Genomic DNA, 144,179 nt, shown 5'->3' with positions numbered 1-144,179 from the left:
CCATTTCATCTGCGATTGTAGCAGGTATTTTCTCGGATAGAACCTGCATTCTCTTAGGATATCACCTTGTAAAGGCAATAACTAGCAAACACTATGTTAGAATTCTTGATCACTGGGCGAAAAAAAAAACCTTTCAATTGGTATGGATTGGCAACAAAAGGATATCATCTTTTGTCAGAATAATAAACATGCCCACAAATGTGTTTTGGCAATGGGGAAAACTATTCCAATAAATCCAAAACTATCATTTGCCGTCACTAATACTGACTATACCCATTCGACATATTTCATATTTTTTCGTGTAACCCGTAAATATCTAAAGGATACGACGTACTCCTGATTTCGCCACTAATCTTCTAGTCGGATATTATCGGGTTATTTCTCGCTGTTACAGACATTATCTTCCATTTATACCCAATTAAGACTTGTCTTTTGTTACATCAAGTGGAAATTACGCAAAAGCCACCAGCATTTCCTTACGATCGTAGAACCACGATATTTTTCCATAACATCAGCATCGTCACTGAACTCGTTGATAGTCATGTTGATCTTGATAATTAGTTTGTACATATTGAGAACATTAGTGGTGGCATCATTCGCTGTACAATATAAAGTACTGTGTTTTATTAGCTAAACATTCTTCGATTCGATTACGTACTTGCGATGATATTATACATACCTTGTTATTAGTGGACAGCGTGGTATGTTTTTCTGATACCTAGTGAGACGGCATACACCTGTTAACATGCAACTGCTATTTGCATGTCGTCATGTAATAAAGCAACTTGTGTTTCACACTAGTGGTTCTGAACTCCTGCTGGTTTCTCGAGAGAAATTCCTTTTTATTTCCGTACGGTATAATCTTACAGTTTCAAATACCCTGTACGATCGTGCAAGAGACAGACCTGAGCGATATGAATGTGGCGATCTGAAGAAGACTGGGACCGAATAAGCTATTGCCGCGTACCTAAAATAGTGGACGTATTTCCGATAGACTGGTAAAACACTGGCCCGTGGGGGGATAGAACCCACGACCTTCGCGTTATTAGCACGACGCTCTAACCAGCTTTTTTTTTTTCCGTTCATGGCAGTTCCTTGCTACGCCGCCCGTCATGTGGCTGTTTCACTCGTTCTACGGTCTTTTATGCTCCGGCCGTACATTGCCTGGTGCCTTTCAATGTAGTGCGTATTTTTTGTGTAACATACTTTTTAGATTTTTATATCCGGTTTACAATCACCGTTTGTATTTTTATTTGCTTCTGTTGTGCCTTTTTTGTTTCTATATTCCGCCATGTTATCTCCTATATATCGTTTTTAAATTTCTTCATGTCTATTTATGTCTCTTGGCTAAAGAGCAGCGCTTACGTTGCTGCCACCCCGCCCCTCATGGGGAATGGAAATGACAGTGAAGGAAAAAAAAGGTGACTGACGCGCAGTAATCAATTTTCGTCCTTAGTGCTGGCGATTTCACTCGTTTGTTCGGACGGGGAAGCTGATAAGTGTTTTCCATCTTTTGGCCAGTCACCGCTGCCAGAATGAGACGCTCACCCTGCAATCTTTCTCAAACTATTTTATAGAAACTATCCTCTAAAAAAAATAATTTTTGATTTACTTATAGTTTTATATGTCACATTCATGATAAAAATGTCGTGTGTCTAGGGCCTCCCATCAGGTAGACCGTTCGCTGGGTGCTGCAAGTCTTTCGATTTGACGCCACTTCGGCGTCTTGCGCGTCGATGGGGATTAAATGATGATGATTAGGACAACACAACACTCAGTCCCTGAGCGGAGAAAATCTCCGACCCAGCCGGGACTCTAGCCCGGGCCCTCAGGATTGACATTCTGTCGCACTTACCACTTTTTTCATTTTTGTTTGATAATATATCTCTATAATTTCGTACACCTTACACTATATGTTTATATTCTTTCAAATAAAATTGAAAAATTTATTCGATTTTGAAGAAAAAAAATACACGAGCAGGACTCGAACACGGTACCTCTAGCGCGGTTGTTTTTTATTTTTATTTGTTTTAATAGTAATTTTTTCTCTACCAACCTTTTTTTAATATGGAAACAGGCGTCTTTCAGTTACGACAGACAAAATTAGAATGTACATCTGTAGCAACAACAGAACAAGAGTTCCTTCTAAACTATGAAATAGAATCTGAAACTAATAGTATGAGGATAGATAATAAAGAAAGAAAGATATAACCAAATCCCGCACGCCATTCTATGTACATGGCCCATCTGCGTACAGATTCCATGTTCCAAATTGACAAAACGTTACGCAGCGTGTGGAGCTCCACGACGGCGGTCATCCTCTGCCCGGTACTCCCCAACTGTGAGGGGGTTTATTGAAGACACTGCGCAAATAGTTCGCAAATACTTGTCGGTATCAGGGTGTACACTCAAGTGTTCTATGACTGTCCTGGAGAAATTGCCAGTAATAAAGTACCATCTTCTCATCATCTCGGAAGAGGTAGTATATGGACATGCCTTTAAACCATGTGAAAGCGTGACAAAGGAGGAGCCGTGGTTCAGTTGTGCGAGGCCCGATACGTAGGTAGCAGGCGAGGATCTTCTGGACTAGCAGCCATACCTCTAACGCCGATCCACATGTTAAACGGTGTTAATCAGTATCCACGAGTTGGCAACGTGGGCAAAGAGGGGAATCCATCATCCCAATAGCGTGCAGCCTTTATCGTGTTACAACGTTCCCGTTCACCACCTGGTACCACGCGGCTCGTGCCCGCGTGGGGAGGAACGGCTTCCGGACAGCTCTCCACACTGCAGGCCTTAGGGTCGTAGGGCTCTTCCTCTCAATCACATTGCGAGGGATGGACCTTAGCAGCAGCCTGTAAACGTCTCTTGCCTTGGGAGTGAGTGTGTTAGGGAGGTCTGGCTGTACGTAACTATACTCGAGAACAAATGCCGAGAGGTGCGAGAGTGAGGGTGTAATATGCGCAATCGTGACAGGTGGCAGAAGAGACGCCGGCAGCAATTCCTCTAACAGACGCCCCGTAAGGGAAGTATCTTTGTGGGTCCACAATTTCATCATTGTGCACAAGTATAACGCTGTAGCTCTCGCTTGTACATTTATAAGTCCCAGTCCGCCATCACGCGGAGGGAGGGTGAGTCTTTCTTAGCGGACTTTGAATAGGTGTCCGGCGGTAAGGTAATATCCAAACGCTGCTTGCAGTCTGTGCCACATCGCTGTCGATATCGGTAGGACCTGAGTCATGTGGATCATCTTAATCGCCACGTAAAGGTTGAGGTATTCCACACACTGTAGGAGGTCCATCCGTCGAAGTAGGTTCCAGCGAACTTCTCTGCGTATTGCCTGTAGTAATCGTGCATAGTTCATGGCAGCCGTGCGGCGCACATCCTGTGTAAATGTTATGCCCAAGAAATGTATCTCGTTAAATAGTGGGAGTGGGGCAAAAGCGTCCTCCTGTAGACCTCTCCCAATGGGCATCGCTGCCGACTTGGCCACATTCATGAGGCTGCCCGCTGCCAATCCATAGTGATTGATCCATTGTATCATCGAGTGTACCTCGTCACCAGATCGCACAAGTAATAGGTCATCAGCATATGTCCTGCAGTGAAAGGTGTGATCCCTCAATGACATGCCCGAGAGCCTGTTTTTCAACCCTCCGACAAGTGGTTCGAGTGCGATCGAGTAAAGGATCATGGGGAGTGGGCATCCTTGGCGAACTGACCGTCGGATCGGGAAAGGACCCGCAATCCGTCCCTTCACCAGTACACTGAGTGCAGCTCCACGGAAAAGGCGCTGAAAGATGTCGAGAAAGTCAGGCGAGAAGCCCATGTGGGCCATGACGGACAGAAGGAACTTGTGGTGAACTCTGTCGAAAGCGTGGTCGAAGTCAATGGAGATCAGAGCAGCTCGAAGGCGACAGGATATCGTGATGGCTATGAAATCCCTGCATTCGCTGGTTGCCGTTTGCATGTTGGTCACGCCGCCCTGTGTCGTTTGCTCCATTGAGAGGAGTAGAGGCAGAACCTTCTTTATGCGGCTGGCGAGTAGTTGGGGCGAAGATTTTATAGTCAGAGTTGAGCATTGAATTGGCCTGTAGTCCTCTTGAAGGTTTGTGTATCGGTATGAGGAGACCTTCCACGAATCCAGGTGGCACGTGGGAACCGGGGGTCATCAGTTCTTAGTACATGATGATCCATTGGTGCATCACTAGATCGCGGAAAGTCCGATAAAACTCGAGCGGCAGTCCGTCTGGCGCGGGAGATTTGTTGAGTGCTCCCTTGTTACGCGCGTCCTCGATGTCGTCCCGTGTAAGTCCAGCTAACTGCGTCGCCGCTGCTGCATTGTCGAGGGTGTGCGACACGTGCTGCAGTATGTCGTTCTCGTCCGCTTCCTCTATATTCACGTCGTCATAAAACCGGCGACAGTGATCTGCAAAGGTTTCTGTAACCGCCGCCTGAGTCATTACGACCCTACCACCTGGCAATATGAGGTCCGTGATCAGATGCTGTCGGCGTCGGCGGCTGTCGAGCACGATGTGATGCATAGACGGGTTTTCTCCTTCCGCTAGGTCCTGACGTCGCGATCGCACGACGATCCCCTCCAAGCGTTTCCTCGTAAGAGACAATATTTCACCTTTAATTCGGCGGATTTCCATTTGTCGTTTTGGAGATGGTGGTTGGCTGTCGATTACGCCTGTGTGACGATGTCACGCTGCGATATCTTTTCCGAATTGTGGTAGCACAAGCCGAAACGCTGGTTTTGCACGGTCTACCCACCATGCTAGAGTCTAAGGGTATCGGGGAAGACAACGTTCGCAATCCATCCATGTGCTGGCGATAATCAGGCGGCATTCCGGGGCTTGAATATGTGCCACATTCAGCTTCCAGGGTCCTCGGCTGCGCCATATCCGCTGCTGCTGTAGAGTGAGTGTGCATATGAAAGCGCTGTGACCGGAGAAGGCAAGCGGCCAACATTCGGCGTCCAATACGCCCGGCGCTAGAGCTCGTGAGACATAAATGCGGTCTAGGCGACTGCCTGAGTGACTAGTAAGATATGTCGGCCCGGGACGATTACCGTGCACTGTCTCCCAGGTGTCGGTGAAAAGCAGATTCCGAACCAGGAGCCGAAGTTCTTGACAAATCGAGAAATGTGGGACTTGGTCTTTCGGGTGAAGCACACAGTTAAAGTCGCCGCCGAAGATATATTGATCTAAGCGACTGATAAAAAGGGGGGAGATATCCTCCGAGTAGAACAGCGATCGTTCGCGGCGTTGGTCAGTTCCTGATGGAGCGTAAATGTTAATGATGCCCGTGCCCAGTGCTGTGATCGCCAGCCCCCTTCCTGACAGAAGGTAAGTCACTTCTTCGATAGCAATTCCGTGGCGCACTAGTATTGCCGTACCGCTGCCATTTCGGTCCGCCGGTGACATATATGTCACATAACCGTAGAAAACGTGGAGTGGCCCTATATACACTTCTTGCAACACGGCAGTGTCAACATCCAAAGAACGAAGCATTTCACGAAGCAACTGGATCTTCACTGCTGTTCGTATGGTGTTGAGGTTAAGCGTGGCGATACGATAAGATTGTTGCCGAACCGCAGGTGCCAAGTTATCCTTTAAGACTGGAATTACCTATGACGCTTCTGACTGTATTGACACCTCCGCATCCCCCCAAACCTCACCTGCTGTCCTTTCTAGAGAGCCGGCGCCAATGGCGTAGGCCCTGTTGGCATAACTTGAATAGTGCCGTCGTCGTCATGGTCATCCGCCCACGGTGCGGAACTCAAAGCAAGATCGGCTTCCCTAGCTTCCTCAGGACACGGCATGGGTGCTTGCGCTCCAGAAGGTGGTGGGCAGCATCTGTCCTGCATATCAGCATCCGATTTTGCCACTGTAGATATGTGTGGCTTGTCCTCAGTTCCGTTCGGTGGTGCCACACTGCAGCAAATGGCGGCTGCCTCTGTGGTAGCGTCATCAATGAAGATGGTATCGTCGTCCTCTGGAGGCTGTGTCGCATCCCGTTCGGAAGTTGCTTTAAGCCTCCACTTCCGTCGCTTCGGAAAGCGTTGTTTCTTGGTGTGTCCTTCTGTGTCAGATGATGGCAGAGATTCACGACGTTCCGGCACAAAGGCAGCCGTAGGCACAATAAGCGAGTCTAAGCCCATGCTATCGTATTGTATCTTGTTATCCGTCGACGGGGGCGACGGCATCGGAGTTGAATCAGTAGCTTATGGGAAGGGTGTGTCGTCATCGCCCTGTATTGGAGGATGGAGCGGCGACTCAACAGTGGATGTCGGCTGTCGTGGTGAAGTGGTAGCTGTCGTGAGGACTGCTGCATAAGTCACTTGAAGCAGCGTCGGCTGCGATGGCGGGTCCGCGTCAGCCGGCGGCAGTTGAGTGATTCGGCGTTGGATACATTCTGATCTGAGGTGTCCCTCCTTCCCACAACCAGAGCAGGTCTTCGGTTGCCCATCGTAGATGACGATGGCACGGCAGCGACCGATATTCAGATATGAAGGAACATGTCTTTTAAGTTCTATTCGGACCTGGCGGACTCCGTTCAGCACAGGATATGTCTGGAATTGCGTCCATTTTTCCGCAATATGATCATGCACCGTTCCGTAGGGCACAGCGCTGTCACGACGTCCTCCGCCGATAGTTCGAAAGGAAGTTCGAAAAGTCTGATCGTGCGAAGTCCCATGCCAGAATAATTGACGTGCAAAGTCCCCACATTGCCATCATCATGGCAGGAACGGGGACCCTGTTGAGTTTCCCGAAGGATCCGTTCACATGTTGCGTCGTTGATCATCTTGACATATACGATACTACTCACAATGGACAAGTGAATGCCGAGAATGTCCGTCGCCGGGATTTTAACTTCTTCTCGTAGAAATCGTTCGACTTCGAGTGCTTTGGGCCGTGCAAATTCGTTGTGGAACGCAAATTTGAGCGTCGATTTTTCTGTATTGGTGCGCCATAGTGATCTATATGCTCTGTACGGCACGCGCGAAACGGCCGAGTACGATGTAAACAACACGAGCGCTCGCTCCGCGGCAGGAACACAAACAGCGCTCCTCACCGCAGCACAGCCAAAGGCCAACTGTTTAAAATGTTCAGATGTGTGTGAAATCTTATGCTACTTAACTGCTAAGGTCATCAGTCCCTAAGCTTACACACTACTTAACCTAAATCATCCTAAGTACAAACACACACAGCCATGCCCGAGGGAGGACTCGAACCTCTGCCGGGACCAGCCGCGTACTTACGTGCATCACCGTTGTCCTAGTTGCCAAGGATCTTCCATCGCCATCTGAAGTGACAGTGCCTGCTGCCATACAGTCACAGAGGAAAAAGGAAAGAATAACAAGAGAGGATGTTGTGAAACACTTTGCCTGGGTCCTCTGTGGTGCCTTGCATGGCACGGGAGACCATGCTTGTAGTTAAGTCTCCGCTGGTACAGCCCTCCACATCATTGGTACACACAGACCCGCTCGTTCACACAGACAGTGTTTCGCCGAGGCGGTGTCTGCTGAGGGAGGTTCAGATACCAAGGCAAGAAATTTTCGGTAAATTTGTGTACACACGGTTATGGGGCTGCACATAACAGAGGATGTGTCGGTGGCCGCCCATTGCTTATTTGAGAAGTAGAATTTGCCGGTCTTCTGTAGGGAGACTGTACGGAGATCGGTGAATTTTGCGATTGGCGCTTGGAAGTATTGATGACTTATTATTTGTCATTTTATCTCTTTGAGGGTGCTCAATGTGAATATTTTTGGCCAAGGGCCATGACAGGTATTGGAGCAAGGGTTGGGGAACTGGAAGCAGAGGAGATGGAGGTTCACTATTTGAGACGACACAGAGCTGTGCTGTTCGCCGCATTGCTGACTCCAACTAGAGTTCAATGAGCATTCCGCAGCTGTGGCTCAGTAGAAATATTGAAGGTAATTTTCACCGTCCACTTATCTTCTGCTGCTACTACAGCTTTTAATCTTCAATGATAGTCGATGGATCAAGTTCTTAATTACGTAGATGAGTTCGTGTGGTTTCCGGCCTTATGCCAGCTTTCTTCTAGTTGATATCGTTAGCGAGGCTTGTATAAAACATGCAAAACCGAATATCTCACCAAAGTTTCGATCTTTTTAAATGAAATAATTTCATTTTGTGTACTTGCGATGATATTATGGATGGCTCTGTGTTGTTACTAATCGATAATGTGGTATCTTTTTCGGATACCTAGTGAGACGGCATGTACCTGTTCACATGCAACTGATAATTGTATGACGTCATGTAATAAAGCAACCTGTGTTTCTCACTAGTGGTCCTGAATTCCTGCTGGTTTCTAGAGACAGATTCCTTTTCCTTCCCAAACGGTATAATCTTACAGTTTCAAATACTCTGTAGGATCGTGCAAGGTATAGACATTAGGGATATGAATGTGGCGATCTGAAGAAGACTTAAGGAAGAAATATGTTGCAACTAACAGAATTTTCAGTAAATGTCAGTACGAATATCTCTAGCCTTGAACGAATTACTCACTCTGCAGTGGGTGTTCCAGGGTTTGAGTCCTGGTCCGACACAAAGTTTTAACATGGCAGGAATTTAATCATCCCGCTCAAAAGACTTAATAGGGTACAGTGTACCAGAAGAAAAATTTAAGTAGGACTTACAAGGAATCATCATCAACTTTACATCACATTTTATGAAGAGAAAAGCACAGTTTCAAGACAGCCCCAGCAATCGACCCCGCGCGAAAATTTAGGCCATAATTCTGATAATGGAGTTTTTAGTAACTTAAAATCTAACACTTTCCACCAATACAGATGCGATGTAAATTTGCAGTCGTATATCTAGCTTATACAGTAAGTAAATTATAGCATCAATATGAGTGTCTAACAATTTAGGTAAGCTCTGAAGCATCAAGTGGAGATTTCAGAGTGCCATAGGGCAAGTGCTTGAATTCTACAAGGTAATGCAGTGCTAACGCAGTGCTAACGTAGCTTCGTGGATGTGGGAAATGGGTATTAAGAAAGCAAACGACTAGAAGGGTAAACAGCTCACTTATGATATTACTTAGAACAACAGCAGGTGCACATTATTGGGAAGAAACATAAAATGAAAATATTGAGCATACTGTATTGACCCTGAGTGGAGAATAATGAAATAGAGAAATAAACAGACTGAAAAGATACGTGAAATAACGGACACCCTTATTAAAACACCATTTAAATTAAGATTGCGCAATTCATGTTACAGCAGGGAGAACAGCGTTTTTTGTTTTGTGAACGAAATACATACTACGTAAGTAAGTTTTTATTTCATACTTTACAACATGAAGTGCCAATTAATAGGACACGTTCGTCCATCGCTAGAAACAATGCGTTATGTAATCAACATCTTATGAAAAGGAAGAAAAATTTAAAAGATTTATCTCCAGTTCTTGCACGAAATCAACATGCGTTGTATTTTAGGAGAAATTTAGAGTATCTGGACCGTATAAGCTATTGTCGCGTAACGCTAATGGGCCCACATGTTAGAAAAGCTCTACGACGTTTAAACAGAATCTGACCGCTACTTTCTCAGAGATAAAATAACATTTTAAACACAATTGTGAAGCATTGCTGCACCAATGGCTATGGGAGTCCTTTCCTTAACGTTGACTGCGGCGAAGAGGTGGAGACAGTACATCATATAACATCTGACTGTTTCCTCGGTGCATTTACAAGGACAGTGGAGGCCTTCACAATTTATCTGACTGGTTTCCAAACGTGGGCTTATGAATGTAAACTCATTATGAACTAGAGATTGTGTTTATCTGTGTTAAAGTGTATATATTTGTTTTAAACAGTTATGTAGTACTTTCACCTCTCTTTATAAGGTCGATAAATAAATAGTGTTAAAAGCTCCAAAAACAAAAGTAACACGTATTTGTTACTGTTTAATTCAGGATTATTTTTCCAAGGCTTTTAATCCAGAACCATTATTTATCTTCTTCGTCTGTTATCAGTGACGACCGCATAATTTGCTGACGGGAAGACCGTGTAGAAAGTACCCACAAATATCTGGGCAACCTCAGCAGCCATGTGTGTAACAGCTTATCATCTGCTGCTATTATAGGTTTTAATCTTCAACGATAGTCGACAGATCAAGTTCGTAACTACGTAGATGAGTTCGTGTGGTTTCCGGCCTTATGTCAGCTTTCTTCTAGTTGTCTCTTAGCGAGGCTTCTATAATCCATGCAAAACCGAATACATCACCAAAGTTTCGATCTTGTTAAATGAAGTAATTTCATGTTGTGTTCTGGTTAGTTGTTGTGAGAAAGACGTTGGTCGTGTATCTTAGTGTAGAAGTGAACCAGCAGTGAAAGCGGTGGACAGAAATCGGTTGTCGCCCGCCAAAAATGCGCAGTCCATACCATCTGCGGTAGGGGAGGCATTTTACGGGTAGAAACTGCATTCTCTTAGGATATCACATTGTAAAGGCAATAACTAGGAAAAGCTATGTCAGGATTCTCGATCACTGGACGAGAAATAAAACATGGAAATTGGTCTGGTTTGGAAACGAAAGGATATCGTCTTTTGTCAGAATAATAAACATGCCCCCAAAGGTGTTTTGCCAATGGGGAAGACTATTACAATAAACCTAAAACAACCATTTCCATCTTTAATACTGACTATACCCATTAAACATATTTCATATTGTTTTATGTAACACGTACATATTTAAACGATGTGCCGTAATCAAGATGTTCGCCACTAATCTTCTAATCGGATATTATCGGTGTATTTCTCGCTGTTATATACATTATCTTCCATTTATACACACTTAAGACTTCCTATCGTTACATCAAGTGGAAACTACGTAAAAGCTTGCAGAACTTCCTAACAATCGTATAACCACGATATTTTCCCGTAATATCAGCATCGCCGGTGAACACGTCAGTAGTCATGTTGATCTTGATAAATGGTTTGTACATACTGAGAACATTAGTGGTCCTGTCATTCAAAGTACAGTATAAAGTACTGGGTTTTATTAGCTAAACATTCTTTGAATCGATTACGTGTATGCGATGACATTATGCTTGGCTGTATCTTGTAATTAGTCGACGGTGTGGTATGTTTCTCTGAAACCTTATGAGACGGCATATACCTGTTAACATGCAACTGCTATTTGCATAACGTCATGTAATAAAGCAACTTGTGTTTCACACTAGTGGTCCTGAACTCCTGCTGCTTACAGTTTCCAATACTCTATACGATCGTGCAAGGTATAGATTTTAGCGATATGAATGTGGCGACCTGAAGAAGACTGAAGGAAGAAATATGTTCCAACTAACAGAATCTTCGGTAAATGTCAGTACGAATATCTCTAGCCTTGAACGAATTATTCACTCTGCAGCGGAGTGTGCGCGGATTTGAAATTTCCACGTTGATTAAAACAATGTGCCGGACCTGGACGAACCCGAAGCCTTTCGCCTGCAGGTGCTCTCTAGCACGTGTGCTACCCAAACACGTCTCAGGACCGGTCTTCACAGTTGCACATAAAAGGCAGAGGTCCTGGGTTTGACTCCTGGTCCGTCGCACAGTTTTAAGCTGCCAGGAATTTAATTTCTAATCCCGCCCAAAAGAGTTAATAGATGACTTATTGTAGAAAAGTCGGTACAGTGTACCAGAAGAAAAAGTACGTCTTACAAGGAACCATCACCATCCTGACATCCCATTTTATGAAGATAGAAGCACACTTTCAAGACAACCCCAGCAATCGATCCCGCCCATAAACTTGGGCCATAATTCTGATAGTATGCAGTTATGACCTTCTGGATGTACAGTTTTTAAACTTTCGCGCTCTCTCTACAGCCGCCTTATATCCGAGCCCGAAGCACTGTAGAGAAGAACCCTTCCATTCACGGGATATCCAAGGCGTGGGGGAAAGTGCCACATCTGTCCGACGTGTTTCAAACTCTTATTCGAGAAACGCACGTTGATCTGTGCGAAAAGTAGGTAAATAACGTGATTACGTAATGTGTCAGCCTCACGCATACAGACGTTCAATATTACTCATATTTTAACAATAATCCCACAATACACGCTTCAACATTAAAATGGGTACACCTAAGCAACTGAAGAATTTACTGATTTTCGGTTTACAGTTTAATCATTCCCATAACGTTGAACAACCGCGCAGCTGCTGCCAATGTACGTCCGTTTAACAGTGTTAGTTTTACAATAAAAAATGTACAACATCGATAATGATAACTGGGCAAACGCTACGCTATTTCTGTAATGATAAATACATTTGTTTCATTTATACTGTATTCGTGCATCACACCATAAAAATCATGGCGGTAAAAAAGAAAGAGTTGTCATTACGTCACAAAGTTGTAGCAGACATCCGTTATCTTAAATAGCCCAAAACATTTGGTTCACTGCAATTATACGTCCGTGGCTCACCGTCGTGACACTGCCCTGTGATGTCACTCTTAGAAACACGTTCTCAATTTCGACCATTGGCGATATGAGTAAACTTTTTTAGTCGGATCCCAAATAATGTCTGGTGCTTTGATTGTGTGGAGACGTAGTTGTTTCATCGAAAATGCCAGCTTGAGTGTGTACTTACGGGTGTGCAAATCCATCCCATCGTAAGCTAAAGTTTAAAAAAATCACCTTTCATTCGTAAATGCAGCCATTAAAGCAATATAATCTTTTGTACGTATGAATAGTGCTTGGCGCTGTTTACGATTATTGTTTCCTGTATTTTTCATTGCCTTCCATATCGCAAACGCCTCTACTTCGGAGCGTCTTTGTGTGTGTGTGTGTGTGTGTGTGTGTGTGTGTGTGTGTGTGTGTGTGTGTAAACTGCTAGTATCCCTCACACATTTAATGACGCATCATGGGTAGGATTTCAAAGTGAGAAGATAGTACAATAATAAAAAATAATAAAATAAATAATAAAACAAGAATTCTATTTTGCATGGAGGTATACCTCTACGCAATTCTGTTTCTTTGACATTTAAATAATATTTCCTTTTGGTACACATATACAAGGTACGATAGCAAGAATAGCTTCCTTCCTCCTTATTGCACACGGGTATGGTCTAGCGAGGGACACGTAAGTAAGTTGTTTTGCAAACGTGAACATTAAAATGATGTGTATACGAATTGAAAGCTGAAAACACAGTAGTAGTAAGAAAACAAGTATTGGTTTCGGAGTTCCATCTTCATTTGCTATTGATAGAGGCACAATAAAAGTGGAATTTCATGGATTACGAAAGCATCCTTACACGTCGCTTCCTTCTCTCTTTGGTTATTCTAAATATATCAGCAAATTACAAGTTTCATTAACGAGGCCAAATGTGTCGCATTGCTAGAACTACTACGCATTAAAGAACAGAAAATGTTCGAAATTGCCTTGCTGACACTGTTATTCGTGCAAGAACTGCAATTTTTAGTGTTTAAAACAGCTGTTGTGTGCACACGATAGAAATAATGAAGAAGAAGCAATCGTCTTCTGATGTTCTGGACTGTTTGAGATAGCGGCAGGCTCTGCTCACTCCGGCTTCGAAACAATGTGCAGACTAAGTCTATAGCGTCGTCTCCCTCCTTTCTTTCCCTGCGTGATAATAATATTCAAAGCCGAGAGATCTCTGGCACAAACCACGTGTTAGAAACCGCCCCACTGTGACACATTGAACGAAGCATGGTACCAGCGTCAAAACTGTAATTCGCAAACGTCTTACTGTAGTGTACAGTACAATACAGTACTTCGGACATGGGCATTAAGCGATTGCATTGGGGCGGGCATGTTTAGAAGCGGAACGTTTAAGTCATCATATCTGCGTAAAATCTAAATTATGCCCCAAATTTCCACACGGGGTCGATTACTTGGGATGGTATCTTACAACAGTGCTTTTTTCTTCTTAAAATACTACGTTTAGTTGGTGATGTTTTCTTGTTAGTAGAGGCGATAACATCTGTAAATGCATTAGGTTTACAAGGAAGAAAGTGAGTAGAAGAGAGGAATCAATTGGTCACTTTAGAATTTCAGATCAAAATACTGAGACATCTATGCTTTCAACAAATACTTTAAATTTTTGATAGGTTTGAAACGGTACAATCGGGTAAGCAGACGATTTCATATCATTTTCCGTCTTAGCTGCAGTTCTAAATGGTTCGCTGTTATAAAGGAGCTGTAGGTTGCTGGAACCATGCAGTTCAGGCTCCTCCAGCGTTCATCCGTGGTGTTATGCCTTAAGAACTGAAATGCTGTTAAATCTTATAATTTCTATTGAAGACTGTCTGTCTAGTAACATAAAATATAGTCACATACAAATTTTATGTGTGAAATTGTTGTTACGTAGTGCTGTTATCGAATAAAAGACAATGTCGCACCGATATCGATTAATTGTGCATTAACGACATTCTTTCATCAAACGTGATACCATAGTGCCATCAACATTTGTCCACGGTTTAAAGTGGTTTTCATGCTTGAGGATTTCACACCCAGAAAAAATACTAAAACTCTCTCCTGACCCGAAATGCTATGCTACCTTTATTGGAAAACAACCGTTAATATTATTGCCATCAATTAAATAGCATCGCTAGATATGAAATTGTCTGACTAGTCTTACAGGCCTTGCTGCTTATTCTATTTACTTCATTATTTTTTAGAACGTACGTAATAGGTGTACTGGAGGACCAAGGGCAGCTCCGTAATTACAGCTGTCCGCCGTCGGGAAGGGAAACTGGAGTGGAAGTGTGATGGCCGGAGGAGAGTGCACTAGTGAACGTACGCTGATTCATTTGGGAAATATTTAACTTGGTTTTGCGCTTAATAGAACAGAACAGACGAGACGTAGAAGAAATAACTCTTATCTATGAGAAGGACGACAGTTATATGCAAGCTAACTATGCTATCTTACGAATTAATAACTGAAGTGTGTTCGTTGGTAAATGTAGCCCGGCTAGCTCAGTCGGTACAGCATGAGACTCTTAATCTCAGGGTCGTGGGTTCGAGCCCCACGTTGGGCGTAAATTTTAACTTCGTGAAGAAAAATTTGTCGTAATACCTCTACTGGAAAGGTATGGGTCGGGATAAATCCTGCTGAGATAAACATAAGCCATTTTCATTTCATGCAATGCTCGTGAGGCAGACTGCCAACTATCGCCCATTGATCCCTGCTGTGGAGGGGATGACTCTCGGGAGAAAGTGGAAGGTATTTTGGGAGCTACTATATCTACTGGGAACGCAAATTAAAATCTGTAAACTTTTATATTCCAATAAAAGCCGTTCTTTAGTGCCATATCGGCTTCTGTTATTGCCTTTTCCGATATACTGTTATCACGTTGGCAACAGGTATTCAGATTGTTGGGGTAATCAGATGTAATAAGATTCCCTATACGGTTCCTCTGTAATCATTCTACATCCTACCCTTTTTTACTCTACCAGAGCGCAAGTTGTTTGTTCAGATAGCGATCGCTGAAGTGTTTTTTTCATGTCAGACCCATTAAACACCGTTATACGAAATGTCTAAACCTGGAAGGATTGGGAAGGGGTCATTACCGATTGCTAATGTTAGATTTCAACTACTCACTTCGGTGAGAACCTTCTTAGAGGTACTATAGTTACAGCTAAATGACATAATACCTAATAAAACTGAACTTCTTATGTCGAAATTATTCTTTCAAGCGTTCTTAAAGGCGTTCGAAAAATATTAACGAAGATTGGTAAGCTTTTTCTTCTTTAGACAGGTTCGAGGGTACCATGCGCCGTACCCATAGGACTTAACTTTACTCTCGACGGCCTGTATAAATGACTGTATATCATCCTCATCGTTTAAGACTGATTATGCCTTTCAGCGTTCAGTCTGGAGCATAGCCCCCTTATAAAATTCCTCCATGTTCCCCTATTCAGTGCTAACATGACTGCATAAACCATAAAAATCTGGCAATTCTCTTGAAAAAGAAATAAACTAAAAGATCTACATTATTTTAATTAATAGCTTAGGTTAAGTTTTAACGTTGTATGTTCCTGAAAAACCTGGAAAACTTAAAGTTTTCATACAAAATCTACTTCGATAGTCATACATTGCACTGTGGGCTAGATATAGCCTGCAATGAGCACTTACTTGATGTGAAGATAAATAGTGGTAACCTGATAGTACAAAAAATCATGTAAAACAACACACAAAATACCACATCGTCATCTTCTTCTTTATCATCATCTCAACTCCTCTCTCTGACACACACACACGCGCCCACGCGAACAGTACTCCATTTCACGTCTCCTCCCCACTTTTCTCCGTCTCATTATCACCTTCCTCTCTCTTCTTGTACTTTCCATTCACTGTTCAATATCTTCACTTAACTGTGTTCCTGCGGCAGAGGGTGGCGGTGGTCGACGCCCCCGTCCAGGAAGCAGCTGTGGCCAGCCAGACGGCCGGACCCAGCAGCAACGCGCTACAAACGTTTAGCGAGATGCGCGAGGCCAGCATCAAGAAATCTGTTAACAAAACTGCGCGCATACTCATAGAGTCGGACGACGAGAGGAAGGACACCAACACAGAGCGGCAAAAGCCGACAAAACCGAAAAGGAAAGGCGCCAGGAGGAGCCACGATAACGCAGAACGGATGGAGACATCTGATGGAGAATCATCAGACGCACCACCCGCAAAAACCGTGACGCACACCAGCTAACCCGAGGCCTGACCGGCCACAGCACACACCCGACCCGCCCCACCAAAGCGCCCGACGACCCTCATTCTAAATGCACAGTAAAACAACGCACACGATCCCCTCATGCAATGTCAATATAATGAGCTCTTCAGTTAAATTGGACGCTCTATCAGAATTCTTGCAGCATAAAGTCGCAGACGTAGTTCTCCTGCAGGAGGTGGTAACGACACAAATAGAAGAGGTACTCGCATACAAAGTTATCAGCAACATCGACCCCGAAACCCGACGGGGGACAGCGATTATGATAAGAGAAGAAATAGAGACGGGGGAGCCAAAACTGATGGTAGATGGAAGCGGGATCGCAGTTGAGATACCGGGAACGGTGTTCATAAAAGTCTACCCACCGTAGCGTTCAGAAAACGAGAGGGCGAGAGGACAATATTTCAACGAACGCATTTGCGAACTCCTCCCGCACAATGACACCAATATTGTGCTAGGAGGAGATTTTAACTGCGTAGCTGCACCAGAAGATTAGATCCCGGTACCGAATCTATGCGTGGAGCTGCAAGAGCTCATAAGGCGTCTAAAACTTGACGACTCGTGGCGTCTGCTCAACAGAGAGAACACAGAGTTCACTTTTCACTACAACAGGGGGAAAAGCAGATTACACAGGGTGTACGGAGCAGAGAATTGGCCGCCTCTGTATCATACGTAGAGGTCTGTCCAGTGATTTTCTCTGATCACTGCGCGTATGAAACCAAAATCCATCTGCCGAGAAGAAAGACCGCAGGACAAAAGGCGAGATGGAAACTAAACGTCAAACACCTCAAAGACGAGAAACTACGGTCGGAAATCTCCGAGACAGTAGGGAAATGCTCAGAAAGATGTCACGCATACAACTCCACTATAGAGTGGCGGACAGAACTTGCCAAGCCAGCGATCAGAAGAGCACTGATCAGATACAGCGCGGAAAAAGCATACTGGAAGAAAAGCACATCAGACTTCTACGCACTCTGACTTAAGGACGCATGAACGCCCCAGCTGACGACCCACAGTACCTGACGCGCGTGGGAAGATTAAAAGCACGTCTGCTCAACATGAAACGGCAGCGAATGGAAAGCGTCATCGCTCGCAGTCAAACGCACGGCGTCATCGAGGATGAGCGTGCCACACTGCACCATTTAGTCAGGGAAAGGCAAAGGGCAAACAGCAAGGTTATCTCCGAATTCCTCGATAAGGACGGAAACAAGCTGTCCACAAAGCGGGAAATGGTGGACCACGTGGAAAACCACTTCGAAAAGCTCTTCAGAAGCGAAGAGACGGACGATGCCGAAACGGCAGACATCCTGCTGGAGACCGTCGGCTCTTGACCAACCAAGATCGGGCGCTACTGACCGAAAACGTGACGGAGGATGAGGTGACACCCATCCTCAAAGGCAGCGCAAACGGCAGAGCACCAAGAGCCGACGGCATCCCCAAGGAATTCTACAGCCAGCTCTGAGACCAAGTAGGAAGACACCTGACAGAAATTTTGAACGAAAACCTAAATGGAACAGCAGTACCGGACTCCTTTTTTGGAAGGGACGGTAATCCTCCTCCCAAAAACACAGGCAGCGAAACACATCAAAGAGTTCAGGCCCATAACTCTGCTGAATGCAGATTACAAGTTTGCCGCGAAATGCCTCGCAAATAACATCAAGACTGCGTTAATGAAGGCGATCAAGCCGTGGCAAACGTGTGCAGTGCTCGGCAGGAGCATATTCAACGCCGCCTGTGCATACAGAGACGTGATTGCGCACGCCGCCAACAGAACGACCGCGGCATTGATTTCTGTTGACTTCCAGAAGGATTTCGACAGGATCAGCCACCGATATCTCCTGCAAACGTTAACCAAACTCGGATTCGGACAAAAATTCACCCAAATTAGAAGACACTTTCTAAAGAACGCCACATCGATAATAACTGTAAATGGATGGACAACAAAAAGGTTACAACTAGGCAAGTGAGTAAGGCAAGGCTGCCCGTTGTCCATGGCCCATGGCCCATTTCGCGGCAGCGCTGGACCCATTGCTACGTAAACTGGCTGCAAGCCTGCATGGTTATCATTTCAGGCAACAAAAGGTCACATGCATGGCCTACGCCGACGATGTGGGAATCTGTGTCAACAACGAGCACGACATAGACGAAATAGAACCGATAATCAAAACATTTCAAAACGCATCGGGACCAAGGGTCAATCCCAGAAAAACTGTGCTGCTCCCCATTGGCAACGGAAGTCTGACCACCAACAGGGAGTGGTATCGAGTAACCGAGACCCACAAAACACTAGGGACACTGATCCAAACATGCCCACTAAAGATGGCGACACAAATCTGGCGAACAACCGTACATACAACACGAGGGCTTGCCAGGACTCAACCGAGCTAGGACAAAAAGCAGAATTGAATAACACAACGATCCTTTCGAAAGCCTGGTACGTGGCACAGATACCGAGTGCACCAACAGAAATCGCACGAGCGATACAAGGAGCCGTCTACTACCTGCTGTGGAGGCGGGAAATATTCAAAGTATCGCAGGCGACGTGCTCACTGAAGAAGGAGGAAGGAGGCCTGGGGCTGGTAGACGTCAGGACAAAGTGTGCTGCGCTGCTACTCCACAGAGCAATCCATTTGGAGGGCCAGAACAAAGACAGCATCACGGCCAGCCTAATAAACATCTACAGGCCACGATCGGAAGAAGCTCCGGTAGACACCAGTCACATACCGTTTAAGATGCGACACATCAGGAAACTGATCCTCGATAAGAGCTACGCACTGCCCACCGTAACAAACCCGCAACTAAGGACGGCGAAAAACATCTACGGCGCACTAACAGGGCAAACCCACAGAACAAGAATAGAGATAAAATCTCCAGACCACGACTGGCCAGTCGTCTGGAGAAATATCTCAGGAAAAGCAATACCGGAGCACGCCAGATGTGCGTGGTACAAAGTAGTGCACAACACCGTACCGACCAACGAGGGGCTGGCGCGGATCCCTATAAAAGAATCGCCCAATTGTGAAACCTGCAACGAAAAGGACACTGTTGTTGTAGTCTTCAGTCCTGAGACTGGTTTGATGCAGCACTCCATGCTGCTCTATCCTGTGCAAGCTCCTTCATCTCCCAGTACCTCCTGCAACCTACATCCTTCTGAATCTGCTTAGTGTATTCATCTCTTGGTCTCCCTCTACGATTTTTACCCTCCACACTGCCCTCCAATGCTAAATTTGTGATCCCTTGATGCATCGGGTCATGTCCTACCATCCGATCCCTTCTTCTAGTTAAGTTGTGCCACAAACTTCTCCCCAATTCTATTCAATACCTCCTCATTAGTTATGGGATCTACCCATCTAATCTTACGCATTCTTCTGTAGCACCACATTTCAAAACCTTCTGTTCTCTTCTTGTACAAATTATTTATCGTCCATGTTTAAGTTCCATACATGGCTACACTCCATACAAATTCATTCAGAAACGACTTCCTGACACTTAAATCTATACTCGATGTTAACAAATTTCTCTTCTTCAGATACGCTTTCCTTGCCATTGCCAGTCTACATTTTATATCCTCTGTACTTCGACCATCATCAGTTATTTTGCTCCCCAAATAGCAAAACTCCTTTACTACTTTAAGGGTCTCATTTCCTAATCTAATTCGGCTACATTCCATTATCCTTGTTTTGCTTTTGTTGATGTTCATGTTATACCCTCTTTTCAATACACTGTCCATTCCATTCAATTGCTCTTCCAAGTCCTCTGCTGTCTCTGACAGAATTACAATGTCATCGGCGAACCTCAAAATTTTTATTTCTTCTCCCTGGATTTTAATACCTACTCCAAATTTTTCTTTTGTTTCCTTTGCTGCTTGCTCAATATACAGATTGAATAACATCGGGGAGAGGCTACAACCCTGTCTCACTCCCTTCCCAACCGCTGCTTCCCTTTCATGCACCTCAACTTTTATAACTGCCATCTGGTTTCTCTACAAATTGTTAATAGCTTTTCGCTCCCAGTATTTTACCCCTGCCACCTTCAGAATTTGAAAGACAGTATTCCAGTCAACATTGTCAAAAGCTTCTCTAAGTCAACAAATGCTAGAAACGTAGGTTTGCCTTTCCTTAATCTTTCTTCTAAGATAAATCGTAAGGTCTGTATTGCCTCTCGTGTTCCAACATTTCTACGGAATCCAAACTGATCTTCCCCGAGTTCGGCTTCTACCAGTTTTTCTATTCGTCTGTAAATAATTCGCTTTAGTATTTTGAAGGACACTGTAGAGCACCATTTCCTATGCAGGGCAACCAGCAACATATGTAAGACAAGCAAGAAGATAGTAGCCCACATAAACAGAAGCGACCCAAGAAACAATGAAGTCACGGCTCTCACCGTCCCTGACGCGAAACCGTTCCCTAGGCCAAAACGAACGGTCACGATGTGGATACTCGCCATGACTGCACACGGATTCATTATCAAAAAGCAGTCAGACAGCGTGCAGTTCCTCACGGACTTGTGGAAAAAGCACAAGAAGGCAAAACAACGCGCTACATACCGTGAGACCTTCCACAACTTCCTGGAGATCCCGCTGACCGCCGCCTTCAGGGACACCCTGTCTGCCGCCACGTGACGTGTTTGCCGCCGCCGCCGCCTCCACCGCCCACCGCCACAAACCCCTGACGCCCTTCTCGAAGTCGCAGATGTCCATCCACATCCCAACAGTGATACGTGTGTTAAAGTAGTAAAGTGTTTTTTTTATATAAAAAATAAATGTGACAGCAAAAGTGATCGAACACGTAAAACTTTTCCAATATAGTGTCAATATAACCATAGCTCCGAGTGTCTTATTGTGTCTTTTGTGGCTTTTTGTGTTTGTGCGTGTTTGTGCTTTTTTCTTTTGTTTTCTACCCTCCATCGTGTGCAATCGAGAGGTGTGCGTAACTGTGAGTACCACAAAACTATTACAGGCCTATCAGTACAACAAACTAGTGATTCACATGCATATATATGTCTCTCCTTCCACCACAAATAGTTTCCTCCTTTTAGTCTTCGTTACTCTCACGCACCACCTTTATTAAACTAGCTCTACAATTGCACTGTATACTGCTTCCTAGTGTACTGCACTTTGCTCAATCGAAAAAAATAGGTTAAATAATTCGCTAAAATAGTAATGTCCTTTTCTTTTGTCACCTGAAAACTGATACACTAGTTAATATTCTGTCAAATTGTTTTCATGCCTAGTTTATCTCCCACTAAGGTCTCGTTTCCAACAGCCAACGTAAAATGCCTCCCCCTTGTTTTCCAACACAAGATTTAATAAGAAGATAGTAATAACTCAACATTATTTTAAAATGAATAGAGCACATCCACAACTCAAAATATCTACAAAATAATAATAATAATAATAATAATAACAATAATAATAATAATAATACCATAACTAGTAATAAGTAAAATTTCCATAAAATAACTTTTTTTACTAATTATTTTTACTAATTATGCTCTGTTAATTACTAGATCGTACAAGCAATGATTATTCAAAATTCATTCTGCCACACTTACAAATGTAGTGTACAAAGACTCAGAAAAGTTAAATTGCAACAATAAACAGTGCAAGAAACAAATAACGAACTCTGACTGAGAGACTCTCGAAAAATATTTTTAAAAAAAGCACCAAACGAAATAATTACCTGGACAGTACAGTAACAGCAAAATAAAAGCAAAGAATGGATTGTCTCGTCTTTACAAGTAAAATGTAAACTGTATTTGTAAAACAATTGTTATTTTGTAAATAAAAGTCTATATACGTTACAAAAAAGAGGTCCGTGGATCGAAACCACGCTCTGCTAAAATTATTTCTTTTGCTCATTGTCTCGAGTTCGATTATTACGCCTAGACCGTCGGCTGGGGGGCATTGATACAGCGTCAACAGCAAACCCCGTAATTCTGAAGTGTGAAGAATGCGAGAACCACTTCCTAAGATGTAGCCGTTTCTTAAGATTTTGCAGCAAGTACACTCCTTGATCACAAAGATAATGCTCTTCCGCACCACACGCGCAACACTCGAGCGGGTTTGTGAAATAAAAATCGCATCTCCCCGGCGGGGAATCGAACCCCGGTCTCCCGCGTGACAGGCGGGGATACTAACCACTATACTACCGAGGATGCGCTGCAGGTATTTCCCTATGTGGTAGACACTTCTTGCAAGTAGCCGTATACGTTCTACACTAAGTTCGGCGAGTGATAGTGCAGTAATTAAAAATCGTATGTGCCTTCCCGGCGGGGAATCGAATCCCGGTCTCTCGCGTGTCAGGCGGGGATACTAACCACTATACTACCGAGAAAGACGTAGCTAGCGAATAGACTGCACATTTATCTTACTCAAATAGCTGATAAATCTCAAATCTAGCCTCCTGATGCTGTCAGAGACAGCTGCTACGAAATAAAAGTATGCCCCTTTTTTTTAAACGTATATAAACTTTTATTGCATATTTTTAACAATTTACATGCTAATCGTTATTAATTCTTGTTGTGTTACAAACGTGAGATTTTGTATTTCTTTATTGTTTTCTTTTGCTATTTGCCTTGAATTGTCTGTTGTTTAGTACCACACACTTTTATTTACTCCAGTTCTTCATATTTTTGAATAATGTCCACAGGATTATAAAAAGAGAAATTTCTATGCTATATTTTGTGTTTGTCATGGTGATATGTATGACAAAGGAAAAAGAAAAGTTAATAATTATTATTAATAAAAAAAACATTATTTTTCTATATAGGGATTTAGGGGGATAGTGTTATTCTGCCTGTATAATATAGCGTCAAAGGTTTGCACTGATTTTGTTGAGTGAAATTGATATTTTTGTGGTGAGCCGAGGCTCAAGGAGGATCCTATGTTTTGGTAATTGTTGGGCTTAATTTACATGTGTCTCACGAGAAAAAAAAATAGGCGACCATTAGACAAACTATACTAAATAAAACACAATATAAAGAAGCATTGAAAGTGACATAGTTATACAAAACATAAAGTGACTTCATTAGGACAAAGACAAAGGTGACCTGACACAGAGAAAAAAGGACCATAACTAGTGACTTAAGCAGAGAGAGAGAGAGAGAGAGAGAGAGAGAGAGAGAGAGAGAGGGAGAGAGGAAGGCACATTTACACATTTTTATTTTATTATTTACTTTTTTTTATTCTAAGGCACTGGTAGGCACATTATTGCATTTTGTTGTTTGCCTACCTTGTTTGCTTTTTCGTTGTGTTGCACTGTATTGTTTGACACTGTGAATAACTGTAGGAGCACTTTTCACTTATCGTTTAATTTTTTCTTTTGATTGAAACCTTTTTTTTTCTTTTTTTTTTGCGCTAAGCACTTTCACTTCACTGTTTGGTGCACTTCATTTGGTCGTGTGGCGGCGTGGGAGTTTGGGCGGGCGACGTCGGCGATCGACGGGGGCGTGGCGGTGGCGGTCACGGCGTTTGGTTGGTTGCTACTGTCCCGTGAACGATTTTGTACCACGTGTCTCTGGCGTGTACTGGTAGAGCCTGTTCGGAGATATTCCTCCACACCTGTGTCCAGTCGTGGTCGGGGATCTTAGTCTCCACTTTTGGCTTGCACGTTTTCCCTCTCAGGGCGCCGTATATTTTTCCCGCCGTTCTGTGTTGTGGGTTTGCGATTGTGTTGTAGGCGTAGCTCTTATCTATTATTATTTGCCTGAGGTGTCGAAGTTTGTATGGGATGTGGCTAGCGTCTACCGGTGCTTCCTCAGACAGTGGTCTGTATGTTTTCAGCAGGTTTGCTGTGACTCCGTCGGTGTTTTTGCTTTCCATCTTGAGAGCTCGATGGAGTAGCAGAGCTGCACATTTGGTCTTGACGTCGGTTAAGCCGAGCCCGCCTTCCTCCCTCGGCAAGCAGCATGTCGCCTGCGACACCTTGAAAATTTGCCGCCTCCACAGTAGATAGTACGCGGCGCCTGAAATCGCACGGGCTATCTCTGCTGGTGCACTTAGTATCTGCGCCGTATACCACACTTTCGACAGGATCGTGACGTTTATTAACTCCTCCTTCTGGCTTAGCGTTAGGATTCTGTCCGCGTGTGTCCTTACTATGCCTCTTACGTTGTGCAAGACATCACGCCAGTTTTGCGCTGCCATTTTGAGCGGGCATCGTTGGATGGTGATGCCAAGTGTTTTTAGTTGTTGCACAACTTGGTACCACTCTCTGTCTGCCGTTAGGGTGCCGTTTCCTATAGGTATCAGTGCCGTTTTCCTGGGGTTTATCTTCGCCCCTGATGCCTTTTCAAAATTTTTCATGATGGGCTGAATTTTGTTTATGTCGTCTTCGCTTTTTACAAATATGCCCATGTCGTCAGCATACGCGATGCACTTTATGGACGTTGGACCTAAGTTGTAGCCGTGGCAGGTTCGTCTTCAATGTCTCCGTGGGTTTGGCTCCGTGCGATGACGCCTCTCATCTGTTGCCTCTTAGCGTTTAGTATACGTGCTTTTATTTCTTTTACTCGCGGAAGAAGCAGTTGGTCCTCTCCTGTTGCCTGCATCACGTCTCTCAGGCATTGGGCGTGGAAGTCTGCCGTTTTCTTCCTCCAAAACGCCTTTTCCGCACTGTAGCGAATCATTTCCCTTCTTATCCTGGGTTTGGTGTGAAGAACCCACCACTCGGTTGTGGAGCTGTATTCGCCTCGTCTTTGCCTGCATTGCCTTACTGTTTCGCTTACTTCTTGCTTCAGTTTGTCGTCTTCGAGGTGCGAGGTGTTTAGTTTCCAAGTGCCTCTGCCTCCTGTTAACTTTCTCCTCGGAAGGCGTAGTTTCGTTTCGTAAGCGCAGTTTTCGGAAAAGATAACGGGGCAGACTTCCACGTGTGTCACAGACTCGGCCATCTCTCTGTTGACGTAGATTCTATCGATTCTGCTTCTTCCGCGGTTGTAAAAGAATGTGAATTCGGTGTAGTTCTGTTGTAATAGACGCCAGGTGTCATCTAGTTTTAAACGCCTCACGAGCTGTTGTAGTTCGAGGCACGTGTTTGGTACAGGGATCTGGTCTTCTGCTGATGTCACGCAATTGAAATCTCCGCCCAACACTACGTTGTTGTTGTTGTTCAGAAGGAGCTCGCAGATATCCTCGTTAAAGAAATGGCTTCTGGCGCGCTTGTTCTCGGTGCCTGACGGCGCGTATATGTTGATGAATGTCGTGCCCTCTATTTTTATAGATATTCTACGTCCGTCGGCCGTTTTCTTCACATCGCCAGTCTCTATACCGTGCCTGATTAGAATAGCCGTACCAGTGCGTGTCTCGGCGTCGATGTTTACGAAGGCTTCGTATCCCTGTACCTCTTCGACGTCGTACGTCGCTACTTCTTGGAGCATTGCTATGTCCACAGCTTTATGTTGCATGAAATCTGCGAGGGCGTCTAATTTTACAACAGAGGTCATCTTATTCACGTTGCACGTAACTATGCTATACAGTGAGAGGTCGTGCATTAGGCGCTATGTGGGGGCGGGTCTGCGGTGTTTTGTGGCCGATCTGGCCGGAGAGTTACATCTTCGGATTGGGTTTATATACGATACAAAAAAAGGTCCGTGGATCGATACAACGCTCTGCTAGAATTATTTCTTTTCGTCAGTGTCGAACTCGATTATTACGCCTAGAGCGTTGGCTGGGGGGGCATTGATTCAGCGTCAACAGCAAACCCCGTAATTCTGAAGTGTAGCATTTTTTTAAGATTTTGCAGCAAGTACACTCCTTGATCGCAAAGTTAATGCTCTTCCACACCACACGCGCAACACTCGAACAGGTTTGTGAAATAAAAATCACGTCTCCCCGGCGGGGAATCGAACGCCGGTCTCCCGCGTGACAGCCGGGGATACTAACCACTATACTACCGAGGACGTGCTGCAAGCAGTAGCCTATGTGGGAGACACTTGTTGCAAGTAGCCGTAAACGTTCTACACTAAGTTCGGCGAGTGATAGCGCAGTAATTAAAAATCGTATGTGCGGGGAATCGAATCCCGGTCTCCCGCGTAACAGGCGGGGATACTAACCACTATACTTCCGAGGAGGACGTAGCTAGCGAATAGAATCACATTAATCATACTCAAATAGCTGATAAATCTTGAACCTAGTCTCCTGATGCTGTCAGAGACAGCTGCTACGAAATAAAAGTATGCCCCAGGTGAGGCTCGAACTCACAACCCCGGCATTGCTCACGGCTACTGCCTTATAAGTACCGTGCGCTAACCAATTGCGCCACTGGGGCTACAACACAGTGTTCTCAGTTAGCGGTATTCACTAAGCTGCAAACCAGTGGTGGCCACTTCGAAGTGAAGTAACCCAGCAGGCGGGATATTTCACATCCTGTTGTATCCGAAGTAATTGCGTATAGTAGCAGTTTCGGGTCTGTTTTTTCAGATCTGAAAGTATGAACTGAATTCAGTTTCAGTACCAGATAACTCTTGTAATGTAAAAGCTGTCGCAATCAAGTATTCTTCGTTCTCCTTGATTCTCGTTGCTATGCCAACCAGCAGTGATCTCGTCTCAATGAACTTTTAATGTGTTACTGGTCGATATTTAATTGGTCTAGTAAATCCTTATTCTTTAACTGTCTCGCTCACTGCTTCACCGAAATTAAGTAATTCGTGTCCATTAAATTCACTTCAAAAGTAACTAACACACTCGCAGACGTAATTTCAGTTCACCAGAGAAGTAACAGCCCGACTTTTCGTTGACAATTGCTGCATGTGAAAAGCATAGTTATTAATTCCCCAGAGTTTAAACGTGTTTGCTCGTCAGACGGAAGCACAATCTTTTTATCGCACTTAAACGCATAATCAAAATGTCAATTTAGCCAAAATTCAAATGTAAGCCCGCTTCCCTAGAAACTGGTTAACGTTTATTGCATATCACTGTCCCCATTTTATCTATAAAGTTTACTGCCACAAACTTAATCCCGTTTCCGCAAAATACCTCTTTAATATCTGGGCACTAGATAGCGGAATATTCTAGCGTCAAAGATATGCATGCATATTTTCTTTCACTCAAATTTAAGCTTGAATTGCATTCCCATTTGGCAGAAATTCATCCGATAGGATCTTTTTCAAAATTCTTTATAAATCGCAGTACCAAAACTGCTAGTTTTTCGATAAACGCTTTTTCATCCAGTTTTATTGACGTAATACTTGCACCCTGTGCGTCCACACAATACACACTTAATGTACACTGAGGTGACAAAATTCGTGGGATAGCGATATGCACATACACAGATTTCGGTAACCAAATTCCAGGTAGCAACTCTCACTACGGACATGCAGTGGCCGACGGCCTTCACTTAACGACCGAGAGCAGCGGCGTTTGCGTAGCGTTGTCGATGCTGACAGACAACCAACACTGCGTGAACTAACAGCAGAAATCAACGTGGGGATTATGGCGAAAGTACCCGTTAGGACAGTGCGTCTAAATTTGGGGTTAATGGGCTGTGGCAGCAGACGACCGACGCGAGTGCCTTTGCTAACAGCACGACATCGTCTGCAGCGTCTCTCGTGGCTCGTGAATGTATTGGTTGGACGCTAGACGACTGGAAAGCCATCGCCTGGTCAGATCAGTCCTGATTTCTGTTGGTAAGAGCTGATGGTAGGGTTCGAGTGCGGTGCAGATCCCACGAAGCCATAGACCCAAGTTGTGAACAAGGCACTGTCCAAGCAGATGATGGCTTCATAATAGTGTGGGCTGTGCTAATTGGAAGGGACTGGGTCGTCTGCTCCAACTGAACCAATCATTGGCTGGAAATGGTTGTGCTCGGCAGCCCAAACAACGATAGAATTTTTATGAATGAGAACGTGTCATGTAAGCAGGCTATCATTGTTCGCGGCTGGTTTGAAGAACTGGCTGGGCGATTCGAGCGAGTGGCTTGGCCGCGCAGATCGCCTGACGTGAATCCGATCTAACATTTATTGGACGTAATGGAGAGGTCAGTTCCTGCACAAAATCCTACACCGGCAACACTTTCGCAATTGTGGAGGCCTGTAGAGGCAGCATCGCTCAATATTTCTTCAGGAGATTTCCAACACTTGTTGAGTCCATGCCACGTCGAGTTGGTACACTGCACTGAGAAAAGGAGGACCGATATCATAACAGAAGACATCCCATGGCTTTTGTCGCCTCTGTATGTGGATGTTAACATGTGAAAAGTATGTACGAAACTGAACTTTTCAAAATTACAAATTCGTAACTCTGTTATTTTTATTGTTAAAACCTAAAGACCGGTGAAGCAATGGATAGTCGCCGACTAGGAGACGGAATTGTGTGGTTGGGTTTTGTTTTGAGCTCTTACATCTCCGAAGACGCTCTGCTGCCAAGTTGCTGCCGTTCCGCTCATGAAAAATTAAATAAGTTGTGTAGACACATTTTTGGATACTTAAGATATTTTTTGTAATACAAATTGCGGAGTTATTAAACACTATTCCGTAAATGAACTCACCATGGATAGTTGAAGCTGGTAGAACCGGTAATGGCTTAGATAATGTAGTCTTGAATACTAGAGCACACTGTCAATAGCTCAACAATAATCAATTCTTTACTTATTTACCTTAGTTTACTGCATGGTGGTATTGTCGTGTTAACGCTCTATTCATGCCGTAGGATCCTTCTAGTATTTGGTAAGCGAGCAGAGGACTTTGCTAACTGATAATTAATGAAGGAAATTCCGAGTTTTGTATATCGAATGTTTACTTTTTGTCGTTACGTGTATGGGTCACCAACTGTACTGCATGTTTCCAACAATCAGCCATATTGATGGCTATGCCATTTGCTATGATAAGGTCTGCCACTGTGCAACATTTGCCTATTTTTGGGCATATCATTATATATTGATGGTCTTGCGTTGCCCCACACTTTACGTCCCCATTTTCTCGTTTGGTATTGCTATTATTAAGCGGTTAAGCGCCCGTCAGGTCGAAAACAGCAGACGATTCTCAGCTGCCAGTTGTTCTTCAGGCTTTATCATCGTCTAATTAATACAGACTTGCCATAAATTTTCTCGTTGTATTTCAGGTGATTAGACAAATCACACTGTTCAATTAATCACCGGGTTGACGTATTGTGTGTGTGCAGAGTTGTACCAGACAGGCACTGCATACCCTGCTACGCAGTAACATTGTGCGTGAGCCGATGTTCTCAGAATTTGAGATTGATCTTCTCACTTCATGCTGGTGAGTTATCGGATGATATTATTTCGTACGTACTTTCCTTGACGTTTTGACAATAATTTTTAAATATTAGAGTCCTGGGTTGGTACCCAAATATTTCGACGAACCCCATGGTATTACAGGGATTTGGCTTGAAGAAATTGTAGTTGACAGCAAAGTCTCCGGGAGTCCGCATGAGTCAACCTTCCACTCCCTCAAGCGTTTTTCCTTGTGCGGCCACGGCAGTACCATCGGCATACATAAACAGCCTCATCTCGCCGTTCACAGACTGCTCATTTCTATAGATGTTACATCAAATTGGTGACAGGACACTGCCTTGGGATAGGCCATTCCTTTTGCTGCTCCAACGGCTGTGCCTCCTCTACCGTCACATAAAATAACGTTTATTTTGAAGGAGACATTCCACTGCTGTTATCAGTCGAAAGTTTTTTATTAAGGAGCAACCGTTGGTGGTTGACAGCATCATAGGCACCTAAGAGGTCTATACTATTTACTCCATTTACCTCTTCCGTTTGAAGCCGTCTTATGTGTGTTGGGTGAGGTTGAGTATTTGTCCCCAATATTACTTACCAGACATAAATCCTGGTTGTTCTCATATGATTTTGGTCTCTATTGCGCCAGAGATATTTCGAATGTTGTTATGAGTAGATCTTTGAAAGTGAAATTGTGTGTCAAAGCTATTCCTTGGAATTAGTGATTTTCATCAATTTTTTGTTAAATATGTGATTTGCAACTTTTTCTTTTTTTCATTTCTCCTTTGTATCAGTAATTTGGAAAGTGTTTGGTCTTAGTTTGTTACCCAACACGCTACGGTCGCAGGTTCGAATCCTGCCTCGGGCATGGGTGTGTGTGATGTTCTTAAGTCAGTTAGGTTTAAGTAGTTGTAAGTTCTTTTTGGACTGATGTCCCAAAGTGCTCAGAGCCATTTGAACCATTTTTTTGTTACCCAACAAATAGATAAACATTGAACGGCCGTTCTTTGCAGTGGCAAGCCACGACGACGGACGACCACTCGGCGCAGCTTGTGGGAGCCCGCAGACGTGTATAGAGCCGGCGGCAAAAGTTGATGCACCTTGTCTCCCCGGTCCCCAGTTCGGTAAGCCTTGTGAATCACTCTGCGATGTCTCACTTCTCACCCAGCGTTTTGTAAGCTCAGAGTAAAGTTCAGCGAGCTTCTGGAAACTAGAACCACGATTCCCGCCATTACTCATCCAGCCTGTGACAATGAGACTGATTTAGACAGCAGTGGTTGGGAGGTTATCGACTGCTAAAGAAGATCGTCACGTAAGCAAAACGTAGATAGTGACGACTGCCCCAGTCCGTTTTGTGGCAGTGTGGCTGAGGAGGTTATCTTGTTAGAGGCAGGCGGTCACAGAAAGAAGGGCGCTGCACTAATAACTAATCCTTAGTTGATACGGAGTAGATAGCTTCATTTTTAAGTGGACGAAATAAACGTTACTTACAATATTGACTGTAATAACTAACAGTCTTTCCGAGAATAGTTGGAATTAATGTGACATAATAAACAATTATTAACCAAATTTCTGAAATATTTTAGGACCTTATCCAGTTCATGGCTGGAAAATGACAGGGGTTCACATGTGGAAATATAAGACTTCTGACGATTTTATCCTGCTGTATTTTCGCCTGTTATTAGATAATACAACATGGTGGCAGAAGCATAACTTTCCTTGGGCAATATGTTGAACATTATAGACTGTTTCGCGCACGGGGTCCCGATTTCGACTCCTAGCGGCATCAAGGATGCGGCTTTCCGCGGATGATGCTGTAGTATACAGAGAAGTTGCAGCATTAGAAAATTGCAGCGAAATGCAGGAAGATCTGAAAGGGGTTGGTACTTGGTGCAGGAAGTGGCAACTGACCCTTAACATAGACAAATGTATTGCGAATACATAGAAAGAAGGATTCTTTATTGTATGATTATTTGATATCGGAAGAAACACTGGTAGCAGTTACTTCTGTAAAATATCTGGGAGTATGCGTGCGGAACGATTTGAAGTGGAATGATCATATGAAGTTAATTGTTGGAAAGGCGGGTACCAGGTTGAGATTCATTGGGAGAGTCTTTAGAAAATGTAACCCATCAACAAAGGAGGTGGCTTACAAAACACTCGTTCGATCTATACTTAAGTATTACTCATCAGTGTGGGATCGTTACCAGGTCAGGTTGACGGAGGAGATTGATAAGATCCAAAGAAGAGCGGCGCATTTCGCCACAGGGTTATTTGGTAAGCGTGATAGTGTTACGGAATGTTTAGCAAACTCAAGTGGCAGACTCTGCAAGAGAGGCGCTCTGCATCACGGTGTAGCTTGCTGTCCAGGTTTCGAGAGGGTGCGTTTCTGGATGAGGAATCGAATATATTTTTGCCCCCTACTTATACCTCCCGAGGAGATCACGAATGTAAAATTAGAGAGATTCGAGCGCGCACGGAGGCTTTCCTGCAGTTGGTCTTCCCGCGAAGCATACGCGACTGGAACAGGAAAGGGAGGTAATGTCAGTGGCACGTAAAGTGCCCTCCGCCACACACCGTTGGGTGGCTTGCGGAGTATAAATGTAGATGTAGGGATTTTTCTGCCTCGAGATGACTGGGTGTTGTTGTTGTCATCATCATCATTATCATTCATCTCCATTACGGTCGGAGGAAGGCAATGGCAAACCACCTCCGCTAGGACCTTGCCTAGCCTGCCGTGCTGGTCTCCCGTGTCGTCCCCTACGCTCTTCGGAGTATGGGACATCATCATCATCATCATCATCATCATCATCATCATCAATTCAAAAGATTCAAAGTCCTAACCAAAAAGACCAGTAAGTTCTCTCTATGTACGCAACTGATATGTTGACCCACATTTTTTAGACCACGAGCTTTTAAAACTAAGAAACATTATTGTCATGTTCCAAAGTCTACATTGCAATACCACCATCACTTCTATATGAATCCGTTTCCAAACAATCTGATAGTAAATTTATGCTGACATGTTCAATTAGTTCAAACGGCTCTGAGCACTATGGGACTCAACTGCTGTGGTCATTAGTCCCCTAGAACTTAGAACTACTTACACCTAACTAACCTAAGGACATCACACACATCCAAGCCCGAGGCAGGATTCGAACCTGCGACCGTAGCAGTCGCACGGTTCCGGACTGCGCGCCTAGAACCGCGAGACCACCGCGGCCGGCTATGCTGACAGGTTCAAGGCTTATATCCATCATCGCTTCCCTGTCAAATTATTCTTTCTGAAACTTTTCAGCATGCCGCACAGACTGTGCCCACGCCACAGGTGGGATGTTGCTTATTGCCTCATGCAAAAGTAATTCAGTGAATGTTATTTTGAAAGCTTTTTTTTTGTTTGTCTATGTCTCCACATAGGTTTATCCTTTGTCCAAATTAATTCAACAGGGCTACACTGACAGTGACACGTGGATAAACGAAAAACTGTGACCCATTCAAGTGCCAGGAATTCAAGTTCGTACATTCTGTCATGTGACTTGTATAAATTAACGATCTGCAGGAGATCGGCACGAGTCTGGTTTATACTGTGCTTAATATTTTTATTTTTGAGCCAGGGTAAAATATCTGCTTTTCTGGTGTTTAAACAGGGTGTTTTCCCTCTAACAGTTGAATTATAACTGACAATGACTGATTTCGAAGCAAGGTGTGTCAAGAATTGTGAATCACGTCACGAAACTGACAACGTTCATTTCCGAATGGTAGTAACTGCTGTCTTTCTTTGACTTAAATGCATGTTTACTCTCAGAAACAAAACCAGAAGAAGAATCAGCATGCAGAATAATTATCCAAGAACCTATTCCTATGAAGACTTTAAAACCACCAGTACCATCACTTATTTTCCAGCAGATCTTCCTGGAATAATTTTAATTGACCCATGTTTCATTGAGGTAATACTATTGAACTACCTACTTTTCTTGTATCGTGAATCTTTATATGTGATGTAGTTACTGCTGCACCTATGTCACTTCTTTCAACTAAAAACTCACTTGTTAACATATCAGGAACCAACGTCTTTTAAAATTCTTTACATTGCTGAAACGCATACCATGGAAACTAATTTTCTCCTGCGTAACTGTAACACATTTTTGTGATGTTGGCCTTCATCATTCACACGGAGAACTTTAAAACACTATTGTTAAAACCATTCCATTTGTGTTACAAGAAGGCAGGATGCGTTTTCGATGCTTTCCAGGCGACACGAAACCAACTTTTCCTATTGTTCCTACAGATCTGACAACTTCGTTTACAATTATCTTTGCAGTTCTATTGCCGACACCACATGGTTCTGGAGTGCGCTCTTGTCTTTAAATGTCAACTGTAGGAGACCTGCTTCCAAATTCACCTTTGAAAACGTTATAAATGTGGTGAATAATCCACCTCGCCTGTTTCTGAAGCACTTCACATTTTTTGTGGTCACCTGGCTTTTTGTTAATCGAACTTAAACATTTACAGATACACATTCACATCTATATTGCTACAAGAAAAAAATACAAATAAAACTGATATTTGAATGAATAATTTAGTTGCTGCATAGTGCGGCAACAGTGCAGCATGTAGGAACTAGATTCTCACTGCTAGCCACTGTGAAGGAGAATGGATATTACTGGCTGCCAGTGGCTAGTGGAAGGGGGTGTGGAGAACGGCTGAAAACTGGGCCGCCTTGCGACATGATGTGGTGCAAAAAATTTCTCATTACATAAATTACACCTTTAAGTATAGGTAATCGTTTTGCGCAGGGAAGAGGAAAATGGAAATGGACGTCATCGAAGTAAAGAAAGAAAATTGCAATATATGAAGACAACTGCCATAAAGGAAGAATATAAGCTCGAAATGAAAAAAGGAAGAGATAATTGCGGATATGCAGGACAGTCTGCGTATGGCTTTAAACATAGTGTTCAAATGGTTCAAATGGCTCTGAGCACTATGGGACTTAACTTCTGAGGCCATCAGTCCCCTAGAACTTAGAACTACTTAAATCTAACCAACATAAGGACATCACACACATCCATGCCCGATGCAGGATTCGAACCTGCCACCGTAGACTGAAGCGCCTAGAACCGCTCGGCCAAACATGATGTGGACTTTCGTAATTGCATGCAAGTAATTTCCCTGACCCAAGCTATGAGCTGCAGTTCCGAGGGAAGGTGTATTTTACGACGGAACGCCTATCCTGCGTTCGGCTGAAACCCAGACAGTAGGACACTAACGGACCCAATGAGACGCCACAGCCACTGCGTAGACTGCCGGCCAAACCCGCCCTGGTCCCTGCTTTTAACGACGCCCCTTCGGAAACCCTTTCTTCAGGAACACGGCTGGAGATGACAGATAAACGTCTGGAGAAACACTCTTTGCGTGTAAATTCAACTTTGGCCTGTAGCTGAACGTATTCACAATTGTTGGGCTTAAATGCGAGATATCTGATTTAACAAAAAGAATTGATCAGCGACTGTAGAGTCATTAGGCCCTGAAGTTATTAAAGTGTTTTTATTGTGTACTTCTTTCTGCTTGCACTTTACCACCCCCCATCCATTAATTGGTTATTTTAATTGTGCATTTTTAGCTTAGCTGATATATCTGACTACAATTGTATTCAATTTGTTTGTATGTTATCGACTCCCAGACATGGTCGCCCAAGATCTTACTGTCAAAGAACCTTAGAATAATTAGGAGTTTCGCTTCACAGTTCTGAACACGCCATATCAATATTTTTCCATCCTGTACGTATTATAATTATGAAGTCAAGCTTAGAGTAAAACCTTAATAACGAAAATCTAAGATTTTCATTTTTGCTAATGTGTAGTTACGCTTTAGGTGGACTCAACATTGAGATCATTGTCTGATTACATCGCTGTCCCTACTGCTGCGCTCTTCTGAACCCTGCATGAGATGGTATCTTCCAACCTAGCAAGCCGTACGTTCAACACCAAATTCCTAAAACACTCACAGAAGTCCTTGTGCAATTGTAGGAAGATAGAACTAATATCACATATGTTAGACTATCTCACTGAACACATTCAAATTATTTTCTTTAATGCTGTCATATACATGATTCTTTCAATAACATACTATAACTTATGTGAAGGAGACACGATTGGAAACGAAGAAGCTAAAGGGTACAGTGATGAATTGCAAGATAGTATTAGTGAGGGAGAATGGATCCCTTCAGAAACAAGAATTACAAAGCTAGGTCCAAAATCAATACATAGACAAATCGTGTAGTGTTTTACGCTGACGCATCATCTAATGAGGATACTTTTTTATTCTCTTTGCGAAAAGACTGTGCAGCTATTCCGTAATACAGAACGCTTCAGGTAATACGTGAAATAGTTCAAGTGGCTGCTAAATATAAACTTTAGACTTCTACGATTATGAATCAGCCAGGTTATGCAAAGTTTACAGCAGCGTGATGTTTGTTCAGTTGCTTGTTACCCATCCACAAACGTTTGCCACAAATGCCTTTGAAACGATTCACCCAACTCCCCCACACTCATCCCTAGTTGTAGTAAACAGCGGTTCACACAACATTCGTCCCAGCCCACTCCAGAAATCGAAAATCAATCTGATAATTCGTCAATTTTAAGTCTTTGAAAAAACTCCTTGCTTGGTTAATACATACGATACTTCTTTTGTACAATGACATTAGAGTTTATTATGTTGATAGATATTTGTATCTATGACAAGTTGTTAAAATTTTAATAAGATGTTCCATGTTTCTGCAACAAAGAAGTTCGTTTTGCATCGACCCCAGAGTAACAGACAGTCTCTCTTCCACTGTTAATATGCTTCTTCATGTTGATATCCGCCAACCGATAGAACGATTTTGATGTGGCATACAGTTCATCTAATGAAGTTAATTACATGCGATAGCAATTTCTTTGAATATGCCCGCAGTGTCGCGTGGAGGCAAAGAAAAGCTCCTAAGCTTAATCGATAGTTAATCATTGAGTGGGAGCAAAGCATTCTTTTCTTTACGCCGCCTTTCTTCATAACAATTGCAGCAGCAAGGTCTACTACTTCCTTTACAGGAAACATTGTGTTACTGTCTGGTTCTAGAAACAACACACCGAAAGGCAACAGTTCTTTTTAGATACGGCGTGACAGCTGCAGTGGACGAGATTTCGGTTCTGAGAGGCGAAGACAGGCTGCAGTGAGTGGGACCAGTAGCGGCTAACTATATCCAGATGCCCGGCCTCCCGCGTGAAAGCGCTCTGGTAAACGTTTACACGTGCTTTGCGCTCGAAGAAAGCTTGTATCCTGCAGATTATGTCTTTCGCTTATTTATTTAGAAATTACAGCTTACCACCATCATCGCCCTTGACAACTCGCAGCAAAGGGAATAAAAATTCACTAAATAACTCGCTGCGATCACGATTAATGGTCGCACTAACCGTGGCGTTCCATCAGAGCGCTCAGGACACTTCTCAACGGCCCTTCGCTTTCGGAGAATGCGTGATGTAGGTGCGCAGAAAGAGCCTAAAATCGACTGCTATCGTTGGTGCCTCCAATTTATAAACAGTGTGGAGGAAGAGAGAGAATTTCGAGGTACGGGAGAGGGTTTCGAGAACTATGATCACAGGTTTTTTCTAGATTTTCAGCTACTAGCCCGATTTTTTATGTGGACTCCAGCACGTATGTGTACTTTCCAAGTAATTTCTGTTAAAATGTGTACCCCTTTGTAGAACTGGAACTGAAAATCCCCTGTTCAGCACACCAGTGCGTTATCCATTGTTGGCCTCCTCCCACCCATTCAGCTTATCTTTTCGCTCACCAATTTTCTTTCTCGGCCTGGCTTCATTGTTATTTCTGTACTGCAAAACTGAAGTAATCCAACTGTCATTTAAAGCTGAAAATAAATACGTTTCCTTAACTGTAAAACTTTTATATATTATGAATATGGACCACTGCGCGTATGACGAAGATTTTTAGAAATAACTGCAAGCGGTCGCGTTTCCTGATGGTACAATTTTTATTTAATATTACCGGCTTTCAGTCGCCTAGCGACTTATCAGTTGACACACAGTGATTATTCATAGCGTTACGTGGGTCGTTGTGTGGAGTGTAGGATGCATTCTGGTGCACAAATCCCCCTGGAAAACACTCTTCATGTTTTCCTATTTTGTTAATTTGTCACCTCTGGCAATGTTGGTTGATGTGAAAAAAAATACCGAGTTGCCCCGTGGTTCGGAATCCATATTAAACTGTACCTCCCCCTGTAACTGTACATGTACATGGATTTCCAGTTGTATCTAAGTGGAAAACCTACGAACCTTAAGACTGTTCTCTAGAATCTCAGTACTGGCCCGTGTGCACTGTCAAAATAGGGACAGAATTTAGGGTTAAAACTCAACGTGCCCAAAACACAAGAGGTAGTGGTTCGTCATTCTAGCCTAAAAAATCCCGAAATACCGGGAATCCCTACAATCTTTAACACTTAATGGGACAAGTACCAACTTTTCTCCGTCGACGAAGAGCCTAGGAGTAATAACAGATGAAAATCGAAATTAGACTGAGCACTTAACTGCAATGTGCAAGAAGACATCAGCATCTCTCAGTGCCCTACAAAAATATAAAAATCTCTCCCTCTCGATCTGAAAAAGAAACTTACAAAAACACTTAGGCTATACTTCCAATTCCCAGAATGAGATTTTCACTCTGCAGCGGAGTGTGCGCTGATATGAAACTTCCTGGCAGATTAAAACTGTGTGCCCGACCGAGACTCGAACTCGGGACCTTTGCCTTTCGCGGGCAAGTGCTCTACCAACTGAGCTACCGAAGCACGACTCACGCCCGGTACTCACAGCTTTACTTCTGCCAGTATCCGTCTCCTACCTTCCAAACTTTACAGAAGCTCTTCTGCGAACCTTGCAGAACTAGCACTCCTGAAAGAAAGGATATTGCGGAGACATGGCTTAGCCACAGCCTGGGGGATGTTTCCAGAATGAGATTTTCAGGCAAAGGTCCCGAGTTCGAGTCTCGGTCGGGCACACAGTTTTAATCTGCCAGGAAGTTTCATATCAGCGCACACTCCGCTGCAGAGTGAAAATCTCATTCTGGAAACATCCCCCAGGCTGTGGCTAAGCCATGTCTCCGCAATATCCTTTCTTTCAGGAGTGCTAGTTCTGCAAGGTTCGCAGAAGAGCTTCTGTAAAGTTTGGAAGGTAGGAGACGGATACTGGCAGAAGTAAAGCTGTGAGTACCGGGCGTGAGTCGTGCTTCGGTAGCTCAGTTGGTAGAGCACTTGCCCGCGAAAGGCAAAGGTCCCGAGTTCGAGTCTCGGTCGGGCACACAGTTTTAATCTGCCAGGAAGTTTCATACTTCCAATTCTTGATTAGAGCGATATTTATCCTACAAGGCCTTTCTCAGGAAAACCTCTTGGCGCCCAGAACTGGTAATGAATGCTTGTGTTCGATATATCTGTGATCCTTTGATCGCATTTCCCCATCATATGTACAGCTGAGCAGACAAGCGCAGCGATTTCCATACCCTCTGTCTTTGTCTTACGAACGCCGCGCGGAATTAGCCGAGCGGTCTCAGGCGCTGCAGTCGTGGACCGTGCGGCTGGTCCCGTCGGAGGTTCGAGTCCTCCCTCGGGCATGGGTGTGTGTGTTTGTCCTTACGATAATTTAAGTAAAGTAGTGTGTAAACTTAGGGACTGATGACCTTAGCAGTTAAGTCCCATAAGATTTCACACGCATTTGAACATTTGTCTTACAAACGAACACTGTCCCTGATACCTGTCCTCAAGCTTACCGCTCTTGTCTGAACAACATGGCAGAAACATCCGTTCCCATCAGAGCAAAATCCTTTCTGTCCTACTCCATCGTTCAGCCATTTTCGCGAAATGCTTCTCAATAGAACATTATCCCCAGCTTTAGAAAACAGTAATGCCATATCCACTCAAGCAGCAATAATGATTACCATTCTCCCTGGACACACTCGTTGCCCTTGTACATCCACCTTTCCAACAAGATGTTCTTCTTTTCCCAGTACTTTTAGTTAGAACAATCTCCTTAAATTCCCTTTCCCTAGAACTCACTATATCAGAAAATCTGTTTTATACACCTATAAATTCTTTTTATATCTGCCAATATCATTATAGCTATTATTATTATCACCAATGTTAGTGACAGCAGCAACAGTAGTACAAGAACTGCCAGTATTAACTTTATTAGCACATGGTCAGTATTATTTACGCACATTGTCGCGATTAACACTCAAACCATTTCAATGTTATTTATTACAGATGATGTTTCTTAGGTAGCCATGACGTAAAAAAGGTACTGTATGTGTAAAACCCTGGTACGATGTAAGAGAGGGCGTTGAGGCCCTAATCTGGTAAGAATAAATAAATTATTGGCTGGGTGAGTCAGCTCAAAGGTCAGAGAAAGGCAACGGCTTACTACATCCAACAGGAGCACAACTAGTAAAGCGCTGTTGTGTTCAACGCAACCGTCGTGTTGATGAGAGCTTTATCTTATTATATTAATTACAAAGCGCTACACAAGGTTTACCACAGTCATTTGTGCACCAGAATTAATCCCATGACTCCATATATCTCTATACTACTATCCGCCACAATGCTATAAGCAATCGCTAGGAGATGTGTTCTGATGGATTTGGCAGACAGCATAACAGAAAGCCTCTTGGCGTACTTCTGTTTCATTCTGCTTGAAAATAAAAAGGAAAGTTAAAATACAATAAACTAAAATAATGCTGTTTTAATTTTAATAATTAGTGTAGCATTTGATTTAAATAATAGTGTGATGATATCTTTTTTCTGATACCTTGCCTTCCATTACATGTGTAGCTATTTTACTTGGAAACTTTCACAGGTGTTGGCCTGGTAAGATAATAGACAAGTAGTAGGGCAGTCGTCGTTCGTCAGGGACCGCCGCAGCTGCGGGACCACGCTAATTCTCTGCAAACAACTCGTGCAAATACACAGACCAAGATGTCCTGCTCACCCTTCTCCCTTTCATCCTCCTTCCCTGTCCCCATCGCCACTCATGCATACCATACGTGGCGCTGGTAGTCGATGTTTCCCTTTGTTCTCACACTTCCACTGTTATGGTAACTGCTAGTGGATGGAACAAAGACATTCGAGAAGTGGGTAGCGTCTGTCGTGTTCCATACTGATCCCTCCTTTGTCCTGAACAAAGTAGTGAATACATGGTAATCCCGCAGCTGTTGATGTCTTCGAAATATTCCCTCACTCTAGCAGATTGACCGACTGATTAATTTAATCGGTACCCTTTGTGTGCGGACAATTGTTCCTTGCATTCTATTGGTGGATACTAGGACGGGGTTATTTGGTGGGATTCAATCACGCAACTGCGCGGTTTACAAACCCTTTTCGGATATTATTCTCTTGCCTCCTATTGGTGGATACTGGAAGAATTATGCAATACGGTAGGAAGTCCACTTAGTTGTAGGTAGCTGAAAATTTCAAATTTCAGCTCAATCGCATGCTACGTTCTTACGCAATCTGCAGAGGGATTGGATTGGTGCGTTTGCTTGCAGTATCACAATCAGGAACAATAGACTGATCAATCGGGGTTGTTGTCACATCCCGCGCACTCATATTCCGATGTCCACATGCAGTGCCCCAGGCCAGAGAGTGGCCCAGGGCTGGTTGCCGCCGTGCACGCGCGTCTCAACGATTGCGCCAGGCCCGCCGTAGAGGACCGCCCAACCGTCGAAAGCGTCCGTGGCTGATAGGAGCGGAAGGAATTCTGATGTTATCAGTACCTCCAGAACCAACACTTGTAGTAAGTGATCGATATTGAAGCTTTCATATACCTCCATAAAAATCAAAGAATACTCGCAACACTCATGACCACGAAGGCAACCCAATATACTGAATATATGTTTACTATTCACCCGCTTAGAGGGCAGCACGGTTGTACTCCGCATGACTGGTTCGTGAGGATAACGGACGGCTCGGCAACTTAAGCATGAAAAGTCAGTTCGTTCCGGTCACAGACTACCTTCACCAAATACGCGGTCGGAGGGCAGAGTCATCCTAGGAAACCAGCCACATATTTATCAGTGTAGTTACAATTAAATATTTCGATCATAGTATCAGTCTTGTGACTTCTGACAATGAGCGAAGTACAGGAAGTACCCCCTCCTGATGGCTCTGGCTCTGGAAATTCCAACTGGACATAATTTTCGACGTAAAATCTTCCCTCCCCCTTACCGCCATCGATGTGTTGAAATAGCTATTTTCCAGGTGATATCCATAGCTCCCTTACCACCGGACCTTTACTAACATTGGAACACTGAATATAGTAACTTTACACTCTGCACATTCACATTTGCGATTATCGTTTACATGTGTATAACATCGTCAGTTCTAGGAAATTGACATTTAAATCTTACATCGAATCAGATTCGAGAATAGATTGCAAGTATTTTCATATAGTAGGAGAAGGGAGTTACTATACTCTTGGCTACATAGTCTTGGTTACTTTTCATGGTCACCAGACTATCCGCTTTCCCCATCCGAAATACATGCACATGGATCATAGTAAATAGGAAGTGTCTTAGGATTTTTGGTAGGTTAGCGCGTAAGACAAGCATATATGATAGTAAAATACCTTTGTTAATTTTTGCATGTACATTTACATGGAGAAAGCAATTCTTTCTTTCTTTCTTTCTTTGGTGTAGTTTTAATTACATGCAACTTAATTTTTATCTTATAATTTAAATGCACATCTAAATCAGCTATTTCATCCTCCAGCCAGTAATCTGACAGCTACAAAGGAGGAGGAGGAGGAGGAGAAGGAGGAGATTAGTGTTTAACGTCCCGTCGACAACGTGGTCATTAGAGACGGAGCGCAAGCTCGGGTGATGGAAGGATGGGGAAGGAAATCGGCCGTGCCCTTTCAAAGGAACCATCCCGGCATTTGCCTGAAGCGATTTAGGGAAATCACGGAAAACCTAAATTAGGATGGCCGGAGACGGAATTGAACCGTAGTCCTCTCGAATGCGAGTCCAGTGTGCTAACCACTGCGCAACCTTGCTCGGTGACAGGTAAAAAGAAGGTAGAATTCCGGTATGTATCTAATTTTTTCCTGTGAACTTATCGCTTTTATGGCTTTAACTACTTCCATACTTACCGCAGTTCTTCTACATGGGGGCATTTGGGGATTTTAATTTTTCCTCTTATTTCTTGAATAATATTGTTGTCCTCCCCCCATGAACCATGGACCTTGCCGTTGGTGGGGAGGCTTGCGTGCCTCAGCGATACAGATGGCCGTACCGTAGGTGCAACCACAACGGAGGGGTATCTGTTGATAGGCCACACAAACGTTTGGTTCCTGAAGAGGGGCAGTAGCCTTTTCAGTAGTTGCAGGGACAACAGTCTGGATGATTGACTGATCTGGCCTTGTAACAATAACCAAAACGGCCTTGCTGTGCTGGTACTGCGAACGGCTGAAAGCAAGGGGAAACTACGGCCGTAATTTATCCCGAGGGCATGCAGCTTTACTGTATGATTAAATGATGATTGCGTCCTCTTGGGTAAAATATTCTGGAGGGAAAATAGTCCCTCATTCGGATCTCCAGTTGGGGACTACTTAAGAGGATGTCGTAATCAGGAGAAAGAAAACTGGCGTTCTACGGATCGGAGCGTAGAATGTGAGATCCCTTAATCGGGCAGGTAGGTTAGCAAATTCAAAAAGGAAAATGGATAGATTAAAGTTAGATATAGTGGGAATTAGTGAAGTTCGGTGGCAGGAGGAACAAGACTTCTGGTCAGGTGAATACAGGGTTATAAACACAAAATCAAATAGGGGTAATGCAGGAGTAGGTTTAATAATGAATAGGAAAATAGGAATGCGGGTAAGCTACTACAAACAGCATAGTGAACGAGTTATTGTGGCGAAGATAGATACGAAGCGCACACCTACTACAGTAGGTTATTCCATATAAAGTGGACTTGGCTGACGTTAAAATGGTTATTCTAACAGAAGAGCTGCCTGCAATATTACAACAGCTACATGAACACGACTATTACATTTTGGATTTGGGCATAAAGCAAGACTCTGCCGGAATATTTAATAGAATGAAGATGTGCGACTACTTAAAATCAAACCATCACTTCTTCATGGAAGGGGATCTCCAGGGAAACGTCAATGTTACTGTGGACAACGGTAAGACAGTTGGAATAAACTGTCTAATGTGGTTAAGGTCAAAACTGCAGAGTAAAGATATACTGTATAACAAATGTATATGTTAAATCACAAGTCCGGGAATGAACAAAGATATTAGCAACCACGTTACAAATTTCGTAAAGTGTCCGGATATGTGACTATGAGAAACCTTTAGGTGTTCCTTGGCTAAGCAGCATGGCATTACCAGGTTGGAGGCTAAAGTGTACAGCTACAGAATGGATCATGTATTCGACCTCATGGAAGAGTGTTTACGTGTATTAAACACCAACAAATAATATTTGCAATGTACTCCACTTCGCTTTGTGCCACTTGTTTCCATATGGCGACAATTAACAGATAACTTACAGAACATCTATGTGTTGTGACTACTAATGTTCTGCAGTTTCTGTACTGGGGTAATTTTTTACAACATATTCCCAAGAAGATATGGAGTGATCCCTTATTGCCTCAAAACATGTCCTACCAACCGATCCCTTCTTCTGGTTCAGTTGTGCCACAAACTTCTCTTCTCCCCAATCCTATTCAATACTTCCTCATCAGTTATGTGATCTACCCATCTAATATTCAGCATTCTTCTGTAGCACCACATTTCGAAAGCTTCTATTCTCTTCTTGTCCAAATTATTTATCGTCCATGTTTCACTTCCATACGTGGCTACACTCCATACAAATACTTTCAGAAATGACTTCCTGACACTTAAATCTATACTCGATGTTAACCAATTTCTCTTCTTGAGAAACGCTTTCCTTGCCATTGCCAGTCTACATTTTATATCCTCTCTACTTCGACATTCATAAGTTATTTTGCTCCCCAAAGAGCGAAACTCCTTTACTACTTTAAGTGTCTCATTTCCTAATCTAATTCCTTCAGCATCACCCCACTTAATTCGACTACATTCCATTATCCTCGTTTTGCTTTTGTTGATGTTCATCTTATATCCTCCTTTCAAGACACTGTCCATTCCGTTCATCTGCTCTTCCAAGTCCTTTGCTGTCTCCGACAGAATTACAATATCATCGGCGAACCTAAAAGTTTTTATTTCTTCTCCATGGATTTTAATACCTAATCCAAATTTTTCTTTTCTTTCCTTCACTGCTTTCTCAATATACAGATTGAATAATTTCGGGGAGAGGCTACAACCTCGTCTCACTTCCTTCCCAACCACAGCTTCCCTTTCATGGCCCTCGACTCTTATGACTGCCATCTGGTTTCTGTACAAATTGTAAATAACCTTACGCTCCCTGTATTTTATCCCTGCCACCTTCAGAATTTGAAAGAGAGTATTCCAGTCAACATTGTCAAAAGCTTTCTCTAAGTCTACAAATGCTAGAAACGTAGGTTTGCCTTTCCTTAATCTTTCTTCTAAGATAAATCGTAAGGTCAGTATTGCCTCACGTGTTCCAACATTTTGACGGAATCCAAAGTGATCCTCCCCGAGGTCCGCATCTACGAGTTTTTCCATTCGTCTGTAAAGAATTCACTTTAGTATTTTGCAGCTGTGACTTGTTAAACTGATTGTTCGGTAATTTTCACATCCGTCAACACCTGCTTTCTTTGGGATTGGAATTATTATATTCTTCTTGAAGTCTGAGGGTATTTCGCCTGTTTCATACATCTTGCTTACCAGATGGTAGAGTTTTGTCAGGACTGGCTCTCCCAAGGCCATCAGTAGTTCCAATGGAATGTTGTCTACTCCGGGGGCCTTGTTTCGACTCAGGTCTTTCAGTGCTCTGTCAAACTCTACACGCAGTATCGTATCTCCCATTTCATCTTCATCTACACCCTCTTCTAATTCCATAATATTGTCCTCAAGTACGTCGGCCTTGTATAGACCGTCTATATACTCCTTTCACCTTTCTGCTTTCCGTTCTTTGCTTAGAACTGGGTTCCCATCTGAGCTCTTGATGTTCATACAAGTGGTTCTCTTATCTCCAAAGGTCTCTTTAATTTTCCTGTAGGTAGTATAAATCTTACCCCTAGTGAGATATGCCTCTACATCCTTACATTTGTCCTCTAACCATCCCTGCTTAGCCATTTTGCACATCCTGACGATCTCATTTTTGAGACGTCTGTATTCCTTTTTGCCTGCTTCATTTACTGCAATTTTATATTTTCCCCTTTCATCAATTAAATTCAATATTTCTTCTGTTATCCAAGGATTTTTACTAGCCCTCGTCTTTTTACCTACTTGATCGTCTGCTGCCTTCACTACTTCATCCCTCAAAGCTACCCATTCTTCTTCCACTGTATTTCTTTCCTCCATTCCTGTTAATTGCTCCATTATGCTCTCCCTGAAACTCTGTACAACCTCTGGTTCTTTCTGTTTATCCATGTCGCATCTCCTTAAATTTCCACCTTTTTGCAATTTCTTCAGTTTTAACCTACAGGTCATAACCAATAGATTGTGGTCAGAGTCCACATCTGCCCCTGGAAATGTCTTACAATTTAAAACCTGGTCCCTAAATCTCTGTCTTACCATTATATAATCTATCTGATACCTTTTGGTATCTCCAGGCTTCTTCGATGTATACAGCCTTCTTTTTGATTCTTGAACCAAATGTTACCTATGATTAAGTTGTGCTCTGCGCAAAATTCTACCAGGCGGCTTCCTCTTTCATTTCTTAGCCCCACTCCATATTCACCTACTACGTTTCCTTCTCTCCCTTTTCCTACTACCGAATTCCAGTCACTCATGACTATTAAATTTTCATCTCCCTTCACTATCTGAATAATTTCTTTTATTTGATCATACATTTCTTCAATTTCTTCGTCATCTGCAGAGCTAGTTGGCATATAAATTGATGTTTCCCTGGAGATCCCCTTCCATGAAGAAGTGATGGTTTGATGTTAAGTAGTCGCACATCTTCATTCTATTAAATATTCCGGCAGAGTCTTGCTTTATGCCCAAATCCAAAATGTAATAGTCGTGTACATGTAGCTGTTGTAATATTGCAGGCAGCTCTTCTGTTAGAATAACCATTTTAACGTCAGCCAAGTCCACTTTATATGGAATAACCACAGGATTTTTATATTTTCTCGAAATAATTTCCAGTGTTTCCATACCGATTTTTTGTCGTAGCCCTCTTGCTGTCACATTGTCGTTCATTTGCAAAAGTTGCAAACTTAATCGTTTATATCGGAATTCCATAAGAATGTGCAGCAGAACAACTGATAGCCTCCATCCAGGAAGATGTGGAGTATTATAACGACAATGTTACGCAGGAAATAAGAGGAAAATTAAAATCCCCAAATGCCGCCATGTAGAAGAATTGCTGGAAAGAACAAAACTAATTGTTAAAGCCATAAAAGAGGTAGTTTACGGATTTAAAGAACATACCTTCTTTGTAGCTGTCAGATTGCTGGCTGGAGGATAAAATAGCTGATTCAGATGTGGCTTAAATTATAAGATAAAAATTAAGCTTCATTTAATTAAAACTACGCCAAACAAACAAACAAACGAAGAGTTGCTTTCTGCATGTAAAGTTGCGTACAAAAGTCACCATAGTTATTTTACTAACATATTTGCTTGTCTTACTCGCTAACCTACCAAAAATCCTAAGACACTTCCTACTTACATTGATTGACGCGCATATATTTCGGATGGGGAAAGTGGGTAGTCTGGTGACCTTGAAATGTAACCAAGACTATGTATCCGAAAGTATAGTAACTCCCTTCTCCTATTATATGAACATACCTGCAGTCTATTCTCGAATCTGATTCAAAAGAAGATTTTAATGTCAAATAATTTCCTAGAACTGTCTAGTGTAAACAAAGCCACATAAATAGGCTTCGTAAGCTCTATTGCAGTCTTCGTAAGCTCTATTGCAGTCTTCGCCATCTCCACAACAACAATATCCTTGTGAATAACGTGATACACTTAAAATTTTGCTCTGGCGAAGTATTTTTTAATGCCGTGTCTCCCGTCCCATTCTGCTCTAATCAAAATTTCACGTCATTTACTCAAATTATTCATTGTTTTGCATTCCTTCATCCGGGGGGACTGCTTGAAGGAGATAGCACCAGTGATTCTAACCAGCTCCATCACCAAGCAGACACACTGCTGGAATTTACGATAGTGAGTAATATATCTCCGCTTATTCAAATCAAGGGTCGCGTTGAACTTGTCACCTAGACAATGATTATTTGCCTTGGTGTGCCTATAGACAAACAAAGAAAAGAAGCATGTCAGGATCGGTCAATAATTGAGCCTTGTGTCCCAGTACAAGCCAGGTGCCATGTGCTAAAAGGTGGTATCCAGAGAATATTTGGCCATGCATAGAATCTACAATTTTTCGAAAACGTCCGCAAGCAATGCCACATGTGTGTCCATGTAAAGGTGTGTGTACTCACCTAAAGTGGAGATGTTGAATTCCCGCCAGACATTAACAGCATGCTCATACTCTGCATCTGTTATGGCACCACATGTCATGTGGCTGTAGAATGGAGTTATATTGGGCAGCCTGGTTTCGTTGAGTTTTGCCATACTATCCTGGGGAAACCCCCTCCCAATCACAAGCTGAAACTTTTCCTCATCAGGAAATGCAGGTCGAGTTAGATGTATATCCTTCCGAGGTAAAATTTCACCGAATTTCTGGAGTGGCACCTGCATAAAACACAGCAAGTCAAGGAAGTGGCCCGTAATTCTTGTCGTCATTCGTTTGTAGGATGAAATATACTTCTTGACGCTCTTAGGTAGGACACTGACCTAATTTTTCTCCCAGCAGAAATCAGCCAAGTACTCAACAAGAAAGTGTCATACCTGCTTAAATTACGGAAGGAAACGAATATCTGCCTTGGTAACTGGTACTTTAAATTGCATGGATTGTGAGCTGCGCCACGGAACTGCCCCATAAGGTGGCAGTGGTCTTTAAGGGGAGTTTCCGCTTTTCTATCTAACGGCAGCCACCCACTATGACAGTCAACCGTGGTGTTGTACAAATCTTCGTTCTCTTTCGATTGGTGATGGGAACGTTTCTCGTATTCTTCACACGACGTCATCGTTTCACGACTCACAGGGTTTACTGTTGACGCTGAATCAGCGCTCCCCAAGCTTAATGATCGAGCTCGAAGCAACCAAGAAAAAGAATAATTTTAGCAGAGCGTGGTTTCGATCCACGGACCTCTGGGTTATGGGCCCAGCACGCTTCCACTGCGCCACTCTGCTGCGTGCAAGCGTCCGCCCTTTTCGGTGCGTGGCATGAGACACTTGGAAAGCGTTGTCTGCGTCGGTTTCACGCGCCTACCGTTTAATTAACTGCGTATCATCTCTCAGCTTGACTTGTCTCGACTTTGAAAGTTTTTCTAGCTCAGATAGGTAAGAAAAGAGGTTTACTATACTTTTGGCTACTTAGTTTCGGCAACATTTCCAACTCACCCAACTACCCACTTTTTTTTTGCACTATAACCTTGCGACATATCACATTTGGTTTATCGTATATAGGAGACTATTTGTGGATTTTGTACAGGGCAAGGTGTTTTTAGAAAGCAGTGGGTAGTCCCCTGACATGGAAAAGTAGCCGAAACTACGTTGCCCGAAGTATAGTAACCGTTGTTCCTTACCTGTATGAACGTAAAGTTACTGTGGCTTACATAAAGCATTTCACCTGATCGAACTACTGTGCATGTAAAAAAAATTACGTATGTGTAGTCATACGGGGAGGATAGATTTGACGTGAGTAATTGTGATTACAAGCCATTGAGAAGTATGCCCGACCATAGGGGGTGGTAAACTCATTTCTTAAACAGCTGCACAATACAGCAATGCAAGGGTTCAACGACATCTGCTATAGTGTACAAATAGGGTGGACAGTACGGCTGTAATAAAAGGGATGCAGAGAACGTCCTCTCATCGGCTCCCGTAACCAGATCCTCACATGTTCTTCATTGCGCTGTCGACTGTGACGTTTATTACAGTACACCAACCCATGTCACTAATGTTTTTCCAACTCTTTCGTCCGCAGGAGTGCTGTTGACTATCACATAGCGCCAGACGCAAATGCGTCACAAGATTCGTTTGAGAGAGCCTTGGCGGATGCAGCACCTTCTGGGAGCGCTGAGTGAAAATACCTTCAGTCTGTTCTCGAATCTGATTGGTTGGAAGGCTTTAATATCAACTAATTTCCAAGAACTGAGGAGAATAGAGACAGCTAGGTGGTGTGAGCGTGGCCATATCATAATTTTTTCAGATATTGTTCACTTGTAAACGGTAATCAGAAATTTGTATTCGTGTGTGAAGTTACTGTGGTCAGTGTTCCTTCATATTCAAAGAAAATGACTCAAGTCCAGTCGTAAGGGAGGCATAGATTCGATGTGGAAAACTGTGATTCCAATGTATTGTTAGTCGCAAGGGGGGTGAAAGATTTTACGTCGAACATTATGTCCAATCATATGATATTTCCAGAGCCAGAGCCATCGGAAGGAGGTACTTCCAATACTTATCTCATTGTCAGATGTCACCAGATTGGCACTACGATCATAATGGTTCAAATGGCTCTGAGCACTATGGGACTTAACTGCTGTGGTCATCAGTCCCCTAGAACTTAGAACTACTTAAACCTAACTAACCTAAGGACATCACGCACATCCATGCCCGAGGCAGGATTCGAACCTGCGACCGTAGCAGTCCCACGGTTCCGGACTGAGCGCCTAGAACCGCGAGACCACCGCGGCCGGCTACGATCGTAATACGTAATTGAAATTGCACTGAGAAATACTTGGCTGATTACCGAAGACGGCTCTGCCTGCTGTATGGGTGTTTGGTGGAGAGACCTGACATTTCCAGCTTAAGGTTCCGAGCCGTTAATAAGACTCTCTTATGAAATGTGTCATTAATAACCCATCCCAGTTAAAATATAACAGCGAAGTGTATAGCTACAACACAAGAAGAAAGGATGATCTTCACTATTCTGCATTAAATCTCTCTTTGGCAGAGGAAGGGGTGAATAATGCTGCCACAAAAATCTTTGGTCATTTACCAAATAATATTAAAAGTCTGACAGATAGCCAACCAACGTATAAAATCAAATGAAAAGAATGTCTGAACGATGACTCCTTCTCAATAGATGACTTAATTAATTATTTTGTGTATAGAAATGTTGAAGTGACACGTTCCACACCATTGCGAAATGTATTCATGATCTATGGAATAAGGATTAATGTATGTATGTATGTATGTATGTATGTATGAACTAGTCAGGCAGTGTACTACAGTGTCCCCTCTAGGCGGGTGAATAGCGAACTAATACTCATTATGTGTAGGGTACCCTTCATGATTGTATGTGTTGCGAATATTATCTGATTTTTACGTGGATATTTGAGAAGATTCAGTATTTATCACTGACAAATGTTGGTTTTGGAGATATTGATAACATCTAAAATCCTACCGCTCCAATCATCCCTAGTCGCCCTTAATGGCCGTGCAGTCCTATCCGGTGGGCCAAGTCCGGATGCTGACCTGGCGCAATCGCTGAGACGCGCGCACTCTGCGGCAAGTAGCTCTATGCCACTCTCTGGCTTGGGACACTGCATGTTGGCATCGGGACATGAGCGCACTGGATGTACACGTGTTTTAGCGCTCTCTGACATCTGTGACTACTGCTGCTACTACTACTACTACTACTACTACTACTACTACTACTACTAATAGTATGAAATAGAAAGTGGTTTAAGTGTGTGGTATTTACTGCTTCTCAATACAGTCCAGTGGACTCTGCCTTGCAGTAGAAAGGCGGGAGTGGTATTCATAGTTTTTACTATCCTGTCATGTGGCAGAGCCTTCCTCCTCCTCCTCCTCCTCCTCCTGCTCCTGCTGCTGCTTTGACCTGTTGTAGCTGAGAAAACCAACTTGTGGATTATATGGTGCTTTGAAGCCCAGTTGCAACGTCAGATTACCTATAGATTAATTTATTATTTTCGATAGTGGTATTGTGAGCAAGCACACCAATCCAACCCCTCTGCAGATTACGGACGTAGCATGCAACTGAGCTGAAATTTGAAAATTTTTCGACTGAAATTTGAATTTTTCAACTACCTCCAACAAAGTGGCCTTCCTACGAAATTATCGAACTGTGCCAGTACCCACCAATAGGAGACAAGGGGGAAAAATCCGAAGGGTTTTGAAACTGGGCAGTTGCATGATCGAATCCCACCAAATGTACCAGTCTTGGTTTCCACCAATAAGAAGCAAGTAAAAACTAGCCATACACAAAGGGTATCGATTTACTTAATTAGTCAATCAATCTGACACAGTGAGGGAATATTTCCAAGACATCCACAGCTGGCTGGCGGTGTACCAGGTATTCACTACTTCGTTCAGAACAAAGGAGGCATTAGTATGACACACGTCAGACACTACCTACTTCTTCTCGAATGTCGTTGTTCCATCTGCTACAGGTTCTCGTAGCAGTGGAAGTGTGAGAACATAGGGATATAGCGATTACCAGCGCCAGGTGCCTTAGTAGCGAGAGGGACAGAGGGGGGGGGGGGGGGTGAGGGGGGGATGGAAGGGAGAAAGGATGAGTAGGACATCTTGGTGTGTGTGTGTGTGTGTGTGTGTGTGTGTGTGTTTACATAAGTTGGTTCACCCAACTGGCAAGTAATCAGAGTTGAGACCGTGTGATGTAGGAGGAAGGGGGGGGGGGGGGGAGGGGGAGAGAGAGAGAGAGAGAGAGAGAGAGAGAGGCAGGAAGTGAGTCTCTTACCTAATTTCAAAGGGATGGCACTACCTGATGGTTTGTTTGCAGATGATTAGTGTGATCCCCCAGCTGTGACAGTCCTGGCGTGCGTTCTGCAGTGCTATTGTCCCGGCGGTCAGAGATGTGATTGGGAGTTTTTTGTTTGCCAGGTGGGGGACTGGATGGCTGTGGAATTTCTCAGAGAGGGAGTTGTTAATTAATTGGTCAAATTAATTAATTAGACAATTTGATATTAATTGTGTGCTCGTATCTGTGAGGGAATTCCCCAGAGGAGTGGGGCGGAGGTAGGTGGTTTCTTAGGAGGACAGATTATACTCATAGGGTCATAAATCAACCACCAAGCTGCTATAAACCAGTTAACAGAACAATAGGTGAAGGTGAGGGGACAGGGCTCTATGGAAAACCACCTAGCAGAAGAATAGAGTAAGATCATAAATAAATCAGCTGTCAAATTTAATTAATTTTTATATCAATTTGATATCAAAATTGCACCAGAACAGTGGTTGCCCTACTGCTTACGTAGATAGTCCTGGTATGTGAACTGACCCATCCTAGTCGATTATTGACTCACCCATATTATGTATAGAAGCTGTATCAAAAATCTAGGATGTCTTGTTTGGTAGTGCTGAGCAAAAAATATACAAATTTTGCTTGGGTCTGCGTTCACAGCTTCTAGAAATTGTATGAAAATAAAATCATACCTGCACCATATCCAGTATTAAACCCAGAAACTATTCAATATTAAACCCCGAAAACAATTCAGATTCCCTTTCCGCAAAATCAAAGGGGTCCACGATTGTAACCAATGTGACAGATGTCATTACAGGTACATGAACACGTGACAATATATGTAAGCTGTAGCCATTCGGTACGTCAATTTACATGCTTTCGGTCATAGTAGTTTATACAAACTTTAAGGTGAACTGTACAATTCTATTATGTTTGACTTTAGGAAAAAGTAATCGACTAGTTTTGAAAATAATTGGTGTACAATTTTATGTGGTGCCGTCTGGTTCGTGAGCTCATCTTCATGACCATTTTTTTTTCTACGTCAGGTGAGTATGTTTTTACGTTTGTATAGTATGTAGGTCTATGAGTGAACTTTTATGGAAGCTCTCACGCGAATGGTTACTTCTTCAGTAATTTATGTTAAAATTAAAATGTGTACCCCTGGTGGGACTCGAACCCACAATCCCCGGTTTAGGAGACCGATGCCTTATCCATTAGGCCACAGGGGCTCGCGGTAGCAGAGTGCTACACATGAGAACCCGTTTGGATCACACTGCGGTGATGCAATGGACAGTAGCTTTCTCCCTTACTGGGCACGCTGGCTGCAGCCTGCCTCCGTGAAATATTCTGCCTCCGCTGCCAGAAGTGATTCGAATTTCGAAGACTCGGACCACATATCGTATTAATTGTGTGTTACGGTGCACAAGATTTGGTACGTAGGACATCCGCAACTGGGAGGAATCGTATTTTTTTTAGGTGAGGTTAGCTTCAGTTGTACTAATATTTGTTTGAACGACGACCGCTTTCGGGATTTTTAAATCTCTTCTTCAGGTGTCTGAAATTGTGGTATGTAGTAATACATAACATGCAGTCGGGCCAGTCAGTCGTAGAGTGCCAATCACTGCATGTTGTCGGAAACTGTCCGCCGCTGGTCAGTCGCACGATAGCACCGCCACCAGCCATTACTGACTTACCCGACCGCGTGTTATGTACTACCAAACATTGTAATTTCATACTTCTGAAGACGGGATTTTAAATTCTCGAAACCGGTCGTGATTTAAATAAACATTAATACAACTGAAGCGGACCTTTCTAAATTAATTATCATGTTTTGTGGTAATCATAAAAGACTGACCATTCTGCAGGAAGAGCTGCAAAAGAGCTTTGGCTACATGTGTGACGGTCCTATGCAGACGGTACCTACTGGTGTCTGAGTAGGGAATTCTGTGCTACTACTAGTGCCAATGATTAGAATGGTCTGGTCCCTTACTGAATTTAGCGCACTGGAATCCATTAGGATGGAAGAGTACGTCCACGAAATTAGCTTTTAATACATCTTCATTGCTATAAACCGTGAGTTGTGCAGCACCTCGTAATTCCAAATTGTTACAGCTAATAGTGCAACAGTAAGCTATTTATTGTAACTTACCACAAAAATATCACATGTCAATTACTTTCTGTAACTATCCATTATTCACACTCTGACAATATGAGTGTTCTGTTCGAAAGAACATGCAAATCGCAAAGACAGAAACGCACCTAACTCCATATACCTGAGGCTAGATTTCACAGATGACTTATCTTGGAACATACATATAATTACCAGATCAAGTGGAGATTTTGCAGTGCCATAGGGCGAGTACTTGAATTCTACAAGGTAATGGATGTGGAAAATGGATATTAAGAAAGCAAACGACCCAAATGGTAAAAAACTGTCATACGATATTACGTAGAAGAGCAGCAGGTGCAAATTATTAGGAAGAAACAAAAATGAAAATATTAAGCATGGGATACAGGCACTGTATTGACCTTGAGTGGAGAATTATGAAATAGAGAAGTAAACAGACTGAAAATATGCGGGAAATAACAGGCACGCTTATTAAAACACCATTGACATTAAGATTGTGCGATTCATGTTACAGCAGAGGTAGCAGCGGATTAGTCTTATTTTTTTTAAAGAAAATACATACTACATAAGTAAGTTTTTATTTCGTACTTTGCAACATGAAGTGCCAATGATAAGACACATTCGTCAATCGTTAGAAACAATGCGTTATGTAATCAGTATCTTATAAAATGGAAGAAAAATTTAAAAGATTTGTCGCTGATTGCTGTACGAAATCAAAATGCAGTGCTTCCGAGCAGAAATTTCGAGTTTCTGGACCGAAAAATTTATTGTCGCGTATCTAAAGTAGTGGGCGTATTTTGTAATAGATTGGTAAAAGAGTGGCCCGTGGGGGGATCGAACCCACGACCTTCGCGTTATTAGCACGAAGCTCTAACCAACTTTTTTTAATAAAACCTTTATTAAAAAAACAATGTTACACATTCCAAATACATACTAAGTTATACATACACGAAGTTATTTAAACAAAACGGTTTGATCATTTCAATTGCACTGACGTTAAGGAAAGACAACAGAAGATTGTGTTACTGACTAAATCACCAGAAAGAATTAAATTAAACATAAATACTTGAGAATGGCGGAAAGGAGATATATAATAAAGTTGACTAATCTTCCAAGTACACACAATGAACATTAATTGAATCGAAGTATCTGAAGTGATCAGATCTATATAATCAGTCTTTCACTGCAAAAATGAAGAGGGCAATGTGCCAGCCATTGAACATTACATTTATCAGATAGAATCTTATGGTTTTAACCAATCGATAAGGACATTTCTATAAAAACTGTCTATTTCCAAATTTCTAGTATAAGCCAATTTATGCACCTTTAATGTTTTGTGTTTGGCACTATTAGACACACGATCTCAGTGTCACATAAGTTCTGTACATTAGCTTATAAATTTCAAAAAACTACACTCTGAAGTAGAAAAAGCACACACCATAAATATACTGTAAAATCTTAAATAGTATCCTTAAGGTAACTACAGTACATCACTGTCAACACAGTCTTCTTTTTTATATTAACCAATGCCCATTCTTTCAAATACTATTTTTAGCATATTACCGAACTTTTTCTTGTGATTCGAATAGTTTCTAACTTTGTGGAACTCACACAGCATGTGTACCTTGAACTCTATGATGCTATCGGATCTTAATTTGTTAAGGTCGTAGTTAACAAAATTTCCCAGCAACCAGTACACAGCGTTATTTTTTGCTTCTGGAAAATAGCGTGCTTCAGGCCTGTGTATCAATGACACCGACATATACTCAGGGGATGTTCTTGTAATCAGAGCTGTTTGCTCCCAGATCCACTTCCAACTATTCATGTGACCACTGCAAGTATATCTATGAATTACTGTATCAACTAGATGGCATTGTTGACATAAATTTGTTTCACAGAGTCCGATTGCGTGCAGCCTTTCATTGGTGCTAACTATGTTGTCAACTGTCTTGTACCATGACGTTTTTATATTAGATGTGAGCACATTAGAACTAATGTTTTTCCAAATCTCAGTCCACTCAATGTTTGGAAACTGTCGTTCTATTTTGTTTCTTCCTTCGCTTTTCTTTCGTTCCCGCATTATGGCTCTCGATGTTAAGTTTCGGGACTGCCTGAGTTCGACACTGACATAACTAAACTCAACATAGAAAATCCGCACGTGCTGTAAGCGACTGTTGATATTCTGCACGTCAATCGGGGGAAGCAGGCTTGGAGGTTTAATGATCTCGAAAAGTTGGCTGGTAATGCTTTCTCGCGAGTCTCTTATTAAATTAATTTGCCTTTTGATAAAAAAAGAGCAGAGGCTTTATCCGTTATTTCAGTTAATCCTAGTCCACCATTTTTAGGATCTAAAGTGGCTACTTTAACAGGTACACTGAACACTTCACCTCTCCACAAAAAGTTTGTGATTTTGGACATTATTCTCTTCGCTATCATTCTCGGTATTGGAAACAGCTGGGCAGTATAATAAGCGTTAACAAGGATGCATTAGTTGATAAACTGTGTTCTTTGAACTTGGTTCATATGTCGAGTTAAATTCTCTACAATGGCTCCTTGCAATTTATCTGCTGCAACTTTCCAGTTGAAAGCCGTCATTTTCATAGGGCATGCTGTCAGGGTGATCCCAAGTGTTTTATGTTGTCGGACTAATTTTGCCCACTCGACGTTGATATTATCAAAATCTCTGAGATATAACATCTTATCTTTTTCCGTTTGCATTGGCTCCCGATGCTCTACAGTACGAGTCAATCACTGTTGCTAGCGTGGTTACCTCGTCATTATTCCTTATAACGACTACTATATCGTCAGCAAAGGCTCTTATAACTGTTTTATTTCCTGATAATGTTAAGCCTTTTAATGTGCATGGACATGTCGGAGGAAAGGTTCGAGCGAAATTGCGAAGAGTGACATGGACAGAGGACTTCCTTGAGGAACACCTCGTTGTATTTGCATCGGTCTGGATTGTTGACAATTCACTGCTATTTTAGCATTTATTCCAGTTGATATGTTCTTAATCAACTGTATAACCCTATGGTTGAAACCTATTTTCTTCAATGTCTGTAGAAGATATTCATGGTTTACTACATCGAACGCCTTATAAAAATCTAAAAAAAAGCACATTTTATGTTTGTTACAGAAGTTATTGCAATGATATCCCTGAATTCCGCTAGATTTTGAAAAATGGTTCTGCCTTGCGCACAGTTCTGATGTTGACTAATAATTTTATCTGTAAGGCATGAAATTCTCTTGTTTATTATTCTAGTTATTAACTTATAATCAGAATTCAGCAGTGAAATTGGACGAAAATTATTTAAATCTTTGTTTCCATAATTTTTTTGCACCAGAACAATTTTACTCTCCTTAAACTCAGCCGGAATCATTTTACCCTGAATAACCTCATTTACAATGTCCGTGATTTTCGCACCTACTATTGACCAGTAACGAATGTAAAACTCTGCTGGCAGACCATCCGGTCCTGGGGATTTATTTGGTGGTGAGGCGCACAGAGTCTTATACACATCTTCTTCACTGACAACCTCGAGAAAATTTTCGTTGTCTTCTTCTGTCAGCTGTGGGGCTAGGATGTCAAGGAATTCTTCCAAGGTAGCATCACTACTTTGATGTACAGAATATAGCTCGCAATAATAGCGATAAATCTCGTCCAGGATATCCTGCTGGGTTCTGAGAATCGTACCGTGTTTTGTTCGAATTTCTTCAATAAAAGTCCTTCTCCCGTTTTTCGTATGCTTCACTGAATGATATAGGGAAGTAGTTTCATCTGCTGACACCGAATTTGCCTTCGATTTTATTTTCAACCCTTCCATTTCACTTCTCTTGATAATAAGTTACTTGGCTTTGACTTTTTTGATGTTTGCTATCCTAAGTGAGGAACCTGCTGAGACTTGATCATAACGGAATAGTAATACTCTATAGTGCATTTCATTTCCCTTGCGCTCTCTGCACTGTATTGAATAAGAACTTTCCTCAACTTTGGCTTTGCCATTTTAACCCACCAGTCAATAGCAGTGGCATATCTACTACGGGCTCGCTGGCATATTGCCCATGTTTCTTTAATCAGATCTTCTAAATCATGATTTACTAACAAGGAAGTGTTCAAATTCCACTGATTCTTGAATCGGCCAACCGGCTGTCTTGTTAGATTTATGCAAGCTAAGACACTTGAATGGTGTGAAAAGTACGTAGGAATGGTTTCTACTTTTGTCACGTAAGTTACAAGATTTTTAGAAATATATAGTATATCAATCCTGCTATGTGATGTTGCCGTGACATAAGTGAACTCAACAGTGGAGGGATATTTGATTTCTCATATATCCTTTAATTCTACACCAGCAACTAATTGTTTTAGTTCACTTGAGAAATTAAAATTAGGTAACTGATCTTTTCGATTTAAAACACAATTAAAATCACCTCCAAGTAATAACTGTTCTGGCGATTTCCTTAACGTGTATATCAAGTCATCTTTGAAGAAACGTGCCCTGTCAGCTCGATGAGAACTTCCTGAAGGGGCGTACAAGTTGATGATGGTCACATCATAGATATTTAGTCCTATTCCCATTCCGGATTCCAGTCGTTCCACCTCGTTTACTGTAATCCCTTCCCTCACCAAAATAGCTGTTCCAACACTTGTTTCGGGAGACACATTTATGTAACTGACAAAACCGGGAGTTACCAAATCCGAAATTAGAACTTCTTGTAACAGGGCAATATCAGTCACGGATTCGTACAAAAATTCCTTAAGGGCCGATAATTTCAAACCGGTCGTGATTTTATTTATGTTTATAGTGGTGACAGAATAAGATTGCGTCATTGTGCTGTCACTATGTAGTTGTTTTGTTGAACTAATTTAGTTTACTGTGGTTCAGGGTTCAGTTAAGCTGTAACAGTTTTCTCGGAAGGCTGAACATGGAATAACACCTCAATCAGTTTATTAGTTACTGTCCCGTTTTTTTCTACTTCTGATGTTTTCTCTTGTACCGCAAGCAGACTGGGTCGCCCCTACCAGATTTTCCCTTCCCTTGGTTACGAGCTACATTCTCATTTGGTTGCGTCGGTATTTTACTTCGCGGCTTATCTGGAGCAGCAGCAGACGCTTCAGCAATTTCGGTTGCCGGAGTCTGCCCTGACGTGTTGACCGTGATTTCAATTTTGCCACCACTTACTCATTCTTTATTAATTTCACTCATTTTCTGATCGAGGGAAACAAATGGAGACTGCAGTTTTGCAACCTCTCCCTGAATTTGTTTATTAACAGACAGATTCTAATCTTTGCAGTCGACTACTGCACCTGTTGTTTCTTGCAAATTAATGCTGCTTACACCCCCTTCATTATCTGGTACTGTATGTGTATTATCTTTCTGTTCATTAGTTTCCATTCGCATTTTGCCTTCAGGTTCCTCTGCCTTCTCATCGCACTGTTTTTGCTTGCGAAGTGAGGGAGTGGGACAAGACAACTCGTCCTTTGAACAACTATCAGTTATCTCCAGAGGTCGTTTTTTCGGTTGCGTTTCAGTTTCACGGGTAGTGGCAACAGGGTTTCCTCTTGTTGTTAACGGGGGAAATTGACTGTTATCGTGAAGGGAGACATTAGCTTGGCCCGCTGCGTTAACATCCTCAAACAGTTGTTCCGGCCTATTCTTTGGTAACAGATCATTTAAGGTTAGCTTCTGACGCTGTATCAAATTACTCTTAAGAACAACAGTTCGCCGCGAACATTCCTGTCTGAAGTGGCCGGTTTCGTTACATATATAACATGTAGCTTCCTGACCTGTATAAACAATTTGTGCCTTATACCCACAAACAGTTATGTGAGACGGAATATTCGTCTTAACATCCATCTCTACACAGCGGACCCCGTTAAAACACTGCAGTTTAAAGCGAGGCGACCATCTTTCATTTGCAATTGATTTAACGTCTCCGTAGTTTGAAAGAGATTCCTTAATCTTATCATTTTCAATTTCAATGGGAAGATTCAAGACAAGAACCGTTTTGTAATGAATGTCCGCCCTATAGATGGAAACCTTACTTTTATAACCATTTCTATGCACAAAATCTACTTCATAGCCCCACTTTCGTAACACTTTATCAACAATCTCAGCACACATTAACTTGACAAAAACACAGCATTTTTCCTGATGCAGTTGCTAGGCATGAACGGTTTCAGAATTTAGACCAATTACCTGTGTAAACTAGTCATCTATTTGCAGGGCTGTCGGATGAATAGGACGGGATTCCTTGGTTCAAATGGCTCTGAGCACTACCGGACGCAACTGCTGTGGTCATTAGTCCCCTAGAACTTAGAACTACTTAAACCTAACTAACCTAAGGACATCACACACATCCATGCCCGAGGCAGGATTCGAACCTGCGACCGTAGCAGTCGCACGGTTCCACGGGATTCCTTGTCAAAAGCAAATACCAGAGTATTCTTCCTGAGGTTTGTAGCAATGGTTAATCCAGCGAAGCAATTTCGGTTAAACAACCGAAATTCCAAGTAACAGCAGCAAGACCAGAAAGAGCGATCAGATCACAAGGAACAGGAACGAACACGGAGATTAACGGGCGGACGGCACTCGGCGAAGCACAAGTACAGCGATGTACACACTGAAGTGCAGCGCAACAGTTAACAGCGGCCACTCACGAGCGCGGCTGAAACGGAGACTCTCAGACCGCTGCTTTCCCAGAGATAAAATAACATTTTAAACACATTTGTGAAGGAAGCATTGTTGCACCAATAGGGATGGAAGTCCTTCCCTTAATGTGACTGCGGCGAAGAGGTGGAAACAGTACATCACGTAACAACTGACTGTTTCCTCGGTGCATTTACAAGGACAGTGGAAGGCAATTACAATTTATCTGACTGGAATTCAAACATGGGCTTAGGAATTTAAATCCATTGTTAACTATAGATTGTGTGTATCTGTGTTAAAAGTTATGTAGTACTTTCTCCTCTCTTTATAAAGTGAATAAATAAATAGTGTTAAAAGCTCCATAAACAAAAGTAACACATATTTGTTACTGTTTAATTCAGGATGACTTTTCCAAGGCCTTTAATCCAGAATCGCTATTTACTACTTCGTCTGTTATTAGTGACGATCGCATAATCAGCTGACTGGAAGACTGTGCAGGAAGTGTCCACAAATATCTGGATAACCACAGCAATCATGTGTGTAACAGCTTATCTTCTGCTGCTACTACAGATTTAAATCTCCAACGATAGCCGATAGACTACATTCTCAACTACATAGATGTGTTCGTGTGGCTTCCGGCCTTATGCAAGCTGTCTCTAACGATGCTTCAATAACACACGAAAAACCGAATACCTCACCAAAGTTTCGATATTTTTAAATGAAATAATTTCATTTTGTGTGCTGGTTAGTGGCGTCGTCTATCTTACTGCAAAAGTGAAACAGCAGTCAAAGTGGTGGACAGAAATCGGTCGTCGGCCACCAAAAATGTGCAGTCCATTTCATCTGCGGTAGAGGAGGTATTTTCTCTGATAGAAACTGCATTCTCTTAGGATATCACCTTGTAAAGTTAATAACTATGAAAAGTTATGTCAGGATTCTCGATCACTGGACGAAAAAAAAACTGAAAATTGATCTGGATTGGGAACGACAGGATATCATCTTTTGTCAAAATAATAAACATGAGCACAACGGCGTTTTAGCAATGGAGAAAACTATTCCAATAAATCTAAACCCACCATTTACCATCTGTAATACTGACTATAACCATTTGACATATTTCATATTGCCGTATGTAACCCGTAAATATTTAAACGATGTGACGTACTACAGATATTTGCCACTAGTCATCTATTTGGATATTATAGGGTTATTTTTCGCTGTTATAGACATTATCGTCCTTTTATACACACTTAAGAGTTGCCTTTCGTTACATCGAGTGGAAATTACGTAAAAGCCTCCAGCACTTCCTTACGATCGGATAACCACGATATTTTTCCATAACATCAGCATTATCAGTGAACACGTTGATAATCATGTTGACCTTGATAAATAGTTTGTACATACTGAGAACATTAGTGGTTCTATCATTCGCTGTACAATATAAAGTACTAGATATTATTAGCTGAACATACTTCGAATCGATTACGGACTTGCGATGATATTATTCATGGCGGTATCTTGTCGACAGTGTGCTATGGTTTTCGGATACCTAGTCAGACGGCATGTACCTGTTCAAAAAAATGGTTGAAATAGCTCTCAGTACTATGGGACTTAACTTCTGAGGTCATCAGTCCCCTAGAACTTAGAACTAATTAAACCGAACTAACCTAAGGACATCACACACATCCATGCCCGAGGCAGGATTCGAACCTGCGACCATAGCGGTCGCGCGGTTCTCGACTATAGCGCCTAGAACCGCTCGGCCACTTCGGCCGGCATACCTGATCACATGCAACTGCTATTTGCATGACGTCTTGTAATAAAGCAACCTGTGTTTCATACTAATGGCCCAGAACTCCTGGTATCTGGAGAGAAATTTCCTTTCCAAACGGTATAATATAATAGCATGAAATACTCTTTACGATCGTGCAAGAGAGACATATTAGCGATATTAATTTGGCGATCAGAAGAAGCATGAAGGATGAAATATCTTCGAACTAACAGAATCTTCGGTACATGTCAGTACGAATACCTGTAGCCTTGATCGAATTATTCACTCTGCAGCGGAGTGTGCGCCGATTTGAAACTTCCACGTAGATTAAAACTGTGTGCCGGCCCGGGACTCGAACCCAACACTTTTGCCTTTCGTCGGCAGGTGCTCTCTAGCACCAGTGCTACTCAAACACGTCTCAGGACTGGCCTTCGCAGTTGCACGTACAAGACAAAGGTTCTGGGTTTGAGTCATGGTCCGACGCACACCTTTAATCTGCCAGAAATTGAATCACTAATCCCGCTCAAAACACTTAATACATGACTTGTTTTAGAAAAGTTGGTACAGTGTATCAGAAGAAAAATTTAAGTTCGTCTTACAAGGAAACATTACGAACTTGACAAATTTTATGAAGATAAAAGCACACTTTCAAGACAACCCTAGCAATCGATGCCGCGCGAAAATTTGGACCATAATTCCGATAGTATGCAGTTATGATCTTCTGGATGTACAGCTTTTAAGCTTTCGCGCACCCATTACAGCCGCCGATGTCCGAGCCCGAAACACTGTAAAGCGACGACAACGAGAGCCCTCCAATTCGCGGAATGTCGAAGGCGAGGGCGGAGGAGGTGGGGGAAAGTGCCACGTCTGTCAAACGTGTTTCAAAATTTATTCGAGAACTATGTTGTTCTGCGCGAAAAATAGGTACATAATATGATTACGTAATGTGTCAGCCTCACTCACACAGACATTCAATATTACCCATATTTTAACAATATTCCTTCAGTATACGCCACAACGTTAAATGAATACACCTAAGCCACTGAAGAATTTACTGATCGTTCCTTTTAATGTGTGTCAGGGCGCTGATGACCTAGATGTTGTGCGCCCATAAGCACCAACACAAAATTTTACTGATTTTCGGTTTACAGTTTAATCATGCCTATAACGTTGAAGAACAGCGCAGCTGCTGCAAATTTACGTCCGTTTAACAGTGTTAGTTTTACAATAAAAAATGCCTGATAACATACATCGATGATAATAACTGAGCAGCGCTACGCTATTTCTGTATTAACACATACATTCGTTTCATTCGTTTATATCGTATTCCTGGATCACCACATAAAAATCATGGCGGTAAAAAAGGAACTTCTCATTACGTCACAAACTTGTAGCCGACGTCCTTCATCTTACATAGCCCAAAACATTTGGTTCACCGCAATTATACCTCCGTGGCTCACCGTCGTGACACTTCCCTATGACGTCACCTTTACTAACCCGTTCCCAGTTCCGACCGTCGGGGATATCTATCGACTTTTTTAGTCGTATCCCAAATAGTATCTGGTGCTTTGATTGTGTGGAGACATGGTAGTTTCATAAAAAAAAGCCAGTTTGCGTGTGTAGTTACGGATGTACTAATTAATCCGATCGTAAGCTAGAGCATTAAAAAAACACACACACACATTTAATTCGTAAGTGGGGCCATTCAAGCAATATTTTTTTGTACATATGAATTGTGTTTGTGCTGTTTACGTTTATTCTATCCTGTGTTTTTCGTTGCTTTCCAAATCGCAAACGCCTCGACATCCGAGTCACTCTGTATGAACGGTCTCGTCGCCGCACACACACGGCGACGAGCCTGTCTTTATAAAGATTCTGGGCAGAATAGGCGGAGATAGCGGTCGCGCGCGCTCGTGTGTGTGTGTGTGTGTGTGTGTGTGTGTGTGTGTGTGTGTGTGTGTGTGTGTGTACTCGCACACGGTTTGCTTGCTTCCTGAAGAACGTGCTTTGGCCGAAGACTTACGTGAACGACCTTTTCGTCTTACCTGCCTGGCTGCTGCTCGACGCGCGATTAGCAATCCATCCGCTTCACAGTATAGCTGTTCCCCCATGAAATTTATCTTAAATAATGAACTATACCTTAACAGGAACATAATTACAACGCCAGAAGAAAACAGTGACATTCATACTCCGCATTGGGGTTGTCTGTAGCAGAAACAGGGTTTGTTTAGATAGCTGCAACCAAAACTTTTCACCAATTCCCCAATTATATGAAACGCCTGACAGAGATCAAAGTAAAATTTGGAACAAAACTGACAATGTTTCTCTTTTACAACTACTCCTGTTATGCAGAATGTTTAAATGGTGATGGGTAGGAAAATAGTAAATCTGTCGTTAATAAAAAACAAAGAAACTAATGCATGATCAGCGTGGAGGCCTATTTCCAAAAAACAATGTTGTTGATGATATAAAATGACTCGGTTCACATCATTATGTTGTATCGTGCAAATTGTACATGGACCATGAAACTAATTAACTAGCTAACCGACTGTTGGTATATCACAAAGGATGGTATAGACTTCCATGCTTTGAAAACCTCAAAATGAGATTCAAAAGGTAAATGAAGCAGATTGCTGAAGTAGACGTACATGCCAATCGTGTTTCGTTATTCGTGAACTTGCGACGGAGTTACTGGAGAGAGATATTCGGGGAAAAGGTATAAATTGGCCATTGTTGGAAAGTTAGACCTATATGCCTCACACGTTAGGCTATTATAATTAAAAGAATGACGTACATGCACGATAATGGAAAATATCCATTTTCCGACGGCTAAGCGTTTGAGACATTTCCTTTAATCATATATGTATATAGATATCAACTGCGTTTTTTAAATATGAACCCCATTTTTATTACATATTCGTGTAGTACGTAAAGAAATATGAATGTTTTACTTGAACCATTTTTTTCGCTTTGTGATGGATGGGGCTGTAATAGGCACAAACATATGGCTCACAGTTTTAGACGATCAGTTGGTAACAGGTAGGTTTTTTAAATTAAAATGTAGTACGTAGATGTTATACATGTACCTTTGTGAACTTATCATTTCGAAGAACGCATGCTGCTACAGCGTTATTACCTGTAACTACAATATTAATGCAATAAATGCTCAATATGATCTCCGTCAACCTCAGTGCATTTCGCAATATGTGTAACGACATTACTCTCAATAGCTAGTGGTTCGCCTTGCATAATGTTCGCACATGCATTGACAATGCGCTGACGCGTGTTGTCGGTGGATCACGATAGCAAATATCCTTCAACTTTCCCCACAGAAAGAATTCCGGGGACGTTAGATCCGGTGAACGTGCGGGCCATGGCGTGATGCTTCGACGTCCACTCCACCTGTCACTATATATGTTATTCAATACCGCTTCAACCGCACGCAAGCTATGTGCCGGACATGCATCAAGTTGGAAGTACGACGCCTTTTTGTCATGCATTGAAACATCTTGTAGTCACATCGGTAAAACATTACGTAGGAAAATCAGCATACATTGCACCATTTAGATTGCCATCGATAAAATGGGGGCCAATTATCGTTGCTCCCATAATGCCGCACCATACATTAAACAGCCAAGGTCGCTGATGTTCCCTCTTGTGCCCAGTGGCAGAAGTGTAGACGACGTTCAAAGTCGTCGCCATGCAGTTCCTGGTGCATATAGATATGGTACGGGTGCAATCGATGTTGATGTAGCATTCTCAACACCGACGTTTTTGAGATTCCCGATTCTTGCGCAGTTTGTCTGCTACTGACGTGCGGATTAGTCGCGACACCAGCTAAAACACTTACTTGCGCATCATCACTTGTTGCAGGTCGTGGTTGACGTTTCACGTGTGGGTGAACACCACCTGTTTCCTTCAATAACGTAACTATCCGGCGAACGGTCCGGACACTTGGAAGATGTCGTCTAGAATGCCGAGCAGCATACATAGCACACGCCCATTGGCCATTTTGATCACAAGAGCCATACATCAACACGATATCGACCTTTCCGCAATTGGTAAACGGCCCATTTTAACACGGGTATTGCATCACGAAGCAAATACCGTCCGCACTGGCGGAATGTTACGTGATACCACGTAATTACACGTTTGTGACTGTTACAGCGCCATCTATCACATAGCGAAAAAAAGTGTCCAACTAAAACATTAATATTTCTTTACGTACTACACGAATATGTAATAAAAATGGGGTCCTATAAAATAAAACGAAGTTGATATCCGTTTGACCTATGGCAGCGGCATCTAGCGGGCCAACCACAGCGCCATCTGGTTTCCCCCTTCAAGGTAGACGAGTTTCGTTCTTAGTACTTCTTTCGTTTGATGCTTATTTCGTGAGATATTTGGCCCGGTCACTGTCAATGGACCACTCTGTATATATAACTTTTTTACTCTGTAAATTGCTGCTATTGGTCACACATTGAATGACGCATCATAGATAAGATTTCAAAGTGAGGAGATACGTAAACTACAGTGAGACTAATACACTGACAAATTAATAAAACAATAATTCTATTCTGCATGGAGGTATACTTCCATGCATTTCTGTTTCTTAGACATGTAAATAATAGTTCACTTTGGTACATATATACAAGGTACGATAGTAAGAATTGCTTCATTCCTTATTGCAGACGTGCATGGTCTAGCGAGGGTCACATAACTAAGATTTTTTTGCAATCGTGAACATTAAAATGATGTGCATACGAATTGAAACCTAAAAACAGAGTAGCAATAAGCAAACAAGGATTGGTTTCAGAGTTCCAGCTTCATATGCTACCGATACAAGCACAGTAAAAGTAGAATTACATGGATTACGAAAGCATTCTTTTCGTGTCGTTTCCTTCTCTTGTTGGTTATTCTAAATACATCAGCAAAGAATAAGTTACATGAACGAGGCCAAATGCGTCGCATTGCTAGAACAACTAAGTATTCAAGAATAGAAAAACATTCGAAATTGCCTTCCTGACATTATATTATTCATGTAAGCAATGCAATTTTTAGTGTTTAAAACAGCTGTAGCGTGCACACGACAGAAATAATGAAGAAGAAGAAGAAGCAATGGTGAACAGTAGTCTTCTGATGGTCCTAAATGAGATAACGGCATTCTCCGCCCACTGCGGTTTCAAAACAACTTGCAGCCTAAGTCTGTAGGGGCGTCTCCCTCCTTTCTTTCCCTCCGTGATAAAAATGTTGAAAGCCGAGAGATATCTGGCACAAACCACATGTTAGAAACCGCCGACGGTGACACAATGAACAAAGCATGGTACCAACGTCAAAATTGTAATGCGTAAACCTCTTACTGTAATGCACAGTGCAGTACTTCGCGCATGTGCGTTAAGCGATTGCAGTTGGGCGAGGCGAGTACCAGACAACCGGTTGGCGCGCATGTTTAAAAGTGGAACGCTCAAGTCGTATCTGCGTAAAATTTATATTATGGCCCAGATTTTCACACACAATCGATTACTTGGGATGATATCTTACAACAGTGCCGGCCGGTGTGGCCGAGCGATTCTGGGCGCTACAGTCTGGAACCGCGCGACCGCTACGGTCGCAGGTTCGAATCCTGCCTCGGGCATGGATGTGTGTGATGTCCTTAGGTTAGTTGGGTTTAAGTAGTTCTAAGTTTCAGGGGACTGATGACCACAGCAGTTGAGTCCCATAGTGCTGAGAGTCATTTGAACCTTATAACAGTGCTTTTTTTCCCTTAAAATATCTCGTTAAGTGGGTGATGTTTTCATTGTTAGTAGAGGCGATGACATCTGTAAATGCAGTAGGTCTATATAAGGAAGAAAGTGAGTATCAGAGAGGATTCAATTGGTCGCTTAAGAATTTCAGATCGAAATACTAAGACACCTATGCTTTCAATAAATACTTCAAATTTTTGCTAGGTTTGGAACGGTACAATCGGGTAAGTAGACGATTTCATGTCATTCTCCGTCTTAACTGTAGTTCTAAATGGTTCGCTGTCATAACGGAACGGTAGGTTGCTATACGTCTGGAACAATGCACTAGCCGCGCCTCCAGGGTTCATCCCTGGTGTTATGCTGCGAGGACTGAAATGATATTAAATCTTATAATTTCCATTGAAGACTGTCTGTCTAGTAACATTAAATATAGTCACATATAAATTTTATGTGTGAAATTGCTGTTACGTAGTGCTGTTATCGAATAAAAGACAATGTTACTCCGATATCGATTAATTGTGCATTAACGACATTCTTTCATCACACGTGATACCATAATGCCATAAACGATTGTCCCCGGTTTAAATTGGTTCTAATGCTTGAGGATTACACATCCTGAAGAAATACTAAAAGTCTCTCCTGGCCCGAAATGCTATGCTAGCTTTGGTTTATCGGAAAGTATTCGTTAAATAAGCCAAAATATTATTGCTATTAATTAATTGGCATCGCTAGATATGAAATTGTGTGGTTAGGCTTACAATCCCTGCTGCTTATTCTACTTACTTTATTATTTTTCAGAATCTATATAATAGGCGTTGTGGAGGACCAAGGGCAGCTACGTAATTTCAGTTGTCCGCCGTCGCGAAGGGAATGCGGTGTGAAAGTCTGATGGACGGAGGAGAGTGCGATAGTGAACGTAAGTTGAGTCATTTGAGAAACATTTAACTTGATATTACGCACAATAGAACAAACAGGACGTAAAAGAAATAACTCTTATCTTTGAGAAGAACGACAGTTGTATGCAGGCGAAGTCTGGTATCTAAAGTATTAATAACTGTAATGTTATTACTGACAAATGTAGCCCGGCTAGCTCAGTCGGTAGAGCATGAGACTCTTAATCTCAGGGTCGTGGGTTCGAGCCCCACGTTGGGCGTAAAATTTTAACCTCGCGAAGAAAAATTTGTCGCAATGCCTCTACTAGAAAGGTATGGGTCGGAATAAGGTCTGCTGAGAAAACCAAAGTCCATTTTCATTTCACGCAATGCTCTTGAGGCAGACCGCCAACTATCGCCCGTTGATCTCTGCTGTGGAGAGGATGACTCACGGGAGAAAGTGAAATTCATTTTAGGAGCTACTATATTTACTGGAAAATCAAATTAAAATCTGTAAACTTTTATATTCCAATAAAAGCCGCTCTTCAGGACTATATCGTCTTCTGTTATTGGCTTTTCTGATATACTGTTATTACGTTGACAAGACGTGTTCAGATTGTTGGGGTAATCAGATGTAATCAGTTTCGCTATACGGTTCCTTTGTAATCATTCTACATCCCACATGTTTTCTTCTTTTTTTTTTTTTTTTTTTAATCTTCCGGAACAGAAGTTATTCGTTCAGATAGCGGTCGCTGAAGTATTCTGTATAATTGGTTTTACAATCATATTATTTGTTTATATGTTAGGCCCATTAAGCACCATATTACACAATGTTTAAAGCGGAAGAGTCAAGAGCGATTAGTAAAGTTCGATTTCAACTACTCACTTTGGTGAGAACCTTCTTGAGAGATGGTATAGTTAGAGCTAAATGACATACCACCTAATAAAAGAGAATATCTTTCGTGGAAATTATTGTTTCAAGCGTTCTTAAAGTCCTTCGAAAAAGATTAACGAAAATTGGTAAGCTTTTTCTTGTATAGACAATTTCGAGGGCAAGGTGCGACGTACCCTAGGACCTATATTTCTCTCGTCGGCCTGTTTAAATGACAGTATCAACCATAAAAACCTGTTAATTCTCTTGAGAAGGAAAGAAAAAAACGAAAAAGATTTACAATATGTTAATAAATAACTTAGATTAAGTTTAAACGTTGTATGTTCCTGAAAAACCCAAAAAAATGAAAGCTTTTGTGCAAAATCTACTTCTATAGTCATTCATTGCACTGTGAGCTAGATATAGCCTACAATAAACAGTTACTTGATGTGGAGATAAATATTAATAACAAGATAGTATCCTAAATCACGTAAGACAACACATAAAATACCACATCGTCGTCATCGTCATCATCATCGTCATCTCAAATCCTCTCTCTCTCTCTCTCTCTCTCTCTCTCTCTCTCTCTCTCTCTCTCTCTCTCTCTCCATTTCACCTCTCCTCCCCACTTTTGTCCGTCTCATTGTCACCTTATCACCTTCCTCTCTCTCTCTCTCCCTACTTTCTATTCAGGACCTTTACTTTACCGTGCTGTCCCCATCCGGCCTCTCCGCTTCCACTCCCTTACGTGTGCTCTCCATTTTGCTCTTTAGCCGCCACAGTACTCTTTTATTTTACGACATATTGAATAAATACACAGTAAAATAATTAAAATCACATAATACGGGTATGACAACTACCGATGAAGAGAACATTATTAGATCACGTGGAAACGAAAATTAGAATTTACTTGGCAGTACTGCATACAAAGAGAAGAGTTCAGCAACGAGTCTGCAAACCAACACTAGTGGTGCTGTCTTGTGTAATATGTCACTTCAGAGAACGTGTCCTGCTGCAAACCAACGTGAGATTAGGCCAAAGACATCAGTGACACACAAAGAACTACCCCAAAAAGGTGCAAGCAGGCGATACTTCGTGAGGCATGCGACTATCGGATATAAAATGTCGTAAGTTGAAATCATACCTCAGTACCTTTTTTGACGAAGTGTTTCCAGAGTTAGACACGTAACAAAAAATTGCAAACCAGTGACAAAATTTTATATCGAGAAAGCGACGAATGAGTATTTTTGGAAAACGCGTCTTACATTTCATAGGTTTGGTGGGCTGCCCGCCTGCGAATACGTGTGCTGCTGCCCATTGTTCGTCACAGGTGGTACAGGTTTTCCCGGCCACCGAGCCTCCGCTGGCGGCCAACGGAACGAGCCTGTCTCGCGCCCGCCGCTGGGGTGGACGCCGCCCGAACCGCAGCTGTCACCGCCGCCTTGGCGAGTACAAACTTCGATTTTATTCTTTATTTCTGTCTTTGGCAATTAAGTTTTGGAAAGCCATGGCTGCTGTAAATCGTAGTGAGACTGTGCAGTGTGCGTTAATTTAATCTTTGAGAGACCTAATGCCTTTGAAAATATGGATTGGGTAAAAATTCGAGCGGAAAACATTACTGGACTGCAGCTGGACTTCATAGTGACCTCATTGTTCATAAAAACTGATAACACTCTGGAAATAGAGAGGATTCTTGGGACAAACAATGACATATGGAAATTTCGCCATATATGGCGTTAGAAACATAAAGATATACAACCTACCCTTCGAAGCGCCAGACGAGGAGGTTGTGAAAACTCTCAGGATATACGGATATGTAATTGGGATAAAATTGTTCAAATGGCTCTGAGCCCTATGGGACTGAACATCGGAAGTCATCAGTCCCCTAGAACTTTGATCTACTTAAACCTAACTAACCTAAGGACATCACATACATCCATGCCCGAGGCAGGATTCGAACCTGTGACCGAAGCAGTCGTGCGGTTCCGGACTGAAGCGCCTAGAACCGCTCGGCCACCAAGGCCGGCGTAATTTTGATAGCCAGCGAAAAATGGTAAAGTGCGTATAGGATCCAAGTAGACTCTGGAGTGCGGTCCGCGAAAATAGACCTGCGAAAAAAACATTTCCGTCCTTCGTCACGGTATGTGGACAGTCTTCGTGGTATACAGCGGACAGCCGCAGACATGCTCCATCTGCCACGCTGTGGACCACACGCGAAACAACTGCCCACATAGGCGACCAGCGCAGCTGCCAAGAGTAGATACATATGCAGGGGCAATAACATATGTAAAGTTTAAAACGCCACGTACCTTGCTAGCCCGCCGCCGGAGGAGGAGGAGGAGGCAACAGAGAGCGAGGCCGTCGCGGGGCCAACAGCGGTCGCAGCCCCGTTCTCGCCCGGGAACAAACACCTGCTCCGTCCAGCCTCAACAAAAGCCATATTAGCGAGGGGCTCTCTGAGGAGGCCGAGGTGCCGCAGTAACCGACCCATGCCCAAATCCAACGCCCTGCAGTGAAACAGACCACAACCGAGACACCAGCAACAGTAATCGCAAAGAAAAACACTACTCCGGAGATGCCACGAGAGCAGATCATCAAAGAGAAGGCAAACCACCTGAAAAAGATAATGAAACTCAGTAAGGAAGACGACGCTAGGACGAAAGGTACGACGAGACAAAGCGGAGTGACTTCTAAACAAAACACCCAGAGCACGGGGAAGAACATGGCACCAAACGGAAACGATGAAACGAATACATTGAGACACATCAGAAGGAGAGAAAGAAAGAGAAGCAACTCCTCGAGCCCACAGGAGGAAGGCGAAAGCGGCAAGTCCAACCGGCCTGAGAGGTCCCCTCATGACATGGACACCGACTCCAACTCAGAATGAGTACAATTGGTCACAGGAGTTGCTACAATAAATGTAAATAAGATTTCCTCACCAGTGAAACTCAGCTTGCTAGCTGACCTCCTGCGCCACAATGTGATAGACAAAGCCCTGGTGCATCAAGTCATCTCAATAAACATAGAGGACATAGCCGGATACAATGTTATAACAAACATCGACCCTGAGGTAAAATGCGGCACAGCTACCCTCATTAGAGGCACTATTGAATTTGGCGTGGTACGTTGACTTCCTAACGACCGTGGCATTACAACAAAAATTTAAAATACTCTGTTTGTAAACATATACGCTCCCTCATGTACGTAAAGTAAACCAGCGAGAGCTCGCTTTATTACGCAAGAAATCTGCTGCCAACTCAGAGAAAACGACGAGAAATTAGTTATTGGAGGTAACTTCAACTGCGTTGTGGGGCAGGAGGACCAGATACCAACTTCAAATGTCTCAACGGAATTGCAGTATGTTATAAGAAAAATGTGGCTCAGGCATATGTGGAGACAAAAACACCCATACATAACTGACTTCATATTTTTTCACAACGAATGTAGACTGGACAGAATAAATTTCTCTCGCTCCATAGTAGCAGCAACACGAACACTCCATCTTCAGGCCTTAAGTGGCACATCGGGACCATCTGACCGCCGTGTCGTTCTCAACTGAGGATGTAGATAGGAGGGGCGTGTGGCGAGCACACCGCTCTCCCGGTCGTTATGATGGTTTTCTGTGACCGAAGCCGCTACTATTCGGTCGTTTAGCTCCTCAGTTGGCATCAGGAGGCTGAGTACACCCCGAACAATGGCAACAGCTCATGGCGCCCATGATGGTCATCCATCCAAGTGCCAGCTACGCTTGACAGCGCTTAACTTCGGTGATACGGTGTACCTACTGTGGCAAGGCCGTTGGCAGTACCAGCAATACGTAGTGAGAAAATTCAGCCAATGGTTTTCTCCGACTGCACTTGCCCGATATGCTAAATAAGCTTGCCAAAACAGAAGAAAGAAAGTGAAAAAGTAGAGTGGAAAATGGATACCAAAGATCTGAAAGACAGCATACTTCGCAAAGAAATTACAGAAATATGGGCAGATTGCCTGAAGATCAGAAACACTGCAGAAACAAAGATCGATTGGTGGACGTCGAAAGCTAAACCAATGATCAGGAAAACTACACTCCTGGAAATTGAAATAAGAACACCGTGAATTCATTGACCCAGGAAGGGGAAACTTTATTGACACATTCGGGGGTCAGATATATCACATGATCACACTGACAGAACCACAGGCACATAGACACAGGCAACAGAGCATGCACAATGTCGGCACTAGTACAGTGTATATCCACCTTTCGCAGCAATGCAGGCTGCTATTCTCCCATGGAGACGATCGTAGAGATGCTGGATGTAGTCCTGTGGAACGGCACGCCATGCCATTTCCACCTGGCGCCTCAGTTGGACCAGCGTTCGTGCTGGACGTGCAGACCGCGTGAGACGACGCTTCATCCAGTCCCAAACATGCTCAATGGGGGACAGATCCGGAGATCTTGCTGGCCAGGGTAGTTGACTTACACCTTCTAGAGCACGTTGGGTGGCACGGGATACATGCGGACGTGCATTGTCCTGTTGGAACAGCAAGTTCCCTTGCCGGTCTAGGAATGGTAGAACGATGGGTTCGATGACGGTTTGGATGTACCGTGCACTATTCAGTGTCCCCTCGACGATCACCAGAGGTGTACGGCCAGTGTAGGAGATCGCTCCCCACACCATGATGCCGGGTGTTGGCCCTGTGTGCCTCGGTCGTATGCAGTCCTGATTGTGGCGCTAACCTGCACGGCGCCAAACACGCATACGACCATCATTGGCACCAAGGCAGAAGCGACTCTCATCGCTGAAGACGGTACGTCTCCATTCGTCCCTCCATTCACGCCTGTCGCGACACCACTGGCGGCGGGCTGCACGATGTTGGGGCGTGAGCGGAAGACGGCCTAACGGTGTGCGGGACCGTAGCCCAGCTTCATGGAGACGGTTGCGAATGGTCCTCGCCGATACCCCAGGAGCAACAGTGTCCCTAATTTGCTGGGAAGTGGCGGTGCGGTCCCCTACGGCATTGCGTAGGATCCTACGGTCTTGGCGTGCATCCGTGCGTCGCTGCGGTCCGGTCCCAGGTCAACGGGCACGTGCACCTTCCGCCGACCACTGGCGACAACATCGATGTGCTGTGGAGACCTCACGCCCCACGTGTTGAGCAATTCGGCGGTACGTCCATCCGGCCTCCCGCATGCCCACTATACGCCCTCGCTCAAAGTCCGTCAACTGCACATACGGTTCACGTCTACGCTGTCGCGGCATGCTACCAGTGTTAAAGACTGCGATGGAGCTCCGTATGCCACGGCAAACTGGCTGACACTGACGGCGGCGGTGCACAAATGCTGTGCAGCTAGCGCCATTCGACGGCCAACACCACGGTTCCTGATGTGTCCGCTGTGCCGTGCGTGTGATCATTGCTTGTACAGCCCTCTCGCAGTGTCCAGAGCAAGTATGGTGGGTCTGACACACCGGTGTCAATGTGTTCTTTTTTCCATTTCCTGGAGTGTATAATAAAATATGATACATACAAGACCTTTTGCAGGAAATGCACTGCGGATTTGTACAGGCAGTCCGTCTTCATCCACGCCCAAAGTGCAAGTTGTATTTTGCACTTCGAAAATTTCTCGTCGCCAGAGAAGGTACTCGGTTGCCTGTTCTATGGCGCGTGCTACTTCTTTTGGTGGACTGCAAATTCGAGCGACAAACCATACTTTCTATAATAGCTGTTCGTCTATCATCTTGGCTTTCAGATACAGATCCAGTTCTCTGCTGGCGTTTGTCCTCGCTAGCCCTTTTATGGTGTGCAGTACCGATCTCCAATTTTGCGTGGCTATTTTTAGCGGACTTGCATACAATTGGAACTGTAGACGTGTGTGTCTACCACTTTGTACCAGTTGCTTCTTTCAGTCAGTTTTTTGCTTCCGATATGTAGGAGAATTGTCTTTTGTGGATTTATTTTCGCTCCTGCCACTTGCTCGAATCTTCGTAGGGTATTTTTTATTTTGCCGAGGTCTTCTTTATCGCTGACGAAGAAACCTACCTCGTCCGCATTGGCCTTGCATTTTACCGTCACTGCGTGGAGAGTGAGTCCTCTGATTTCGTTTTGGTCTTGCCTCAACATCGGGTCCAGCGCTATTGCCATCAGAGACGTAGACAGTGGGCATCCTTGTCTTACGACCTCCAACTTAAAAGCGCGGCGCTACTGATACATCGCACGAGTGTTATTGCAGAGAACTACCCACACGGTATCACAGCTCGCATGGTAAATGCGCACAGGTCAGGATCTCAAGAAGCGCCAGTTTAAGTCGGAAATATCCCGCTCAAGCTAAAATACAAAAGGACTTTTACTTACAGGGAGACTATGTACTAGAAACGGCCCTCGATAGTTGCAGAAGGACAACAAACAAGTTATACATAAGACTTCGAGGGGAAGCACATAGAAACAGAATAGAGGCCAAAAAGCCAGACATAAATTGGAAACAAGTGTGGGAAAACTTGAATGAAAGCGCACTTAACACGAAAATAAAATCCACCTGGTACAAAGTTACAAACGAGACAATACCGACCAATGGCAGACAAGCTCCAATAAAGTTAAGGCCATTGTAGAAATGCCACACCTGCGACAAAGGGACACACTAGAGCATCGTTTCCAATGCGGCAACGCAGTAACATTATGGGATACTTGTAAAGAAATAATAGCGCTAGTAAACTGAACAGTACCAGCAAACATAACACGCGAGCTGCTAACCGCACCAGACATAAGACTATTTCCGAGATGAAAGAAGACAACTTCATGGATCCTGGGCCAAACAGCCCACTCAAACACAAAGTTGAATACCTCATACACCTATGGGAAGAAAAGAGAAAAGCCATGGTGTCCAAAAGCTACCGAACAGAATTGATGAATTTTCTACGGATAGTCATGGAGGCGGCCTTAAAAAAGCCATCCCGCCCGCGTGAGGACGTCGCCCGCCCGCTGCAGACGGAGACACAGCTGAGTGAGGCCAGCGGCGAGCTGCAGACCGCAGCTGCCGACACCGCCCCCCAGCCATGCCCCCTCAACCGCTCTCCGTTCGCATCTCAACAGTGCCCTAGTGAAGTGCGCAAAAATAATAAATGTGCTCCAGTGATCGTGCAAACAAAAGTGATACAGACTGATTTCTGCCCACATAAGTGCTAATCTCAAATCTGTGCCACTTCCCCCATTAATCCCATTAAAGTTGGTTCGACGAAACTCGAAATCGTACCGAACCCAACTATTCCTGTAGTCCGTCGTATTTAATTTCATCCCTTCTTGTGCACATTAGTGCTCTCGTATTTAAATTCCTTCTTTTTCTGCTTTCCTTTGTCGCATTAATATGTGTTGTGTTTCTTCGCTCCAAGACTCAAGTAACCTTTGCTAAAGCTAATACCCTTTTTGTGTAATAATTTGTACTGTATTTGCCACTATTGTTACCGTTTTCACCTCTACGCCGCAAAACTAACGAAATTGACATTGACTGTAGCGAACTGCGTACCTAAGACAGAATACAAGCAAATAACTCTGAAGAACACTGCGATGAATTCTTGACATGAAACAAAGCAACAAAAGGAAAATGTAAAAGGAAAATTTAATGTAAAAATTGAAACAACAGACGAAATTCATACATTTTGTATCTCATTGTTATCTTTGTACATCGTTACATGACATAAAGCTTTATGATATTGTTAAAAAAAAAAAAAAAAAGAAAGAAAAAGGTCTGGCACACAGTTTTAATCTGCCAGGAAGATTCACTAATTTCCTTTGTTTGACCTATGTTTATCTTAAGGGCAGCAATCTTTTCTTCTTTTTGTGGTGAGTATAATTTACTGAGTTTAATTAGCTTTTGAGGTAATGACACTGTGTGTCCTCCAGATGTTCTTCGAACTCCCATTGGATTCCTCATCTCCTGCTTGCTGCGTCCCTCTCATAAGTGTCCGGGACGAAAGAAAATATGTTGATGCCAAAGCACCAAAGTACATCTGTACCGGACTCCATTTATTACCTCTATTGTGTCAGTGAAATTTCCTTGTGGAGTGCACAACATTTCTTGCAGTCATACATATCGTTGATGATTTTGAGAATTTTCTGTTGTAGATACACTGATGAGTCAAAGAAATTGGTACTCCTGTCTAATATCGTGCAGGACCCCCGCGAAGGTGCAGCAGTGCCGTAACTGTATGTGGCATGGACTTGCCTAATGTCTATGGTTGTGCTGGAATCAATTGACGCCATAAATCCTGCAGGGTTGTCCATAAGTCCGTAAAAGTTTGAGGGGAGGAGATGTCTCCTTACCAGCACATTGCAAAGCATCCCAGATGCGCTCAATAATGTTCATGTCTGGGGAGTTTGGTGGCCAGCGGAAGTGTTTTAAACTCAGAAGGGTGTTCCTGGAGCCACTCTGTAGCAATTCTGGACGTGTGGGGTGTCGCGTTGTATTGCTGGAATTCCCATGTCCGTCGGAATGCACAATGGACATGAATGGATGCAGGTGATCAGATAGATTACGTACGTGTCACCTGTCAAGATTCGTATCTAGAAGTATCAGGGGTTCTATATCACTCAATCTGCACGCGCCCTGCACCATTACAGAGCCTCCACCAGCTTGAACCGTCCCCTGCTGACATGCAGAGTCCAGGGGTTCATGAGGTTGTCTGCATAACCGTACACGTCCATCCACGCGATACAGTTTGAAACGAGACTCCGGAGATCCATATCGGTGATGTTTCGTTAAATGGTTCGCACACTGACACTTGCCCATCACTGAAATCTGCAGCAATTTGCGGAAGGGTTGCACTTCTGTCTCGTTGAACGATGCTCTTCAGTCGTAGTTGGTCCTCTTCCTTCTTGAGCCACAGCGATGTCGGAGATTTGATGTTTTAGCGAATACCTGATAGTCACAATACACTCGTGCAAACGGCCGTACGGGAATATCCCCACTTCATCGCTGCCTCGGAGATGCTGTGTCCCATGGCTCGTGCGCCGACTACAACACCACGTTCAGAGTCATTTAAATCTTGATAACGCGCCATTGTAGCAGTAATAACAGATCTAACAACTGTCCCAGACAATTGTTGTCTTATATAGGCGTTGCCGACCTCAGCGCCGTATCTGCCTATTTACATATCTCTGTATTTGAATACTCGTGCCTGTACCATTTTCTTTGGCGCTTCAGTGTATTGTTTCCGTAACACCTCCCACAGCGCTCGACATTTCACGGAAATGTAGACCTTTTCAAAACAAATGAATGCCTGGTATATAGGTGCCTGCTATTCTTTACTTTGCTCGAACACGATCATAAGAGTATTACCACGAACAGCACAACTACATTTTCCTCAATACCGCGCTGTTGTTTACGCAGTAGATTTACAATTGAATCGTTAATCCTGTTTGATTCTATCTGTTAAGAACCTTATTGGGCACCGACAACGATTTAATAACATCTCAGTTGTTTTAATCCGACCGATTTTTTCTTTTTTGGGAGCTTTATAGCCAACCCATTTTTTCATTCATCTGAGGAGTTCTGCTTGAGCCATACTTGTTTCATCAAGGGAGGAGGAGGATATTAACAGTGATTTCGAAATTAGCTTTTAAGTGCTCCTATACTATCATGTCTAGGCCTGGAGCGTTTGCCTTCTGTAGGGTTCTCAAAGCTAACCTAATTTCGTCCATTGTGGGATACTGCACATTTATATCCTGGGCCGCATCGACTTCCTCTTGAGTATCTCTCACTTGTTGTTAGAAGCAACGATTCAACAACTCCTTGAAATGCTCCTGCAATATTTGTAGCTTTGCCTGTTGGATCATAATGATCAGCCTGTCCTTGCTCTTAACTGGTGCTTCGATACTGAAATTTATCGTTGACAAACCGGTGGTGATGATGTACAGCTCCTTTATGTCATACTGTCTTGTTACGTCTTTGGCTAACTGTGCCTGTTCATCCATCCATTACCTTTTATCTCTCCTTGTCCGCGCTTTCATTCTTTCGTTTGCGATAATGTATCCTTAGGGCGCTTCGATATTCTTCGCTCTTGTTTTAAAAAGATTTAATTTTGTATCTGCTGTTTCTTGTGATTAATTTCATTCTACGTGTCATTGGAGTTCCATCATTTCCTCTGATGTGCCTTAAATCCTAAGATGTTCTCGTCAACATCTGGATAACTATCTCCAAGCTTTTACAAACGTGCTTCGATTCGTTCTTGCATAAAGTTTTCTTCAGAGAGGATCTGAAATCTGTTTTTTAGTTCAAGGGCAAACCACTCTTCCATCTCTTCGTCTTTTAACGTTCCCAAAACTATTTATGCTACTGTTGTTTAACATTACACGATATTCTGCCTGAACTTCACCAAAACTAGGTGGTAGTCACTTCCTACGTCCGCTCTTCCCTTGTTTCTCACATTTACCAGAGAGTGTTGAAACTTACAGCTTGCGACTATGTGGTCTTTTTGAGTGATAGTAGCCTGATCTGGCGAGTCCCACGTTATCTTACGGCAGTTACTGTATGGAAACAGTGTACCTTTAGCACACATAACTAACTGCAGATCACCATTTACATTTCCGCTCCCGAAACTGTGGACACCCACAATGTGTTAAAGACCTTCATTATCTGAATGAACTTTACTGCTGAAGTCACCCATTACATTTTTTATATCTCTGGGATTAATTTGCCTGAAGACTGCACTGACGTCTGTGTAAAATAAACATTGTAGCTCCCATTCAACCACTTCAGTAGGTACATAGCACTGAATTGCAGTGATATATTGCACATTCGTTTTAAAGCGTGCAGTTATGGTCATTTCGGAACCTCCTTTTCACTCCCATAAGCTCCTTTTGAAGTTTTTAGATAATAAGAGCGCTACACCATTCTTCTGTATTGCACCTTTACCTATCTCTCCTGCATACAGCAGCACTCCACCATTTTGTGTTTGATCTTCCCCAGATTCTCTTCATCTTTTTACATAATCCCAATGTATCCAGTCAGTAGTCCTATATCTCTCTTTCGATTTAATTTTCTCGCCTCTCTCAATGCTCTTACTTTCCCAAATTCAACGTGGTTTTTCCTTTGCAGGCTACACATCACATCTTTTAGCTCTAACCGGTTGTTTTAGCTTCTGTGATAAGAATTTTTTGTGCGGGTTATCGGTCCACAGGTCCTGATTGTCCTTGTAGGGCTGCTACTCCATGGTCTAGACACCTAAGATTTTAATGTAGAGCGTTAGCCGTCAGCTACAGAACACGATAACTGTCCCTCCGCAGTAAGGAGTAGTTATGTGCATCACTGTTGTCCCAGTTGCCAAGGATGTCCCATCGCTATGTGAAGTGACAGTGCCTCCTGCCAAAGTCACAGAGGAAAAAGGAAAGAATAACAAGAGAGGATGTTGTGAAACACTTTGGATTTTCTGTGGTGCACTGCATGGCACGGGAGACCATGCCTGTAGTTACATTACCGCTGGTACAGCGCTCCACAACATGGGTACACACAGACCCGCTCGTTCACACAGACAGTGTTTCGCCGAGGCGGTGTCTGCTGAGGGAGGTTCAGATACTAAGGCAAGAAATTTTCGGTAAATTTGTGTACACACGGTTATGGGGCTGCACATAACTGCGAAAGCTGCAATCTGAATATCTTTACAACAAGGAGCAAAATTATGTCGTACAAAGAAAATGGTCAAGTTTGTACTAAGTCATTAACGACCTAACAGCCGTAATTGTAATATGGCAATTCGTTTGGGCTCGTCTTTCTTTCACTCTTACTATTCAGTCATAAGAGTATTTGTATCTAGTTCTGAAGACACTGTGATCGATAAAATGTTTATTTAGGATTGTTGACAGTGGTTTCATGCTAAGTTCATTAGTAGCGTACTGCGTGGAGCAGTTAGAGGTGACAGGGACTGTGTTTATGTTTTGCTGGACATTTACAGCTGTGGGTACGAGAAGGAAAGCTCGCGGTGTGTAGATGTCGAAAAAGGCCTCTTGATTGCTGTTGTGGAACAAGGAGGGATTCGGGCGCAGGTATATCTGAAGGGCCTAGGAGCCCTAGCTACTACTTTCACGCAGTGGAAGTGACTTTGGCGAACAATGGCCGAGCAGCGGGGCTACCCTAGCATCAGTGATAGAGGAGCCCCTAGTGCATTGTCTCAAAGGGTATTGCCCCATTTTCTACAAGTACTTTAGCCGAATCGCGAAAGCTTTGCGCCTTTGATAATTGTTCCTGGCCAGGGAGAGATGACTCTTCTGAATATCCAGCTATCCACCTTATGTTTCCTGTCAACCTTCCTGCCAAGACCCATATCTCCTAGAGTCGTGAAAAGCATTTGGCCACGGTGACTGAAATCGGACCAGCATGATAGGACGTTTGCCACGGTGTCGAGGGGACAGCTCTCGCGTTTGTCACCCAGGTACCCACATCAGGTTACTTGCCACTTGCGCCGGCCGGGGTGACTGAGCGGTTGTAGACGTTACAGTCTGGAACCTTGCGGCCACCACGGTCGCAGGTTCGAATCCTGCCTCGGGCATGGATGTGTGTGATGTCCTTAGGTTAGTTAGGTTTAAGTAGTTCTAAGTTCTAGGAGGCTGATGACCTCAGACGTTAAGTCCCATAGTGTTGATAGCCATTTTAACAATTTTTTCCCACTTGCACGGAGAAACAGTTTCTTGATCGGAACGCCGACTAAGACATCAGAGAATGTGCCGGCGAGCGCCTATTCCTGGATTGGAGAAGTAGAATTTGCCGGTCATGGAGAGAGACAGTACGGAGATCGGAGAATTTTGCGATTGGAGATAGGAAGTGTTGACGAATTATTATCGGTCGTTTTAGCTCTTTGAGGGTGCTCAATGGGGATATTTTTTGGAAAATCGTAGGGAATACATAGAGAGGACATCCGATCGGTGGCCACTGTATGAGGATGTTTCAGGCCTAGGCCGCAGAGGGGGTTGGCTCGAATTGTTGGCCAAGGGCCACGACAGGCATTAGAGCAAGGATTGGGGAACTGGACGCAGAGGAGACGGAGCTTCACTGTTTGAGGCGACACAGAGCAGTGCTGTTCACCGAACTGCTGACTGCGACTGGTGTTCAGTGACCATTCCGCATCTCTGCCCCAGTAGAAATTTGTAAGGAGAATTTTCACCGTCCACTTATCTTCTCTTGCTACTACAGCTTTTAATCTTCAACGATAGTCGATAGACCAAGTTCTTAACTACGTAGATGAGTTCGTGTGGCTTCCGGCCTTATGCAAGCTTTCTTCCAGTTGATATCGCTAGCGAGGCTTGTATAACACATGCACAACCGAATATCTCATCAATGTTTCAATCTTTTTAAATTAAATAATTTCATTTTGTGTACTTGCGATGATATTGTGGAGGGCTGTATCTTGTTATTCGTCGACAGTGTGGTACGTTTTTCGGATACCTAGTGAGACGGCATGTACCTGTTAACATGCAACTGCTATCTGCTTGACGTCATGTAATAAAGCAACTTGTGTTTCACACTAGTGGTCCTGAACTCCTGTTGGTTTCTGGAGATTGATTCCTTTTCCTTTCCAAATGGTATAATTTTACAGTTTTAAATCCTCTGTTCGATCGTGCAAGAGATTGACATTAGTGATATGAATGTGGCGATCTGAAGAAGACTGATGAAAGAAATATCTTGCAACTAACAGAATCTTCAGTAAATGTCAGTACGAATATCTCAAGCCTTGAACGAATTATTCACTCTGCAGCGGGAGTCTACGCTGATTTGAAACTTCCACGTAGATTAAAACTGTGTGCCGTACCGGGACTCTAATCCGAGACCTTTGCATTTCGCCGGCAGGTGCTCTAGCACCTGTGCTACCCAAACGTGACTCAGGACTGGCCTTCACAGTTGCAGATACATGGCAAAGGTTTGAGTCCTGGTCCGGCGGAAAGTTTTAACATGGCAGGAATTTAATCATCCCACTCACAAGACTTAATAGGGTACAATTTACCATAAGAAAAATTTAAGTATGTCTTACAAGGAAGCGCCATCAACTTGACATCGCATTTTATGAAGATAAACACACATTCTCGACAGCCCCAGCAAACGATCCCGCGCGAAAATTTAGGCCTTAATTGTGATAATGGAATTTTTTAGTGTAACACCCCACCCGTCACTTATGTGGTTATGGTGTGTATTCACCCCAGGTAATTGACTAACAGATCAACAGAGAGTGCAAAACTGCAGCAATGTCGGACAACGCAAAGAAAGTAATAAGGCCCTGTGACTCCTGATTAAACTGCGGTGGCAGTGTTGACATTAATTGGTTCAGAATTGATCCATTTTAATTAAAAAGAGGTGCACATTGATGTTATATTCAGCTATTGAACACAGATGCAAGTGTTGAACATAAAATTAATTAAGAAAGTGACTTGGGATTTCAACTACTTATTGAAAACAGATTCAGTCGATTAGCACAGAGTTATTTTAACTCACGACCTTCAGTCATCATATTACATGACTCTCCTAACAGGCAGTGTTAATAAATTGCGTTTGCGTGGAGTAAAGCGCGATAAATCAAAAGTAATTCATATCGACTGACCCAGGCGTAATGCGAAGCGTGAGAAGAATTCCACAATACACGGCCCATGAAACCCTCGTGGAAACTTTGCCGACGTGATCCAGCAAATTAATCAATGGCCGTAGCGGGCGCAATATCACCGAATACAGCGTGGCCGAGCGGTGTCGTTATGGTGACGTCGGCCGACCTCGTGGTGCTGCAAGGCTGCGCTCGTCTTCTCACTCCTAGCTATCTTGCTCAGTATATAGCTGAACCAAAACTTCCTATCTCCAAGCTCAATCATTCCATTTCATAGTCCTAAACTGCAGAGATGCTCACTCTTTCTCAGGCAAGCTGAGTAAAGAACGCCATGTCCACACTCTAGGCAAGCTGGGAACGGAAGACGTCTACTGAGACTTCTGCCAGTGCGCTCTTCGCCTCGGTTCCCCCTCCAGCGAAATCACTTATGCTAATTGCAGCGCAAATCGCGTTAACTATGCGTCGCTTCCCAGCGCCTACCAATGCCTGCTCTGGGAAGTGAACAAATTCCCACAAAATTTCCCTTCCTCTCAACTTCTTCTATGTAGCTCCCCCCAGGCCACCCATCAAGGTTAGCGTCTGCACAAACACCAAGTTTTCCGGAATTCTGACTCCCAGGAGAGTACTTCAAATTCTTTGGTCCTACATTCCCATCGGAGGCCGGCGTATATCATTCTGCCACTCTTCACCTGATTTACTTCAGACTGTGCCGACCGTGAATTCAGCGTCAAGTTGCTATAGTCAGAAACACACATATTTTGACCTCTGTTGACTGCTCCACCATAGCTTTGCGCGGCTTTCTCGCATGTTTCCCTGAAAACGGGACGACGGACATTTATCAACAGGTGTACAAGTGCTCCGTCTGCTTCCCGGTACATCAGCATGGGGTGGGGGTCAACCACCCGTGCTGTCACTCATCTTAAGGCAGCTGGAGGCCATGCCACGTTGACGCTTTCTCAGAGCTTGAGCCGCCCTAAGCTGCCTATTCTCGCTTCCCTGTGCCTTCCCCAGCTGGCCACGGTCAACTCTAATTCCTTCCCTGGGGTAAACTAGCGGCCAGTAAATCGACTCGTTTCCACAAAGTTTTCATGTCGTGTGAATTACTGTAAAATCATCACCCGACATTAATTATTCCACTACGTCCATACTATATCCTCTACAAGATGCATTGTGCCTTGTCAGTCATTTTGTTCAGCCCTACTGTTCGCTCAATGTGAGTTAGGTGATCTTTAATGACTTCATGTAAGAGCCATAGTTCTTGCCATCTTACGTTAGGAACTTAAAATCTCACACTTACCACCAAAACAGATGCGTTGTAGATTTACAGTTGTATATCTAGCTTATACAGTAAGTAAATTATAGCATCAGAATGAGTATCTAACAATTTAGTGTCTAACAATTTAGGTAACCTCTGAGAAGCATCAAGTGGAGATTTTAGAGTGCCATAGGACAAGAACTTGAATTCTATAAGGTAATAGCAGTGCTAAAGTTGCTTCGTGGATGTGGAAATTGGGTATTACGAAAGCAAACGACTAAAAGGGTAAACAGCTTACTTATGATATTACTTAGAAGAGCAGCAGGTGCACATTATTGGGAAGAAACAAAAATGAAAATATTGTTGTTGTTGTTGTCTTCAGTCCTGAGACTGGTTTGATGCAGCTCTCCATGCTACTCTATCCTGAGCAAGCTTCTTCATCTCCCAGTATCTACTGCAACGTACATCCTTCTGAATCTGCTTAGTGTATTCATCTCTTGGTCTCCCTCTACGATTTTTACCTTCCACGCTGCCCTCCAATGCTAAATTTCTGATTCCTTGATGCTTCAAAACATGTCCTACCAACCGATCTCTTCTTCTAGTCAAGTTGTGCCACAAACTTCTCTCCTCCCCAATCCTATTCAATACCTCCTCATTAGTTACGTGGTCTATCCACCTTATCTTCAGTATTCTTCTGTAGCACCACATTTCGAAAGCTTCTATTCTCTTCTTGTCCAAACCAGTTATCGTCCATGTTTCACTTCCATACATGGCTACACTCCAAACAAATACTTTCAGAAACGACTTCCTGATACATTAATCTATATTCGATGTTAACAAATTTCTCTTCTTCAGAAACGCTTTCCTTGCCATTGCCAGTCTACATTTTATATCCTCTCTACTTCGACTATCATCAGTTATTTTACTTCCTAAATAGCAAAACTCCTTTACTACTTTAAGTGTCTCATTTCCTAATCTAATTCTCTCAGCATCACCCGATTTAATTTGACTACATTCCATTATCCTCGTTTTGCTTTTGTTGATGTTCATCTTATATCCTCCTTTCAAGACGCTGTCCATTCCGTTCAACTGCTCTTCCAGGTCCTTTGCTGTCTCTGACAGAATTACAATGTCATCGGCGAACCTCAAAGTTTTTACTTCTTCTCCATGAATTTTAATATCTACACCGAATTTTTCTTTTGTTTCCTTTACTGCTTGCTCAATATACAGATTGAATAACATCGGGGAGAGGCTACAACCCTATCTCACTCCTTTCCCAACCACTGCTTCCTTTTCATGCCCCTCGACCTTTATGACTGCCATCTGGTTTCTGTACAAATTATAAATAGCCTTTCGCTCCCTGTATTTTACCCCTGCCACCTTTAGAATTTGAAAGAGAGTATTCCAGTCAACATTGTCAAAAGCTTTCTCTAAGTCTACAAATGCTAGAAACGTAGGTTTGCCTTTTCTTAATCTTTCTTCTAAGATAAGTCGTAAGGTCAGTATTGCCTCACGTGTTCCAACATTTCTACGGAATCCAAACTGATCCTCCCCGAGGTCCGCATCTACCAGTTTTTCCATTCGTCTGTAAAGAATTCGCGTTAGTATTTTGCAACTGTGACTTATTAAACTGATAGTTCGGTAATTTTCACATCTGTCAGCACCTGCTTTCTTTGGGATTGGAATTATTATATTCTTCTTGAAGTCTGAGGGTATTTCGCCTGTCTCATACATCTTGCTCACCAGCTGGTAGAGTTTTGTCATGACTCGCTCTCCCAAGGCCGTCAGTAGTTCTAATGGAATGTTGTCTACTCCGGGGGCCTTGTTTCGACTCAGCTCTTTCAGTACTCTGTCAAACTCTTCACGCAGTATCATATCTCCCATTTCGTCTTCATCTACATCCTCTTCCATTTCCATAATATTGTCCTCAAGTACATCACCCTTGTATAAACCTTCTATATACTCCTTCCACCTTTCTGCCTTCCCTTCTTTGCCTAGAACTGGGTTGCCATCTGAGCTCTTGATATTCATACACATGGTTCTCTTCTCTCCAAAGGTCTCTCTAATTTTCCTGTAGGCAGTATCTATCTTACCCCTGGTGAGATAAGCTTCTACATCCTTACATTTGTCATCTAGCCATCCCTGCTTAGCCATTTTGCACTTCCTGTCGATCTCATTTTTGAGACGTTTGTATTCCTTTTTGCCTGCTTCATTTACTGCATTTTTATATTTTCTCCTTTCATCAATTAAATTGAATATTTCTTCTGTTACCCAATGATTTCTAGCAGCCCTCGTCTTTTTACCTACTTTATCCTCTGCTGCCTTCACTACTTCATCCCTCAGAGCTACCCATTCTTCTTCTACTGTATTTCTTTCCCCTATTCCTGTCAATTGTTCCCTCATGCTCTCCCTGAAATTCTGTACAACCTCTGGTTTAGTCAGTTTATCCAGGTCCCATCTCCTTAAATTCCCAACTTTTTGCAGTTTCTTCAGTTTTAATCTACAGGTCATAACCAATAAGTTGTGGTCAGAGTCCACATCTGCCCCTGGAAATGTCTTACAACTTAAAACCTGGTTCCTAAATCTCTGTCTTACCATTATATAATCTATCTGATACCTTTTAGTATCTCCAGGATTCTTCCATGTATACAACCTTCTTTTATGATTCTTGAACCAAGTGTTAGCTATGATTAAGTTATGCTCTGTGCAAAATTCTACTAGGCGGCTTCCTCTTTCATTACTTAGCCCCAATCCATATTCACCTACTATGTTTCCTTCTCTCCCTTTTCCTACACTCGAATTCCAGTCACCCATGACTATTAAATTTTTGTCTCCCTTCACTATCTGAATAATTTTTTTTATTTCATCATACATTTCTTCAGTTTCTTCGTCATCTGCAGAGCTAGTTGGCATATAAACTTGTACTACTGTAGTAGGCGTAGGCTTCGTATCTATCTTGGCCACAATAATGCGTTCACTATGCTGTTTGTAGTAGCTTATCCGCATTCCTATTTTCCTATTCATTATTAAACCTACTCCTGCATTACCCCTGTTTGATTTTGTGTTTATAACCCTGCAGTCGCCTGACCAGAAGTCTTGTTCCTCCTGCCACCGAACTTCACTAATTCCCACTATATCTAACTTTAACCTATCCATTTCCCTTTTTAAATTTTCTAACCTACCTGCCCGATTAAGGGATCTGACATTCCACGCTCCGATCTGTAGAATGCCAGTTTTCTTTCTCCTGATAACGACAGCCTCTTGAGTAGTCCCCGCCCGGAGATCCGAATGGGGGGACTATTTTACCTCCAGAATATTTTACCCAAGAGGACGCAATCATCATTTAATCATACAGTAAAGCTGCATGTCCTCGGGAAAAATTACGGCTGTAGTTTCCCCTTGATTTCAGCCGTTCGCAGTACCAGCACAGCAAGGCCGTTTTGGTTAATGTTGCAAGGCCAGATCAGTCGATCATCCAGACTGTTGCCCCTGCAACTACTGAAAAGGCTGCTGCCCCTCTTCAGGAACCACACGTTTGTCTGGCCTATCAACAGATAACCCTCCGTTGTGGTTGCACCTACGGTACGGCCATCTGTATCGCTGAGGCACGCAAGCCTCCCCACCAACGGCAAGGTCCATGGTTCATGGGGGAGGGATGAAAATATTAAGCATACCGTATTGACCTTGGGTGGAGAATAATGAAATAGAGAAATAAACAGGCTGAAAAGATACGTGAAGTAACGGACACCCTTATTAAAACACGATTTAAATTAAGATTGCGCAATTCATGTTACACAGAGGAAGCAGCGTTTTTTGTTTTTGGAACGAAATACATAGTACGTAAGTAAGTTTTTATTTCATACTTCGTAACATGAAGTGCCAATTGATAGGACACATTCGTCAATCGTTAGAAACAATGCGTTATGTAATCAACATCTTATAAAAAGGAAGAAAAATTCAAAAGATTGATCGCCGCCAGTTCCTGCACGAAACCAACATGCAGTGTGAGTGAGGAGAAATTTCGAGTTACTGGACCGTTTAAGTTATTGTCGCGTATTTTGTAATAGATTGGTAAAACAGTGGCCCGTGGGGGGATCGAACCCACGACCTTCGCGTTATTAGCACGACGCTCTAACCAACTGAGCTAACGGGCCCCACCTGTTTAGAAAGCTGTACTACGTTTAAACAGAATCTGACCGCTACTTTGTCAGAGATAAAATAACATTTTAAACACAATTGCGAAGCATTGCTGCACCAAAGGTAGGGGAATCCTTTCCTTGATGTGACTGCGGCGAAGACGTGGACACAGTACATCACATAACATCTGACTGTTTCCTCGGTGCATGCCGGACAGTGGAGGCCTTCACAATTTATCTGACTGGATTCCAAACATGGGCTTATGAATGTAAACTCATTATGAACTAGAGAGTGTGTTTATCTATGTTAAAGTGTATATATTTGTTGTAAACAGTTATGTAGTACTTTCACCTCTCTTTATAAGGTCGATAAATAAATAGTGTTAAAAGCTCCAAAAACAGAAGTAACACGTATTTGTTACTGTTTAATTCAGGATGACTTTTCCAAGGCGTTTAATCCAGAATTGCTATTTATCTTCTTCGTCTGTTATCAGTGACGACCGCATAATTTGCTGACGGGAAGACCGTGCAGAAAATATCCACAAATATCTGGGCAACCTCAGCAGCCATGTGTGTAACATCATATCTTCTGCTGCTACCACAGGTTTTAATCTTCAGCGATAGTCGATAGATCAAGTTCTTAACTAAGTAGATGAGTTCGTGTGGTTTCCGGCCTTATGTCAGCTTTCTTCTAGTTGTCTCTTAGCGAGGCTTCTATAATGCATGCAAAACCGAATATATCAGCAAAGTTTCGATCTTTTTAAATGAAATAATTTCATTTTGTGTTCTGGTTAGTTGTTGTGAGAACGACATTGGTCGTCTATCTTATTGCAGAAGTGAAACAGCAGTCAAAGCGGTGGACAGAACTCGGTTCATGCCCGCCAAAATTGCGCAGTCCATATCATCTGCGGTAGAGGAGGTGTTTTCTCGGGTAGAAACTGCATTCTCTTAGGATATTACCTTGTAAAGGCAATAACTAGGTAAAGCTTCGTCAGGATTCACGATCACTGGGCGAAAAATAAAACATGGAAATTGGTCTGCATTGGAAACGAAAGGATATCATGTTTTGTCAGAATAATAAACATGCCCACAAAGGTGTTTTGCCAATGGGGAAAACTATTCCAAGAAATCTAAAACTACCATTTTCCATCTCTAATACTGACAATACCCTTTCGACATATTTCATATTGTTTTATGTAACCCGTACGTATTTAAACGATGTGAATTACTCCAGATGTTCGCCACCAATCTTCTAATCAGATATTATCGGTGTATCTATCCCTGTTATATACATTATCTTCCACTTATACACACTTAAGACTTGCCTTTCGTTACATCAAGTGGAAACCACGTAAAAGCTTGCAGCACTTCCTAACGATCGTATAACAACGATATTTTCCCGTAACATCAGCATCGTCAGTTAACACGTCTGTAGTCATGTTGCTCTTGATAAATGGTTTGTACACACTGAGAACATTAGTGGTCCTGTCATTCTCAGTACAGTATAAAGTACTGGGTTTTATTAGCTAAAATTCTTTGAATCGATTACGTGTATGCGACGACATTATGCATGGCTGTATCTTGTTATTCGTCGACAGTGTGGTATATTTTTCGGAAACCTAATGAGACAGCATGTACCTTTTCACATGTTTGCATGACGTCATGTAATAAAGCAACTTGTGTTTCACACTAGTGGTCCTGAACTCCTGCTGCTTACAGTTTCCAATACTCTGTACGATCGTGCAAGGTATTTTAGCGATATGAATGTGGCGACCTGAAGAAGACTGAAGGAAGAAATATGTTCCAACTAACAGAATCTTCGGTAAATGTCAGTACGAATATCTCTAGCCTTGAACGAATTATTCACTCTGCAGCGGAGTGTGCGCTGATTTGAAATTTCCACGTTGATTAAAACAATGTGCCGGACCTGGATGAACCCGAAGCCTTTCGCCTGCAGGTGCTCTCTAGCACGTGTGCTACCCAAACACGTCTCAGTACCGGTCTTCACAGTTGCACATAAAAGGCAGAGGTCCTGGGTTTGACTCCTGGTCCGACGCACAGTTTTAAGCTACCAGGAATTTAATTTCTAACCCCGCCTAAAAGAGTTAATAGATGACTTGTTTTACAAAAGTCGGTGCAGTGCATCAGAAGAAAAATTTCAGTACGTCTTACCAGGAAACATCACCAACTTGAAATCACGTTTTATGAAGATAGAAGAACACTTTCAAGACAACCCCATCAATCGATCCCGCCCGAAAATTTGTATGCAGTTATGACCTTATGGATGTACAGCTTTTAAACGTTCGCGCTCCCACTACAGCCGCCTTATGTCTGAGCCCGAAGCACTGTACAGGAGAACCCTTCCACTCACGTGATGTCGAAGGCGAGGGCAGAGGAGGTGGGGAAGGTGCCACGTCTGTCCAACGTATATCAAAATCTTATTTGAGAAACGGATGTTGATCTATGCGAAAAGTAAGTGAATAATATGATAACGTAATATGTCTGCCTTACGAACACAGACGTTCAATATTACTCATATTTTAACAATAATCCCACAATACACGCTTCAACATTAAAATGGATACACCTAAGCAACTGAAGAATTTACTGATTTTCGGTTTACAGTTTAACCATTCCCATAACGTTGAACAACCGCGCAGCTGCTGCAGATTTACGTCCGTAAACAGTGTTAGTTGTACAATAAAAAAATGGACAACATCGATGATGATAATTGAGCAGCGCAACGCTATTTCTGTAATGACACATACATTTGTTTTATTTGTTTATACTGTATACGTGAACCACACCATAAAAATCATGACTTCTCATTACGTCACAAACTTGTAGCCGACGTCCTTCATCTTACATAGCCCAAAACATTTGGTTCACTGCAATTATACCTCCGTGGCTCACCGTCGTGACACTGCCCTGTGATGTCACTCTTAGAAACACGTTCTCAGTTTCGACCATTGGGCATATCTATCGACTTTTTTTTTAGTCGGATCCCAAATAATGTCTGGTGTTTTGATTGTGTGGAGACGTAGTTGTTTAATCGGAAATGACAGCTTGAGTGAGTACTTACTGGTGTGCTAATCCATCCCATCGTAAGCTGAAATTTAAAAAAAATCACCTTTCATTCGTAAGTGCAGCCATTAAAGCAATATTTTCCTTTGTACGTATGAATAGTGCTTGGTGCTGTTTACGATTAGTGTTTCCTGTATTTTTCATTGCCTTCCAAATCAGAAACGCCTATACATTCGAGCGTCTTTTTCTTAAAAGTCTCGTCCGCTCACAAGACGTGCGACGTGGCCGCCTTTATAAATACTCTGGCTAGAAGAGCCGGAGATAGCGGTCGTGGTGTGTGTGTGTGTGTGTGTGTGTGTGTGTGTGTGTGTGTGTATGACGCGCGCGCGCCGCTTGTTTCTTTTCTGAAGAACGCTTTGGCCGTATACTTACGTGAGCGACCTTTTCGTCTTGCCTCCGTGGCTGCCGCTCGACGTGTGATTAGCAATCCATCCGCTCCACAGTATAGCTATTCCCGCATGAAGTTTGTCTTAAATAATGAACTACCCTTTAACAGGAAGATAATTACAACGCCAGGAGAAAACAATGACATTCATTACGCCGCATTGGAGTTGTCTGTAGCACAAACAGGGTTTTTTCACACAGCTGCAACCAAAACTTTCCACGAGTTAGCAAATTATATGAAATGCCTGACACAGTGCAAAGTAAAATTTGGAACTAAACTGAAACCGTTTCTCTTTGACAACTCCTCCTGTTATGCGGAAGACTATCTATTATTGTTGTATGTAATTGGTGATGGATAGGAAAATACTGACTGATATCTGTCGTCTAAATAAAAAAGAAAGAAACTTATTGTGATCAGTGTGGAGAAATATTTCCAAAAAAATATTGATGATCATATAAAATTACTCGGTTCACAAAATTAAGATTTGTCGTGCAAATGGTACATGGACCATGCAACTAACTAACCGACTAACCGACTCTTGACATATTACAAAGCATGGTATAGACTTACATACTTTGAAAACCTCAAAATGAAATTCAAAGGTAAAATGAAGCAGATGATCAAAGTAGACGTACATTCCAATCGTGTTTCGTTATTCCTGAAAAAGTGACCGGGCTACTGGCGAGAAATATTCTGGCAAAAGAAATAAATTGGCTATTGTTGGAAAGGCAGGCCTATATGTTACATAGGTCAGCCTAATATTACTAAAAAAATAACGTACATGCATCATAAAGCAAAATGTCCATTGTGCGACGACTAAGCGTTTGAGACGTTTCATTAAATCGCATTTATAGTATTATACAGCTTTCTTACTCCGTAAATTGCTGGTATCGGTCACACATTGAATGACACAACATAGGTAACATTTCAAAGTGAGGAGACATGTAAACTACAGTGAGACTAATGCACTGACAATCTAAAAAAACATTAACTCTATCTTTATGGAGGTTTATTTCTATGCAGTTTATTTGTTTGACATTTAAGTAATAGTTTACTTTGGTAGACACATACAAGGAATAATAGCATGAATTGCTTTCTTCTTTATTGCATACGTTTATGATTCAAATAGTTCAAATGACTCTAAGCACTATGGGACTTAACATCTGTGGTCATGAGTCCCCTAGACTTAAAACTACTTAAACCTAACTGAACTGAGGACATCACACACACGCGTGCCCGAGGCAGGATTCGAACCTGCAACCGTGGCAGCAGCGCGGTTCCGGCCCAAAGCGCCTAGAATTTTTTGCAATCGTGAACATTAAAATGATGTGCATACGAATTGAAAGCTGAAAACAGTAGCGGTAAGTAAACAAGCACTGGTTTCGAAGTCCCAGCTTCATTTTCTATCGATACAAGCACAGTAAAAGTAGAATTACATGGATTACGAAAGCATCCTTTTCAAGTCGTTTCCTTCCCTTGTTGGTTACTCTAAAAATATCAGCAAAGAACAAGTTACATGAACGAGGCCTAATGTGTCGCATTGTTAGAAGAACTACGTATTCAAGAAGAGAAAAACATTCGAAATTGCCTTCCTGACATTATATTATTCATGTAAGCAATGCAATTTTTAGTGTTTAAAACAGCTGTAGCGTGCACACGACAGAAATAATGAAGAAGAAGAAGAAGAAGAAGAAGAAGAAGAAGAAGAAGCAATGGTGAACAGTAGTCTTCTGATGGTCCTAAATGAGATAACGGCATTCTCCGCCCACTCCGGTTTCAAAACAACTTGCAGCCTACGTCTGTAGGGGCGTCTCCCTCCTTTCTTTCCCTCCGTGATAAAAATGTTGAAAGCCGAGAGATATCGGGCCAAACCACATGTTAGAAACCGCCCACGGTGACACAATGAACAAAGCATGGTACCAGCGTCAAAACTGTAATGCGTAAACCTCTTACTGTAATGCACAGTACAGTACTTCGCTCATGGGCATTAAGCGATTGCAGTGGGGCGAGGCGAGTACCAAACAACCGGTTGGCGCGCATGTTTAAAAGCGGAACGCTCAAGTCGTATCTGCGTAAAATTTATATTATGGCCCAGATTTTCACACTCAATCGACTACTTGGGATGATATCTTACAACAGTGCTGGCAGGGGTGGCCGAGTGGGTCTAGGCGCTACAGTCTGGAACCGCGCGACAGCTACGGTCGCAGGTTCGAATCCTGCCTCGGGCATAGATGTGTGTGATGTCCTTAGGTTAGTTGGATTTAAGTAGTTCTAAGATTCAGGGGACTGATGACCACAGCAGTTAAGTCCCATAGTGATCAGAGCCATTTGAACATTACAACAGCGCTTTTTTTCTTCTTAAAATATGACGTTAAGTGGGTGATGTTTTCATTGTTAATAGAGACGATGACATCTGTAAATGCAGTAGATCGATAAGGAATAAAGTGAGTATCAGAGAGGAATCAATTGGTCTCTTTAGAATTTCAGGTCGAAATACTAAGACACCTATGCTTTCAACAAATACTTCAAACTTTTGCTAGGTTTGAAACGGTACAATCGGGTAAGTAGACGATTTCATGTCATTCTCCGTCTTAACTGTACTTCTAAATGGTTCGCTGTCATAACGGAACGGTAGGTTGCTATACGTCTGGAACAATGCACTAGCCGCGCCTCCAGGGTTCATCCCTGGTGTTATGCTGCGACGACTGAAATGATATTAAATCTTATAATTTCCATTGAAGACTGTCTGTCTAGTAACATTAAATATAGTCACATATAAATTTTATGTGTGAAATTGCTGTTATGTAGTGCTGTTATCGAATAAAAGACAATGTCGCTCCGATATCGATTAATTGTGCGTTAACGACATTCTTTCATCATACGTGATACCATAATGCCATCAACATTTGTCCCTGGTTTAAAGTGGTTCTAATGCTTGAGGAATACACATCCAGAAGAAATACTAAAACTCTCTCCTGGCTCGAAATGCTATGCTAGCTTTGATTTATCGGAAAGTATTCCTTAAATAAGCCAAAATATTATTGCTATCAATTTATTGGCATCGCTAGATATGAAATTGTGTGGTTAGTCTTACAGTCGCTGCTGCTCATTCTACTTACTTTATTATTTTTCAGAATCTAGATAATAGGTGTACTGGAAGACCAAGGGCAGCTACGTAATTTCAGTTGTCCGCCGTCGGGAAGGGAAAGCAGTGTGAAAGTCTGATGGACGGAGGAGAGTGCGATAGTGAACGTAAGTTGATTCATTTGAGAAACATTTAACTTGATATTGCGCCCAATAGAACAGACTGGATGTAAAAGAAATAACTCTTATCTATGAGAAGAACGACAGTTGTATGCAGGCGAAGTCTGGTATCTTAAGTATTAATAACTGTAATGTTATCACTGACAAATGTAGCCCGGCTAGCTCAGTCGGTAGAGCATGAGACTCTTAATCTCAGGGTCGTGGGTTCGAGCCCCACGTTGGGCGTAAAATTTTAACTTCGCGAAGAAAAATTTGTCGCAATACCTCTGCTGGAAAGGTATGGGTCGGAATAAAGTCTGCTGAGAAAACCGAAGTCCATTTTCATTTCACGCAATGCTCGTGAGGCAGACTGCCAACTATCGCCCGTTGATCTCTGCTGTGGAGAGGATGACTCACAGCAGAAAGTGAAATGCATTTTGGGAGCTACTATATTTACTGGGAACGCAAATTAAAATCTGTAAACTTTTATATTCCAATAAAAGCCGCTCTATAGTGCCATATCTGCTTCTGTTATTGACTTTTCCGATGTACTGTTAGCATGCTGACGATAAGACGTTCAAATGGTTCAAATGGCTCTGAGCACTATGGGACTCAACTGCTGAGGTCATTAGTCCCCTAGAACTTAGAACTACTTAAACCTAACTAACCTAAGGACATCACACACATCCATGCCCGAGGCAGGATTCGAACTTGCAACCGTAGCAGTCGCACGGTTCCGGACTGCGTGCCTAGTACCGCGAGACCACTGCGGCCGGCGATAAGACGTATTCAGACAGTTGGGGTAATCAGATTCCGTATACGATTCCTCTCTGATCATTCTAGGGAATATAGTGTAGTCTCTACATCCTAAAAGTTTTTTTTTTAAATATCTACCAGAGCAGAAATTATTCCTAGAAATAGCGATCGCTGAAGTATTGTGTATTATTGGTTTTGTAGTAATGTCATTTATTCACATGTTAGGCCCATGAAGCACCGTGTTATATAATGTCTAAAGCTGGAAGGGTCTGAAAAGAGTCAATACCGATTGCTACCGTTCGATTTCAACTGCCCACTTCGCTGAGAACCTTCTTAGAGATGCTATAGTTTCAGCCAAATTACATACTACGTAATAAAACAGAACCTCTTTTATGGAAATTATTGTGTCAATCCTTCTTATAGGCCTTCGAGAAAGATTAACGAAGATTGATGAGCTTTTTCTTTTTTAGACGAGTGAGAGGGCACGGTGCAAAATACTCTGGGACTTATTTTGACTCTCGCTGACCAGTATAAATGACTGTAGAAACTATAAAAATTTGTAATTCTCTTGGAGAAAGAGGGAAAAAGAAACATACCTACAATAATTAATAAGTAACTTAAAGTAAGTTTAAACGCTGTATGTTCCTGAAAAACCTAGAAAAATTAAAGCTTTCGTATGAAATATAGTTTGATAGTCATACAGTGCACTGTGAGCTAGATATAGCCTACAGTAAACAGTTACTTAATGTGTAGATAAATATTGGTAACCAGACAGTATACAAAATCACGTAAAACAACACACAAAAACCATATCATCTCTCTCTCTCTCTCTCTCTCTCTCTCTCTCTCTCTCTCTCTCTCTCTCACAGACACACACACACACACACACTACTCCATTTCACCTCTCCTCCCCACTTTCCTCCGTCTCATTATCACCTTCCACTCACTTCCCCTCCTTTCCATTCACCGTTCAATACCTTTACTTAACCTTGCTCTCCCCATCCTGATGTGGTCGGGAAGGTAAACCCAGTTTTCCTTCCTTCCACGAGCTGTAAAGATAGAGAAGCTAGCAAAAACTTCCTCGCAGGAGTCTGTAGTGCAGGGTAAGTAAAAGGTATGTCTCTCTGAAGCCCGTATTGCTGATATCCGTTTCTAAACTATGTCTCAAGATCTTTGTTTATGACTATTCTGAACAGTTGTTTTTATAATATGACATCTGTTTCTTCAAAATCACTTAATGGACTGATACCCCACTGCGTTATTTACATAATCAAAACATCCTGGAGCATAGTTTCAAGCTCTGTGTGACGGACATTCAAATGTTGAACGTAGGTAGAAATGCCGTAATACTGACAGTTTGTCTATGACAAATTGGAAAACTGGTAAAATTGGTGTCATCCACTGTTTTGCTTCATTAATTTTATTTGGGCAAGAAAATCTGAAACGATGGACTTTGTTTTTATCAAATAAATTTGACTGTTACTTTGTAATTGCATCATTAAATTTACTAGCTCTGTTAAATAAGCAATAAACATAAGCTCTTTGACAGCCAGCGTACTTCAGTGTGAATGAGTAATTGATCAAAATTCTCGTCATTTTCTTCACATAACTGCACAAATACCCCAGAATTCAATGAATTACTTCATAATTTGTGTACTGCGTTAATGACAACTGAAGAGATTGAAGCAGTCTACCACTCAGATTTTTAGCAGCTGAATGTTGTCCATGGGTGACGCAGTGTATTACAACCACCCTTGGCACATTTTGTTTTAAATGACTTGTAAACCCACGACAGCGTCCAAACGTGGCAGATACTCCTTATGGTACTGCTGATATTATGTTTAATAAATGAACCGCTTTTTCGATGAAATATTATAGGGAGACAAAATAGTACAATAAACAATAATTTAAACAAATGAAACAAAATGCATCAAGTAAAACAACAACTACTACTACTACCACTACTACTACTATTAGTACCACTGTCACCGCCACAAATAATAATAATAATAATAGCTAACTTGTTCAAGAAAGGATGACAAATTTGTAGAACTCCAGCAGCAAGAGAAGAAGCACTTATATTTACTTCTACACAAGTGAAATGCACCTGTCTTCTCTTTACACGAATAAGTCTATAACTCGGTCTACAAAGATTTGATCACTGGATAGCTCTTCAAGTAATGTCTTTTCTATTGCTAACGTGCTCAAACACGACAGCCGAGTGTTGGACATTGAATTCCTTAAATAATTCTTCACTCGTTTAAGAGTACTCATGCTTCGTTCTATGCTTGCTATAATTGTGGGTAGGTTCAAAACCAAAGCAGGAACTTCGTTGTTTCTTCTTAAACAGAGTTTAAATCATTGTTGGCAATGTACTTTAAGAGGATTATTTGAGATAAGTGTTTTTTCACATCAGCGTGTATGTTACATAGTTCACGCTCAAGTTGTTCTTGCTCGTAAAAAGGATACTGTTCTAATAACTGAAGCAGTTTCAACTTAAGGAATTCATTTTGATAGTTTGTGAAACACTTTTCGTTCAGAAGTTCAACAAACTGAATTTTGGATCAACTCTTTAAATCTTCTTTCCATCTGAACAATTTGCAAATCCATTATCTCGTAAGTTAATGCCCTGAGAGGTGTCTTTTGACTGTCAAAGGATAAGTTGTCATTCAAACAGATGCTGCATTTAATGCATTCATCAACGAATGTTTCCGTTCTTAATTGTCATAAGTTTCTCAAAACAGTTCTTATTTCGTCGTGGCAAGCAGTTATACTGGCAGATTTTGACCAAAGAACATTTAAGAGATGATCGACATAAACAAAGCACCCTCGGTAGATGCAAAGCAAGTAGACAAACACAGGATCATCCATTCGTCGTTTCATTGCCGCAGCACAGGTCAAAGATTCTGGGTCCCATTGAGAGTCTGTATCATCAATTATATAATTAAAAGCACCATATAACTCTGAGAAATTACTAAATATTGTTGAAACTGCCCTGGAACGAAAGTTTCAGCCAGTGTTGCTCGTGTCTGGCAGTTTAAATCCTTTCTCAGTTAGCTGTACAGTTCGTTTTGATGATTTGCTGAAAAACGAATGGAATGCAGTACTATCACTTACAAACATGCGTACTTGTCATATGATTTTGGAGGCATGTAACAGTACCAAATTCAGGTGGTGTGCTTAACAATGAATAAACAGCGCATGGAGACAGAACTGCTTCACCAATTACTGTAGTCCTCTTTCTCTGCCCTCCATTACTGAAGCGCCATCATCTGTTTGACTAACCACTTTTCCTTGCAGTTCAGACTGGATCAGTAGACGATTATATATAGAAGTGTATGAGAATTCTGTACTCCATATTCTTAGGGTGGGAGGAGGTACAAATATCAACTCTGCCTTCCCAGCTAACCTCCCCTTAGCTGACGCCTATATAAATGGGTCGGACTTCGAGGCCCCAGCGTCTGACTTAGCTGTTCGTTTTGGGTACTTAGTTTTCTTCGTACAAGACATCTCATCACCAATTTGTTGCTCTCTTCCATTAGCAGGAGTAATGAAAAAAATGGCTTACTGTTGCGGGAAATATGTGGTGAGCATACATGTGTTTCGCCGCTGCTGCATCAAGACAAATACTTACAATTTACTCTAGCGATTGAAACCAAATTAAAAAGGTCTTCCTTACTTACATATAATGAGACTAACAGAAAGGGATATCCAGTTTCGTGTTTTTCCTGAGAGGCGTTTTGATGGGAGAAAATTATCTTAATGTCCAGAAATAAGAATCAGAAAGCACAAGCACGCGATGATGTACTGACATGAACATTAGAAAATGTGTAGAAGGGTTTATTCTTTCAGTAAAAGTAGAAAGAGAAGTGACTGGCTGAGAACAGTGTTGGAGCAACTTGAAGCGAGTAGACAAACTGTAAACACAGGGTGTTTCAAAAAAGAATATACATATTACAAAGTACTATATTGTCGAAACTGTCAATTAGTGCACCACGGCTTCGTTGTTGGACGAACGAGTACAGTGTGTAATTTGTTTTCATTACCGCTAGATGTCGTTTGTCTTCTGTTTGCTGGGTTCTCGGCACATATTGCAAAAAAAATGGTTCAGATGGCTCTGAGCACTATGGGACTTAACTACTCTGGTCATCAGTCCCCTAGAACTTAGAACTACTTAAACCTAACTAACCTAAGGACATCACACACATCCATGCCCGAGGCAGGATTCGAACCTGCGACCGTAGCAGTCGCGTGGTTCCGGACTGCGCACCTAGAACCGCTAGACCACCGCGGCCGGCACATATTGCAAACTGGCTACTCGGCGGCAGAAATCATTTGATGTTCTCGAGATTGCGAAGTGTACTTCAGTAATTACAGTGCGGAGACGTTTCCGGTTGACGTACCAAACTGGTTCTCCGGATGGATGGAACTTTCGCAGATGATTTAGACAGTTTCCATACACAGCATGTGCATAGGAAGGAAATGGAAACACCGTTAACGGTCAGCAGTATATTACTACGTTACAAAACTGTTTGTTTCCGAGGCAGAACGAGGACAACTTCATTTAAAAGCAAGACGGAGCATCCTCTCACCGGAGTCCCCTAGTGCGCGATTGTCTGAATGGATTTCTTCCGAGCCGTTGGACTGCTCGTCAAACGACCGGCGACTTAGTACTTCCTCAGTTGGCAGTCACCGGATTTGACGCGCTGTGACTTCTTCCAGTTTAGATTCATGAAGGACAACGCTTGTGCAACAGCACTACCACAGAACGTAGAAGACTTGAAGAACCGAATCCGTACTACCGAAACATCTGAGTCGTTGGACGTGCTTACGCGAATGTGGTTGGTTGGTTGATTTGGGGAAAGGGACCAAAGAGCAAGGTCATCGGCCCCTTGGGATTAAGGAAGGACGGAGAAGAATGTCGGCCGTGCCCTGTCAACGGAACCATTCCGGCATATGCTTGAAGCGGTTTTAGGGAGGTAACGGAAAACGTAAATTAGGATGGCCGGACGCGGTTTTGAAGCGTCGTCCAGTGTGCTAACCACTGCGCCACCTCGCTCGGTTTACCCGAATGTGGAAGGAATCCGAGTATCGATGTGGTATTATTACTGTCGCTTGTGGAGGACATATTGAACGTTGATAATCTAAACTCGAAAGATTTCTAAATTTATCTTCCAAGTTTCATAGTTGTATGTCGTACCGTTTAATAAATATTTGCGTCCGAAATAGTACATTCTTTTTAAAACAACGTACATATTTTGAGAAATCGCTTTGAGCAAATCAAAATGTCTTGCTTTCTTCGATTTACCCATACATGTTAAATCTTAATCAACTGGTTGCCGTTAAAGATACTTAACAGCACATGTGACTGTTCATGTTTCATCTGTTTTCAGCAATACAACTGGTAGTGCACCACACTTAGTCATCTGCGATTTTGCTACTGATGACAGTGGTTTCCACGTTACCACAACTCCATAAAGCAACACGCACAGTTTCAGTGTTTACGATACATGCACATTCTGCAGAGACAGATGAACTGCTTTCGTAGAACGATCTGATTTTTTCCTGGTCATGATGCGTATATTTTCTCAAGGATGGTCAATCGAATTTCATAGGGATTTTTCTCAATTCCATTCATTAAAAGATGTGGAGGGTAACAAACACAGAAATGCTGTCTGAGCACAGATCACATAGTTTATCGATAATACTACAATCTGCCGGTTTCGGAGACTTGACAAGATGTCTCATATCATGCCCTGTTCACCCTGCTGACCTAGAGCTTTATGACTGGGAGCATGACCTTGGAAGATGAAATCACCACCTGGAAAAAACTACCATGCCCGTGAAGCAGCGTTCTCAGTTGAAATGTTTTCCTTTCAGCGAGGCCATAGAACGCACTTAATACCGTGACATGGACTCAGACCATTACGTGAAGCTCTCTCGAAAACTGTAAGCCCCCAACTATCTATAAGAACTTTTTTAAGGTATTATTTTTCTTCTACGTAATATGTGAAGATAACGTTTGGTGAAATTTTATTTCACTGTACTAAACACTAACAGATGCTGTGCATCTTGATTTTTAAATCATTATCTGGGGATAACATAATAAAGGCACTAGAAGAACACCTCCCACAGTTGACTCTTACTAATCATAGCACAGAAAAAAAGTGTCTCCACCGTAAAGTTGAAATAAAATGTTTGGCTACTACCGACTTAGGCCGCGTAATATTGGAACTGACTGTGTAACCAAGATGATTGTCCCGTTGTTTTCGATAAGTGAGAAAAATAAACGAATGACTGTTTCAGATTTTTATCATAGCTTGCATTATTAGGAACAAAAACAGATACCTGCCGTTGCACGTGGTGCTAACTTGTGCAGAAAGTCTCGAAAATGATTATAACTTATTACAGCATAGGATAAAAAAGTAAGCTGCGGTAGCGTTCTCCCTTCCTACGCCCGGGTTCGATTCTCGGCGGGGTCAGAGATTTCCTCAGCCTCGTGATGACTGGATGTGTGCTGTCCTTAGATTAGTTACGTTTAAGTAGTTCTAAGTTCTAGGGGACTGATGACCATAGATGTTAAGTCCCATAGTGCTCAGAGCCATTTGAACCAAAAAAGTAAGCTGTTAGAAAGAATCGGCCGTATATTGCGAAAACACGACGTAAAGGCTAATTACAAACCGACCATGAATATCGAAGTGTGCCTCAGATCGGAAAAGGTCAACAGGGGTCCAAACGCAAGGTCGGAAACATATGGCAAATCATGTACATGTAGAAAAGTCTGTATTGCACTGATTGGACGATCCAGCAGTAGTAGAATCATCGAACGTAAATGTTATTGCAGGTTGGGAGAGGTGGAGAAATCGATTGTGATGGATCACGCGCTCTTTAAGACCGAACAAATGACAAAATTCGCCGAGAAGCAGGTTCTCCCTGTGGAGGAAAGCTACCACGCATGTTTGTTCAGAGAAGCCATAGAAAGTCACAAACGTTGCAATAGTTCTAACAAGGAGAAGGAAGTCTGTAGGTCAACGGATTCTGGACTCCCGTGCTGCAGTGTATGACCATGCAGGTAGCAAGGTAAGAACCACAGCCATAATGACCAGGAAAAAGCTCCGAGACGTTAACGCGAAATCTGGCTCCACATTTCATTCTGGCGAGACTCCGCATCAGTTTCCCTCCCACTTCCTCAAACGATTTTCCTTGTGCGGCCACTGCAGTATCGGCATATATAAACCGTCTCGTCTCAGCGCTTATAGGTTTATCGTTTGTACAGATGTTATATAAAATTGGTGACAGGACCCTGTCTTGGGATAGGCCATTCTTTTGCCTTCTCCAGCGGCTATGCCACTTTTGTAGCATCACATTAAAACGTCTATTTTGAAGGAGACATTCCATTAATTTTGTCATTCGGAAGTCGTCAGCCATGTTACAAAATTTAACGAACAGCTGTTCGTGGTTGACAGTCTTATATGTAGCCAAGAGATGTATAAAAGTAGCTTCATTTATCTGCTTCCGTTAAAAGACTGACTATTTAGCCAGAACATGTTATGCCAGACATAAATCCTGATTACTCTGGTATGAATCTGGTCTCTATTGTGCCATAAATACCTCCAACGTTGATATAAGTAGATCTGTGTATGTTAAATGATGTGTCGAAGCTATTTCGTAAAATTTGTGATTTTTATTAATTTTTTTGTTATTGAATGTGTGATTTGTAACTTTTCCTTGTAAAATTTGTTACCTTTAATTTTTCCTTTTTTTTTCATTTTGTATTTGTAATTTGAGAACTTTCAGATCTTAGTTTGCCACACGGCAAACAGATAAATGAACACAGGTCACTACAGGCAGAAACGGCAGTTCGCAGTACGACGGCCGTTCTCTGCAGTGGGAAGCCATGGCGACGTACGACCACTTGGCGTAGCGTGTGGGAGCTTTCGGAAGTGTAGAGAGCCGCCGGCAAAGTTGATGCAGCTTGTCCCCCCTGGCCCCTGTTGTGAATCATTACGCGATGTCTCACTCCGCACTCAGCGTATTGTAAACACGTAGTAAAGTTCACGGCGCTTCCAGAAACCAGAGCCAAGATTCCCGCTATTACTCATCGAACAAGTGGCGATGCGACAGACAACGTGCCTTGTGAGGACATCGCCACGTAAGCAAGGAGTAGACAGTGACGCCTCATCCAGTTTGTTTTAAGGCAGTGTGGCTGACATTAGCAACAAGGCAGAGGTGGTTATCGATGGTAGAGGCATGCGCTCACGGAAATAAGGCCACCCAGCTAATGACTGCTCCTTAACTATCACGAGTAGGTACTGGCGTTTTTAACTGGACGAAGTAAAGATTACTTACTGCACTGATTTTAACAACTAGCATTCCTTTCTGAGCAGAGATTTGGAATTTAAGTTACTCAATAAACCATTATTGCACAAATTTCTGAAACATTGTGGGTGAACGTATAATACATGCGTTGTATCTAGTCAGATACTCGATTGTATATTCTGCACGTCTCCATTGTCACACTGCAGTTTGAAGTGAACTAATAGGAAAGACAGTATTTTTCTTCCAACGGCTTCTCATAGTTTGCTATGACGTTCTTCAAGTAAACTTTTAGTTAACAATAAGTAATATTAACGTGATATAGTTTAGGCGAAATTACTTTATGAACAATCCGCTATCAATTAATAACAACAGTTTCCTGCATTCCTGTTATCTTCTGCCAAGGGTCTCTATTGAAAGCATCCTTCTAGGGAGGGCTGTGGTGCTTTGTTATTTCGCAAGTAAGGTCTTTCCAAGGACGTTATGGTCTCTCGCGCTTCCTTCTGCTTGGTGGTTTCCATTCCAATTTGTTTAAAATGTAATTAAAATCACTTCGTCCAAGCACAGTTTTGTAATTTTGATCTAAATCGTTGCTTAACAGACATGATTAAGACATTAGAGCAGTTACAATGTTACACATTTCGCTAATAAATAGTGGAATTACTGCTGGGAACATACCCTCTGTTTCAGTCCAGAAAGTAAAAGTCTCAACAGGGTGCAATGCGCCAACTGAAAATACGAAACAGGGCCGTCGTACTTGCATTGTCTTAAAACAGTAGCTACCAACTTGGTGTAAAATGAAATTTTCTGAGGGGTAAATACGAAGCAGATGGCTAGTTATTATAAGATCATTACTAAAGTCAGTATTGCGCAAGACTGTAATACTTATTATATAAGCCAGCAACATACACATTTTTTAAGAATTACCTGCATTAATGCGTAATACAAAGTGATGGAGTTTACAGATTATGAAACGAATCCATGAACATCATCTTGCCGTGCAGAGCTATGAGGAACATTTATTTAGATATGGGCTCCTTTGCGTAGCGAGGTTGCGATTCCAGTAAGCTCTAACGATTTGCAGATCATTGAGGATTTGTGGGCATTGGAGCCAATTGTACGTAAATGTATTGTGTAAAATGGCCGAAGAGACTTGCTACTGTTCTATTGTGTTATTAGACTGCAAATCACTAGAACCAGCACCAATCGTAAAAAAATATCTGGCTTTAAGCATCCACCTGGTGATGAATTTCTCACTGAATATTAATGTGCTATTTTTTGTTGTTGTGATAGCTCTCTACATAGTCATTGATGAGTAAAGGGCCAGTGACTCATCTAATGGAACAGTGCTGTCACAATGTGATGGGATTTCGAGAGATTTAGTAGGGGTCTGTAACTTGGTTGGGGGATATATATCGCTGTATCGAAGACTGGAAAATACGTGTGATAAAGAGGGTGACAAAACGGAAGCTGAAAGGTGATATCTTTACTGCTTCTTCAAATCGTTGTGAGCAGACACATTACTCTCTCTCACATACGTCTCATGAGGTGACTACAGTGCTGATATTAGCGGCTATACCTCAACTGATTGAAGAGTTGATTGAGGAAATATATAAAAATATTCATGGAAAGACGAAATAAATGCCTACCGGGGTGGCCGAGCGGTTCTAGGCGCTTCAGTCTGGAACCGCGCGATCGCTACTGTTGCAGGCTGGAGTCCTGCCTCGGGTATGGATGTGTGTGATGCCTTAGAAGTTAAATCTAATAGTGCTAAAATCCTTTGATGAAATTAGAAAGCAAGGGCGGTAACATTAATCTGTTACACGCAGAGGAAAGAGCGAATAATGGATAGAGTACAGTGAAGGTCTCTGTGTGGGGAAGACTTGCCCGATGACATGATAGAAGAAGAGACTTGAGTCGATAAGGGGATCCAGTATTAGAGTCACAATTTAAACGAACTCTGGAAGACTTGAGATACAAATAAAGCAGAAGGGCTAGATAACATGCCATCGGAATTTCTTAAATCATTTGGGGGAAAAGGTGACCAAGCAACTGTTCAGGTTGGTGTGTAGAATCTGTGAGACTGGTAGCGTACCATCAGAGTTTCAAAGAAATATCTGCTGACAAGATTAATTTACAAAAGAATAGGAAAAGAAAATTGATGGTCTGTGGCGACGTGATTTCGATATGTAGAGGTGCGAAAAATATCTCAGAATCAGGTTAATATCTCATGCACCCGAACTGCTAACAAGATTAATTTACAGAAGAATAGAAAAAGAAACTTGAGGGTTTGTGGCGACAAGATTTCGATATGTAGAACAAATTATGTTTAGACATAAGCATCTGTTGGGTACCTGACACAGTTGTGTTAATAACTGTATAACAGTGATCGGGAAATTCAATTTCAAATGGTTCAAATGGCTCTGAGCGCTATGGGACTTAACTTCTGAGGTCATCAGTCCCCTAGAACTTAGAACTACTTAAACCTAACTAACCTAAGGACATCACACACATCCATGCCCGAGGCAGGATTCGAACCTGCGACCGTAGCGGTCGCGCCGTTCCAGACTGTAGCGCCTACAACAGCTTGGCCACCACGGCCGGCGAAATTCGATTTCACTGATGATTCATTAAGAACTACAGCTTTGGAGATATGAATTTAAAAATCAGGAGGATGTATGTTAGAAATGTATATGTTGTAACTCACGTTAATAACTGTGCTGTGACGTAATTCGTCGTCGGCTGGAGTGGCTGAGAGGTACTAGGCGCTTCAGTCTGGAACTGCGCGACCGCTCCAGTCGGAGTTCGAATCCTGCCTCTTGCATGGATGTGTGTGATGTCCTTAGGTTAGTTAGGTTTCAGTAGTTCTAAGTTGTAGGGGACTGATGACCACAGATGTTAAGTCCCATAGTGCTTAGAGCCATATGAACCATTTTTTGAAGACAGAAAATGCTGCCGCTGCAAGGCCGGCCACAGGAAGAATATTTCGACGCTTAATGACGTACAGACAGACTCTGTGTGAAGACAATTTCTACATCCTAGATACCGCCTGTTTCGTTCTGGGAAATATCCTTGGTATTCTTTGCGAGAGAGACTGACAGTGTTTCATTCTGTCAGTGTTTTAGGTGGTGGCACTTACGTGTGTAGGTGTCCTGAGCTACCAGTGACCAACGAAGCCAGCTGCCTGCAGCACAAGTCTGCTGGGGTATTACGAGCTGCGGTTATGCAGATCAACAAAGCAGACTGCCCTTGACAGGCTGCTGAAGGCCCCGGGATTAAAAACCAGCTTGCATGTTTCCCCATGAGCTACCACCATTGACCACCTGCCTGTGCAAGGACTTAGCAGTTACCGCCTCTGGGTGGCGCTCACATGCAATCCAAGCACAAGCCACTGCAATAGTTTGAGGTGTGGCCACTTGGGGCACTATGCTTAGTCACTTGCTGTCTGCTGGCCTGGGCATACGGAGCTAGGCAGTTCATTTAATGCCCCTTTTAAAAGGTGTGGGCCGATATGTTTCCACTATATATAAAACTCCAGTTCTGGTATGTAGGGTGCATGTTTATGATCTGTCGGTGAAGTTTAGGAGTGTTAGCATGATATATTTGCAATATTTTTGGATCTATAGCAGTGATTATAGATGTGTATGATTTTTATTATCTGTATAGGTAGCGTTTAGGCGATTTTTATGATCTGTAGATGGAGTTTAGGCGAGTCTTTTATCTGTGTTGGTGTACCATGTCATGATCTTTGTAATGTGTATTCGATCTGTAGCTGTGCGTAGAGATGTTTTTGATTTTTTAACTCCTCTCGATTTATGGTCTGTAGCAGTCTAGTTAGAGCATGTAATTGTTTTTTGACCCAGTGGGTTAATATGTGCACCATCCTGAGCTTTTCCCGCCAGTTTAAAGCAGTATTGTAAAATTCTTCCAACAGGATAACACCATCATTTCCCAAGATGCAATAAAGAGTTCCTTCCACACCAACTGGTCTGCACAGGCTGAGCTTTTCCTGTCAATTTGCTGGTGAAGTAATGGAGGGGAGTGGAGGGAGAAGGGGTTGTAGGAGGGAAGAGGGGAGGGGGGGAAAACTCATGACACCATCTGGTGATGTTGCCACATCTACCAACACCGTCCTGAATAAATTTCTCAACAATACAGACTGAACTCATATTGTCTTTGCTCCACTACCCCAGACTAATGAGGAAATCCAAGAAGGGATTGATCAAGAGGTCTGTCAACCACTTCTTTTTTAAGAAGAGGTCTGCCAACCACTTTTTTTGTGGATAAATTACATTTGCTAAACATTCTTCGAAAGAATCTCAGCTTGCTATCTGTGTTTCCTACATGGTTTTTTATTTGGTCATTCGAATTGAGGTCATTCTGAAAAATTAATGCTAGATAATTTATGGTAGTTACTGTCTCCAGTGTCTCTGACAACTAACATAGCTCCATGAAACTTCGACTATACGTTGAAATACAGTACAGTACAGAATGTAATTACAAGGAAAACGCAATGAGACGAACAGATATGACATTTTATTCGAAGACAATAATTACACTGGAGTCAGAACGATTCGTCATGATCCCACAGACATTACAAAAGGCAGAAATGGTTCTTAATAGTGTGTATGATGAAGATGGCCTGGTATGGTATACAAGCGGCGAGAACTGTTCATGGTGAAGGATATGGAGATGCTCTTTCTCGTGTAAGCGTTATCAGCAAATGATAGGGTTTAGAAGAGGGCTCGCTGTGCGGCTCCATTTGGCCAGATGCTCGAATCGTCCATATCCAGATCTGTGCGGCATTCGAATGTGACAGTGGTCCAATGTTGGACTACATTGGAACTTGAAGGCAGGCATACTTGTCGTCATGGTTCCAGTCAGCCATGTCTGACCAGCACTAGGTAGGATTGCCGTATTGTAACCCTTTCATAAGAGTGCCTGCCATCCGAGAATGAGTAATGGACTGCTTGCAACATTCTGTGTCGTACCACACCACAGGGCGGAGGTCAGGAGCAGCTTTACTAGGGGATTAATATCCTGTGTGTAAGCTGCCTTTAAGACCACAACACAAATGTCTATGATGTCATTACTGTCCAAACCTGGATAACCATCGTCGGCAGCAATATGGGGAGGGGCCCCAATCTTCCAGCGTTTTGAAGAGGATAAAGGTGCTACTTGTGGCGTTTTGGTGTGGGCAGTCATTGGGTATGACTTCAGGTCAAGGCAAGAGGTGATTGAGGGGAACTCTGACGGCCGAATGATACATCATTGACGTGCTGCATCCTAATGTGGTATCTCTCATACGATAGTGACGTCGCGGCATTTTTCAACAGGACGATGCTCGCCCACGCATGGCACGTGCCTCTACGAACTGACGGTGTGCTGTTAAGATAGTCCCGTGGCCATCAATATCTCTAGGTCATCAGTCCCTGATAGAACATTTGTCGGGTTAACTCTGACGCAGTGCTAGTATTTGGGATATCAAGGACCATCTGGTTCAGATGGCTCTGAGCACTATGGGACTTAACATCTCAGGTCATCAGTCCCCTAGAACTTAGAACTATTTAAACCTAACTAACCTAAGGACATCACACACATCCATGCCCGAGGCAGGATTCGAACCTGCGACCGTAGCGGTCGCTCGGTTCCAGACTGACGCGCCTAGAGCCGCTCAGCCACTCCGGCCGGCGACCATCTACTACAGTTACGCGCCGGCTTGTCTCATGAGAGGTTGCGACGATTTGATGACACCCTTCCCAATGGAATCACCACATGGGGTGCAAACGTCATATTCATAATGGGGCTCATAGTGCCCCAATTTCTTTGCAAGTTTGACTATTTTGTTATCACTGAATAATATCGCATACCTTCTCAATCCGTGAAGTTTAATTTCGTTCCTGCTCCTCTTCTAGGTGCTTCACTTTTTTGTCAGGTGGTGTATTATTAGCCGGGTTCACGAAGCGCAGCTGTTGCTGCGACAAGTTTTTATGGAACCAGATTGCATCACTTATGATCTATTTTATTTTCCTGGTCGTTACATTTATTGTAAAATGTGAAAAGCGTCAAAGATTTTCATGTTTATAATTAAAGGAGTCATTTCTGAAAGTATTTGAATGGAGTGTAGCCATGTATGGAAGTGAAACGTGGACGATAAATAGTTTGGACATGAAGAGAATAGAAGCTTTCGAAATGTGGTGCTACAGAAGAATGCTGAAGATTAGATGGGTAGATCACATAACTAATGAGGAAGTATTGAATAGGATTGAGGAGAAGTATGTGGCACAACTTGACCAGAAGAAGGGATCGGTTGGTAGGACATGTTCTGAGGCATCAAGGGATCACCAATTTAGTATTGGAGGGCAGCGTGGAGGGTAAAAATCGTAGAGGGAGACCAAGAGATGTCTACACTAAGCAGATTCAGAAGGATGTTGGTTGCAGTAGGTACTGGGAGATGAAGAAGCTAGCACAGGATAGAGTAGCATGGAGAGCTGCATCAAACCTGTTTCAGGACTGAAGACCACAACAACAACAACAACAACAACAACAATTAAAGGAGATAATTTTTTTTTTAATCAGTCTTTAGTTTATAGCAATATATGAAGTGTGATGGAGGTGAATTATTGTGGCATTAAGCATCAGTAAAGGGCTATGATTCTTCTCTTTGCAAACTTGGTACACTTTGTGCATGAAAGGAATTCTTCTGATGCGTTCCTAGCTGGGAAACCCGGCGACCAGGTGGACACAGGTAGTGCCCACGGGCGAGCGGCGGTCGCGCGCCTATGTCGGCACGCTTCACAGAGGGGCTTTGTCTGTGACGCTGCATACATCAACACGCTGCCAAGGGAAGCCGTGGACATTTGCACGTGTGCCCGAGGCATCCGAAACTATAAACTTAGAGCGAAAAACAGCTTTGTCACGATTCTAGGTAACTCGGACAGAGCGGCTAGTTGAATAGCAACTGCACGACTTGGTTGTCCAATACTCTCTAATGGCCCGGGGAATTTTGGCCGTTTCCCGCGAGCAGAACACCTGGGAACGTAGCGGCAATACTCAAAGGGAGAAGCCTTGGTTTATTATACTCTGTCTCACACAGAGTATGGCTCTCTGTTCCTCGCGGAATGCGAGGGAGGAAATTTTGGAAGGGACTTCTTCATTGGCAAGAATCTAACGTAGGCTTTGAAAAATAGTACGAGCTACGTAATTTGCAGAAAGGCTGAGAGAAGACGCTGGAGGGGAGCGGCTCTCTCTCTCTCTCTCTCTCTCTCTCTCTCTCTCTCTCTCTCTCTCTCTCTCTCTCTCTCTCTCCAGGTGCAAGGAGCGCACTAGTATTTGGATTCTGAATATTGCATTTGAGGAGGCAGGAGTTCACCCTTGACTGCTTCCGATAAGTCGCAAGGAATCTCTTATCGCTTGTCAGGAGACGATGCACTTTGCATTCGTTGCAAACAGCGTAGAGAGCAAAGTTTGTTAGATCCAAGTAGTTGAGCTTCACTCACTGTGCGCGTTATCAAGAGCCTAACTCAGGATCACATTTTGATTTAATACATGTCCGACGACGGTAGTACTGTTAGAACAGCTTTGAGCTTTGCTTAATGCAGTTTCACGTAGGTTTGCACTCGCAGATGAACGCATACCGTCGTCCAGTAATGATGACTTCCAGTAGCAGGTTTCGGTCACAATTTTTAGCGTACGGCATGTTAGACGCTATCAACTACGTCGTCGGCAGAGTCTTGATGCAGCTCCACGCAATCAACCGACTCGACCGCCACGCCGACCACGCTATGAACATGGTAATACAGAAAACGCCCGCTTTCCTAGCTGCGCATTCTTCTTTCGTTTTCTTCAATTTCCTTGCAGTGTGTTAGATGCTCATAAAGACGCAAGGCACAGTATTCACTAGCCGGCCGGTGTGACCGTGCGGTTCTAGACGCTTCAGTCTGGAACCGCGTGACCGCTACGGTCGCAGGTTCGAATCCTGCCTCGGGCATGGATGTGTGTGATGTCCTTAGGTTAGGTTTAAGTAGTTCTAAGTTCTAGGGCACTGATGACCACAGATGTTAAGTCCCATAGTGCTCAGAGCCATTTGAACCACAGTATTCAACGTTTGCCCGCTAAGAGAGTCATATGTTCAATTGGTTCTTTTTATTCCTTCCTCATTTATTACACCAGGCCAACCCATCTCGTGTAATTTATTTGTATGTTAAATTAAAATGAAGTCATACAATGCTAATGTTAAAAGGCAAATACCAGGGCAGGCACCTTGTATAATTCACTTGTTGTGAGCTCTTGGTGTTAATTCAATTTTATTTGTCGTATTTTTTGATACTTTCTACAGTATCGGGAGACCCAATTTTTTATTTTTGTTCATCATTATTTGAATAATTTGTGAGTGAATATTTAATGAATTTGATAAAATTTCAATAATTATTGCATATGCATTTTAATGCAGTTTCACTGAATGAACCACTTATATGTTGAACAACACTCCTTGCATTTCATTTATAGAATCTAAGTAATATTCACATCTCTTTCTCCCTCACTTAGTATCTTGTAAATGTAGCTAATTTTAATTTTTAATATTCAGTTGTAGATCTGAAAATGGTCTAAACTTGCGAAATCCACGATCGGAAACATAATAAAACTGTGGTCTACACTTATTCAGACAAGCACTGTGCTGTGACTTAATCCGTGTGGTCCCTTTGGGAGCATATGGCATGTAAGAGAAATTACCATCCACCTGTCCTTTCCTTCAGTTCCGACTAGTTCTTGCCAACTCCCCTTCTTTCTCCCTCCACCATCATGTTCCATCCACCCCAGGGTAGGCCTCTATTCCTTCTTCCCTGGGTATTCCATTCCAGTGTCTTCGCGATTGCTGTAAGGCTTGGTATACGTGCATCCCTTCTGTCTTCAGTTTAACGTATTTCGTCTCCTACACAAATATTGTTCGTATTCCTCCAATTCTCGTCATTAATTATTTTTTCTGGACTCCAAGTTTCATGTGATACCTCTCGATGAAGCTTTACAACTGTGATGTTACATTCCTGCCCACTTTATGTCATCATTCACGTCCAGAGGGACACCCTTCACATTTATATTGAAAATGCGAATTTTTGTTTTGCCCGTCAGGTTCCTGTTCCAATGCATTGCATACAGTTGTATGAAGGAAGTATTGCCTTTTTTATCCGCCTCTTCACATCTTTCCAATTCTGCCATCTTCTGTCGCAACACCACCCAGGTACGAGAAAGAATTGACCCGCTCCATTTACTGCTCCACTACAACCGAAGGCTTTTCCATGTTCCCAGAATTTACGCGCGTTTCCTTTGTTTTACCTATATTTATCGTGACAGCACCACACTGCTTCTTTTTTTCAGTGATTTTAATTTCGCTTTCATGACTGTCAGCTTTTGAGTTCATAAGATTATGTTCTCTGCGAAATCCAGCTCTTCCAGACGTTCGTGGATCTTCCATTGAATTTCTCGTGTCCTGCCCGCTGTGACTCTTCTTGTAACTGACTCAAGAACGAGTATGAGATGTGTTGGTAGCCGGATTCCGGTTGTTATCCGTATGGGCTCTGTGAATTTTCCCATGTGCAACACACAATGTTTGTAGCAATCATACAGACCTTCGATGATTTTGTATGGAATACAATAATTTTGTAACACTTCACTCGATACTACACAGAATCGAAGTTCTTTTCAAACTCATGAATGCCAGATATATGGTTGCCTGATATTCTTTACGTTGCTCTAAGATGTCGGTTCTTCGAGAGCTCTGGAGTTTTGTTCATTTTTTACAACAGAGACGAAATATTAGTTCACCCTATTACTTGAATGAAAAAGAACTTTTACATAACTTGAGATAGTTATTTGCCGCAGGAGAGCGTAGAATATTTACGTCTGTCATTGACTATGAAGGCACCACTTGCTACATACAGTGGCAAACTGTTCTCTCGAAGCGCAACGTTCAGCATTAACACAGCTACATGCTCTACTGAGAATTCGACTAACACTATGGACTGCTGAAGCAGGGGTCACAAACTGGGCAGAGCTCTCTTAGCTCGGTACCTTACTACAGTGTGAGGGCTCTGCTGTGTTGACAGGCGGAGGCGTGGTCTTCAGGAGCGCCTCCCATATGTTGTTGCGGATTGCGGCGAGCCCTCGCTAATGTCTGTGGTATCGATTCAAGTAGCCGATTTTGGTGTGCCAACCGCTATCTTTGGACGATTCCACACGAAGAATAAAGTACGATTAACGCAAATGCATTGGCCCGATGCTGACATGTATTCTATGCACTACATTTTCAAGCGAATCATTGTTCCAATTTACTTCGGGTACGAACATCACTAGGCACCGACAACAGTGCCACAACACGCCAGCTGTTATAATTTCTCTTTTTTGGTAGCTTTAAGAACAAACCATTTTTTCACTAATTTCAGGATCTGATCGAGCCAAATTTGCTTCAACAATAGGTGGAACGAAATGGTTCAAATGGATGTAAGCTCTAGGGGACTTAACATTTGATGTCTTCAGTCCCCTAGACTTGGAACTATTTAAACCTAACTAACCTAAGAACATCACACCCCACACACATCCATGCCCGAGGCAGGATTCGAACCTGCGACCGTAGCAGCAGGTAGATTCCGGACTGAAGCGCCTAGAACCGGTCGGCCACAGCGGCCGGCTAGGTGGAACGTTGTAACAGTAATTCCCAAATGAGCTTTAAAGAACCGTGGTGCTACAGGGTGACAATTATTGAACTACGTGAGATAAAATCGTCATAACTTCTAATCGGTTTGCGTTTGACGTTCAAACTGTGCGGTTGGCCGCGGGCCATGATGGCAATTGGTATGCGCATGCGCAAGCGCCTTAGCGACGAAACCCACTTTCATTCGGATGGGTTCGTCAGTAAGAAAAATTGGCGCATTTGGGGGACTAAGAATCCGTTCTTCGCGACTGAGAAGTCTCTTCATCCTCAACATGTGATTGTGTAGTGAGCAGTGTCCAGCCAGGAAATAATTGGTGCGATATTCCTTGATGGTACGGTGACTACCCAACGGCACGTAAAGGTTTCTGGAGATGATTTCATCCCTATTATCCGAAGTGACCCCGATTTCGACAAGACGTGGTTCAACCTCATCGAAGCAGGAGAGTGTTTTATGTCCTGGAGTAGCACTTTGGGGACCGCATTATGGCTCTGGGGTACCCAGAGGCCACTGGCATGGGCCTCGATTGGCTGCCATATTCGCCGGATCTGAATACTTGCGACTCCTTTTTATGGGGCTATACTAAAGACAAGGTGTACAGCAATAACCCCAAAACCATTGCTGAGCTGAAAACAGCCATTCACGAAGTCATCGACAGTCTCGATGTTCCGATTCTTCAGTGGGTCAAGCGGAATTTCGCTGCTCGTGTGCGCCCCTTCATCACCAATGACGGCAGGAATATCGAAAATATATAATCTATATCCGAATATCTGTAGTGACGTTTACATGTTGAATAAAGTGTGTGCACGCCGTAGTTAGTAACTAATTTACGTTTTTTTTTCATACAGTTCAATAATTGCCACTCTGTATTATGTCTAGGAATGGAGCGTTTGCCTTTTTAGGATTCTCAAAGCAACCCTAAATTCATCCGTTGAGAGACACTACAGATTTATATCTTGATCTGCTTCGATTTCCTCAGGAGTATCTCTCAGCTGTACCTCTTAATTGCTATCACGATTTAACAACACCTTGAAATGCTCCTCACATCTGTGCCTGTTGTGTCGTAATCATCAGCCCATGCTTGCTCTTAATGGCGCTTCACTTCTAAAATTCTTCATCGACAGCCCTCTGGTAATACAGTACGGTTCCTCTTTATTATCTTGCCCTGCTACCTCTTCTGAAAACTGTGCCTGATCATCCACAAATTTCCTTTTACGTCTCCTTGTCTTGGTTTTTTGTTTCGGTGTAAACTTTAGGCCCTTCGATCTTCTCTGCTCTTGTCTTACAAAAATTTAGCTTTTGTTTCAGTTATTTCCTGTGATAAATTTCATTCTACGTGGTATCGGAGATTCATTCTTTCCTTTGACGTTCCTTGAATCATAAGATGTTCTCCCCAACACCTAGATAAACGTCTATTATTTTTTGCAAAGCTTCTTCAGTTCCTTCCTGCATAAAGCCTTTTCATGTGGGACCTGAAATCTGTTTTGTAGTTCAAGGGCTTGTAATATCTCTTTATATTCGCTGAATTATTCTGATACAATTCTACCCTTGAATGACGTTTACTAATTTTCTATCTTCATACTCGCAGAATCCATGCGCAAAGTAGTTTCATACAATAGCTATGCCATGAGCGCATAATTATTCTTTGTAGAACTCTCTCTGGTGGTTGTTAGAAAAAAAAAAGCTTCCGAGATTGTCTTCGTGCCGATTAGCCTGAGCTTGGTTTGGAGAATTGTAATCTGAATATTGAGATTTATGACTAAAGGTAACTGAGACGAAATTGTACGATTAAAAGTGGCACGGGATACATGCGAACGTGCATTGTCCTGTTGGAACAACAAGTTCCCTTGCCGGTCTAGGAATGGTAGAACGATGGGTTCGATGACGGTTTGGATGTACCGTGCACTATTCAGTGTCCCCTCGACGATCACCAGAGGTGTACGGCCAGTGTAGGAGATCGCTCCCCACACCATGATGCCGGGTGTTGGCCCTGTGTGCCTCGGTCGTATGCAGTCCTGATTGTGGCGCTCACCTGCACGGCGCCAAACACGCATACGACCATCATTGGCACCAAGGCAGAAGCGACTCTCATCGCTGAAGACGACACGTCTCCATTCGTCCCTCCATTCACGCCTGTCGCGACACCACTGGAGGCGGGCTGCACGATGTTGGGGCGTGAGCGGAAGACGGCCTAACGGTGTGCGGGACCGTAGCCCAGCTTCATGGAGACGGTTGCGAATGGTCCTCGCCGATACCCCAGGAGCAACAGTGTCCCTAATTTGCTGGGAAGTGGCGGTGCGGTCCCCTACGGCACTGCGTAGAATCCTACGGTGTTGGCGTGCATCCGTGCGTCGCTGCGGTCCGGTCCCAGGTCGACGGGCACGTGCACCTTCCGCCGACCACTGGCAACAACATCGATGTACTGTGGAGACTTCACGCGCCACGTGTTGAGCAATTCGGCGGTACGTCCACCCGGCCTCCCGCATGCCCACTATACGCCCTCGCTCAAAGTCCGTCAACTGCACATACGGTTCACGTCCACGCTGTCGCGGCATGCTACCAGTGTTAAAGACTGCGATGGAGCTCCGTATGCCACGGCAAACTGGCTGACACTGACGGCGGCGGTGCACAAATGCTGCGCAGCTAGTGCCATTCGACGGCCAACACCGCGGTTCCTGGTGTGTTCGCTGTGCGGTGCGTGTGATCATTGCTTGTACAGTCCTCTCGCAGTGTCCGGAGCAAGTATGGTGGGTCTGACACACCGGTGTCAATGTGTTCTTTTTTCCATTTCCAGGAGTGTATATTGTTCCTTCATGCAAAAGGTGTGTATTTGACATTTGAGAATTAATGATATTCATCGATATATTGCGTAGTTGTTAATCAGAAGGGAACTTCAGAAGGACTGGATACGAACCTGGATGTAATAATCCAAGAGCTCCATCACTTCTTCGGAAGGTTAAACTTCATCAAAGCCAAATATCCGCTTGATCTGAGTTTTCCCGACCGATTACACAACACTCTCAAAATTACGAGGCATTTTATTTGTACAGATTAGCAGACTGCCGCAAAGCACGAGCCTCCAGAGAAGAAGAATCATCGCCTGATTTCATTCTAACAAGTAAAATTTCTGAATCATTTTGAGTGACTGAGTTATGACTGTGTTTCATATAATGAATGATTGATTGCTCGAACGAATTGAAAACTACATAATCAAATAGATACGAGGAAAAATTACAGGCTAACCTTTCTTTCATCTCTTGCTCTTTCAACCTCCGCAGAACTATTTAGTTTCCCATGTGACTGAACTTTGTTCCATCTTCAATCTGAACTACGCAAAGACTGGGCGGTGTTAACTTCCAACGTCGGCTCCTCTTATTTTACATTTAGCAGAGAGCATCGAAATGCACGGCTTATGGCTACGTGGTCTATTTGATTCACAGCACCCTGATCTGGCGAGGCCCGCGTTATCTTGTGGCAGTTACGATGTGGAAACAATGTACGTCTAGCGCACTTACCTGCCAGTAGGTTCACCATTTAAATTTCTCGTCTCTTTTCCGTCTTTGCTAAGGCTGCTCCAATATTCATGGAGGTATGTTCCGTCTATGCAACTAAATGAAAGGCAGGTTGCTGTTGTTATACAAGTTTCGCTCCTTTTATTTACGAAGCATCTTCAGAGTTCTGTGATAAACGTTTGTTTTTATATAATAAGTGCCTTATGCAGTACTTACAAATATGTAGTTATGTTACGTTTTCTTATGTTTCCTCTTGTTTTTCACATTAGAAACAACTTTTGTAGGCTACGTTTCCTAAGGTTAAATTATCCTTTGGTTTTACTTACGATAGCCAATGTTGCTAGTCCATCTGCGGTGTCCTGGAGATTCGATCATTCGGTCCCCATATTCCAGAAAGCGAATTTCCGACGTTCTTCACGTACATTTGTTAAAACACTTCACTTGCACTTTATATTGTGTGTTCAAAATGTGTTTGTTTACTTTATGTAGTATTTCCAACTATCGCTGTATGCATATCTTCCGTCTTTTGTTTGTCTTATAGTTTGTGATTGTGTGCGTGTGAATGTGATAGCAGAGAGAGGGAGGGAGGGAGGGAGAGGAGGAAGATTCATTAATTATTTATTCTGGTTATGTTTAACATTTATTTTCGTTATTGATTCAGTGGCTAACATGAACAGTGAGTTACTGCTTATATTGATTTGGTCATTAGTTACTTTATTCCTCATTGCAAGGGCTCTTTATATATGAAAGTTTTCCTGCAACATCAGGAGTTTTTTGTTGTGGTTATTCACTCTAATAGTTTTCCATGTCCCATTCCATGTAGGATCTATCCGGTTATTTATCCTTTTGGTTTCTGTGTGTGTGTGTGTGTGTGGTCTGCAAACATGCCAAGGTTGCATTTCAGAGCCTTACCCATTAGATAGCTTACCTTTATCTTGACTGCAGAAAGCTATGCAACATTTCATAGTAAGGGCATCACCATTGTCCTGGTTGCCAAGGATCTTCCGCTCCCATATGAGGGGACAGTACCTGCTGCCACCCAAAAGACTGCGGAAAGAGTAACAAGATACGGCATTGTGGAAGATTTTGTCTGGATCTTCTGTGGAGTCCTGCCTGGCGTGGAAGACCATGCCTGTATGCAAACTGAAGGAAGGAAGATTAGGTTTAACTTCCCGTCAACATCGAGGTCATTAGAGACGGACTAAAGCTAGGATTGTGTCAAGTATGAGGAAGGGAATCGGCCGTGCTCTTTCAAAGGAAACACCCCGGAATTTGCCTGGAGCGATTTAGCGAAATCACGGAAAACCTAAATCGGGATGGCCGGACGCGGATTTTGAACCGTCGTCCTCTGGAAAGTACGTAATTTGAAGGTGTAAGGGAAAGAAAGGAAAGGGAAGGAACCATTGATATCAGCTGCATCCAGACTTAATGCGGAGACGGCGACGGCGAGTGAATGTGTGTGGCAGACATTTGAACCCAAAATCTCCTACATTCTATGCAGTAGCATTAACAAGTGCGCCACCAGGACTCAGTGTTTACCGCAGTTGCGCGAGCTACCTCGGCACGCCTCGCGCCCGACCCACATTCCCACGTGGCGCCGCCTATCCATAATCCCTCTCTCTGTCCCGGATCCCACAACTCCTAAGGACTGTGGGTATTGTATCACAGACACAGTCCCTTTGACTGTTCAGAGAAGTCACTAAACTCGCCCAAAGACGTAAACAACCATGCATGGGCAGCGCCTGTTAGACGGAGGGGGTCCGATAGCCGATCAGTTCCAGTCATTCCACCAGGAAGTAGGTACACAGCAGTTCTACCATGCCTAGACGTCAATACTGCGGTTCGATAGCGTTCGTCTTGTTACTTTGTGCCACGAAGGGCTCTCAGCAAGGGAAGTGTGCAGGGGTCTCGAAGTGAACCAAAGCGATGTTGTTTGGACATGGGGGAGATACAGAGAAACAGAAACTGTCGATGACATGCCATCGCTCATGCCGCCCAGTGACCGCTACCTACGGATTATGGCTCGGAGCAATCCTGACCGAAACGCCACCATGCTTTTCGTGCAGCCACAGGACGTCGTGTTTCGACTCAAACTGTGCGCAATAGGTTGCATGGTGTGCAACTCCACTCCCGATGTCCATGGCGAGGTCCATCTTTGCCACCACGACACCATGCAGCGCGGTACAGATGGGCCCAACAACATGTCGAATGGACCGCTCAGGATTAGCGTTACGATCTCTTCACCGATGAGTGTCGCATGTATCTTCAACCAGACATTCGTTGGAGACGTGTTTGGAGGCAACATGTCAGGCTAAACGCCTTAGACACACTGTACAGCGAATGCAGCAAGGTGGAGGTTCGCTGCTGTTTGGGGGTGGCATTATGTGCTGCCGACGTACGTCGCTAATGGTCACGGAAGGCGCCGTAATGGCTGTACGATACGTGATTGCCATCCTCCGACCGATAGTGCAACCATATCGGCAGCATATTGGCGCGGCATTAGTCTTCATGGACGACAATTCGCGCCTCCATCGTGCACATTTTGTGAATGACTTCCTTCAGAGTGGCCAGCATGTTCTCCAGACATGAACCCTATCGAACATACCTGGGATAGATTGTTAAGGGCTGTTTATGGACTACGTGACCCACCAACCTCTCTGAGGGATCTACGCCAAATCAGCGTTGAGAAGTGGGGTGGGACAATCTGGACCAACAGTGCCTTGATGAACTTATGGATGGTATGCCATGACGAATAAGGCATGCATCAATGCAAGAGAACGTGCTACTTGGTATTAGAGGTACTAGTGTGTGCAGCAACCTGGACCACCACATCTGAAAGTCTCGCTGTATGGTGGTACTACATGCAATGTATTGTTTTCGTGAGCAATCAAAAAGGCAGAAATGATGTATGTGTTGATCTCTCTTCCAATTTTCTGTACAGGTTCCTGAACTCTCGGAACCGAGGTGATCCAATTTTTTTTGATGCATGTAGTTATATTACCACCAGCAAATCGCTCCATTTGACTGGAAAACACAAAGTACCTCACTGAAACGGACAGTGTTTCGTTAAGACGGTGTCTGCTGAGGGAGGTTCAGACAATAAGAGCGTTCACTCTATGGTGACTGCACATAAAAACGAAAGCTGCACAAGCGTCCGAGCTAAATTTGGTAATCTCTGAGAAGAACCAAGAGGAGAGTTTAAGTAGCTTATGGGGAACTGCTTGTATTCTACAACGTAAAGGCTGTGGTAACATTGCTTCGTGGATGTGAAAGGAAGAATTCTACAACGTAATGGCAGTTAATGACCGCATGGTTAGAGACGTTGCACTTCATTGGGAAAGAATAGAAATGAAAATATCAGGCAAGTGATACAGGCGTTTACCTTGAGTGGCGAGTTGTAAACTTCTCCATGTATGAAGGGCAGTATCTTGACGAACTGACGGACTGGATGACTCGTCATCGCCCAGCCCACAACGTTAACGATAGAACCTTGAAATTTGGAGAAGGTGTCGATGTTATACTGTAGGCGTCCATTAAGAAGAGATTTTTCGAAATTCCAACCCTAAGGGTATGAAATAGGGGATGAAAGGTTTTTTGAAATATGTCGCTATTAAGGTAATTTTGATGATACACCTAGAAAAATTGGCATTTGGTTTCTCAGTCACAAATGAAGTAGTACGTGAGTCAGCATTTCTTGATATTTGACCCCATGTGAGTAAAAGCTTTTTTTTTTGAAATTATACCGTTATGAAGGAACTACTGATGTATTTTTAAAGTTACATCTATGAACATTAGTATTTGACTTCTCGGCTACAGATAAAAAATACGGGTGTCATTGTTTTTGGAAATTGAAACCCTAAGGGGGTGAAACAGGGGATGAGATGTTTTATGAAAATATTTTATTATGAAAGCATTCTACAAAACTTTAAATTTGGCTTCTCAGAAATAAAAAAATACCTGTTTCATTCATTTTGGAAATTCAGCCGCTATGGGGATGAAATAGGGGTCGAAAGTCTTTACGGAAATATTTCATTGTGCAAGCATTATTGAAACCAAACCTTTAAAAATTTGTATTTGGCTTCTCTGTTAGAAGTAGAATATACACATGTCGCTGAATTGTAAGTTCAGCTCCTAAGGGATGAAACATTTTTTGAAAATAGTTCATTGTGAAATCATTTTTAAAGCTAAATCATTAAGAAATTGTTGTTCGGCTTCTCAGTTAGAGATGAAAAAGTACGTGTTCCATTGGTTTTGGAAATTCAGCTAGTAAGGGAGTGAAATAGGGCCGGACTGATTCAATGAGTCCATCATTGCTCAGCCCAAACCGCTAAGGACAGAAATTTGAAGTTTGGAGAGGGTTTGAATCTTATGATGTAGGCATTAGGCAACGTTTAGGAATGGATTGCCCGTAATTCGACTCCTGGGGGGGGGGGGTAAAATGGGGCATGGGTCTTCTTGAAATGGAATTTTGATACTGGAACTACGAAAACTGGTATTTGGTTTCTCAGTCAGAAATACGGAAATTCGTGTTTCAGCATTTTTGGAAATTCAGTCACTAAGAGGGTAAAATAGTCCGTGAAAGTTTTTTTGAAAATAAATAATTACTAAAGAACTACTAAAATATTTTTAACGCTACATTTATAATAACTGGTATTTGACTTCTTGGTTAGGATAAAAAAATATGTGTTTCAGTGTTTCTGGAAATTCAACCGCTAAAGAAGTACTACAGGGGATCAAAATATTTAATAAAATATACAGTTACATCAAAAAACTTTAAAGCTAAATTTATGAATTTTTTTAATTTCTCGGTTAATTATACAGAAATATTTGTTAGGGGACGAAAATTGCTGTGGAAATATCTCCATAAGATCGCAAAAGGCATGAGTAACTAAAACTTTCGACAGCAGCTACCAGAATCGCTTTTTGGTCAGAAGTACATTCGGAAAAGAACGTCCTTATTTGGTCTTAATTATCGTGAAAACCTTAGAAGGTGTTGCAATTTGTGAACAACATAAAAATTCGATTAAATAAAAAAGAAAAGGATCTCTGATAGAGTCTGCGCGAGCAAAGCAGCTGCCGCTAAGCTGGTACAGAAATAAACCGCGCCGGCCGCGGTGGTCTAACGGTTCAGGCGCTCAGTCCGGAACCGCGCGACTGCTACGGTCGCAGGTTCGAATCCTGCCTCGGGTATGGATGTGTGTGATGTCCTTTGGTTAGTTAGGTTTAAGTAGTTCTAAGTTCTAGGGGACTGATGACCACAGATGTTAAGTCCCATAGTGCTCAGAGCCATTTGAAATAAACCGCAGGAAATAACACACTGATGAATTACACAACCACGCAACAGGAAGGTTGGACATTTGAAGAAGAGACTTTCGGAACAAGAGATGCGAGGGTGGACAGAATTGAATTAAGCCTTCGTGCTGCTTCTGCGGATGGTTATGGTGATTATGTCAAGTCAGATGAACAGTAAAACGAGTGAGTGGAACACTGTAGCGATTTACGCTTGTTGATTACCTATTTCAGGACAAACACTACTGTTTGTCGTTTCGAGGATGGTCTTAATTGAAGATCGCCCAACTCGGCAAATTACAGGACTGATAATCTGCGCAAGAAACTGATTAAGTGTACGTCTCTAAGTTTTCTGGGTAGTAGGAGTGCGTTTATCCATCGCAGTGGATGTTGCCATAGCCCGAGTAACAAAATACGCACATTCCAAGATTGGTACATAGAGAACACCGTACGAAAAAGATCGAGGTCTCCAGAGTGCTCACTGTACAGTGACATGGCAGGGTGCCAGCAAGTCAGTCAGTAATCAAATAGCATTCAAATTACCAGCGTGCGATTCATATTACAGCAAGAACAACCTCGTTTTTTCGAATGAAGTAAATATTACGAAGTAAGTTCCTATTTCATACTTCACGATATGAAGTGCCAAGGATACATTTGTCAATCGTTAGAAATAATGCGTTATGTAATCTACACAAAATGAAAAAGAAGAATAATTCAAAACGTTTTCCGCCGATTCCTGTAGGAAAATAACATACACTGGTATCTAAAATAATGGACGTATTCTGTTGTTGACGGGTAAAATATTGGCCCGTGGGGGGATCGAACCCACGACCTTCGCGTTATTAGCACGACGCTCTAACCAACTGAGCTAACGGGCCTGCGCATTTATGGTTCTTAACGACGTTTAAGCGACATTCACTTTCTTAGTGACGAAATGACATTTTAAACACGTTTCTCTCCTATCACACAACGATGCTTGAACAATATAGTTATCCATTCTAACCAAGCTTCTCAGAAACCACAAGATTTACTACAGATGAGAACTTTCAATTTGAATGTAGCGAACACTATACACAACTTTTATTGCAATACTAACAACAGACCTGAAGATACTCGAAAACTAGTTGTATCAACCTTCCACTCACGGAATAAACAAGCAAAAATTTATGAATCTAACATCACATGTAGAGATCAGACTCTCCAATACTGCAGCACTTCAAAATACATGCAAAATACATTTCCGGAAGGTGGCAGCTGAAATCAAAACTCTGAACAATATGCTCCAGAAATAAACAGGAACCTCGTGGGGTGGCATTTCAACAGTTCTCAGATGTTCAGCCGTAGCTCTTTCATTCGCAATCGCAGAGTACTGACGCTCCACCTTCCTAAATATTTCGCACTCTAAAATAATTGACACACTGCTCAATAAGGCCTTTCGCCTCATCACGGAGTGTATTCGTCCCACAGACACACTACCGGTTCTTGGTAATATTTCCCCACCATTCAGTAGATGAGTCGCTGCAGAACGTGTGGACAAGAATAATAAAAAAGAATAAAAATAAAATAAACTGAATTACCAATTCATTCAGAATAATCATTATCGGAACCCCAGCGACTGAGGTCTAGGACACCATCACGGAGCACAGTAATCAGTTTGGAGAAGAGTCATTTCAACATGCATGATGACTGGAACAATTACAGGCAGGAGCGTACTTCTTTGACGCGTCATTAACTAAGTAAAACTCCCTGGGAACGACGTGCTGATTTCCATCTCCCCCAAGACACTGATGCATACTGAATCGTATCATAACTGACAGTGCCAGTTGCGGAGCTTTGCTGCACCAATGGGGATGGAAGTTCTCTCCAAGACGTGACTGCAACAAAAATCAGCAAACATTACATAATATAATATTTGAATGTTTCCTCACAGCATTCAAAGGGTCAATGGAAGCCTTCACAATTTGTCCGACTGGATTTCAAACCTGGGCCGTGAACTGTGAACCCATTACGAACAATCTGTGTAGAAATGTGCGTATTTGTTGTAAATAGTTGTCTAGTACTTTTTCATCTCCTCATGCGCCAAATAAACAATATTAACTACTTCAAAAATGATAGTAACTCATATTTGTTCCTCTTTAATACAGGAGGACGTTCCAAGGCCTGTAATTCAGGACCACTGTTTACATTGCGCGCTTGTTATCAGTGACAATCCTATAATCTGGTGATTGGAGGACGATGCAGGACGTGTTCACAAGCATCTGAATATCTACAGCAGTCATGGCAGTTACGTAACAGCGTATCTCTTCTGCTACTACTTCTTCTTCTACTACTACTACTACTACTACTACTACTACTACGTTTAATTTTCAAGGATAGACTAAGTTCTTAATTTCGTATATAAATTCATGCGGCTTACTGCCTTATGCAAGTCTTTTCGTAGTTGACGTCTCTTGAGAAGCTTCTGTAACAGATGCAAAATCGAATTTCGAACCAAGGTTTCTATCGTTGTAAATGCAATACGTTTCATTTTGTGTACTGGTCGTCTGCTGTCAATAAAACAGCAGTCAAAGCGATGGTCAGAAGTCAGTAGTCTCAAACCAAAAATGAGAATTCCATTTCATTTGCTGTAGAGGTATTTTCTGGAATACAAATTGCATTCTTGTAGGATGTTAGCTTGCAATAACTAGACAATAACTAGGAAAGGTATGTTAGGATTCTTGACCACTTGGCGAAAAAATGCACGAAAACAGGCATGGATTGAAAACGAAAAGAAATCTTTTGTCAGAACAATAAACCTGCACTCAAAGGTGTTCGGCAATAGGAAAACCTGTTTTTGAGGTACTGCACCTTCCGAGAACCCTTCCAATAAACCTAAATCTGCCATTTACCACCCATAATACTGACTTTACGTGATCGTTTCATTTCATCTTTTTTTATGTAACCCATAAATATGTAAACGTCGTGACGTATACCAGACGTTCGGGTCTGATCGTGTAACCGGATATCATTCGGGTCATTCCTCTATGTTGTAGACGTTATCTTTCAGTTATCCACACTTAAGAGATGTCTTTCGGTAGACCAAATGTAAATTACGGCAGTCATCCAGCATTTCCTTACGACGATATTTTCCCATAAACATCAGCATCGTCAGTGAACACTTCGACAGTGGTGGACCCTATAAATCGTTTATATATAATGAGAGGATTAATGGGCCTATTTCCCTTTCTTGGGACGCGTCCAAATTTACTTTCTGTTGCACATTCGCGCTGCAGTGTAAAATAGCTAAACAGTCTTCGAGCCGCTCGTATACCACCAATGATATTACGTATGAGTGTATCTTTTTATCAGTAGACAATACAGAACGTTTTTCAGATATCTAACAAGACAGAGTGTAGATGTTGAGATGCATCTCCTATTTGCATGTCGTGTGTGAATAATGCGAGATACATTTCGCAGTAGTGGTCCTGTAATCAAGCTGGTTCCTCGAGAGAAATTTCTTTTCCTCCACAATGTAATCTTGAAGTTTCAAATATTCTGTATGACACTGCAGTAGACAGACGTTAGCGACATGAAAGTGGCGGTTTGAAGAGGACTGGAAGAGGAAATATACTGCAACTAATAGAATCTTCAGTAACATCAGTACTAATATTTCTAAGGTTGAACGAATTATTCACTCTGCGGCGGAGTGTGCCCTGATATGAAACTTCCTGACAGATTAAAACTGTGCGTGCGACCAGGACTCGAACCCGGGACCTTTTCGCGGGCATGTGCTTTACCGACTGAGCTACCCAAATACGACTGAGGACCCACTCTCACACCTGTACGTCAAGGCCACAGGTTCGCATCACGGTCCGGCACACAGTTTTAATCTGCCAGGAAGTTACGCCTTTAATCTTGAACCAAAAAAACTTAAAACAAAGGCGTATTTTGTGAACCTCTGTACGATGTGTCAGAAAATAGATTGAACTACGTTTTAAACGGAAAAATAACCAACTTCCCTCATATTTTATTAAGATAAAAGCATACTTTAAAGACAACAGCCCCAGCAATCGACCCCTCGCGAGAAAATTTTGGCCATAATTGTGACAGTACGCAGTCATGACCTTCTGCATGTACAGGTTTTAAATTCGCGCTGACCGGTTACCTTTCAGTCACTCCCACTGTGCCCTTGGGCTTGTGCACACTGCACGCAGCAGAGGCACAGAGCCGCTTTTGTGGAGCACGTTTACCAGTGAGGCACCGCACACTGCGCGCAGCCGAGCAGCAGGGGAGGATTAGTTCGGTCAGCACTCTGTCCTGTTCAGGCTGCGGAGGTGAGCTGATCGCTGCATGTTAGCGCTAGCTCCCCAGCATGTACGGACGACTCGGAACTGGAGGCAAAGCTGCTGCCCTGCTGCAATTGCTGGGCCTCGTGCTCGGCGTATCAGAACGCGGGGAACGCAAGAAGACGGCAGAGCGGAAGGAGCAGTGTTATCGCTGCCAAAAACTTGGCCATGTCGCCAAGTACTGCCGTAATGCAGTGGCATGCCTTCGTTGTGCGCAAGCACACGATTCGCGCCACTGCCCCAAGAAAGACTCCACACGCTGCTGCGCCAATTGTGGCGGCCCTCATGCCGCGAACTCTCGCGGCTGCAGCTACATCAAGAACTGGAGCCGCTGGGACAAGGCTAGACAGAGACAGAAGACCACCAAGAAGGCGGCGACAGCCGAGGTCGTTGCGTCGTCGCCACCCCCCGCCTTTGGCGGATCCTTGGTGGCCGATGACGTGGCTGTACCATCTGACGCAGTCAACGAGGCGTGCGCCAGGGTCCGCGCCGCCGCCGATGAAGAAATTGCTGCCCTCAAAGCCGCAATGGCGGAAGAGAGGGCAACACTACAAGCTGAGCTAGCCGAGGCTCGGCTGCTGGTGCACAGTGTCCGTGATGCATTGGCCAGCCAGCCCCACCCAGCACAGAAGAAGGATGCTGACACGCACACTGCCGCCCCCGTGGAACCCGTAGCAATACAGGAAGCTACGAGGGTGGAAGCACAAGACGCAGCCGCTCAGAGAATCGTCATTATGGAGGAGGCCCCTTGCCCCCTCTCCAAGACGCAGCTGCAGAAGGTAGTGTCCATTCACTTGGATACTCTCAGGTCCTACAACGCCCGCCCTCCTCTCACTCCTGTCCAGTGGGAAGCTCTCTTCGTCTCAATAGAACAACAGGAACAAGAAGAAGAGAACGCAAGTCAAGAACAAGGGGCGAGGACCGCCGAAGACGCCAACTGGGAGGATGTGACACATCCGAAAGTGTCACAAGCAGACACATTCCACAAGAAGAAGAAGAAGGACAACAAGAAGAGGCACCCTGACGGCAGGAGGACTTAGAAGACCCTCCTCACCGCGCCCGACACCCATCACCATCATCATCACCATCAATTATCCGCTCTGTCAGTCGCTGACTGACAGCCCCAGGCGTCGACAGGGCCAGTCAAGTAAAGGCCCCTAACCGACGCATACCTGTCAATTCACGTGACCTATCGCCTGTCTCCGACCGGCAATCATACGTATCCATTACGCACAACCGTCCCAGTTATCCCCAAACATCCCAGCAAACCTCACCCCATCTAAGTGGAGTAAATGTCTAACGACAACAAACTCCTCCTTTACATCCTCAAGAAGAGGAATTTCAAGTGCGAAGCAGCAGCAGCCTGCGGTCCGAGCCGCGCAGTTTTGCTCCGCCTGCGGCCCGAGTGGCCCGTTATCTCAGATCCCGTCTCTGTTAGCAGTTCGCACCATCACAGAGGAATTTTTGTCTGTGGCACCGCGCTTGGCCAGTAGTGGCTTTCGCGCAGCAGTGTGTGCGTCTGCGACAGTACCTCATTTTCGTTCGTGTACGAAGTCTTTTAGTTATGGAACACCTCATTCAGTTAGTTCAGGACAACCTAGTGCTGTACGACACCAGTCATCCAGACTACATGCGGAATAAATTGAAGGACGAAATATGGAAGAAGGTTGCAGAGGAATTACATTACAGCAATTGTAAGTATTATTTATTAATTGATTTATTTATTTTGTATGCGTTTTCACAATATACATATAATATTAATGACATAAGTTCTTCTCTTTAGTATTGGCCTCTTTTTATAGCTGCATACTGCCACTGAACAGAACCTTCTGGTGAATTAAAACACTCATTAAATTTTTCTCTCGTAAGAAAAGCTTCACTCGTGTTTATACAACTACTTGGAGCAGGCGACAAAAGCTGGTTGGTACTCAGAGGTCCCACCCATGTCGTTCTCCTCAGCGAGATCATTTGACGTAATGTTATCAGTCTTCAAGTAATTATGAAGTACACATGTAGCTGTCACAATTCTGTCTACAGTTTCTAGTTTACCCTCAAAAGGCCGTTTAAACACACGAAATCGGGAACTCAAGATCACAAATGCACACTTTACAGTTTAACGAGCACGAAGCAGTCTGTAATTATAAACTTTATTTTCGTCATTACCAGTAACTCTGCATTTAGGGTAGCATCGCATTAAGTTTTTTAATAATGAAATGCCTCATCACCTACGAAAACGTAAGAGTTTCTGTTTTGTTGTCTAGGAAGCGATTTATCTCTTGGGATATTTAAAGTTCCGTCAGGCATTTTTCTTGCTAGGTAAATCTGTAATGAGCATCGACAGTAACCATTAATACTACAGAACAATGCAGTTTATAATTGAAAAATGAGGAATCAGATAATTGAGGTTTTCGCAAAGTGATATGTTTCCCATCAACAGCTTTTAGACAATTGTAAAACTGCCATTTCCTCTCAAAGTCAGAAGCACTATTTTCCACGTAACTGTTGTTGGCTCAGGTAGATAAATGGGCTGTAGATGCTTCCATATTGCTCCACACACACCATAAACCATCTTCGACACTGTCCTTTTACCCATGCGCCAGCTTAGAGCGATGGTTTTAAACATGTTCCTCGTCGTTAAATACCTAAAATGAAAAAAGACAACAATCCGTTATGTCGCATAAGCAGAGTGGACAGAAAGTTACTAAGTGTTTTGACATTTATGGTACATGTACACGAAATCACAGATTGTTTCTGAAACTGCTAGGGGAATAGGGCAAAACTATTCGAATATATAACTGTTCACATTTCTTATGTCACTTTATACGGAAATATGTGAAAAACTAAATTCAGGAATTCCTTGTTGCAGGGGAAACAGCGAAAGAAAATTGGAGAAAACATAGTGATTGTCATCGAGATGCCCTCCGTAGACAGAAAAAAAGAGTGGGCAACCAGCAACCAAAATCAGATGGAATTTTTAGTTCCATATATGGCCAACAGAGGTACAGTAACAAAAATGATGGAAGAGGAAAATGCTACAACGAGCGTTGCAAATGATGGTGGAGGGGATGACGTAACAGATACACAGAGGAACGAAACACAAGAAGACTTGGGGACGCCGTTGTCAAAGAAGAAGAAGAAGAAGAAGAAAGCAGATGTCAGTAAAATCATTCTTGAAAGTATTAACAGCTACGAAGAGAGAGCTAAGAAAAGAGACATTTTACGCGAAATCACTGCATCAAGAAAATGACGCCTTACACCAATTTTTCATGTCGATGTACCTATCGACAAAAGAGATGCCAAAGGCCTACCAAGTGTTGGTAAAGAAAAAAGGGTTTCAGTTAGTATCTGAAACGGAGGAGGACATTTTAACTAAACCAGTGGCTCAACATCATTCTTCAATATCATCATGCAGGACAGAAAAAAGTTCGGCTACCATGTCAATATCTGACTCTCCTGGTACGATGTTTGAAGCTTCAGCACCACATTTACTATAAACAGTGTTATCATGTTCATCATTTTAACAAATTTACAGATGGAAATTGTTTCTCTGAAAATAATATTGAGAGAAAAAATACTTTATCTCAATTGCATAAGTATTTCTATGGAGTGTAGCCATGTATGGCAGCGAAACATGGACGATAAATAGTTTGGACAAGAAGAGAATAGCAGCTTTCGAAATGTGGTGCTACAGAAGAATGCTGAATATTAGATGGGTAGATCACATAAGTAATGAGGAAGTATTGAATAGGATTGGGGAGAAGAGAAGTTTGTGGCACAGCTTGACCAGAAGAAGGGATCGGTTGGCAGGACATGTTCTGAGGCATTAAGGGATCACCAATTTAGTATTGGAGGGCAGCGTAGAGGGTAAAAATCGTAGAGGGAGACCAAGAGATGAATACACTAAGCAGATTCAGAAGGATGTAGGTTGCAGTAGGTACTAGGAGATGAAGAAGCTTGCACAGGATAGAGTAGCATGGAGAGCTGCATCAAACCAGTCTCAGGACTGAAGACCACAACAACAACATCTTAAACATACAGCATATTTTTCTTCTGTAGATATGGGCTCCCGCATGTGACATAGTTTTCCTCTTGTCTTGCTCTATCAATGTATGAACCTCTTCAAACTGCCGTCTGTTCAGTCGGAAGCTTTCCCTGAATACGTTATCAAGAACTTCCGTAGACAAAACGTATTCGCCATGTGTTCTTCGCATTTGCATGTACTTGCTTTTCCATAGAGATTTTTCTCTGTTCTTGTATGCACTCTACAATAAAATAACACTCCCGAGTTCCGAATCAGAATCGGAATCTAAGTCTGACTGCATAGACAGACTCTCGGTGGACATTGCTGGGCGTTCTGTGTTTCGCGAGCGCTTCGCCACCACTGAGCTCTGCCATACTTCTACTGCGTGCAGTGTGTGGCGGGCGTAATGCCTGAGCCCGCAGCACTGTACAGCGTGAGAGACTACCAGAACCCTCATATTCCCGGAATGTCGAATGCGAGAGGAGGGGCAAGAGTAGAGTGCCACGTCGTAAGATTTGTACCTCCCACACACAGACGTACAGTATTATTCGTATTTTAACAATATTCCCGCAATACACGTCTCAAAATCAAAATGAATAAACCTAAAAACTGAAGGATTTACTAATTTTTGATTTACGGTTTAATCAAGCCAGACACTTTGGAAAACGGTGCAACTCCTGAAAATGTACGTCCGTTTAACGGTGTGACTTTTACAGTCCAAAGAAAAAACGCACAACGCCGGTGTTAATAATCAAATAGCGCTACGCCACTTCTGTCATGACACACTCCTTTGTTTCATTCATTTATACTGTACTCGTGCATCGCAACACAAAAATGTTTAAAGGAGAGAGATCTGTGGCACAGCCACAGGTTACAAACCGCACACTTTGGGGCAATGAACAAAACATGGTACCAACTCGAAGCAGTAGTTCACAACCTCTTACACTATTATACAGTACTTCGCGCTTGAGCATTAAGGGCTGACTGTGGCGCGGAGCAAGTGACAGACAACCGGTATGCGCGCATATTTAAAAACTGAACTCTTAGTTGGTAACTGTGTACTGTCACAATTATGGTCCAAATTTTCACACAGGATCGATTGCTGGGGATAATGTCTCCCTAGCGTGCTTTTTTCTTCTCAAATATGAGCTCAAGTTGGTGATGTTTCCTTGTTATTAGAGCAGCGAAGATATCTGTAAATGCAGTAGGTTCATAAGCAAAAAAATAAATATGAGAAGGTAGTCGATTGCTGATTTCATAAATTCAGATCAACATTAGAGGAGAGCTTTCAACAGTGCTCTTTCAATTTTTGTTTGGTTTGAAATTGTGTAATCGGATAGGTAGACGTATTCATATCGTTCTGTTGTGTCGTTCTAAATATGTTCGCTGTCATGGAGGAACGGTAGCTTGCTTTAGGCCGCTCGTCCAAATTTCATCCCTGGTGTTACACCTTGAGAACTGAAATGATATTAAATAATTCCCTTTTAAGTAATTTCCTGTTTAATAACATAAAGTATGTTCACACACAAATTTTGTGTGTGCAATTGCTGTTTCGTCGCGGTATTATCGAATAACAGACAGTGTTGCTCCGATATCAATTAATTCTGTATTAACGAGATTCCGTTATCTTATGTGACGGGTAATGGCATCAAAAATCCTCCACTGTTGTAAGCGGTTTTCATGCTTGAGGCGGGTTACACATCCGTAAGAAATACTGAAACTTTCTCCCGGCCCGAAATGCTATACTATCTTTGATTCAACAGAAAACAACAGTTAAATAATCCAAAAAGGTTATTGCTATCAATTACATGACTTCGGTAGATATGAAATTGTGTGGTTAGTCTTGCCAGCCTTGCTGCTTATTGTAAATACTTTATTATTTTCCGAAAATTGTGCAACAGGTCTACCGGAAAAGGAGGAGGAGGGACAGTTACGTAATTTCAACTGTCCGCCGTCAGGAAAGGAAAGCGGTGTGAGCGTGTGATGGACGGAGGCGAGAGCGATAGTGAACCAGTGCTGAGTCACTTGAGAGAAATTTAATCTGACGTCGCGTTTGATAGGACAAGACAAGACGTAGAAGAAATAACCCTTATCTACGAGAAGAACGACAGTTCTATGCAAGCTAATGTGGTATTTTAAATATTAATTATTGTAATGAGGCTGTCAATAATCGTAGCCCGGCTAGCTCAGTCGGTAGAACTTGGCTGGCTGCCCGCCTGTGAACACGTGTGCCGCTGTGCTATTGTGCGTCCCAGGTAGGCGAGGATTACCGGCCGCCGAGCCGTCGCCGCCCGACATCCTACCGCGCCGCGCCCGCCGCCTGCCGGCTCCCGCGCCGCGCCAGCCGTTGCCGTTTCAACGATTTGGTGAGTGCCCTACGAAAATGACAACGTTCAACCGCTCAAGTACGACCATTCAGTGCGCGTTTGATAGAGAACACGAACGGCCGTCCTCTTTCGATATAGAGGAATGGATGTTCCACGAACTTAAAATTCAGGAGGACGAATTAGACGGGCTGCAGCTGGATTTCACGCTGCTCAGCCTTTTTCTGAAGCTGAAAACGGACGTGAGATGCGAGACGCTCGTGAACGTAAGCGGAGGTGTTAGGAAGTTTAAACACCGGGATGGCCGCGTCAGCGATGTAAAAATCACGTACGCCGGACACGGCGTGAGAAACATTAAAGTGTACAACCTCCCCTTCGAGGTGCCAAATGAGGAAGTTGCACGCTACTTCAAGATGTATGGTGAAGTTCTCTCTGTAACGAGAGACTTCTGGGGTGCCGGGCACCGGTACAAAGTTGACTCTGGTGTTAGGTCCGTCAGGATGGTCCTAAGAAAACACGTGCCGTCTTTTATTGTGATAGGGGGACACAGAGGTGTTGTCCAATATAGCGGACAACCACCGACGTGCTCCATTTGCAGCTCCACGGAGCACATGAGGAACAGCTGCCCGAGGAACAAAAGAGTGGCTCAGCTGCCGCGTGAAAACGCGGAAAACGCTACGGAGCAGGCGGCGAGCTACGCCGGAATTTTGTCGGGCCAGAGCCCGCGCGCCAACGACGAGCCTGCCGTAGCGGAAGCGGCGCCAGCCGTGGCCGCCCAGCCGGCAACACCGGCCCCAGCAGCGGCCGCCGCGGCCAGCGCAGGGGAGAAGCGGCACCTGAGCTCCGACTCGGACAACGAGACCTCAATGGAGGCCGAGCCGGCGGCCGCCCCCTCCCCCACCGCCCGGCGGGTGAAGGTGACGCGCGCCGCCGCCGCCCGGCCGCCAGCTGAGGCTGTCATTCACGGCAGCCAGCAGGCCGAGCCCAGCGCAGGGTCCACGCCCACCTCGTACACCGAGGCGCACGAGATCGCCATCAAGAAGCAGGTGACGAAACTCGCCCGCATCTTGAAGGAGTCCGACGAAGAACCGAAGGAGTCGAACGAGCAGCCGCAACCGGCGTCCAAAGCCAAAAGGCGCCGCAACAGGCGGCGAAGCCGCAGCAGCAGCTCTAACGAAGAGAGGATGGAAACCTCAGACGGGGAAGCGTCTGACATACCGTCCGCAAATGCAGGGAATCAAGTCTCCGAACCGGAGGACGTAGTTCTCCGGCCGGACCGCCCACAGCAAGCACAACTCCCGCCTCCACACAGCGCTTAAATGCAGACACGCTCGTGCTATAACGTCATCACGTGCAACGTAAATAGGATGAATTCGGTTGTCAAGATAGAAGCCCTCACGGAGTTCCTGCAGCACCGAGCTGCTGATGTAGCAATGCTACAAGAAGTAGTAACAACCGACATAGAAGAAATACCGGGATTCGACGTCTTTTCGAACATAGACGCAGAAACGAGGACTGGCACGGCGATAATGGTGAGAAATGGGATCGACGTGGAGAACATCAAGACCCTGACTGACGGCCGCGGAATAGCGGTCCAAGTAGCCGACACATATTTCGTGAACATCTACGCGCCGTCAGGCACAGAAAACAAACGAGCTAGAAGCCAGTTCTTTAACGAAGACGTCTGTGGACTCCTCCCACACAACAATGTCAACGTTGTGTTGGGAGGCCACTTTAACTGCGTGACTGCTCGAGAAGACCAAGTCCCGGTACCAAATCTGTGCACGGAGTTGCAGGAACTCGTAAGAAAGCTAAAGCTAGACGACTCCTGGCGCATACTACAGCCAAACACAACCGAATTCACTTATTACCACAACCGCGGAAGAAGCAGGCTCGACAGGATTTACATGACCAGAGATTTGGCCGCCTCTGTATCGCATGTGGAAGTCTGCCCTGTGATCTTCTCCGACCACTGTGCCTACACATGCAAGCTCCAGCTGTCAACGAGGAAAATCTCAGGAGGGAGATCAGTGTGGAAGCTTAACACACAACACCTAAGTGACGCCAAATTACATCAGGAGATTGCGCACACCATACAAGAAAGTTTACGGACGCGACAGCAGTATCCGTCCACCACACAATGGTGGGTTGAACATTGTAAACCGCAAATAAGGAGGACACTGATTAGGCACAGTGCGGAGAGGGCATTCTGGAGGAAGAGCACTGCAGACTTTTACGCGCAGTGTCTCAAGGACGCGCTCAACTTTCCTTTTGCGCACACCATACAAGAAAGTTTACGGACGCGACAGCAGTATCCGTCCACCACACAATGGTGGGTTGAACATTGTAAACCGCAAATAAGGAGGACACTGATTAGGCACAGTGCGGAGAGGGCATTCTGGAGGAAGAGCACTGCAGACTTTTACGCGCAGTGTCTCAAGGACGCGCTCAACTTTCCTTCAGACGACGACCTGCTTCTCACGCGAGTTAGAGCAATAAAGGCGCGCCTACTGAACATCAAGCGTCAACAGATGAAAGGCGTCGTCGTCCGCAGCCAGGCACACGGCGCCACTGAAGACGAACCTGCCACACTGCACCACCTGCACAGGGAGAGGGAGAGGGCTCATAGCAGAACAATCAGGGAGCTCAGCGACGCAACAGGCCGCAAGATAACAACTAAATGGGACATGATGCGTCACATAGAAGAGCATTTCTCCGACCTCTTCAAGGGAGATGTTCCAGACGACGCAGAAACAGCCAAAATCTTAGAGGAAACGCGCAGACAGCTGAACAACACCGACCGCGCTTTGTTGACTGAGGCCGCGACAGAGGACGAAGTCAGGTGTGTTCTCAAAACTTGCGCCAGCGGCAAGGCTCCAGGAGCGGACGGAATACCGTCCGAATTCTACACCACCTGCTGGGACAAAGTAGGTGGAATTATGACGGAAATCGTCAATGAAATATTAAACGGAGAAGAAATACCACCCCCGTTCCTGGAAGGGTCCATTACCCTGATTCCAAAAACAAAAGCGCCTAAAACAGTAGCAGACTACCGACCAATAACCCTTTTAAACGCGGACTACAAGCTAACAGCAAAATGCGTCGCTGAAAACATGAAGCTCGCCCTGAAGAAAGCCATCAGCCCGTGGCAGACATGTGCAGTGTTAGGCAGAAACATCTTTGACGCCGTATGCACGTACAGAGACGTTATAGCACACGCCGCATCCAACAGAGCGACTGCAGCCATCGTTTCTGTAGACTTCCAAAAAGCCTTCGACAGGATCGGTCACCGGTACCTACTGAAGACTTTGACGAGACTAGGTTTTGGCCCCAAATTCGCCCAAGTCATCGAAAACATGTTGACAAATGCCACATCACGAGTAACGATAAACGGCTGGATATCTGCGCCGATAAAACTGGGGAAATCTGTGAGGCAAGGGTGTCCACTGTCGATGGCACTATTCACAGTAGCCCTCGACCCAGTCCTCAGAAAGCTCGCCGCCACCATCAACGGCTACAAGTTACAGGACGTTAAAGTGACGTGTATGGCATATGCCGATGACTTGAGCATTTTTGTGGATGGAAAGGAAGATATTGACAGTGTCCTCCCAATAATTGAATCGTTTGGAAAGGCATCTGGGGCGAAAACCAACCCAAACAAAACAGTGCTGCTCCCCATAGGAAACGGGAATTTGAGAGAAGCCAGACCATGGTACCAGGTGACCGATAAATATAAGGTGCTAGGTGTCCAGCTGCAGGCCTGCCCACTGAAAATGGCCGCAGAAAACTGGCGGAACATCCTGAACACCACCAGAGGACTCGTCAGGACACACTCCAACAGACACCTAACGTTGGATCAAAAGACGCAGCTTATCAACGCAACGATCCTGGCGAAGGCATGGTACATGGCACAAGTCATAAACGTACCAATAGAAATAGGGAAGTCTATAAGAAGCGCTGTGTACTACCTACTGTGGAGGCGGGAAATATTTAAAGTGTCACAAGCCACCAGCACTCTTCCTAGAGAAGAAGGGGGGCTCGGTTTAATAGACGTCACAACGAAATGCGCGGCACTGTTGCTCCATAGAGCACTAAAAATGGAGGACAGAAGTGTAGACTGTACCACGTCGTCTCTACTGAAGGAACACAGACCAGACTCCGAGGAAGCGCCGGTAGACGTCAGTCGAATACCTTTTAAGATGCGCTACCTAAAACAAGGAATAATGGACAGCAGCTACATAACATCCACCCTAGCAGTCAAGGAGATGAGAACTGCAGGGAAAATCTACCGAGCGCTACGAGGTAAACAGGTCAGAAGCAAAACGGAGACGAATCTTCCAGGCCACGACTGGCCACAAGTCTGGAAGAATCTCTCCGTGAAAGCCATACCTCCAGAAGCTAGAGACACGTGGTACAAAGTCGTACACAAGACGATCCCCACAAACGAGCGCTTAGCACGTATCGGCATGCGTGAGTCTCCGAACTGTGAAGCGTGCAACCAAATAGACTCCCTGGAACACCGCTTCACATGCTGGAGAAGCCTGCAGATATGGGAGACGTGTAGAAGAATGGTGGCACACATGAATAGGGCGGACCACCGTAACATAGAAATCACGGCGCTCACCATCCCAGAGGCAAAAAGCTTCCCTCGGCCAAAGCGAGTCGCGACTATGTGGACAATTGCAATGACAGCGCATGCGATAATCGCTAAAAAGCAGACGGACACAGTACAGTTCCTCACAGATCTCTGGGAGGAACACAAAAGGGCCAGGCAGAAAAACAACTACCGGCAGACGTTCCAGAACTATCTGCAGATCGCGCTGGACGCCGCCTTCAAAGACGCCCTCCGTCCCCACACGCCGCGACCGATGCCGTCACAGCCGACGCCACCGTCGCCGCCGACGCCGTCGCCGCCGACGCCGTCGCCGCCGACGCCGTCGCCGCCGGCGCCGTCGCCGCCGACGCTGTCGCCGCCGACGCTGTCGCCGCCGACGCCGTCGCCGCCGACGCCGTCGCCGCCGACGCCGCCGACGCCGTCGCCGCCTCACCACGCTCTCCCATAGCCCCTTAAGACCCCACAGCTTGCTGACGCACGCACCCCCACATCCTCCAACGCCCTCAAAGTGCGTGTTTAGTGAGTGTGTGTTTTGAGTGACAAGTGGCAGTGCATCACCTGCATTCTCAAATGTGAAAAAGTGCGTTACAGCAATCATATCGTCACACAACTAGGGAAAGTGCTAAAATATTGGTGATCTCCAGCGTGTCCAAAAGGTGATATGTAAGTACTGCATAATTACACTATCACTCATTTTAATAATAGTGAAAACCATAAACAGCTGTGTCAAAATGCAAAAAGACGATTCGCAATGATTTATTACCATATATCTAATGTTTTCCTCTGATTTCTCTCTCTCTCTCTCTCTCTCTCTCTCTCTCTCGCTCTCTCTCTCTCGCTCTCTCTCTAAATACAATCAAACAACTCTCCCTAAAATAGCTATCCATATACATGCCTATATTTTGTTTTCTTGAGTGTACCATAAAATATCTCTTAGTCAATAGGTCTAACCAAATTTAAAGGACGCTATCTCTAGGCGAAAACAAAATTAACCTCATTAAATGTCATTAAATATTCATTAAAAAATTCGGCTTTAATAAGTCCTAACAGAACTGGGTGCTGGAAATAGACTAGAAAACAGACAAATATTAAAAAACAAAAGGAAAACACCAAATTTGCTTAATAGAGAGAACTAAATTATAAAAAAAATACAAAAAAAAGACTATACGGAAAGGAAAGATGCGATTACTGTATGTGTAAACCTAAACGTGCCTTTTATCAAGCAATGTATTTTGTTTAATTTGTAAATAAAAGTTTATTACGTTACAAAAAAAAAAAAAATCTCAGGGTCGTGGGTTCGAGCCCCACGTTGGGCGTAAATTTTAACTTCGCGAAGATAAATTTGTCGTAGTACCTCTACTGGAAAGGTATGGGTCGGAATAAATCCTGCTGAGAAAACCAAGGGGCATTTTCATTTCGCGCAATGCTCGTGAGGCAGACTGACAACTACTGCCCGTTGACCTCTGCTCTTGAGAGGCTGACTCACGGGAGAAAGACAAAGGCACTTTGGGAGCTACTATATTTAGTGGGAACGCAAATTAAAATCTGTAAGCTTTTATATTCCAATAAAAGCCGCTCTTTAGTGCCATAACGGCTTCTGTTATTGCCTTTTCCGATATACTATTATCACGTTGGCAAGACGTATTCAGATTGTTGGAGTAATCAGATGTAATAAGATTCCCTATACGGTTCCTCTCTAATCATTCTACGGAATATAGTGCAGTCTCACACCCTGCACTTTTTCATTTAAATCTACCAGAGCAGAAGTTATTCGTTCAGATATCGATCGCTGAAGTGTATAATGGGTTTTACAATCGTGTTATTTGTTTACATGTTAGGCCCATTAAGCACCGTATTACACAATGTTTAAAGCTGGAAGGATGAGAAAGGAGTCATTACCGATTGCTAACGTTCGATTTGAACTATTCCCTTCGGTGAGAGCCTTCTTGAGAGATACTATTGTTAGAGCTAAATGACTCTCGCCGGCCTGTATAAATGTCTGTATAAACTATAAAAATCTGGTAATTCTCTTGAAAAAGAAAAAAAACGAAAAAGATCTACAACATTTTAATAAATAACGTAGAGTAAGTTTAAGCGTTGTATGCTCCTGAAAAACCTAGAAAAATTGAAGCTTTCGTTGAAAATCTACTTTGATAGTCATATATTGCACTGTGAGCTAGATATAGCCTACAATAAACAGTTACTTGATGTGTGAATAATTACTGGTAATCAGATAGTATACAAAATCAGGTAAGACAACATACATAACACACCTAATACCACATCGTCATTATCTCTTCTCTCTCACACATACACACACTACTCCATTTCACCTCTCCTCCCCACTTTTCTCCGTCTCATTGTCACCTTCCTCTCTTCCTCTACTTTCCATTCACTGTTGAATATCTTTACTTAAACGTGATCTCTCCATCCGACCTCTCTCCTCTCCCAGTGCCTTACATACGCTCTGCATTTAGCTCTTTAGTTGCCACGCCACTCCTTCATTTCACTACATATTGAATAAATACAGAATAACACAATTAAAACGACATAATACAGATGTGAAACCACGTATGAAGAGAACATTATTAGATCATGTGGAAACGAAAATTAGAGGTTACGTTGGCAGCACTGCACACAGACAAGTTCAGGAACGAGTCTGCAAACCAACACTAGTGGTGCTAACTTGTGTAATATCTCACTTCAGAGAACGTGTCCTGGTGCAAACCAACGTGAGATTAGGCGAAAGACATCAGTGACAAACAAAGAACTGCCTCAAAAATGTGCCAGCAGGCGATACTTCGT

At 43.2% G+C, this 144,179-nt stretch overlaps 9 non-coding genes across 9 annotated transcripts; 3 read left to right on the top strand and 6 right to left on the bottom strand.

Annotated features, from left to right (window-relative positions):
• Positions 1 to 14,949: 14,949 nt before the first annotated feature.
• Positions 14,950 to 15,022, top strand: Trnak-cuu (transfer RNA lysine (anticodon CUU)). The gene has a single exon. It is a non-coding gene; the product is annotated as a tRNA-Lys (tRNA).
• Positions 15,023 to 22,789: 7,767 nt separating this feature from the next.
• Positions 22,790 to 22,861, bottom strand: Trnad-guc (transfer RNA aspartic acid (anticodon GUC)). Its single transcript has one exon. It is a non-coding gene; the product is annotated as a tRNA-Asp (tRNA).
• A 4,017-nt stretch (positions 22,862 to 26,878) lies between these two features.
• Trnai-uau (transfer RNA isoleucine (anticodon UAU)) lies at positions 26,879 to 26,970 on the bottom strand. The gene is given in 2 exon segments: positions 26,879 to 26,914; positions 26,933 to 26,970. It is a non-coding gene; the product is annotated as a tRNA-Ile (tRNA).
• A 22,245-nt stretch (positions 26,971 to 49,215) lies between these two features.
• Positions 49,216 to 49,287, bottom strand: Trnam-cau (transfer RNA methionine (anticodon CAU)). Its single transcript has one exon. It is a non-coding gene; the product is annotated as a tRNA-Met (tRNA).
• Positions 49,288 to 53,981: 4,694 nt separating this feature from the next.
• Positions 53,982 to 54,054, bottom strand: Trnar-ccu (transfer RNA arginine (anticodon CCU)). Its single transcript has one exon. It is a non-coding gene; the product is annotated as a tRNA-Arg (tRNA).
• Positions 54,055 to 70,195: 16,141 nt separating this feature from the next.
• Positions 70,196 to 70,268, top strand: Trnak-cuu (transfer RNA lysine (anticodon CUU)). The gene has a single exon. It is a non-coding gene; the product is annotated as a tRNA-Lys (tRNA).
• Positions 70,269 to 90,742: 20,474 nt separating this feature from the next.
• Trnai-aau (transfer RNA isoleucine (anticodon AAU)) lies at positions 90,743 to 90,816 on the bottom strand. Its single transcript has one exon. It is a non-coding gene; the product is annotated as a tRNA-Ile (tRNA).
• Positions 90,817 to 97,683: 6,867 nt separating this feature from the next.
• Trnak-cuu (transfer RNA lysine (anticodon CUU)) lies at positions 97,684 to 97,756 on the top strand. The gene has a single exon. It is a non-coding gene; the product is annotated as a tRNA-Lys (tRNA).
• Positions 97,757 to 126,893: 29,137 nt separating this feature from the next.
• Trnai-aau (transfer RNA isoleucine (anticodon AAU)) lies at positions 126,894 to 126,967 on the bottom strand. Its single transcript has one exon. It is a non-coding gene; the product is annotated as a tRNA-Ile (tRNA).
• Between the last annotated feature and the right edge of the window lie 17,212 nt (positions 126,968 to 144,179).

Source organism: Schistocerca gregaria, chromosome 8 (genome assembly GCF_023897955.1).
Source record: "Schistocerca gregaria isolate iqSchGreg1 chromosome 8, iqSchGreg1.2, whole genome shotgun sequence".
NCBI lineage: Eukaryota > Metazoa > Arthropoda > Insecta > Orthoptera > Acrididae > Schistocerca > Schistocerca gregaria.
This window is presented reverse-complemented; position numbering and strand designations above follow the sequence as displayed.